The following is a 144,179-nucleotide window of genomic DNA, read 5'->3' on the forward strand; positions in this document are numbered from 1 at the left end:
AAACAAAACAGTCTTGGCTAAGGGGAGTGAAAGAACATGACACACATCTCAGGAGGCCTGAAGCTGATAGATTAAAGTGTTCGTCTCAGGATAAGGCACAAGGCTTAAAGTGCCTTTCAATAGGGAAAGGATTTAAGGGCCAAGAAAAGGAAAGTACAAATAAATTTCTGAGGGTCGTTCCCGGTTTTTTTTTGTGTGTTTTATGTGTGCTCTAGTCCCTGTGAACCGGTGGTGGGTCAGGGCTGAGAGATGAGATTGTGGCTATGAACATTGTGTTTAAGATGTTGAAGCCTGGGTGGTCACCAAGGTTTCATGGATAATGGAGCCACCTCTGAACACCATCTGGACATAGTGTTACGTGCAGAAAGCTGCACACTATAAGCTGTTGCAGTTAAAGAGCTTGGTCATAGCCTGAGTTTGGGGTACATCTTTTGATTTGTATTTGCCTCTCTTCCCTCTGCTCTCCTTACTCCTGACTCAGATCATTAAACCATTTGGAAGATTTAATCCTCTAAGTTATCTAATAGACTGCTACATCAATTGATAGTTATATCCCTATGTTAGCACCCATATGACTTTCAGTCTGGGAGATGGGAAGGGGGAGTTGCATCTCTGGACTCTCAACATCTCTCAGATCTTTTAGGAGCCCTCTTTGCTGATACCAAAGTTCCCAGCCTCTGCCTGTTCACACAAGACCCTTAAACACTTTTGCACTTTTCTACTGGCTTCAAAAAGCCAAGTGTGCATTTACTTTAGAAGGAAAAGGTGAAAGCCTTTATAGAAATATCATTGCTATTCTGGTGGTGTCTCTTCTATGTCTCCATGGACTTAGCAGGCAGAAGGTCTTCTGGCAGGCTGAGCTTTGCCTCTGGTTCAGAGTGAGGAGCTCCTTACATAAAATCTGGTGAGAAGGGGAAAACTTAGCAGAAAAAAAAAGTATATCTATATATTTAAAAAAAATAATTGGCGTATTTCTGTCTGGTATCCTGCCACACTAATAAAGCCTATCCTTTCACACCAACTTTTCCATAGATCTGAGCAGGGACACATTGCATTCTTAGCCCCCTGTCACTCCCAGCTGGAGCTGTTGCAATGATGACGGTTATTTTATGTTCAGGAGGAAGCTTGCTCATTCTAGCTGGTCCAAACCCTAGAATGATAAAACAGAATGAAGGGGATCAGCTGGTTTAGTTTTCTGGGTTGCATGCAATCTGAAGCAGTGGCTTTGCACAGCTCTGATGTGCGTGTGCTTCTGTGCCCTGGAAATCTGTGGGATCCATTTCACCTCATCACAGACACTGAAGATTTAATTGTTCAAACCGAAACATTCTGTGTGGGTTTTCTCTGCAGTCGTTAAAAAGAAAGTGTTTCCAGAGAGGGATTTATCTCATCTGTTCTAGGGTGCTGTGTTACAGTCCCCTTAATACATCAGCCTCAGCTGTTGTGGAAAATAAGTGATCCTGTTCTCCCCCCTGCCTTTGGCTGTCCAATCCTGCCCACTACTTTGTCCTAAAGCTCATTTTTGTGAGGAATCTGGACAGAGAATTAAGCTGGCAGAGAATTATCCCAGCGGATTTTTTTTTTGGGTTTTGGGGGGCTTTTTAGGGTTTTTTTTTAAGTTTGGTTTCAGCCAGCTTAGTTGCTCGGACACTGAGCACTCAAGGAAAATCTAGCAATGAGGAAAAGACAGACAAAGGAATAACTGGCTGAGGCAGAGGGCTGTAGCAACAACCCTTTCCCCAGCACCTAGGGAGGAAAAAAGTGACCATGGATTTGCACCCTTAAAGAAGATGAATCTCTCTTTGGGGATATGTCTCTCATACACCAAATAAACTTAGAAGATCTCCACTTATGAAGAGGCTGACTTCTGTTTAGGCTAAAACTGAGCCTGGAAAGGCGGGCTATATGCACCTGTTCCTTTGAAGGAGTAGCAATAACTGCTGTGGGTGTAAGTGCTGGAGCTTTGTTCATCTGGTCTATCTTGGCATATTCACCGCCTTCCCTTTGCTGTTTGTCCATCGTGGTTGCGGCGCAGCTCTCCTTTGTGCTTCTGGAGACAGCAGGCACAGGGCACCACCAGTATCGTGGCTGAGTTAGCTGTGGTGGACAGACAGAGGCAGTGCCCTGTTCACAAACCTTTTTCTTTAAAATTTAGATCCTCTGCTGTTGCACATTGATTTACTTCTGCTGAAGTCAGCGTTAGTGAAGATCAGAGCTGTTTCTTTGTGGAATAAGGAACAGATCTATTAAAACAGATACAACCTTCCATTAGGTTAACAGGCTTTGGACGGAGCACCACATTATTTGTGAAGAATGTACAATTTTTGCATTTCCCCGCACAAGGGTACAGGAACAGACAAAAACCGGGAAAAATTTAGAGCCCTCCCTCTCCCATCAGCTTTGGGACAGAAGAGAGCAGATGACACAGGAATGCAGATGTGATGAGGGATTTCTGTGGCAGCTGAAGTTCATTGGAAAAAGTTCACCAGAAAGCAATCCCGGTAAAGAAATTGCTTCAGGGAACTGCAACAAATAAGGATTACAATAAAGAACCAATGACAAGAAAGCAGAAATGACAGTTTTTTTTCTGGAAGCATTTCCTGATTTATCTCCAACCAGAGTCTCTCCGAGTGAGCATATTAGAGCTTAGACCATATAGCAAAGAAATAATGAAACTAGCTTAAAATACAGGCATCCTTGCTCACTGAATGATACTGGTTGCTAAAAGATACTTAAACAAGCTCATAGCCTTGAAGAACAAGATGACTAGATGAACAAAATTGTTTTCATGTCCTGCCACAGATATATTGTCTCTTAATAATATGCATGTGCTAATTTTATTGTTAGAGTGCTGAGTATAAACAATAACAGGACCATAGGTTTTTCTATCTCCTTTATCTCCTGGCAGCAGCATATTAACTGAAACATTATTGAAGAACAAGCATAATATCCTGCGACTACCACACATACAGCGTAGGCACAGATCATGTCAGTCTGGCTTCTTCTGCCCTAGGCAGTCCTTCACCCCTGGCCCAGCATGGACTTATTCCCCCTCCATAAACATGCTCCTGTCATGTCCTGGAGCGGGAATACGTAATCTTGACTGACATCATGCTATGAAAATCTTGCTGTGAACTCAGCCTTCAGGTTATTTTAGGCACTTTGAGATGAAAGACAAATAGTAATTATAGATCAGCACTTCAGGGACACCACACAGAGCTCAGAAGAGATCCTAGATGAAGTGTGGACATAGTCTACTCCCAATAGTGCTACTATGAACTGTGGACATCAACCAGTCGACACCAATGGGGTCAGGAGCCTGAGTCCATTCTCTCATGTGATTCAAAGGCAATAAGGATGTACCCACTTAGGCTATTAGATTTGGTCCATGAACTGTAGTGAGATGAAGGACTTCTCTAGTAGACCCAGCATTTTTCTCGAGCATATCTAGTTATCTCACTATACCTTGGCTACATCTATCATACAGTGGGCAAAGCTTTTGATAACCTGGATACTTTTTCTAGAATGGACTGGAAACTAAGGACCATGGCCAAAGGAATTGTTTTGCCAAAGGGGCATGGCAAGTTCAGCTGGAAAAGATTAGGGCTCCTAGTGAATCTTGCCACTGTGCGAGAGCCATTGCACACAGGATTGAGTGCAGCAGCGTACAGAAGATGCCTGGTAAGAGGCTGGGAGGGATGGGATGATAATAGCTGCTTTTTTAGGAATATTCTCCCTCTAACACAAGAAAATACCAAAATGAATGAAAAAAATGAGAGTCAATAGTTCCACTTTAGATTCAGGCACTGTTTTTAAACAGACATTGGCTGCTAATTTCTGCTTTTCTCCCCAAAAGAAGGAGACAGAAAGGGGCAGGGAGGAGGGGAGGAATGAATAATGTGGCATTCTCTTTTTGCTAAGTGACCTTTTAAAACTAAGATACTGAAATCCAAATACCAGGGAGGAGCCTGGGGGAGGAATTACAGACAGCATCACTGCTCTCTGCACTCCCTTATGTGCCCCGTTCCTCTGTTGAAAAGGCAGCGCAGGAGGCTGAGTTAAAGCATGAAGAACAGGGTCACAATAGTGACTCCTTCTTTTTAATTTAAACAGCCCAGGCAATCATTTCACACTTGGCAGATTATTAATAAAACCTACTCATAAATTCTGAATCAGTTGGTTTGGAACATAAAATTACAGATTTTAGACAGCTACAGAGCACTAGAAAGTACTGAAATGGGTGTTTGGTATTCACATTAAATGTGACATGGCAAATAAAAGGGTTTACTTAGGTGATCTCTGCTTGTGGGTGACATACTGAAGCCAGTAACATTGAAAATAAGGTTATGCTCCTCTGTCTACATTTTGAAGTTATTGTTAAAGTCAATTGGTGCTTTGTGGGTGCTTGAACTCTGGGAACTGATTTGCAGGTCATTGTATGATGCCATTGATCTCTCTGAACTCTTATTTGCACCTGACTCATTGCATGTCAGTATTTAAACTCCTAAAGCCAGAGACCACTACATCAGGAAATCCCCCCGAGATGGTGGGCAACTGGTTCTGGGAGGTCCTGCTTGAGCAGCGGGGTTGGACAAGATGACCTCCAGAGGTCCCTTCTAGTCTCAACCATTTGGTCATTCTGTGACGATGAGAATGGAAAAATTAGGTGCTGATAGTGCTTCAGCTGCCCAGAACAGATCAGAATACAAGGGTGATTTTATTCTTTCCTTCTGTTTCCACGGTTACACAGATCTGCACTGGAAGCCTTGGTAGTGACCCCACCTGACGGAACATATTCTAGTGTTGATGGCAGTCTGTGTTATAATTTTCCAATATGACATTAAGAAAGTAAATTTCCCAAAGAAGTTTAGCCTGAGAACCATGTCCTGCATTTACCAGTTGACATAAATGTTGATCCCATGAATAGGGTAAAGGACGATATGGAATGTAGGGCTTGAAAGCACAATTTAGCTATTCTGTCCACACCATGTAATCACCGCAAGTATTTTATGGACAAAAATGTCAATATAATAACCAGATCTCCCATCACAGGTCACTAACCATTTTCTAGTTCTCTGCAGTAAAGTTCAGATGCGAGGCTGGCTTCAAGTTTATGTACCTGACCAAATGTGTGGGGCAGATCAGCACCTTAGCCAAGTCTTGGGATCACTGAAGAGAATCCTAAGGATCCTAAAGGTAATTAATTGACTAAATATTCTAGAAAGAAAAAAAACAAACACAAAAACCCTACACAGATGGTCCAGGTCAACCTAAGATGGAGAAAACTCCTTCCAGTCTCTGAACTGGGCAGTTGTTTCATGCAGATTTGTGCTGAGACACACAATACAGCTATGTGCTGGATCTCAGTTCTAGAAAATCACCAGTAGATTGGGCTCATCCTCTGTCTCCAGCTGTGGCTGATTCCTGATGAGCTGAGAAAGGCTAAAACCAGCATAAAACCAATTAAACCTCCCATGTCCAAACACTGACACTGGTGGAAATTTGCTCTAGGATTCCTAGCTAAATGTAGTAGTTCAGCTCTATTTTTAACAAAGCATGTAAAGCTAGTTGTCTTATACCAACTATTGCACTTGTAGAAAATTAGCAAGACACGTATAGAAATTCATGAGACAGTCTGTGGTCATGGCAATTTGTAATGCTGCAGCGAGGCAACAACAAAGATAAACGGAAGGGATACTCAGCAGGGTCACAGTGAGACAAACTGTGTTGTCTGTGGCACGCCAGCGTTGGGGCAAACGATAGGAATGAATCAGACTTCTCTTCAGTTGTGCTGACCTGAGCCTCATGAATGGCCTTAGCTAGTCATCTTCCATCCAGCCTGAAAATTTCCCAGTAAGAGATGCCAATGCATCATGAAATGCCAGAAGTGGCCTTGAAAGTTGGTGCTGTAACTTATAACAGGTGAAGTGCTAGAAAGACAATGTGGATTCATGTGAAACCTGTGAAATGCTGAGGATGATATGGCCCAAAGGACCTCTGATGCTCACAATTGGTCCAGATAGGCATTGAAGAGAGGCAAGTTTCCAGATAGTCTCTTAGATCTGGTACAGAGGATGGACTCTGCTAAGTTTGACCAGATGCACAGGTCACTGAACCAGGTAGTTTCTCTTTGTCTTCTTGAAAGAAGTGACTGTTGGCAGAAGGCCACAGCTGGCTAGCTCTGAAGGCTTTGAGCAGAGTCCGTCACAGTTTGACTTGCCCTGGGTGAACAGTGACAGAAGGTGCACTTAAGCATCAGAGTGAACTGGAGACCTGATGACTGGTAATGAAAGGTTTTAAGTTTTAATTGTCCGCTGCCCCTGGCCTACTTTAAGCCGCCTGCTGAGCAGCAGAGGTCTGTAAAGACACAGTGCTGAGAATCTTAAGCTATAAAACATCTGCTGGCTTTAAAATGACTTAAACAGGTTATAGTCACACTGAGAAGGTATTTGTTTCATTTTCCTTGTTTAGAGGAACCAGAGAATTGCATTTAGAGAGGCAGTGATGGGAAGGAATAAGGTAAATAGGGAGAACGTTCTCCAAATCCTTCCCTTCACATGGCAGGCTCTGAAAAAATTTTGCCCTTCCCCTGCTTGCACAGAATTATGGAGAGAGCAGGGAGTCAGATGGAATTTGTCACCTTTCTGAAAGCTTGATAATCAGAGATGCCCTAGATTATTGCAGAATCAGCCCCATGGTCAAAGGAGTGCTGTTGCCCACCACTGCTGCAGAGAGGGAACCTCTGATACCAGCAAGCAGGGTGGGGGGGCACAGGTATGAGACTACAGCCAGCCGTGCTCTGATAAATCAGCTCCTCCTGCAGCAGGTCAAAAGCTATCACACCCTGTTCACATGAGAAAGGTCAGATAATCTGCATTCAGCCGAAAGGAGAGAAAAAAAATGAGCCTGGAATTCATCAGTGTTAAAGCAAATGTTCTAAATTATGTATGGAAACTCATTCATCCGCATATTTCCATTTATAATATGAGTGAGGTTGATTTGGGAGGGAAAAAAAAAAAACAAACCCTTTTGGTTTGGCCTAGTCTCCAGAAACTACCCTTTGACTTGCAAACAAAGCTGTACCAAAGAAATAAATATCTTCATACTCCTAAACAGCCTAAATGTTCCTTAGGGCAAATTTAATAAGCCAAGAGATATACCAATTATTTTTCTGTAATACCATAATCCTTTGACAAGTACTTCCTTCTGATGCATAATCTCCACAATATAGTGCTGAAGAATAACCAGTTTTGATTAATCCTACCAAAAGACATAAAAGCCCCACACCAGTTGTTTCAGAACAGTGGTTGCATACTCCTGCAAGAATATGAGGCCACATTAGTTCAGGGCAACTTACGTAAAGGTTATGTGTGAATGACATACGCATACCTATCAAAGCAAACTTTGGTCTTCAGGCCTCAAGTCTAGCTCCCCATATTCTCTAGAAGTTCTATCAGACAGACTGTTTCACAAGAACCCAGAAAATGGAGAAAAAAGAGGAACTTTGAGAAGCTGTTCCTCTTGTCATGCGATCCTTCGCCAAGATCAAGCGCTCTCATATTGTTCCTGGCAGATATTATTCTGGTCTATCTTTAAACATCTCCAGTGTAAGAAACATTTCACACCTATCCAGAGAATGAATCCGAATGCCTCACCTATCGTTAGACTATTTATCCTAATGCCTAGCTTGTATTTCTTGATATAATTTAAGATTCACTATCACCCACCTGTCAGGGCACAAAGAATAGATTACTCTGTTTGTAGCAGAATCTGTTTGCTGTCTCTCTCTCTTTCTCTCCTCTCCTCATCAGTAGAAACACTCCGGATCTGTCAACACCTCTCCCAAGGGACATGATCTGCAAACCTCTATGGGTTCTTCTAGTTCTACTCGTCTACATTCGGTCTACATCTTTCAAGTGTGGCACTCAAACCTAGAGAATTGGGGCACTTCCAACAGTTAAGAAGAGCCAGAGGATTTGTGTCTCATTTCATATTGTCCAGTGTGGTGTTGACTTTTTTAGCAGCACCAGGATGTTTAACTTGTTGGATCTGCCAAAGTCTGCTGGATACTGTGCTGAGGAGCAATGGTTTCAGCAGCTGGATCCCATCCTCTGTATGTCCAGCTTGATTTTTGCTGAGGGTTATTATTTTGCACTTGTCCACACTGATCTTCTCATACTTGTCAATGTCACAAAGCAGTTTTTCCCGTCTTGTAATGGCAACAGAATGGGACAGGTATTCACTGATGAAAACACTGAAGACTGCAAGACCCACTACAAACCCTGTGGGAAACTGCTCAATACATCACTTTAACCACAAAACCTTGACAACTTCTTTCTGTATGTGATTATTCAACTAGTTTTGCACCAATTCTGGGATCACTTCTTGCTGAGTCTGCTTCCATCACTTGTTTATGAGGATGTTATATGAAGTATTGTCAAAAGTCAAACAAAAAAGACATCTATTGTTACTCCCTTCTTGACAGGCCTGTTATCCTGTCATAATGGGAGATTATATTTGCTTTACCTAATTTCTTCTTAACAAATCTGTATTGGCTGACACCCATTTCTGTGTTAAGTGCTGGGAGTATTATTTGATTATTATTTACAAAGTGCTCAACTATTTATTTAAGGAGGAGAGTATTTATATTTCCACTGTCTTCTGAGAAGTGAAGTTACCCCAGCTTGCTTCCCTTTCCTTTTCCTTTCCCTCACCCTTTAAAAATGGATGTGTCCCCACTCTGTTCCACTCCTTTCGTTACCCATCAAGCTCTACGTTAAAAGCAGCCAGGTTTTCCTCCATGTTTGTCTGACCAAATGCTGCTTCTGCACCTCACTGCTCTGGCTGGTAGAAGCCTTAATTTTCAGACTGGATTTATTTTTGAGCAGTTTACACCTACTTTCTCTTTTTCTAGGTCTGTCCTTTAACTCAAGTATTTATTTCCTGCCCCCATGCTGTTTATCCCCAAGGAGATATTTGCAATTTCATCCCTTTCAGACTTCATTTTGCTAGACTAAACAGAAGAATTAGTCACCTATTTTATTTTCTTTTTTTTTTTTCTTGCATGAAATAGAATATCCTATCAACCTCCAGAATATATTTTCTGCACCTTTGCCTGTTGGATTTCCTCTTTCTTTGACACATACAACCTGAATCGTCCCAAGCACACCAGGTGAGGGCTCAGCGGTCACCAATGGTGAGGTAGCCACAGGTCATATTTGCCTTTTCCTTGGCTGCATCCAGCCAGCATCTCGATCCAGGAGTGACTCACACCTTTCTAACTCCCACTGTGGAACAGAAATCCCCATTTTTCACCCCGAGATGCATGAGATCATTTTCTGCTACAGAGCATAATTATTTTCTTTTTATTATTTTGACAAGTTTCAAAGGCATGTGGTTATTCCTGTGTGATTTTTCCAGTTCTCTCTGTATTCTTCCTGCTCTCCAGCACAGTCCATGACTTCACTTCCACTTTCTGTGTAGAACTTACTCACAGAGATATTTTACTCTCCAGAGAAGTTTTGGAAGAATCGTCCCTGTTCCCTTTCCGCACAACCAGTTCCTCTTGCTCCTTCCCCACCTTACCACATCGGTACCTTCCAGCTGTATCTGCCTCATCTGGAAACTCCTACCATGATACCAGACCTGAAATGCAGAAAGAGGAGAGGACATTTGCTTAGTTTCTTACATCTGCGGTACCAGCTCTCAAAAGAAGCAAAGCCACCGGGCACCCCCAGTAAGACCAGAGCTGAACCAGACACCTCTCTGCTGTGTCAACGTGATTCGAGGCGCAGAGCTGCGTCCCACAGCAACGTCCGATTTAGGACTGACATCCTACAGCAAGCTGCAAAATTCCCTGCTATCTCTCCTGAGCAGCGCGAACAGATTGCTTTCATTTAATTAAAATAGGATGTCATGCTTTGGCCCTGACTCTCACGCACATTCAGCCCGAGCTCAACATCAGCATTTCTTGAAGCCTGAGTTGTAGGGTGGATTCATTTTTGCTGTTTCAGTTTGCTTTTTCTTTAGCAGCTTTTTGCATTCTTCTGGTTTCTGAGTAGCATATTATCAAGCTAATATGTGAGAATCACCATCATTTTAAGTTTAGGGATCTTTGCCACAGCCCTGTGCCTTGGGGAAATATATCATCCTGGATTTTTTTACAGGCAGGGAACTGAAGCACAAAAGCAAAGGGTCAAATCTGCCACTGCAGATTTATTCCAGGGCAATCCAGGGAAGCAGACAGCTGTATAAAACTGCCCTTACACAGTGATTAACCAAGCTGTTTGATTTGTATTTAATGGTTTATTACGGTCGTCGTCTAGTTTTGCTATATTTACTAAATGTGCTGTGGAGCAGCTTAGGGCCAGGATGCTAAATCTGCATAACGTGAGCACTGCGCTGCTGTAGAGAAATGAACGCATTTTCACACATCCAACCTGCTGGAAAGAAGTCTGTGATCCAGCAGCAGCACGGGTGATGTGCACGCAGAGCGGTGGGTGACGCGGGTTCCCTGCAGCACGCTCGCAAAGTGCTAAACCCCTCTGCTGCCTTAGTGCCGCGTGGGCACGGATTATCCGAGGACACGCTTTCAAGTGCCGTTCCCTTTTAAAGGGAATTAGGCTGTCTGAAGTGTGATTTATATCTAAGAAAGCATGATAATTGACTCAGAGATGGGTGCTTTGACCCATCTGACTTTGATGCTCAAGTGCTTTCCCCAGTGCCAGTTTGCTGGCGACGGAATTTTCCACTTTTCATCCTTGCTTTGAGTTGACCAAAATCTGCCTTTACTCTCAAACTGGACAGCTGCCACCGTCTCCGTGCCCATTGCAGAAAAGGACTAAGCAGGTTTTCAGCTTCAGGGGTTTGCTGGAGGGAAGGATCAGTGAAATGGCAGCTGGAAAGATGCAAATTGCATGTTCAAATAATTAAAAAAAAAAATTCCCTTTGGCTTGCCTGTGGATGACCCTGAACAAATCCTCTCCAAATGGCACCCCTTGTTTACTGGGGAGGGTTGTGCAAGGTAATTCCTGCAGTCGGGAACAATCTATGGGAGATTTCTGGAGTCACTGAACAAGCTGAATTACAGCCCATGGAAGCTGAAATGTGAAACTCTGTATGGGTATTCTCGTTTTAGTGTCTGATGAGGGTTAAAGCTGTGAGCCATAAATAACATCAATGTACTCCAAATTAAATCAGGCAGCCGCAAAGGGTCGGGCACCTCTTTGGAGGATAGATGCTGGAGCATGGCAAAGTTGGCTGATTTGTACCGATTCATTTAGTCCCACTTGATACCTAATAATATTTATGAGCCAGGCTGCACCAGGAGAAGGCGAGGCAGTTCCTGTACCTCACAACACGTTTACACCGATGCAGTGTGCAGCTCCATAACCCTGCCTTGATGTCTCACCTTGCGGCAGGGCATGCAGATAATCCACCTGCCGTGCTTGGATGGGGATGGGCAGGTGCTGGGGTTATGCAGGGCCAATCAATCAAATTAGACACAGCCCTTTTTCCACCGCCTAGTCATAATCCATCAAAAAATGCTTGGGAAAAATAATTCCTTTGTAACAGCTTTGATTTTACCATTTATGGCCTGAGGAAGCCCTGGCTCTCAGCTCCTGAATAGACCCTGGGAATGATTTTGGTGCAGAGCTGTTTTGTTGAGCTGTTTTGTTAAGAAAGGTGCTGCTAAAAGCCAATGCTCAAAAATCATTGCTCTGTGCCCTTGTAGTGACCTTTTCTTTGCTCCAGAAGCAAAGAGATTTTGTGTGTTTGTTTATTTTCTCTCTCCTTTTTTCATCTGTCTTTTCCCCCGGTATTAGGGCCACTGTGAAGACCTCAGCGCTGTGAAGCCAACCGAATCCTGGAGGGAACGAGGTTCAAAGAATAAAACTAAGGCTTGTAAACGCAAAGCACATCCCAGGGCAGTCGGGTTCTGTCTGTCTGAGCCTATTTTCAATCAGTTGGAACATAAATGCTTTGGGACGATGACAAACCTTTGGTCACGGCTCCCCGGGAATTGGATCCCTCCTGGTGCCACAGGTGTTGGCTGTCTTACCCATATCATTATCTAGCTGGAAAATGTGCAGGGATGCTAATTTAAATGTCAGTTCTGCTTAGTATTTTATCATCAAAAGGACATTGTACAGCCAATTTGTGACCTGCACAATTTATCTCACGGGATGCCTCCTCTGGTGACCCAAAGTTGGTGGCGGCTCAGCAACTGAATGTAAAAGTGGAATTTTATTAGACTGCTGTTTAAGGATGAATCCAGCTGAAAACCACCTCCAGAGCTGCCTGGACCCCCTTCTGACTGTTTAAAACAAGTGTCACTAAATCAGACAGATGCCGGTGCTGGGATAGAGTAGGCGCTAATTTAACCCATATGCTTTGGGATTGCTCCTACACCTGTTTGTTCTGGGCAGAACTAAATAGTGGAATTAATTTTTTTTCTCCCCCCTATCAAGTAAAATTGTATCACAAGCTAGCCATGCAATTTTAAACCCACTGGAAGGTAAATAAAGAGGACAATTTTTGGCTTAGGAGAGCAGCAGTAGTAGCTCACTAATTGGTGTTAGAGTAGTGGAAACTGAAAAACTGCCGAGCAGTTCAGGGCTGGAAACTAGGGCTGAACTTGGCTGGGCTGGAAACAACTGCAGCATGAAGGAATTATCCTGAGACAGGTGAGATATTTATTGTATGAAGCAAAATCTTTTGGTTTCTGTAGAAATTTGCCTCTCAACATTCCTCTCTCTCCCCATAGCCCAGGCTATCCCAGTGTGTCCAGTGCAGAGTTATTTCCGCCCCAGTGAAACTCTATGCCCTTCTTACCGGCACAGAGCCTGACCACAACATTATTGCTGCTTTTGTGGAATATTTGTGTTTCCCAGAGTCTGTCCTTTCTCTTGACCCTTCCTCAAATGTCTTTACTCTTTGCCATCTTGTTCCTTCACTACTTCATCGCACTTAACACTCTTTTAGTTCTCCTACTTATGATCTTGTCTTGTGCCTTAATAGCTTGACAACTAAGAAGGGGATAAGATGAAGTAAGACCAAAAGCTGGTTCCTATTCTTTTAAAGATAAAAGAAATCAATGCAATATCAATACCTGATAGGAATATACAGCTCACTTAAGTATAAATACCTTAAGTATGGCCACGGTCAGATTTCCAAATGCTCAGTGTTTATTGTTTTTATTATATATTTTATTATTATCATTATGTTCCATAACGTACGTAAAGCTTAGTCATAGAAAATGGATGTGGAATATCCACCTCAAATGAAATTTCACAATTTTATGATGAAATTGGTATGAAAACAATCCCAAAATACTTTACAACAAGAAATTTCAAAGTTTATTTTTGAATATATGAAAATGACCTTAATGGCTTATTTTCTTCCAGTAGTTTCAGGCTGTGCCACTTTAGTAATTCAAGACGTGCATATAAACATTAAAATGGTTGTTTGATCATAGAAGTGTCTATTACATTAAAATAGTAGCATTTTTATGATGTTTGTGGTTATTTTCATGTTGCTTGCTATCGTAAAGGGACATCCAAATAAACAAATCTTTATTAAGGCGGGAAAACTGTAATGAACATTTATGTGAGCTTTCTGAAAAAAAGATGAATATGGATTTTCATCAATAATTCTACTTCTCACCTAATAACTTCAAACTGAACATATCTTTTTGGAAAGACATTTAGTCTTGATTTAGCAACTCCCAAATGAAAAAGAATTTACCATGAGCCTCAGCAATTTGTTCCAATGGCTGATTATCGTGTCTTAAATATGTACATCTTATTTTCAGCTTGCATGAGGTTTACTCATATATTAATTGTATATTTGATTGTAATTCGTCTTAGCTAGTTAAATGTATTGCACTTATTTTTTTTTTTTTAATTCCCTGATTGGATGACATCTTTAAATAACCAACTTAGCATGAATTATGAAGTTTTACAATCAATTATACAAATGCAAAATTCAAGAATTGAACTTCAGCTGAACCATCGACAGAGAGTTTGTTCTGCAGTAGCCCTCCAGTTTTTTGAATATGCACGGGAAGGAAATGTTGAAGAAATCTTACCACAACATGGCTTTATCCAAGCATACAGATTTCTTACTGTTTCTTTTCTTGCTGATCTACTCAGCAGAAATGCTCACAGAAATGCCTCCGATGCACAGGGACCAAAACCTGTGAGCACTGAGTTGTACTCATCTGATTAAGACTGGTGGAGTCTACTGCTGGCTCATATCCCTTAAATGTTTTGTTATACTGATGCCTCAAAGTATCATGGTGTGAGATGACCGTATTTTGTGATGTTTTAAAATATTTTGGGAAGGAACCAGTAGGTTTTGGGGCATTACATTGTGCCAAGTGGTGCAGAATAGGACCAAAGAAGTCTATGGCAGATGCCCTGCTGCTGCAATGGCCTTATCACCTGTTCCTTTTCTGTGTTGTCTGCAGAGGTTTTCAGCTCTTCCATGGTATCTGCATATTGGTTTTGGTGGTTTGAAATTACATCTGTGTTCCATGCCAAAATATGCGTAATCAAAACAGCCCTGCTGCAGTACTGATTGAAGTCCTGACTTGTACTATTTGACTATATTGTCATATTATTTTTTTTTAATTGAAAAAAGCAGCGTAGACCTGATTTTCATAGATTGCTCAGTGTTATACACAGTCCTTACTCACTAGCTGAAAAAAATCCATATGAGATACATCTATGGTTTTACTGAAAACTTATTTGAATATTGCAATGTTAAAAGGACAGTCAGCTAAGAAGGGTCACCCAGCTTCAACGAGATAAGTTTTCCTTATGTTGTTGGAGCAACATGACAGAAAATCTGAATTTTCTAATATAGTATAGTATAAAGATGCTCATGTAGTAGGGGCACCTGAATTTTTAGATAAATTGATAAAGAAATGGATTGCTGAACACAAATCTTGAATTAATTTCCCTCTTCTATGGGCAGTTCTCTAGCAGGTCCCTCAATTAAGTAAAGTTATCTTTGAAGTGATGTGATAACTGCACAGTTTCCAGACATTGATAACTCTGAAACCTAATGGCGACACTCTAAGTATTTTGATTGCCGTTACTTTGCAGGTTGTGATTGGGAAGACAGAGAGTGAAATAACTGGGCACATGCATAAGTTTCTACAGCTAATGTCAATAAGACTTCAGTTCATTTGAAGTGTGTTCCTAAATAAGCATGAAAGTATCCAGAAAACTTTCCTGACTTGGGAAATAGGCCCTGATTTGGGATTTGGGAAATAGGCCCTTACACAGAGAGATAACACAGAGATAATATAGATGTCTGAGACAAAAATAGCATTCTTTTTCTGGCGTCTTTTCAGTAACTGCAGAGGGAACCTAAGATGAGAAACTCATATGTAAATAAAACGAAATGAATTCTTACCCATGTTCCAAGTGCACACTTTGATTTGTACAAAAGAATCAGAGAAAGGAAAGAAATTTAAATGAATGTAGATGAAACTTGAAAAAGAAGACTAACATTCTCATGTAAATATTAACCCTCACTGAGATGTGTATAATTCCATCAGGATTCCCCAGAGTTGTCTTGCTTTTCAACCAAATGTTTTATGAAGCAAATGATTCACTGATCAATTTGATTCTCATTGGTGTGACGGGATTTGGAAAGGGTTGGAAAGGATGTGTGCTGTGGGGGCCAAGGTGGCACTAGAAGTGGGACAATATTCTGTGTTGCAGTTGGCAGGATCATAAAGCAGGGAATAAGAGGACAAAGATGAATCAGAGAGAAGCTGATGCCAAGGAAGAGCAGAAAGGCGAGGAAAGGATACCCAGCGTGCTGGGTGGGAGGCATAGTTTAAGTATCCAAAAGGTGGATCTCTAGGTTAAGGCTGACAACCTTCATCACTCTTGCAGTCAAAAGGAACAAATAAGTGACCCGAGGGAACAATGCCTCCAACCTTTCCTGTGGATAATGTTCATTGCTTTATGTGTCAGTCCCTCTTCACTGACTACTAAATAGAGCCTAGTGTACTTGCTTTCATAGAATCATAGAATCTTTAAGGTTGGAAGAGACCTCCAAGATCATCAAGTCCAACCATCAACCTACCACCACCATGCCTACTAAACCATGTCCTGTACCTTGAGGGTAGATGAATCTCCTATCCCTGGTACAGTCCATATTCACTCCCAAAAGATGGTGTAGGAAGGGAAGCTGATTTGTCTAATCTATTCTTAATAACCTACTAAGAAAGGAATTCTGTAACTGCAGACAGCCTGTTAGCAGCAATCTTCAGAGGGTTTTTCCTGTTATCCAATTTAAGTCTTTGCCATTGGACATCAATTGGATTGCACCTTGCACTGAATTACATGAAAGGCCATACAAAATAACTGGTCACAACTTTCTTTATTACCTTCTTTATTGCATGTTGCCACACTTGTGTTCCTTTTCCTTTTCCTGCCTAAATAAGCTCAATTTTCCCACAAACTTTCTTTGAACTTTTTATCCTGTTTCTCTTTTCCATGATCTGGGACAGTTCATGGTCGTCAATTCATACCTCTCTCAGCTTTCCAGCCCCACTTGGACTCACTACAGATGAGTTCCTGCCAGAGCTCCAGCCTAGGGAAGAACAAAAAACCCGCATTTAACATTTGCATGGAAACATTTTCCATAATCCAAAGTAGTGTATTTTTTTTTTGTCATTAGCTACAGGCATTCTTCTCTCACCTGCTCCCACAGGTCTGTATCCTGAGATGTTCAAGTGTGTTACTGTGAGAGCACAATTCATGGAGGTGCAATCTGAAGAGTTCAGGGGAAATGCCTTGGATTCTCTTCTACCAAGCAAAGCAACAGAGAGAGAAATGTAATAGCACCACACAGGAATGCTGGATTCCTAGAGCATGCTGTGAGATACACATATATATTGGGTTAATGGGTGTAAACAAAAGGTTAATGTTCAGAGAGGAGAAAATGGCTGTAAATTTCAGGGCGAGGGGGTAATTTCATATGTCAGAATATAAACCCTCCACGCTTTGGGGAGAGGTCACTGTTGAGATCCCCAGCGATGTGTTTTCCTTGCCTCGATGAGAGAGAGCTGAGAGGTAGAAGAGAGCAGAACATCCCCTTCTGTGGTCAGAAAGCTTAAGTAAATACTTAATTTAGTTTCTGAAGACAGATTTTACACACTTTGGAAAAGCTCATTACTAACTAAGGCTTACTTAGTGAGTAAGAGCCACCTTACACTGATGAGTGATGGCCAGTTTTCTAAGCTGGACAAGGTTTCTGAGCTTCAAGGCACCTGAAAGCTGAAGATGGGACACTGGACAAGATTTACCTGTGCCCCTAGTTGTGCTGAAAAATGCCTTCAGATTTATTGCATTGCAAAGCTGGAGCCAAGAGGAATTCCCAGTCAAACATGCGTGGATTATTGCGTGTTTTTCACCTCCTGCTCTAACATAGGGTATGGCCTGCTTGCCAAAGCATTGTCTGGGCATGTCCATCTCATGCGTTTCCTTGTTCTCATCGCAAGACAAACACTCTTGATAATTTCTGTTAATCTCTCGTGATGCTTTTGCATCTTGGGAGAGTAAATGTCTTGTGCTTGGAACATTCTTGGGTGATTCCTCTTGGGAGGAAGAGGTTTCAGAGATAGCCAGGGAATCTTCCGGTGTTCTGTTCTTACTTTGTACTGTCATCTTTGCTTGATGTTCAAACTGCAGCTAAGCACTATCCTATCTCGGGACCATGCAGTCCCAAGACGTCTCCTTTAGGAGTGTGTTTTCCCACCATCAGCTTCTTAGTATATTCAACTTCTTAGTTATCATCCAGAGTCCTGGTTTCTCCGATTGCTTGCTCTGACCCTGGTTCCAGAATCAGGAGAAAGGAGAAGTGTGGAGGTGTCTAATCTAGTGTATCTCTCTCCATGGTTGAACCACATCACTATAAATTAGTTGGCAGGATGCTTTCCCTAAGTTTCTGTTTTTCCACGTCCCTATGATAAGAGTGTGATGGATTTCATGTAAATGAAATTGGATTTTTCTTTTTTTTCAGTTCATCTTACAGACTTTTATTAAGATAGGATATAAGATTTCCTGAAAAGAGAGACTTGGAAACATGCAGAGGGATAAAGTAAAGATTAAGATGAATTCTGTTTACTCATATGTAGTAACTTGTACAGAATCAAGTAGATCATTGCCTTATTTCTGATGTTAACAGAAATTTGTTATGAGAACATGACTTTCAGGTTCAAGCTCTAAAAAGAAGCATCTGTTTATTTTCTTTTCTACACATTTACATTTCATTTTTTTTTTCTTGTGTTTAGGTTTCTGTTGATGGGTGTTTGACACACGCCACATTTGTGTAGTTCCTGGTGAATTCCTTATTTGTCTAAGCATTTGCTCACATCATTGTGCTCCTTGCTCTCTTTTAATTGAATGCCGGGCAAAGAAAGTGTTCTTGAGTCACAAGTAGATATTCATCAATGATAAGAGTAAAAAAACTAGATGCCCCAGGGTCTTTTCTTTGTTTATCAGAGTGAATGTGATTTAGATGCATGGAAATATATGAAGATACAGAAAATATTAACAAATTAACACTGAAAGACAAACAGCAGTCTGAAGTCAACAGCATGTTCTCTGCATGGGTCCTGTTCTTCTAATGAGAAGTTGGACATCAAACAGTAAGACCTGTGGTGACTTTTTTGAGTTTTGCTCATGAGACTTTCAATATTTTCCACCTGGATCACGTCATCACAGTTGGAACAACCCGTGGCCCACATGCTTGCAAAATCCTCCCTGATTTTTCATTCATTTTCCTGGGAGTGGGGAAATGAGAACATAAGATTAGCTTTTGCAGCTCCTGCATATTGGAACTCATCTGAGCTGCAGTGACTTATGAATTGTCTGGAGAGAGGGTGATGCTGGCCTGTGAACTTCCACCAGCTGCAAAGCACAGTGCTTGTCTTACAGGATCAATTGGATTCGCAAAATGTGAGCTCATGGGATCACTTTCTTAACGTGAAGGAAAGAAAACAGAAATATTGCTGGAAATAAACAGTTCAAACAAAAGTAAGAAGAAACCATGGCTGCTTCAGTTCACTATGCTAATACAGCCAGACCCAAGCTTAATACACTCTCTGGTTTTCTTTTAAAATACTGTCACACATCTTAATCTCCATATTCAGGTTTTTCAGCTGACTCTGCTCTGCTCAATCAGGGCTGCAGTGTGTACATAGCCTGGCAGCAGCTCCAACATGAACAACAAGAGAAATAAAATTCCAGGATAAATTTATTACTGATGTACTTGCACACACCCTCCTGCCAGTACCAAGGCTGTTCGTAATAGGAGTGAGCCTCTTTATGTTAAAACTGCCCTTTAAAGCAAGACTTCAATGTTTGTAAAATCTGTGGAAATGACTAACACTTTCCTTCCACTAAGGTCAAACAAAGTGTTTTAATTATTGCAGGTTATAGCACCCTTGACTCATCTGGGTGAATTTGTCTATTTCCAATATTTTGTTTTCTGTGAATACTCTAGTGAATCAGCTTTACCTCAAAATGCTCATTTTTAATATTAAGGACATGTTTCAGTTGCAAATTAACCACACCACCACCTGCATTGGTGTCATTCCCAGAAAGGACTCAGTATGTAGCAATGTCATTGCAAGAGCTGCTGAGCACCATGATGCATTTGAAGATGCAGGCTCAGAGGCACCAGCAGTGCAAAAACGTTTGTACCTCTAAATGTAGGTGCTGTAGCTGGTCCCTCAGTGTCAAGGAGATGCAATTTTACTGATTGATTAATGCGTAATTCAACAGTTACACAGAAATGGCACAGGACCAGCAATAGAAACGTGCATTGAGAATACACCCAATGGAGAATTCAAAGATCATAATACTAGGTATTAATTGATAAATAAACCCATGAACCATTCTGAATAATGGATAGTTTGCAGAATATGACATGCTGAAATCAGAAACAAGGCGAACTGCTCACTACACAATATTTATGCTTGTCTACAGGATGGAAAAATGTTCAGCTACAGAGGCAAGGAAAATTGGACGTGCTCCAGGGAGCTCGCGATCCATGCATTTCATGAGATGAAACAGATGGATGAAGCAGACACATGGAGTGGGTAGGAGGTGATGGAAGGATGTGTTAAAGGAAATGGCTTTGTAGAATTATCAGCATTTCATTTTCTAGCACAGATCTCCCTATGACATCAGAGAAGTCACTCAAGATCAGGGTTGGGCTTTTTGTTTTAAAAAAATATGTCTGAATGGGAACTTGGAGGAATTTTAAAAAGTGAGGAATTTGAGGACTCTAATGGAAACCATGAGGGTTTAGGTCTCTTTGTTCTTCTGACATTGGACTTAGAAATCCTGCCCACTGTCTCTCATCCAGATGTCCAAAAGGTAACAGACCAAGCCACTGATTGAAACAGGCCTTGGAATCAGGCCCTACACTCTTGGTGTTATTGAGTTTATGGAAATAAATCATTACTTTTTATAGAGCCTTTGAAAATATGTAAGTGAAAAGACCTAATTTATAAGGTATTAAAGAAACAAAAAAAACCCTAAACCACCATCACTTGTCATGGTTAGATACCTTTATATGTCCCTCTTCATGTGACAAATGACACCAGCATCTCCAGAGTTATTGCTATGCTTCATCACAAGGGATGATTATACATGAAATATTTCTATTCATCCTAGCTAGAAATGTCCTAAATTGCTGGTTGGATGCCCAAGGTAAGGAATTATCTTTCAACTAGTCCTGCCTGATAGAAGCTAATTACCCTTTTCTACTCTTAATTCTTCCCCAACTTCTGTATTTCTGCAAATCAGGAACTTTCCTTTTCGTACCTCAAGACCAGTGTGTTGCAGAGGGTTTCTAGTGTCCCAGTAAAACAACATGCTTCTTTGGGTTCCAGGCATTGGTATTAGCTGATGGTTGTTTTGAAGCAAGGAACATGTGAAAGAAGGAGCACATGAGCTTCTGATGTTCACAAATGGTCAGAAATGAGTTCACCTGTGGTTAGTTGACAAGGTAGGGTCTGGCTCAGAGAAAGACACATGAGCTTGGTTCAGGTTCATAGGTGTTGCCTAGTGTAGTTTGAGAGGCCCTGGCATATCTGAGACATCTGTGCAGGCTAATAAATATGATGTAGGATTAATGGGAGACCTGTGCACCTAAAGCAGGTGTTGAAGATCCGACATCATGATCTGGAGCCTCTTAAATCACAGCAGCCACTCATTTCAGCAACAAAATTGTGTCCATCTCTAGTGACTGTGATGGGAATTTAGGCGCCCTGTGCATGCACAAGGCTATGTTTAGGTGCCTTTAATCTGTGATCAAATCAGCCCTTTCCTAACTATGCACTTGTCCTTCTCTCCTTGCTCCATCCACTTTTTCCCAATGCTCATTAAGGACCATGCCCCTGCACAGTCCCTGTGAGCTGGGAATTTTGCCCTCAGTGCCCCTGGGAATGCAAGACCTTAGAGGCATGAGCACATCACTGCAGCACTTTTCCATGTTCATACAGTGTTCATGCTACGCTCATACCATGTTCCCATGTCCATCAGGCATGAAGCAATTTGACATGAGTCTGCATTCCCAGGAGTGAATCAGCTCCTGCACAGAACCCCAACTTTAGGTTGGTGGAAGATAGGAGTTTGCTGGATGGTCCTTTCATACGCGTTATAGTGCAAGCTCCCTATCTGCTCCACATAATTTTCAATATTGTTGACTGATTTTTGAGGGGTTTTTCATCCTTTCCTGCCAACTTATCATGTTATAGTCACTAACCATTAGCCATCCGCCCATGAGAAGGCTTCTTTCACAAAATTCCTTAGTTGCTGACTACTCTTCATCTTCCTTTGAAACTTCAGAGAGTGAGCTCCGCTGAAATGCCTACAGAGAAATCCCCGAGAGGCAATGGATAGAGGCAGGAGAGAAGGGACAGCAGATCATGTTTTTCTACCAAAGTATGTTTCTATGATTCACAACAATGCACTTGTGTCTACACGTGATTGAAGTAAGTTTGCAAAACCCTTTGCTCTAGCTGTTGCTCTGCCTCTTCCTTTCATCTTGCTGTTTGTCACATATTCACTTTCTGCTTCTTGTCTTTTTTTTGACATTTTAGCTGTCTCAGAGGGCAACACTGGCACTTTCACACATCACCGTAATAGAAATAAAAGCTTGAAAGATCGAGATCTGAGACCTGCCTATTCCTGGGGCATTGCAGTGCAACATCATGAAAGATGTAGCTTGGCTGGATCCTCGGGAGATCACAAGAAACCTGGAACTGCAGCTCCTGAGAATAACTGAGCTGATGAAGGCAGACAAACAAACATTTATACACTTTCTTTTTTTTTTTTTTTCCTGGTGAAAAATCCTGTCAACAATTGACATTTTTTTCTGTGCTTGTGGTAAAGATGAAATTTTGTTTTCCAGTGAAGTAATGTTTTATATAAGTTTTTTTTTGACAAATAGCTCTGGCCTGTCTACCTTGACACAAACTTCACACAATGCAAGTGGAAACTCCCCAATGACTCTTTCCAAATTCCTAATTTAATTCATCAGCTCAGGATGAACTAAAACATGTATATTTGTGTCAGATTCTCCACTGTTCTGGACTAGCCAAGCTCTGATATAATCACTTAAGCTATATCGGTTTACATCAGCATAAAATTTGACCCAAAATTTCAGATATACTCAATTCAATTCCTGTTGTCAGTGTTACCGAGTGCGTCGTTCAGAGATCACCACCTACCTTTGCAATTTAAACCTGCTTCAGGTAGCAAACCAGCTTCTGAGCTGAAGTCTGCTTTCTGTGTCTTACTGCCAGAATAAAAAATATCCAGCTGGCATAATACATTGGGAGCGATACGTTTCTGCTTGCATAACCCATCTGCAGCAGCTAAGGCACTTCCCAAATATTTTATAACCAACAAATAAAGTATATCCAAACTAATCCAATGTATCAAAGCATTTTGAATAGCTTTGCATGAATATTTGGCTACTAATTTTCTAGTACTTCAGGGGGTAAAAAAAAAAAGGCAGTGTTTGACATGTGCTAAGACACTGCCATGACAGGTCACGCGTGATGTAAATACCATCCCCAGCTAGAAGAGCTTCAGCAGCTGCATAGTCAAGCACAGCACCTGCTAATGCAGCCCTGATCTCCGTCCTTGGAGGCAGCTGGCTCAGGATGCTCAGATTTATCAGTCTGCTAGGCTCGTTGAGTTCATGTTACATAGAAACGATGCTCACAGCTTTCGGGCCCTGCAGTCTCCCCTCAGTCCTCCAGCTGCAGGGATGATGTGCTGCTGGTATCACCTTAGGGTTTAGAGAAGTACCTAAAAATACAATATGCTCACTCTCCAATTGACAGAAGTGGTTTATTCCCTCAGGCGCTCTTAAAAAAATCCCATCAGCACAGTTGTGGGGTTACCGCAGGCACCGACACCGAGGCAGGCAGCAATCATTTTTAATTTGGGGGTTGACAAGCTGATGTTAGGGCTGCAAAAACAAAGAAAGAGCCCTGAACATATCGAACCAGAGATATTTCTCCTGAGCTGTGAAAAAATAATAGCTTGACATTTTTAAGTGTCAATAGCCGTAGCAGAGAGAGGGCTGAAGGGAACAGCAGTAGAATACCTGACTGATTGCTCTGCTTTATGTATGCACAGTACCTTCTTCTAATTCCAGCTGCACATATATTTTCTTCTGATCGTAAGGTATTGAAAATGACTTGAAAGAACACACCCACCAAACCCTCCCACCCCTCCTCGATTTGCTTAATGAAGTCATTAAAAAGATGCATGAAAGGCTTGCAAACAAGCTTTGAATTCCTATGCTGCAGTGGCAATATCAGAGCGGCCTGAGCATAAAGAAGGGTTATTAGGGAAACGAGCGTGCTTATTACATCCTTGAAAGGGATTTTCACCCTTTTTGCTGCTGTCTTGAAGAGACTTGAAGGTGGCACGTGTGTTGAGGAGAAGAAATTGTCTAGTGAAGCATAGCCAAAAAATTCCTCGCTATCACAGAACAAGGGTACCCCATTTTCTGCTGAGATTTATCTTCTCTCTCCTGCATCAGGGAGCACCTTCCCAAGACGGAGAGATGATGCCTCCAGCTGTTCTCAGACAGTGGTCCTCCAGGGCAGCAATGGGACCTGGTACGGCTAACAGCTTCATGGCCTACAACCTCTCCCTATGTGAGTTTTTAAGCCCAACCCCAGAGTCATGGAATAAGGAAAAAAAATCTAGAAAACCTCTGGCATGGGCACATGGAGTCTCAGCTCTAGATCTTGAAGTCAAAACATTCTAAGATTTTAAAGAACCTCAGTTTTTTTTCCCCTTTAGCTTAGATGCTTATAGAGAGGTGATTTCCTGGTTTTTTTTTTTTTTTTTTTTGCAGAATTTTACAGAAGTTTGCTGACTAGGAGTAACTGCTTGGTTGTGTTCGTCTAGTTCCTGACCTATTAGTGTCCTGAAGCACCGAAACAGGAAGATTACAGTATTGTGGTCATTCAGGAATTGGTGCTTTCTGCAGATTAAACTGTCTGCAATGCCACATTTTGAGTGTAAATGAGAATGGGGTTCAGCATTAAGAAAAGTTTGACCTTATGGGTGTTATAAACTGAAGGCAGATGCTGAAGTCTTGCTTGTGTCTGGAAAGATTTTTTCTTTCACTCTTTTCCTTCCTCAGCTGTCAGAATCAAGAGCCATAGGACAAGAAGAGGAACACACCTGGAGAAGTTACCACTCACAACCCTGATGCTCGAACCCCCTTTCCCACCAGGTCTCCAGCCCTAGCATTTCCACCCTGCAGGCCTTTCCCACCACAGAGGCAGCCCCGCACGCTGCGCACCAGCCCTCCCCTCCGTCACAGCAGCTATGGACAGAGAAATAACCCTCCCTGCGTGCACAGAGGTGAAGCACATGGGCATTTGAATTGTCTTTGCTCTAATTTGGGGAATTAGAATTTGCTTTAATTTTCTATTGGGAAACAAATCTATGTCATCCTGCCCTGAAGCCATAATAGCTCTGACATGGCTGTTGTGCCCTCAGCTGCCGCCTGAGTCACTGCCCTCTCCCGACTCAGGGAAGTTTCCTTCATTAAAAGTTGAAAAAACAAGCACAAAGGGAGAGAAGAAAAAGAGGGAAAGGTGGAGTTTCTGGGCTTCTCTCAGAACTGAAATTAAAACTGTGCATTTGTGAAAGGACAGTGATCCCTCCACCCACAGTCCCTTTCTAATGATCAACACTTTCTGTAGTTCGAAGGATGTTCTCCCTCTCTCCTCCACTTCAGAAACGGAAGAAATAATCAGCTCAAGGCTTTTTTTTTGGCCTTGAAACATATCTGCATGGAAAGGCAAAGTCAAAATGATGCTCTGTACTGATCACACACAAATTTGCTCCCCTCAAGACACATCGACATGGCCCACTCTAGCACCATTGCAAACTGAATGCTTGGACACAGGCAGAGGAATTTCATTCTTGTGCATATACGCTGTCAGTCACGGATATTTTGTAGAATCTTTGCCTTTGTGAGAGGAAGAACAGACGAAATGGGATGCTTCAGTGTTGAGTAACGATCAGAACAAGCTGGCACCTGCATTTCACAAATTTACTCTGAGGATATTTCTCTGTGGAAATGGGCAAATCTCCTGGTCTGCTTTCCTTCTGGGAGTCAGAAAACAATTTAAACTAACAGGAGAAAAAAATTACTAAGGAGAAAGTGTCTTTTATCTTACAAAGAGGTATCTGGTGCTTTCTGAAGAATCTAGCCCTAGACACGGTTGAAGACATGGTGATGAGCTGGGTGGATCATGCTTCTGGAATAGTATCTGCCAAAACTGTTGGTTCTTACCTCTTGGCATTGCAGCTGCCCAGAGAACTCATTCCAAACAGTGGAGGCACACGTCCCGCAGTGCTGAAACAAGAAAGTTACGGCTGCAGAAGCTCAGGGATAGGATGTGCACCTCATATACATACGTTCTTCTTCTGCCAAGGGCTGTCTCATGGCATCATGATCTGACAGAAAAGGGCTCTGCTTTACAGCAAGCATTACTTTAAGTCCATAGCAGTGCAGATCAGGTGTGTAGGTATCTACCTCACCTGTAGGTCCCTTAAGAAAGATATTCGACCTCAGCTATTTTCATCTGTGAGTTCAATCCTATCTTTGTATTATTAATTTGTCATCTATTAGGAAGTGTTTGTCCTCATGAGTTTGTGCAGTGCCCAGGGCACTGGGCAGAAGGATCCTGATCCCATTTGAGATCCCCAGAAGCTGCAGTTGGAGACCACTCAGATCTGATAATCAGATTGTTATTTCCATATTGGCTCGCCTCCAACTAAACTGTTATTCAGGCATGTTGGATAACTTCTTAACTAGGAAAAAGGTGATACTCCCTGTGATGAGCACTGCTTTAAGGTAGATGTTAGACACTTTGCTCAGGTGGACGCACTCCATCTCCATGTGATCACATTTCATTGAAAACACATCAGTGCTTAGCATCCCTCTGACTTTTTCTTTTGCCTTGGAAGGGGAACAGGGGGAAGTAATTCAGTCTTTAAAACTTGGCTGCTTCTTATTGATAAATGTCCTCTGTATTTTCATACTTTAAAGGAATGTTCTTATATCATGATGAATAGCCCTTTTAGGCCCAGAATCAATTCAAACCTTTTCCATCTCAGTGCTTGAAATTCTTGGGAGGATATTCCAGTTTCCATAGTCTCGTTCGTTGTTATGTGACTGCATCAGCATTAGTACTGAAATCAATCTTGATTTACATTTTGCTCCTGTACAGGTGCTCAGAGCAGCAGCTTTTCAATGCATAGTTAGTGGACGTTGCACTGAATAAATTTTGGGAAGATTTACTAGTCTAGTGACATAAAATCTGGAAAGTTATTATAAACTTTGACAGATATCAGCTATGCTCTATGTAAAGGCTATTCCATCTTTTACAAATATATTGACTGTGATTCTTGGTATTATTTTTTATTCATTTTTATTTTCTCGTCTTTGTTTCCGGATTGTAATTCTACAGCTGCTTATCAAAGCGAACTCTTTCTTTTCCAGTTTTTCTTGGCACACACAACAAAAAGGCTCTGAAGTCCTAGAAGAAAGACAAGGAACCATATTAATAAATATTTTGAAGGAAAGTGTCTCCTGTGTGCTGACAGGTAAAAAATATTCCAGGCAGTAATTAAAGAAAAGAGAATTTTTTGAAACCCCACTCAATCCACCTATTTCCCTGCCATGTTCAGATTTCTATTACCAGACAAAACCACTCAGATATTAGCACACATTCCAGTGAATTCTAATTATATCTAGCTTTTATTAATACCTTGAATCTTCTTTGATCTGGACTTATCCTTTTAGCATAAGATAGAATATCTCAGAGTAAACCCAGCCATCTGTAATGTCAATGTACATGAACCAGTTCCTGAACCTTCAGCCAGGAGCTGGCAACCAAGATAATTTCATGAAACAGAAGCAGAAGAAAAAAAACACAGAATAACTGAATTTTGACGAATTTATTTGAAATATTAATTGAGAAATACAGCAAAATAGTACAAATAAAAATGTATATGCAGTGTAATTTTTATAAAAGCAGAAGAAAGAATACTGACATTTCAAAAAGTTTTAAAAAGCTAAAAGCTAATATAAAAGCTAATAGGCTGGCCTGTATGGGATATATCTTTCCTAAACTTTAGAGATTAAACTGTGATGATGTCAAGGTCTCCTTGCATCTGCAGATGGGAACCAAAGCATTCAGATCGCTCCAGCTGAAGGAAGACTCTTCCTTCACTGAAATAAGTCTTTCCTTACCTAGTTGCTACCTTATAAATGTGGCAAGTAGCTGTGCAGAATTTATCACCCCACCTCTATACTGTGAGGTTCTGTAGCCAAACTCATCATGTCCTCTGATCATTTTTTAACTGCAGAGCTGTAAAGCTCATTGCTTCTAATGCCTTTTGCCTACAATCTTTTATTTTGATATTTCTTTCTTCAGTGTGAACTTTTCAACCTCAGCTCAGAAGAAAGAACAAAGAAAGCATTTTAAGGGCTAGTTGAGGGCTACTAGAAAACTGTTAACATAATTGTATACCTTCCATGCATTGACTGTGTATGGTTGAGATAGGAACAGTTAGCGCTTTGCACACAATGTGCTGGTTCTCCATGGCTTTGGCTCCTATGCTCTGCTTATAGAGCTGCAGTAGAAGAGACAAATATAGATATCTAGGGGCATGGTTTATCCCATCCTTCAGCAGGCATCTTAGACAAGACAGATGGCTTAATTGCTGATTTTATTTATTTTCCGTTCACTGAGGTCAGATGTGATGTGGGATTTGTGTGACTGGGAAAGGAAAAAGGGAGGAAAGAACACACAAGATTTGTGACCAAGTCCTTTCATGACATGTGCCACTCTTTTAAAAAAGTGAGAGAAATTAGTAGACCTGACAAGATACCTTGTCCTGTTGTAGGCATCATCCTGGCCTCCTCCACCACTTGATTTTCCTCTGTGCTAATTCCAGAATCTTCGCTTGTCCCCAAGTTCATGATGCCTATGTAACATACTCTTAAACCTTACTGAGAGAGCTGGAGTTAAAAATATTTAAGAAATGACGGAAAAGGCAACAGTCTGTTTTCAGGCTGAAGGGATGCGGTATGCAGTTTTTCAGGGAGATTTCTGGGTTCCCCAGGCAAAATTAATTAAATGCCGCTCATTCTTTGTGCTGTCACATAGCTTTTTCTCATTAACAATTCTTCCTTCCTCCCCTTGCCCCAAGACCTGTGGTGACTCCACCAAGACACCCTCCTACTAGTTTCCTTGCCTTCTTTGTTTAATCCCTTTGTGTAAAGCTGAAAAATCAGATTCTTCCTGTTGGTTGCTTTAAGACATGAGATTGATTTGTTCTCTATTAAAAATAAAGGGTAATAAAGAAAGAATAAATCAAGAATAAGCTGGGAGGGAGCAATCTGAGAGGGAAAATTACTGTTTTAACAATGCTTTTTTATCAAATAATATGGAATAGTCTGTTTCTTTAATGGGACAATAAGTCCTTATACTTCAAACCTTTATAATTAATTTCCAAAAGAAGTCAGCCTCAAGACATGTGGCTTGATCCCATCAGATGCTGCTAAGGCGTGATGTTAATGGGCAATGAGAACATGAGAATAAGTAACTGGTCAAAACTCAAATCTTCATTTTGGGGAAGTAAGACTGTTTCCCCCTATTTAATAAAGAGGGGCTGTGGAAAAGAGGACGAGCCGTAACAGAGGCATTTAAGATCCAGTAATCTCAATGGGAGGTAGGCATCAGGATATCTTTTTCATCTGAGTCTCAAAGCCTTCTCCTACACCATGTTGAGAACCCACGGCTAAGCTGGAAACTGAAGCCAAGCAATCTTAGAAGCAGTAACCTGGCATTTTGCTGATACTTGCACAGCCCTTTGAATGTTGATTTTTCAAATGCGCCTGTCTGAGGTCTCCTTATGCGTGCACATACAGTGCCTACCACTGCCTGGAGTGTGCCTGTGTTTCGGTGTCCAACTGGAACACAAATACCAATTAGGAATTTCTTTTTGCATTTTGTTTATTAAAAAGCACATGGATAAATAAGGGGGGGGAAGAGTCTGTGCTACATTCACACCCCAATAAGAGTCACTCAATTCTATGATTTGTGATGTGCAATAGATGTTTGCTTGGAAAAGGATAACGATGTTTGGAGGTGCTAGGATATAGTCAACTGTTTGCTCATCTCATCTTCCATTCTGCTGAGGGCTTAAGCAGTTTATTAGGTAAAGCAGCCCTTTAAAGTCAGTTTGTACAACACACCAGCACACACTCAGGAACTCTGTCAAGCAAGGGCTTCCAGGAAGCACTTTTGAGCCATCATGGAGGCTGCATGCACCTCAGTGCCAGCTGATTCTTTGGGTTACAGAGAAATCAAAACTGCATCTGTGGGTTGAGAGTGAACACTTATTTAATGTCTTTCTGAAAGCTTTGTACCTTCTAAAACTTTCATTTGTTTGAAACTCTTAGTTGCTGTTTAATCAGCAGACATTAAATATGTCCCAGAAGACTCGCTGAAGACGGAATACTGCTTTCTTTTCCTGTAATAAATGACTGAAACATAATAATTTTGGGATCTGTTTAAGAGATAACTTCTCAGTGAGAAGTCTCACTTGCATATAGGCTCCCAAGGGAAGAGATGATGGTGCTAAAGAAATAGAGAAACCAATCACATTTTCCACAGTTCCTCACTTTGTACACATTTGTCTCTGTGGTTTTTTTTTTTTTTTTTTTTTTTTTTTTTACTGGTGAATTGCTTAGGATTTTATTATTGCTATTTCATTCACAAGAATGAGATGCCTCACTTTAACAATGTAAATATCAGGTGAATTAAGGTAGTTTTGCTCCCTCTGTAATCCGTAGACAAGGACCTCAGCATTATTACATGTCTAGTTAAATGAGATTATTCCTATGTACATGATGACTTACCTGCACTGAAATGTCCTGCCTTCATTTATCAGTTTCAGCAAAACTTCAGTTGAAAACTTTTTCGCACATTCAAGGTGGAAATTTCCTGTCAACATCAAAGGGGAAAGGAAGCAGTAGCGTTATCTTATCGTGGGACTTACAGTAGCAGAGTGGGCTGAGATTCATGTGAGATAGGAGAAATCCATGTAAAAAATCCCTGTCTCAGTTACAAATTATCTGAAGGCAAAGGCCCCTACCCCCAAATCAGAAGGCAGAATCTCCTTTAGGACAACTGGGGTGAAAATAAAATTTGAATATAGATCTCCAAAATCTTTGATAAGTTCCCCAAAGGTCATGCAACTGGCTACCTCGTATTAATTTTCCTTGAGGCTTATGAAAAACTCAGAGATATCTTGTTTTTATCTCAATACACAAAGGAAAAAAGTTTTCACATCTCAGATAACGCCATGAGATGAAGAAACTCTTTCCTCCCAAAGTCTGCAGGGAATCTTAAAAGCTCTATGCAGTATCGGTACGTAAAGCACTAGCTCTATAGTATGAGATACTGTCACACACAGCTGATACAAGCAAACACTTCATGTAACATTTATGTTACATAAACATTAGATATTCACAGTGTAGATGTAAGCTAATCATCTCACATCTCAGCTAATAAGGCAAGGGTCTCCTCACAGTCGACGGGAAGAAAGAGGCATTTTTAGGGCACAATTAAGTTGCCATATTTTGCAATGTGCTTTAGAGTGAGATGAAGTGTCTATTTGTCTCTGGTGGCTTCGTGGCAACCTACGGGGACTCATTCAAGTGAACAAATCTACATTGCAAAAGTCTACAGTTGGTCTGAAAAATCACCTCCTCAGTGTCTGTAACATAAAGGAGTGCCAAGTTCTAAAGAAAGCCTCTAACTATTTTTATTTTATTGTACAAGGGAAGTTTCTCTTAATGAGTTCCCATTTCAAATCTAATCCCCTAGCTTCTTGTTTGGGAAGATTTCTTTAGATAGGCTCTTGTAACATTAATGTTCTAGTCCAGGACTGCTTTCTTATGAAGTCTCTAGCTGTCGTCAGTATAGATATCCTTCATGTATAATGCACTCACAGCATTTCCCTTGTGTCCTTGCTTCTCCACTGCTTTCTCATTTGTGTCAAGCCCCGAACATCTGAGCGGGATGTTTGGCAGGCAAGCCTCCCTTGTCTGCTGTCAACGTGGATTTCGGCTGGCCGGACCTTTGTGGTGCTTTGTTGGGTCTTCTCCCATGGGGGCTCTGCGCGGTGGCCAGTAAATGGGCCGCTTCTACATGTGGGCTCTGAGGGTTTATTTACAGTAACCCCCTCTTTTTAAATCTGGAGCCAGGTGACAAGGTATCTAAAAAGGCACCAGGAACACCCTAAACCCTGTATTTGCTATATCCCCAGGCTTTTTTTTTCACTGTGCCACTTCACAAGCATCACAGCTTGTGTCACTGCCCACCTTCACTTTCCCCAGCCACTTCAGTGTAATAAATAAAGCTTTCTTCCTTGCCTTCTGCCTCAGAAATGGCACCAACGCACTAATACAGCATTTCAATGCCCTTTCTATTGGTTGATGAGAAAGCCAGGCATGATTTATGAAATTTACTTTTCACTTTATTTGGAAGTGTACTGCCGCTTGGCAGAAATCAGTCCAGGGCACTGGAAGCTTGCAGGGACAGGGACAATCCACAGCCTGGAGCAAAGAGACCTGATCTAGACTGAGTCTTCAAATACAGCAATGATCGGTCACCAGAGTCCTCACAACCACGGGTGTTATTGGCTTGTTTTAGCCTTCTTGATCATTAATATTATTTTACCTATTCCATAATATTTAGGTGCATTGTAATATTGTACATTCCTCAAATCTTTTCATAGAGTCACAGAATGGTTTGGGTTGGAAGGGACCTTTAAAGGTCATCCAGTCCAACCTCCCTGCCAGGAGCAGGGACATCTCCAACCAGATCAGGTTGCTCACAGCCCCGTCCAGCCTGGCCTTGAATGTTTCCAGGGATGGGGCTTCCACTACCTCTGTGGGCAACCTGTGCCAGTGTTCCACCACCCTCAGTGTAAAAAATTTCTTCCTTATATCCAGCCTGCATCTACCACCCTCTAGTATGCTGCTTGGTGACAGTGCAGTTACAGTATGCACTTTGGCCATACTCTTTTAATTAGAGATGAAAAAAAAAACAACCAAGCATGTTTCTTTGATCAAACATTTCTGGTACAATAAAATGGTGACACAGAGTCTTGCATAACAAAAGAGTGACACGAGTTCCTGCATTTTTAATGTGTTCTTTATACCTTGTCTTTTCTGCTGCTGGTTCTGGAATGAGTATCAACTAGAGAGACAAATAACATCCATGTCAGTGTCTGAATATTAAATGCTTGAACTAAAAAAATGTAAGTTAACCATCCCCAGAAGCTGCATTGCGAGCACAAAGGGACATGTTCTGACTCGCCCTATGCACCTCAGTGCAGCGAGACACTTGGTATACCTGCAGTGTACATAATTAATAGCAATGACAAGTAAGTGCATGATTAGTACTAAAAATAATAAAAGGCTGAGGTTGCTTATAGTTCAAAGTCAAGCTGTTTCAAAAGCAGAGATGAAGCTTTCAATCCTGTTGTCTTTGAGGGGAATCTCGACAGACATCAAAGCGTGGGGTCTTGTTTTGTTTTTTTTTTTAAGGCAGACATTTCCTCCAATAGTTTTTTTTTGGGCTCAGTGCTTTTGGTGGTGATTTTGATCTTCTCATAGCTGCAGAATGAAGCCCTTAGATGCAGAATTAAAAGACCTGCTTCTCTGTTCCCTTGCTGCAGAAGCCCAGGAGAAGCTAGCTCCAGTTTTAGAAGGAAGGTGCATTGGAAATATGCTTGACAAGCCGCAGCCCTTCTCCAGCGAGAGGAAATGGATGGTATTTGAGCGGTGGAGGCCTGCTGTAGGTCTTACCCTGAGACAGGAATGCTTGGAAGGAGGTTGGTCCTGTGGTTACCATGCAGGTGGAGCTCAGGTCCCCTCCTTTGAACTCCCAGAGGAAGTATGGTAATGAATGATGATTTTCCTCTTGGAAAATCCAGTTTCTGTTAACATTTTCAAAAGCTGTTTACAACTTTGCCTCACTTCATACCCTCAGATGACCTCTAGCCACCCCCTCAAGTGAGAGCCATATTCATAAACATGTCGCTATGGTGTAGCTTTGGACTGGCTGTCTTTAGAGATGGAAATATTGATTGACGATAGCAGATCAAAGGCTGGGGGGAGAATACTTTTTACTGAACTTAGGAAGCTTATATATCGCTCCCTGGGGAAGAGGCTGCCAATCCTACTTTATTTGTCATTTCATTCCTGCTGATCTAAATTTTGACAAATATTATTTCTATTATCAATAGTTTAATTTAATTGTGTCACCTCTGGTTTGTGTGTGCCACAAAAAGAACTTTTCATTTTAACAGTGGGTTACAAAGGAGTAAGAGCTTTAAGCGATAATATCAGGGGAGCTTGCAAAGACACTCAAACTACGGGAGGTCATGCTTTATACCAGGGAGAAATTTTGCTGGATGGGAGAGAATTTTATTCCAAAGAGCATTGTGCCTTTAGCGTGGAATTTAGCTAAGCTGTTCCAAGCCTTTATGTGGCTTTCTGAACTCAAGAATATTTGCTTTCAATAAAAAGGAAAATAATAACTCTGGAGATTAATTGCTTGCTAATATGCACTGGCACATAGTGATGGCATCTGTATCTAATGGAAATACAATGAAAATGGGCCTTCATAGGTTAATTCAGCTAAAATAAACAACTAGAAAGCAATCTGGATTCCTGGCTAAATCTAAGAGAAGAAATGAAAATTAATGTATAGAGAGATTATCTTTGGCAAATTTCTCTTTCTCTTTTCTCTCTCAGAAGATTAGATTTTGGCTGTTTTTTTTTTTCAGGGCTAGCCTGATGTTTCTTCCACTGTAAGTGCTTGTGATGGGTGTTAGAAACGCTGTCCATGCCATGCCCATGCGCTGCATCTGCTGTAAATGCACTGCAGCAGCATAAAAGGCAGCTCGTGTGTTTCCAGCTTCTCTCCCTAATATTCTCGCCATGAAGTAGAGTGCCCTGGTGAAAGCCTGCTCTGCAGTGACATATCCCTCTCCCTGCATGACAGGTTTCCCCCAGCAGAATAACATCGGGGGCTCTGCACCTCCACAGAGGCATTTATGCAGCCCATGCCAGATGCAGACCTGACGCTATACATACCAATACCATCCTCTCTGCAGGAGTAGGACTCTAAGTCTGGGTTCCAAACTGGGGTCTCAAGTCCAAATGGATGCAAAAATAATTTTTCTGGATTGTCTTTTTGAGTTACTTATTGTGCAATCACAAGAAAAACTGAGTTAAGGTTCTAAGATCACATTTTGTGTTTTAAATAATAATTAAAAATCATGCTGCAATATTAAAATTTTGATTTCTCCTCACAATGCAGTGATTTTCCAGCAGAAAATGCATTTCTGGGAACACAGAGGGGGTGTAATTCAAACCTTTAGGAAAAACATTGTAGGATATAAGGTAGAGTGCATGACTGAGCAGCGATCGGCTGTGAAAAAACAGGATTACAGAGACGCTACCACAAAAACCTTGTCAAGCTCAGAGGATGCGGCCAGTAAAGGCAGATATATGGTGGAGATTTTGGGGCTGACAGGGGCTGCATGAACACCGGAACTACAACAAGTGTAGCTCATAACCTGGTCTCTGGTGTGTGCTGAAATTTCGCTCTGTTCAGGAGAGTAAGGTGAATTTGGGGGATGTGCTACCACGATATGCTGATTAAGGGCGCTTTGCTGGGTGCAGGCCAGGAGGGATTGGAATCCCCAAAACCCAACACTTAGCCTGGGATTCACAGAGGACCAACAGAGGATTTTGGAAAAAGCATGGCAAATGTCAATGAATGCCTACAGAGCTCAGTCCACTATTTTTGCCATTCATCTGTCTTATTTCCTGAGTTTCTGACATTAAATCGGGTTTCAAATCATGTGTTACCCTGGAATGACAACGTTCCTGGTTTTGCTAGGCTTGCTCCATGATTCTGTCTGTTGTTCTAGACTCTCAGGACCAATATATTTATTTTATTGTTAATAAAACAAAAAAGTTTGCATCATTTTTCTGCCCAGTAAGATGCCAACGTAAGCCTTGTTAGTCAGATCAGTGTTTTATATCCCAGTGCATATAAGGTCTGTAGTTGATAAAAACAAATAAATTAACAGGAAAAAAATCACCTTTATCTAATCCGCTTCTTTTAAAGTTCTAAAATCATACTGGGAAATGAAGAAAAATTTTATGAGGTGGACAAGAGAGAAGGCAATATAAGATGTCATTTTCCTCATGCTGCTCCACTCTGCCTTCTTGGTGCAGTAGGAGGAAAGACTTTAAAGCAGTTAATGTTTCACAGTTTACCAGAAAAAAACTAGGAACATAAAGCATCAGATTCAAACTGGATTTTCATGATCACAATGTCAGATCCTGAGGTATCGCCAGCATCCACAGCCAAAATCTACCAAGGTTCATCTTAAAATTGGCATGTTTCTTGACTCCTCAATCTATATGCACACTTTTACTGGGATGTTATCCCAGACCCTCACACTTGCCATGCTTTGAAACCTGCTTTTTATTTCCAGCCTAAAAACCATCTATTTCTAGTGTATGGCCTTTCTGATTATTTGTTAAAGCATTTAGATTATGTCTGTGAGATCCCTCACGTCATTTAGGACTTATGGCTCATTTTTTTTCCAGAGGGAAGGTCTTCTCAAAAATGTTTTATGAGGAACCAAGCCCTTGATAGAATGTGGGTGGGCTCTGTCTGAGGAGTTGAATAGGCCAGAAGAGAATCAGATGGGCTCTCTTGGTGAACTCCACCCGTGCTGAGCTGAGCTGAGACATGCTGACACTATCAAGAAGAGCAAGAGACCCCAGATCGCTTTATCCTCAGTAAATCTGGTGCAATTATTTCCCAAATAGGAGCAGAAGTTCAAGGGAGAGAGGAGCTGATGAATGGCAGACTTGACAATAATCTGATTCTGCAGCACTGTAGGTCGTTTGGGTTAATGAACTGACTCCTGGCTCACACGTAATCCTACAGACTCGCATGTGCAGTTTGATGATTTGGCTTATTTGCAAGTCCCTTGTTATTTGTATAGGGTTTTTTTTTTTTCATACAGATGTCATCTGTTGGTCTTTAAAATCTGTATTTCACAATGGGGATTATAGGCTATTTTTCCCACCCCATTTACTGATACCTTTTGCTTTCATTACAACAGTTATCTCTTCTTTGTTTCCCTCTGCCTCCCATGTCTTCCTCCTTTTCGTTCAATAATAATACAGAAGCATGTCTTTAGGGATTATCTTTATAATTGACTGAGAAGCTGTGCATGTTTTTCACAGTTTAGCTTGAATATCAACTTTATTTCCTTGAATATGAAAATCACCATCTTGTTTTCATCGCAGAATTTTGTATATGTGTATTTTAAAACATGACTAAAGCTAATCTACGCAGCATTTTTTGTAATGCATGGGAGAGACTGTAAACTATTCTATGAAACATAGTTGAACTTTCTGTATCAACATTGTTTTTTATTGAAAATCATAACTTCATTAAAATGTAAATGTTGCAAGGAAAGATTTTTTCCGTTAAAGAATATATAGCACACTATCCTTTTGAAAAAAGTATTCTTTTGTTGGTTCCTGATTGGTTTTAGAGCACTGAAAATAAAAAAAGAAAAAAAAACCACAAAACCTATTTGAAACAAAACTTTTATTTTATTTATTTATCCCTGCCCCCCCTCCCCAACCTGAAAAGACCATATTTCTTTATCTACAAAAGATAAAGGGCTGCTGAGGCATTAGGAAGCAATAGGGAAACACCTGTCAATTACCTCAAGGGAATTCGGGAAAACTCCTTTAAAAAGGTGGTGTGGTCAATAGCCCAGCTAAAGCGGTCCTATAGCAATGCACGCAGCACGGGAAACAAACAGGAGGAGCTGGTAGCTGCTGCCCAGAAGGAAAACGATGACCAGAGACTTGGTAGGATGAATCGCACGATTGGAGTGTTGTGATTGATGGCTCTAAACTGTTCAGAAGGGGCAGGCAAGAGAGGTGAGGGAGTTGCCCTATATGCCAAAAATGGGATTAATTGCATAGAGTTATCTTTGAAGAGCAGCAATGTGCAGGTTGAGAGCTTATGGGTGAAAGTTAGAGACCAAGCTAACAAAGGAAACTTTGTGGTTGGTGTCTACTACAGGCCACTTGATCAAGGAGAGGAGGTTGATGAAGAGAGGAAGGAAGCTGGAGGAAGAATCATGCTTTCAGGCCCTGATCCTGATAGGGAACCTCAATCACCTGGTCATCTGCTGGAAAAGTGGCACAGCAAATGGCAAGCAGTCCAGAAAACTACTGGAGTAGGTTGAGGACAACTTCCTAGGATTTGATGGGTGGACCACTCGGTGGATAAGGAATTGGCAGCATGATTGCACTCAGAGAATTATGGTCAATGGCTAGACATCCAAGTGGAGATCAGTGATAAGTGGTATTCCTCAGGGGTCCGTACTTTGACCACTGTTATTTAACATCTGTAGTGGGGACATGGACGCTCAGCAAGCTTATGGATGACACCAAGCTGAGTAGTGTGGTTGATACTGTAGATGGAATAGATGCTGTCCAGAGGCACACTGTGTGAACCTCATAGAATCATAGAATCTTTAGCTTGGAAAAGACCCTTAAGACCATTGAGTCCAGCTGTAAATACTAACACTGCCAACTCCACCGCTAAACCATCTCCGTAAGCGCCAGCATTGCAAAGTTCAACAAGGCCAAGTGCAAGGTCCTCCACGTGGACTGGGGCAATTCCAGACATAGATACAGTCTGGATAATGAATGGACTGAGAGCAGAGGACTTTGGGGTATTGGTGGATGAAAAACTGAGTATGAGCCTGTGGTGTGTGCTCACAGCCCAGAAAGCTAATTGCATCCTGGGCTGCATCAAAAGAAGTAGGTCAAGGGAGGTGATTTTCCCCCTGTACTCTGCTCTCTTGAGACCCCACCTGCAGTACTGCATCCAGCACTGGAGTTCCCAGTATCAGAAGGACATGGACATGTTGGAATGAGTCCAGAGGAGGCCACAAAGACGATCAGAGGGCTGGAGCACCTCTCCTGTGAGGACAGGCTGAGAGAGTTGGGGCTGTTCAGCCTGGAGAAGGCTCCGGGGAGACCTGTACTCCAGTACTTAAAGGGAGCCTACAGGAAGGATGGGGAGAAACTCTATCAGGGAATGTAGTGATAGGATGAGGGATAACGTTTTTAAACTGAAAGAGGGTAGGTTTAGATTGGACATAAGGAAGAAATTCTTTACTGTGAAGGTGGTGAGGTACTGGACCAGGTTGCCCAGAGGAGTTGTGGATGCCCCATCCCTGGAAGTGTTCAAGGCCAGGCTGGATGGGGCTTTGAGTGACCTGGTCTGGTGGAAGGTGTCCCTGACCATGGCAGGAGGTTGGAACTGGGTGATCTTTAAGGTCCCTTCCAACACAAACCATTCTGTGATTCTGAAACTATTTCAAAAAGACCCATTTCAAAACTAGTTCATAAATGAAAGTTAATATTTCTAACACTATTATTTCTTTCAAAAAATACTTTCAAGAAAAAAACCAAGTGATTTAAATGCATAGCGTTTTGCTGAAAGTCATTTATACTGAAAAATACCTAAACCAGCCATCAAGGCCTCACAAATCCATACGCCTCAAAATTAAGATTGATCCAAAACCTAGAGTATACCAGTATCTCAGGATGTCTTGGGGAGGGAGGAGGGAAACTTTCCACAGAAGTATAAATTACTGAAAACTGTTTTGGGCGAAGCGCTTTAGAGAGCCACACAAACAACAAATTCAGAGTAGGTACAAAGTCAGTGGAAGTGTTTCAGCTGAGGTTGCTAGTCTCAGGATCAGGCATAAAGCTAATTTCTTGTATTTCTTCTGCTTCATGTGACAGATTAAGTTATCTTCATCAGGGAAACCGAGTGGCATTTCATCTGACCAAACACAGAGATCAACATCTGACCTCCAGCCTGCCAATAGCCTCCGCGTGAGAAGTATTTTGGAGGCATGATTTATTTCATGCCAAAGTAGGTCAATTGTATCATTTCCTAAAAGTGCCTATTATTTTCCAAGTAGGTGCCCAGCTCCATTAGAGGCAGTTTCTCTGCAGACGTTGAGAGTCTGGTGAGACGAATAACACCCACTGAGTTTTAGAGCTTGTCTACATTGCACACTGCAGAGTTACCTCTGGTACAAGCTGATGAGTTCATATATCATGATGCAGAAAAGCTAGCTTGACTACCCAGGTCACAGAGAGCATCTTAGTTTCGCTTTTCTAGGTGAACTACTCCAATATATCTTGCCTTTTCATACCGCGTCAGATTGTATTAACTTACTGTGTTGTGTGCAGCGCATCAGCCTCATCTCTTTTGCACTTGAGGAAGCCACTCCATGGAGTTCATTTACTTGCAAACATCGCATGTGGGTTAGGAAATTAACTGGAGAAGGTCTACTGAGTTTTCTAACTTGATGGATCCTCCAGCTCCTAAAGTCCCTGAACCAGGGGATAGGAGGGCATGTTGAGGAAAGCATCACTCAACACTTCCCTTCCTTTGGCATCCTTTCCCCAGCCATGCACTACTGGGTGCAATGAAGATGTTTTTCTTTTCAGTTGATCTTTAACTTAGTTTTGCTGAACTCTGTGGGTATTATTTCATACCAGGGACACAGAGAATAGAGTGCAATTGAGGGGGAGTCTGACAAAGCCCATACAATAAGAAGTGACAGATTAGGAAAAGCAACGTTATTCAGCCACATAAAATGTCACCTTGTGTGCAGATGACACTTTTACATTACCAGCAGGTGACACCGCTGTTGCCTAAGACCTTTGACAAGCTTTTACTGCAGGTCAGCAAAGGCAGAAAGCAGAACGTGCGTACAGACTTGTGGGGAAATTGTGCAAATCCAAGCTGTCTGAACACCAAAGGCCCTTGTAGCACAAATAATGCTTTATGCTGAAGTGATCACATTTTGCTTAGGGAAACTGCCAACACGTTTCTTATTTAAGTAAAATTGACAAAGTATTTTCATCTAATTTCCTGATGCAAAACCTTACATTTTTGAAAGATCCAAGACCATACTCATTACTGTCCTTCCACTCAAATATTTTTTTGGCAGGTTGGTCTTTTAGTTTTAAATAAGCCAAAATTAGCTACAGATGTCTAGAGCTCTGTGTTCCTATTCTTAAAGTGAAATCTGTGAAACTAATTGAGTGAGACTGTTTAATGAGACAAACCTCATTAAGATGATAATTCTTCCCTGCATACTTCCCTTGCTCCTTCTGAATATTTAGCTAGTAGTATCAAAGATTTAGAGAAGCAGTTTGTGAGGCTTATTTGCCAGAGTACAAAATAAGAATAAAACCTTACACCAGTTTGCAATATGTTCAGCTAATGACAAAAGTGGTTATGAATCAAACATGTACATTAAGTCTGAAAGACTTTCTGGAGAAGGAGAAACATAGGCCAAATCTTCAGGAGGGAAGGATTTCCAAAGCTCTTAGGGTTTACTAAAACAAGCCATCAAAGTTCAGGCTTATACTAACTTTAGGTTATATGCAAATTTCAGCATTCGGAATGGTTTGGTTGCAGATGATGGTGTCTTCAAGCTTTTGGCTCAGCTCTGTAAAAGTTTAGAGCTGATCTAAATATGTACCACTGACCTTTTGGTTTCCGTATTTGGAGTTTGCCTCTAGTGTCCCTGTGATAATAGAACTGGTTTTGAATCGTTTTTAATGCACTTCTCATTCCAAATCTACAGAAAGCCAAGCCCAGTTTTCTGAAATACATATATATTTTTAAATTGCATAAGTAAAAAAAGAAAACGCCTGCCAAAAGGAGTCTAGTGGTACAGAAATTCAAATTAAAACAGAAAGCAAAGTTCATGAATTATCCTTTAACATATTATTTACAGCGTTTAGTTGCATGAACACAAGAGTCCAGTGACGTCTGAGATGCCCTGGGATACCCGAGACAGCCACCAGCACTGGCAGATACCACACAGGAGCTCTGAGAGACTCCTGGTCTTTTGGAGAAGAAGCTGAAGGCCAGGTGAGACATGGTGGGGAATGTTGGTGCCCTATGTTTAGGAGGATTTTACAAAGGCAAATATAGAAATTAAGTTACTGTAGTGGACAGGATACTTTTATCTGAGTTTAGAATATGATGGACAAAAACTCTAACAAATCCAACCGGTACTTGAGTAGACGCTGTATCCAAATCCAAGGCTTCTGCAAAAGATGCTTAGACACAGACAGTATTTACTGCACATAACCAGAAGCAATCATGGCTGGAGTGTCTTTACATACAAAAAGCCGTTCAGAAAATACAGTAGGATTCACCCAGGCTCTTGTCCAAGTGAGTCATATGTGTTTTGTCCAGTGGAAAGATGTAGCACCTGGGAAAACTTGCTTTGACTATGCATGCAACTTCTAGGTGGCTGAAATGAGGTGGAGAGCCATCCCTCCCAAACATCCTGAAGCACCTGGGGCAGCTGAGCTCTCCAGGTGCTTCAGTGAAGGAGTGAGGTTCAAAGCCAGAATCCATTTCTTATTAGCTTGTAAAGGAGACATGGGGACATCCTTTTGTCCCCCCTTGGATCTGCCACTCCTCTGTTCCCTTGCAAATAGCTCTGTATGTGGCCTCCAAGCATCATCCTAGTTTGCCCTGATGTGTGGAGGAAAATATGTCAGGAGAAGGGGCTAAATAAGCTTTGCAGCCTGTGGCCGGAGACCCCCCGTTGCCTTGCACCAGCCACACGGTTCAGGACTGGCACCAGACGATAGGCGGTCTCCCTGTTAGCTCCCTGCGGGGCGCTAAGAAACAAGACAGCTGCCTGTAAATTTTCAGGACTTGTCTCCAGTATTTCACTCCAGCGGCTGCGCTGGGCTGCACGCACCGCAGGGATGCGGTGAGGGAGACCAAGGTACCGCGGGGAGGGGAGTCATGCTGGGGGGATGAATTGATCAAGACAAACTCCTGCTTTAACCCATTCAGTGATGTGGTTTTCCTGTTTCTTTCTCACGTTCAGACTAGTTAAATGAGGCACAATCTCCCTTTATTTCGAAAGAACAGATATTCATATATTTAGCATTTTGCTCGATTCTGTATTGCCTATCACCTTCACAGCATCCTCCAGCACTCCCTCCTCTCTCCTTTCTTTAATGATCAACATTTAAAAACCATTAAAATTTTACAAACAAGCAGATGGACGGAGAAATAAACCACCACCTTTTGAAAAGCCTGGTTCCCTCTCTCTTTTCCACAACTGCCATCACCTTTGAGATACAATAACAGATACGGCATCTCTCGCATTTGAATTTGTCTCAGAGATGTCCAGGGGTATAGGAGGGTGAGGCAGGAGGAGGTTTGAGCCCATCGTGCCTGTGACGATGCCCACATTGACCCGTGCGGTTTCTTGTCTCACTCAGCCCAAGTGGGTGTGTGGCTTTTGAAAGCCGTACAGATGGATTAGCATGGCAGTGTAAATGTGTTAGCACAGCACCTTGGCTGATAACTTCTGAATCAAGCAGGTGTTTTTCTTCTGTCCTGGAGCATACCCAGCTGGGCTGATTCTGAGAGTCTGGTTTGACTGTCTGTGTTACTTTGGTCCTGGTTCATCCCTGAGGAGTCGATGTCTCCTTTGAGACGAGATACAAAAGATTGCACAGGGAGAAATGAGAAGGCAGAAAAATCAACTCCCCTGTTACTTATTACTGCAGGATTTAAATGTTTCTAACTAATCACTCAACATTTTTTTTGAAAACTGTTCTTTAGGAAGGATGCACAATGTTACAGGTTCTTCCAGGACCAGAATCTATAAGACCAGAATATCCAGAGATATCAAAGCACTAAATCAACTCCTCTAGCGGAGATCACTGTGCAAACACACAATTTACAGCCTCCTGCAGCAGAATGTCAGCCACAAAATTCCTTTTGCACCATGAACTGCTGAATGCATTTGTATTTACAGGAATGCAGAGAAATCTGCAACGAGGCATGCTTTATTGCTCCGTGTTTGTGCTGTTCCGCACACCAAGGGAATTGGTTTAGTGGGCAATAAGCTGCTAAAAGGCAGAGACACTGGTCGCTGATATCCAAAGAAACCAACTGCTCAGGGCTGTAATGTGAGAAGTGGGTCTCATCAGCGTTAATGACTTATCCTCTGTTCAGCTCTCAGGTGGAGAGACAAACATAAGCCTCTATTGAAAAAAATCTCTACATTTTACTAAATGCAATACCATGGAATCATGACTGAACTCAGCAAAATTACTTTTTGCGACTTCTTTTCACTAATTATTGCAGGTCACACACATCAGTGAATTTATCAAATCTGATCACACCCCTCTGAAAATGAAATGGTGCGTTACACACTTCAGTGGTGGAAGGAAAAAAAAATTAGGAGCCTTTTGGCCTCTTTTGCAGACTAGTTAAGTTCATAATAAATGAATGGGACTCTTGTAACTGACAGCAGTGCGAGTCCTGCTTGCTTGGTTCCTTCTAATAGTTATTAAATGTTCAATTTAGAAGCTGGAGGCCAATTGTCTTCTTTGTTTGATGTGTCTTGGGTGACAGTGATGTAAGTGCAGTAAAGCTTTTTCATTTCCATAAATATGGCACTTGTCAGATCTCATCAGCCTTCCGCAAGGTCGTGTGAAAGCACGGCTCTCTGCTGTGGTTTGGAACAGTTGTCAAGAAGTAATCAAGTTTATGGCTTCGAGACTCCATTCAAACATGCACGGTTTGAAGGGGTCTTTTTATAAATGAAATGTTAGTCCTACTCCTCATTAGGAAGCAAGGGATTTTGATCCTATTTTTGACAGTACGGGCTAGCATTGTAAAATTCATCTCTGCATCTGATTTATCCTCCAGTTGAGAAGTTTTTAGGAATTTTCTCAATTTATCCCATCTCAAGGGCAGATATTATCCTCAATTTAGATTGACTGTTGTTGTTTACTGATTTACAAAATTTTATCAAATAAATCAGAAAGATAAGAATATATTTGATAGCCAGTATATTCAACTTCAATAACAAACTGGAAGATCACAAAGAATGGGTGCTTCCCCTGAGTACTTATGATGCAATAAAAATATATCTTTGTAAGTATATATATAACTAAAATGTGTTAAATATTAATATATTGTATATGCATATGTCCTGGTTTTGTGTAGTGGGGGGCTACAGTGGCAGCTTCTGTAAGAAGCTGCTAGAAGTTTCCCCTTTGCCTGGTGGACTCAGCCAGGCCTAGGGCAGACCCGCTGCTGGCCAGGCCTGAGCCAATTGGTGACAATAATACATCTATGATAACGTATTTAAGAAGGGGAAAATAATAATAATAAAAAAGGAGTGAAGAAGCAGAGATTAAAAACAAACCACAAACCCCTCTCCAGTAACAGAAAATAGTAAGGAACATAATTTACAGTACAATAGCTCACAGTGGATCCTGATGCCCAGCTCCCTACCAGGTAGCAAAAGCTAGCCCTTAGCCCCATTCCCAATTTCTATCCTGAGCATGATGTCATAAGGTGTGGAACAACCCTTGGGCTCATTTGGGGAACCTGTCCCAGCTGTTGGCTAGTTAGTAATGCGTCCCAGCTGTGTCCCCCAGCCACAGGTGCCACCAGCTCCAGTTCCTCTCCCAGCTCAGGCGAAAATTAACTCTATCGTAGCAAGAACCAGGAAAACATATATTAATTAGAATATTTGTACTCAATTTATTTTTAATATTTATATATTTAACTCTTTTTTTAAGGTTCCCTGTGGCTGATTTCAGCCCTGATAAAACCTCTATGAGCCTTATAAGTGTCATTTATACTATAGAAATCAACTCAGGGAAAAAGATGCTACTGCATCAGTGATGAAGAGAATGGAGCAGGAGGGGATGTTTGAAGAGATGGTTTAAAACAAGACAGGAATGTTATTTACTTGGTCACTCTGTTGAATGTTGGAAGCAACGTGATAGACAGTATGAATCACAAACTGGGAAAAGAAGGAGAAGGGAGTAAAAATGGAGGAGGATTAAGATAAGCCAAAGGATATGGAGAGGGAGTAGATGAGTGAAAGCAAAAAGATAGGTAGTGGAAAGATTAATTAGAGTCTTAGAGATGAAAACAAAGAGCAAGGATGTGATGGATATGCAACTCATTTCCTTTCAGGAAAAGCTGACTAGTGTAACAGAGTGCTTTTGGAAACAAGACATCATCAGTGAAGTTCACGGCTGCTGGATATATTAAGGAAAATAGTCCAGGAAGGGTCGAAAAGCACTTAAACATGAATAAGATGCTCAATAAAACATCTCCATTACACTACCTACTGATAGTGGGCTTTTTTGTTGTGTGTGTTTTGTTTTTTTTTTTTAAATCAGAGCTTTCTTTAACATAACGTTGAGTTTGGGTTGAAATAAGATCTTTTTTTCCTTTCCTCAGAGAAGTTTTCAGATTTCCCTTGAAAAATTTAAAACCATTTTTCCCCATATTCTACTCTTTCCCTTCCTGTCTCAGTTTTTGCATAATAGGATTTCCATTTGGGATGATTTAAATCATTTTTATTAAACAGTTTCTGGAGAAAGAAAATGTAATGTCATTGACTTCAGACAATGAAGTACAGACTAATCCTCATCATTTAGCATTATGCAAGGCTTTGCCCTCCATGCTACACAAAGGACAGAAATATGATTCAACCTTCTACAGATTTGGGTGAGAAAGGAATTTTTGCTTATGGAGAAAGGATTTTTTACTTACATTTCCCTCTGTCTTCCACTAAAACTGAAATAATTTAACTCATTATTCTTTAAAAGTTTTCAATTTTTCACTAAAAAATCAAGTGTTTCACAAAAGTAGAAATGTAGGGCAAAGAGAGACAACCTAAAAAAATCAAACTTAATGCTTCATTGTGAAAGAAGAAACATATTTTCATAATTGAGCTTTGATTCATCCTCATGCAAGTTATTCTACCCTTCCCTTGTTCTTAGAAAAGTTATTGTAGAGTTTAATTGCTCCATAAGGATATTCTTCCTGTTGCTGGCTAAACTGATCAATAGTCAAATTCCACTCTTGTCTTCTTAGGAAAACATTGTCCTGTAGCTCAAATAGCTAAATTTTACTGAAAAATCATTTCCAGTATGAAAAAAAAGAAAATCAGAAAGGAACATTTCAATCAGCTTTGCTTGTGAAACTTACTTGGCTGCATTGGACCTCTCTAGAAAGAAGATCCAAGGTTATGGACCAAATCTCACAGTTTTCTACTTTAACAGAGGCCTCTGAATCCACAAAGAGCTTTTCTTGCTGAGTAAGGTCTTAGCCCGTAACAGGGAGCTTTCAGAGAAGGAAAAATTTTAGCCCTAACACTTTTGAATCTCGCAGTGCAAATATGGAGCTCTTTCTTCTGTTCTGCACAAATTAAAATTGACAGAGAAATGTCAAACTCAGGATTCATCTTTATGTTGGCAAGTGATGCTAATGCAGCATTTCCTTCCTGCTTCTCTACAAGTCTGACACCAAGCCAGCTGGATCATCTAGGAGAAATTGCACACTGGCTTTGCGTGAAATTCTTATATTGCGACTTCAGTTCTTTGCATTACATTAATTTGGGCCTTATCCAGTTCAGTGCTACATTCTTACCTACGAGATATATGAACACATTAGACTAATTTATCCACACAGAAAGCTAATAAGAACTGTGGGTGCAAAGAACGCAGTGGTATCAAAAAGAAAGTATGTAGTGTATTTTCATTTAAAAAGTTGAATGATACTCTAAATGCATGTACATAATGTTTTATCTAAAAAGACAAAACCAGTAGAATTTTGAAGTTTCTCAGGTGGAAATGTATTAGGTTATTCTTCTGGTTATTTTCACAATTCATGAATGTAAAGTAAAATGTGAAGATACTGGAAGAAGTTTGAAGACACTTGGAAGTCTGCTGCACTTATACTAATTGTTTTTAGTTTTATTATTATTATTAATACCAGTGCTTTCATGCTACTTCAAGTTTCAAAGCTAAGAGCTAGGAAAGCTTGTTCTTAATTTCATCAAATAATGAGTGTAGATCAAACAATCCTAAATTAATAACAATGACAAATGGCCCTGAAACTGCTCTTTAACATAAAAGGAAGCAACTCAATTAAACAAATGTTATGTCGTCAAGAACCTCTGTAAGAGCTACACCATCTGATCACAGCTGTGTAATTTTTCTCATCACTGTTAATAAAAAGCAAAGTTAAAATGCGTATGAAGTTTTAATTAAAAATCTGTGTAATATTGATGTGATTTCTACAGCTCAATGCTCATTAAGCGTTTTAAGATTTAGGCCAAAGCCACAAGAAACTGTATAAAAATGAAAGCAAAAAAAAAAAAGAGAAGGAGAGAGAAATAGAAAGAAGAAAGAGCAGGAGTGGATTGGAGCAAAGTATAAAGACAAAGTTTCCAGCAGAAGACGAAGTTTCCAGTGTACACACACGGTGCAACGGGTGGCCAGGGTGGCTTGGTGTAGCCTTCTCCTGGATGGGGTGGCTGTTTAGAGTGAAGCAGATGCAGGAGCTATTAAAAACAAAAGAAACCTTTCTTGCAGATGCTTGACACAGCTGATAGTATTTACTATTTGGATAAATGTTAAAATTATTGTAGGCTAAATCCCTCTGTTGGATATGTGGATCTTGTCTCTTGGCTGCTGTCATAAACAGCAGTACAGTGCTGTCTTCAAAGGAGCTGGCTCTCCAGGCCAAACAATATCGGGATTTTTCTTCTGGTGTATTTTCCCTGTATCACCTATTACCCAAATTTTGGGGAACCAGATGCACTATGGTGCCGTGGGAGCATTTAGCAAGTGAACTGTAGGAATGGGCGCAAGTAGCCAGCATAAGGACTTCATCCAGCATCTCATCAGTGGGCAAGAGATGATGGGTGGACAAGTACTTGCCCTGGGGCTCATGCGGGTGCAGGAAAGCTGGTTTTTTTTTTTGACTGGCACAACCTCTGGGGCATAGCCTCCTCACCGTAAAGCAGGTGTCCAAATTGTTATTTACCACAAGCTGAACGTGTCCATTGTTGCCCATGGAGTATATATGAGCAGCTCAGGTTATATGCTAGATGTTTAAAATTGGGTGAGATGAATAAAATGCTGTGAAACAGGACTGGATGAGAAAGAAAGTTGAGAGCCTAAAAAAAAGTAGCCAAAACCAAGCTGCAGGAGACAACATATATGAGTGGGGTCTCAATGCACCGACCTGCAGAGCCCTGCTGAAATTATAACTGAATGGGAGAGGATGCTATGGGAGGAGACGGAAGAATTCAGTGGGAGAGCTTTGCTTGGTCAAATGGGGCTTTTGAGTAACAGAGCCAGAGAAAAACATGTAGGCAATGGGGAGAAGATAAGGACTGTACAGGGAGAGCAAATGGAGGGGAATAAGGAGTTGGGATGGTGAAGTAACAGGACACCAGGTGGGTGAGGTGTAAAGGTGGTGAGGTCCAAGGCTGAGAAAACATTCAAATGAAAGAAATGTCACTGCCTGATCAGGAATGTGGCAAGAAGTATTTCTTTCTTAAACCTACACTATGCAGCACTGAATTGCCTCCTCCTCCTTGCTACTGTGATGCAGAGCCCCGTGTGTTCTCAGCCTCTCTGCACTCTTCGCTCTTGTTGTGTTTAATAACACTACACCTGGATATGGAACAAGCACACTTATTCTGGCGATAAGTATGGGGTTTTTTTTTGTAAATAGAAATGTGTCTTAGAGGTTGGCTTGCCACAACTGCATGTTTAACTCTATAGATGGTATAACACATATATAGGATTCTATGGAGGACTGTGTTCTTGAGGGGGCATAGGTCACAATTGTGACTGACAAAGTCAACTGAATTTCAGCAGGGAATTTGTGAAACAATAGTTAGAATAAAATATGTTCCTGTTTTTGAAGAAAAGAAGATTTATATGTAAATATACATATGTAAATATGTATATTTTTAAATGTTATTTTCAGGGGGAACATTATGAAATTGAAGAATTTTCATTTAGAGAGCTCAGACTAAATCTTGTTCTGAGTTCTCTCCTCTCTTAGCTCATCAACCAATTTTTATAAGAACTTTGGTGAAGTATGTCGCAAACATCACCATAAAAATAATTTTGTAAATTATGCATGGTAACAGACTTATATTTTCTTCCAATTCCTTGCTGTGGAAATCCATCATTTCTTTCATGAAGATAGGTAAAAATGGAAGCCTTTCTGCAAATTGAAACCTCGCTGACAGCATCACCAGATGATTTACAAAGTCAAGTGTCTAATTACACGCTCTCATAAATATTCATTCTCATGATCACAGTTATGGAGGAGAGAAAGTGAACATGTTGATTAATCAATTGATAGTATCTCATTCATCTGGCTATACAAATGGGAAAGAAAAGAGAGCAGAGCAATTTCCAACAGATATAGGCTCTAGCAGATCGTACTTTAGGAATACTAACATGAAATGAAAAATAAATAAATGGTAAAAATTAAAGGATGCATGAGAGTGAAGGGAGTCATGAGGGAAAGTGAACAGATTTTCCATATCAGTTGACCCTGTTGTGTAGTTCAGGTGACAAAGTAGAATTCACACTTCCTCTTCTCAGGTTCTTCTTAAAATTTGCCTTTTTAAACCTGCCAAGATGTAGACATTGCAGCCAAATAGTCTGATCAAGCTGGGGTTTTTTGGACATAGAAAAAATAGCTAAGCCTTTTCCATAAATGCATTTAGTAAGAAATAATTCTTTTATCTACATTTAAAAAAAATGAAGAAAGTAAAAAAGCCCTCAATTGCTATTACTAATGTCTATTAAATCTAGAGTAGGAGCATAAAGTCTAACAGTTTTGTGTAAGAGATGTTTATTCTGTTCTGGAAAGGGTGAGGAGGCACATCTGCACTTGTATGCATTATAAACCTTTGGAAAATTGCAAGTTCACATTAGAAACTTCCCATATCTTAGTAGATTCAGCATCAGCACAGCATCTTGGGACACCTACACCTCTCCTGGCTGCAGAAATGATCTACTTTTGGGGCCCCATTACACTGGTGTGCCTTATAGTTCCTGGACAGGAGAGGACAGAGAGGTGACTGAAAAATTATCAGGCAAATCTGAATTTTTGTGACTTCTATCTCTGACAGCTCTTGATAGCCTTTGGAAAACCGGTTCCTAACGTAGGCACTTCAGCTATGTACCTCCTGTTAAACTGAGGGTCAGGGCACAGTGAGAAGCAGTCCTGAGGAGTTTATTGCTATCACAGACTGTCAGAGGTGGGGAAGCAAGGAAGGGATGGAGGAAAGGATTTATCTGAAGCCAGAAGCAGAGGTAGGAAAATAGCAAAACTCACCACTCCTTTCCTCCGTACTATATCAGCAAGACCACAGGGCTCATTTGAGACAACCTCCTACCAAATCCTGCTTGTGCTGCTCAAACAAATCACCTCACTGACTTCATGGTTTTGTGACTATTCACGCCTTCACACCTTTTAATGATGATCTTGTATCTGTTAATACACTGCAGGCTCCTTGTGCTTTTTGCTAATTACTACTAATTCTGATAATAGTTTATCCTACGCTAATATAATCTCCACCAGTGACTGACACTGAAAGACTATCCATGCAGAGATCTGTTTTCTGGGATTTTGACTTCTGCTCTTTGCGACCAGATATTTTCCCTTCTGTCTGCCTTACTTTTAACTCTCATTGTGGATAGTTTATTGAAAGTACCTTCTTTTTTGCAGTGCACCCAAGGCAAAGTCAAGAATGAGAATTTGCAGGAAGAAAATATACCTATCACTTTGACAAAGAAGTCATTAACTTATGGTTACGGTAATTAAATCACATCAATATTCCTAGCATAAGAGAGTTATCAAGTGCTTAACACAAAATTAAATGTGTACCATCCTGTATATCACAGATATTCCTGTACATTATAGGTATCTTTCCATTTACTATATAGTGTAAATCAGATATATGTATATCATCAATATAAATACAATATCTGTGTAAGGAAAGTTACGTAAGTGTGTGTGTCTGTATCACTGTCAATAACCAAACATAAGTCTAATTGTTCTCTACTGTCTTACCATATTAGATGTGCACAGGCTGTCACATTTCGGGGGTTATAATGGCACACTGGCTGCTGTTTCTTTTTTTTTCTTCCAGGTTTATTCAGTGATTTTAGCTGATAGCAAGAATATAAATTAAACTATTTGCCATTAAAAAGTATCTTGGCTGTATACAAAGTTTGCTTCGTACTGGAGATCTTTCCTGTTTCAATGTACACAAATTCCCAAGAATAGGAATTTTTTGTTTTGGAGTCAGACTCAAATAAAGCAGTCAAATAAAAGTTTGGGGGTTTTTTTTTGGTTTTTTTTTTGTTTGTTTGTTTTGGTTTTTTTTTTTGTGAGTTTTTTTTTTTTTTTTTCAGAGCTCCTAGGCTATATGCTAATGCAGCCAAGAACGGAGTGGACCAGAGTTCCAGGGTGCTGAGCCTAAATGCTTAGGCTTTTCTACCTGTATTGTACATCGCTCTTCCAAAACTAATTTTTTTTTGCACCTTATTTTTCAGCTTCACAGTTCCCATTAATCTGCATGAAATAACCTTCCCTTGCAAACACAGAGCTTTGTGGAAGTCCTCATAGCAAGTCTCGCAGCCTTTTACATCCTCTATCAGCCACTCTTACTCCGCAAGCAAGAAGTCGTGTAGCGCACTCTGAATGTACTCATGGTCATAGGTTGCAGTGGCTGACTCGCATAATTGTGGCTCTCTAGTGCCACTTTATATCTTCATTTTCAAGTCTATAGTGCAGTAAATCGGTTCCCAACAGGCTGTGAACAAACCACTATTTTTTTGGATGCTACATTTGTTTTTATGATAAAAACGCATTATGTGCAAGAATGCATAAAGCCGGCAACACAGTTACGGTTCCTGGACTCCATCTGGGGAGAGGGATGAGTATGGTCATTTTCCAACATTAATGACTCCCAAACTGCTTCTGTTCCAGCCATGAAGCTTTTCTGAAAATTTGAGCTATGTACTAGACTCTTCCAGGCTTTCCAGAGACCTTTTGATTAGGTAATTAACAAAATAACGCAGCCAACATTTAAGAAGCGTTCTGAAATTCTACCTGGTTTTGCCCCGCTTATTCCTCTTGTCATATTTCTTTGCTATAAATCCAGTCTTGATCATTATGAAAATTATGGGGGCAACAAATTTAGGATGACTTGTTCAGCTGGTGTTCAGATCAGCTCTTTTGGTTTCAATGGAGCGGCAGCAGGTGCTATGACTTGAGCTTTGAATCATTTCACTGGACTTCTGCTGGTTTTACAACTGTGAACAGCATTTAGCCCACAATAAAACTTATGAGAAAAATGCCTGGAAATAAAAAGATGTTAACAAAAACTGTTGTTATTTTCCTTTCTGACTATGGCCACAAATCCTAGATGACCTTAGGAGAATAATCTGATAGGAATGGAAAACTGAAAACTCATTGCTAGTAAGAACGGCTTTAGAGGACAGAGTTTTATTACATTTACAGAAGTTAATGCCTCTTCAATTCTCTGTTCTTTGACCCATTCCAGTATTATCAGATTAAATACATTCTGTATGGAAGAATTCTGATTCAAGTATCATCAGAAGCAAATAACATTTGGAGAAGGACTTCGTAGTACACTTTTTTGTTCAAGTGCTTTATTAAACTCACCTAAAAAACTGATTAAGCTGACCTAATGGAGTAAAGGACAGACAAGGTGAAGATTTAAGAGCAAGCCAGCTGACTAAGTCTGAATTTGGTCATTTCTGTGAATCCCCCATAGATACATTCAAACCAAAGTTACTTTAACATGTGACACATGGGTTTTTTTTTTCTTGAAGACCAGTGCCAAAGCTTACCCTTATAGGAGTCCAACTTTTTGTTAAATGCTGTGAGAAGTATTTGGATACTCTTTGGGCTATCTTAGTTTTCAGCATCTTTTTCAGCCTATTCTGAGGAAAATGCAAAAACCCTCTGAGCGTTTAGTTAACTAAGGAATTCCAGGTCTCCATCTTTTCTTGATTTTAGTGAAAGTTAGATAACTCAACAGGAAAACAGATATATTTTATACTTTACTGTTTTTCTGCAATTTATAATAGAGAAACAACTAACTAGATCATCCAAATACTCAATATTAGTAAAATGATCTACTACTCATACTGAGATGGCTAGGTATTTGTCTATTTCTCAGCAACCCTCAATTGTTTTATGAGCAAATCTGTTTCTCCTTCCCTCACTCATTTAATTTTTTATTTCCATGAATGTATGTGAACAGCAAGTTCAGGGAAGGCTGAAGGTAGCTTTAGAACTACTGAATCTTCAGAAGAACCTTCTCTGAGTGTCTGTCTGGAGGTGAGACAGTGTTTGTGAATCCAGAGCTTGTTGCAGTACCTGTAACTAAGACTTTTTTATCACATTACCGCTTATACACACTACCTGTGTCAAATGTCAAAGCCTCATTGAAACATGCCTAACACTAATGAGGAAGAAAAGATGCATTGTGAGAGCGTGCAGTCTAATTAAAGAGATGAGCAAAGATTGGGATAAGGGCAAAGAGTGCTGCTCAAGAGCATGCAGCAGGCGAGGGGCAAAGCAAATGAGATTTGTTGAGCCTCAGTGCAAGACCATCTCTGCATGATCATGCTCCTTCCCTGCCTTCTAGATTGTAGGGCCAGAAAGATCAGACCATTAAAGTTGCCAAACTATAGCAGAGGGATACTGGAAAAAACTTATATTCGGAGACCTGGAAGCCAGTAACCTATTTCTTTTTAAGATGGACCTGGATAAGTTTATGTAGAAAAATTTTAATAAGGAGCTGGAGATTGTATTGAGTGATACAAGAGGTCCCTTTAGACTTCTATTCTAATGTCCCTGCAAAATGTATTAACTTTCCTACATCTATGTTTTGCAGTAATTTCTCTCCTTCCCTTTAATAATATCTGTTTGTGTTGTTTTCTTTACTCAATAGATTAATACTTGCAAAATGCCTTGAAAGTGAAAAAAAACCTTATTATTTATGGCTCCTCAGATGAAATGTATGAGAGTGAAGAAACATAGTAATTTAAAATCCTTCTACTTAGTTTGAGGTCTATCTGCACTTTTCATTTTTTTTCTTATTATGCCCAAGTAAACACAAAAAGCAGGCTTAAAAATTGGTTTTGAAGATGCTCCTACTTCATATTCAGATATACACAGCCAGTAGGGCAGTTTCAAATGTGGGCAAAAGCTTCCAGACTTGAAACCTCTTAAAACTGTTTTTTTCCACTTTTCCTCCGATACAAACACAAACAAACTGAACCCAGACCAACAAAACAAAACAAATCTGCAGTAAGTCAAAACTATTTCTTAAACTATCCTTGAGGCTGCTTAGTTTCGGCAAAATGCTTTCTCAAATGAAGGTGTTTGCTTAACATACAGACACACCCTTAGCTTTATTGCACGGAGCAGAGGGCAATCAATACCCTAACAGTGATGTTTTGGGACCACTGGTAAGAGAGTTCATAGGAAAAGGGAACTTAGCATAAAATTGCTCTGGTAAACTAATAATGTGCTTTAGTAATATAACTGTGATTGGAGGCTTAGGACACTGGTAGAGGGTCTTCTTAATTAAATTATAAGTGTTTTTAAATAGGAAGGAAGTACATTTATACAAATTAAATGTTGTATCGAAACCATCAGCAATATGACTAGATTAGAGCTTTCTCCGGTGAGTGCAGCTGGGGCATCCGGCACTTCCAAACAAAGTGAAGGAAAAGTCTCTGGAGCTCTTTCTGCAGAGCTCGTCAGTTTGTTGTGCCGACACATGAGGAGGCATCTCTTATTTTTTGGATCTGCGCCGTGTCAGCCTCAGCGAGAGGCTAATTCTCAGTACCTTTTCATGGAGGTGATGTAACACCAGTTTGCTGTCTGAAATAGTTATTGCCACTGCTCTGGAGGAGTGCTATATAGCTTCCTTCTAACTTTTCAATTAACCTCGATGAGTCCTGCGGACCCCAGCTGACAGCGCACACTGCAACGATGGGCCAGATCCTATTACTTTTTCTCGAGCAGTGGTCTTTAAGCGCTCCCTTCTTTCTTACAATATGAAGTTCAGCTCAGCAATAGTAAAGATCCCTGACTGACAGAAGGCAATTCATCCATCTGCATTAGACAGTCACTCCGTATAAATTGGTGTACTTCCACATCATGCAACAAAAGTGACTCATATGAGCCAAGGAATGGGCCCATGGCCTAGAAAATTGTAAATAAGAACTAGATATGGAGTAATTGATGGGAAACATGTAGAAGAGATATAGAGCTGTGCTGTTAATTTGATTCACCAAGTATTTCCTCCGAGGGTGAGGAGTGCCCACATCCCAGGTCAGGCATGTTGAACCCACCCCAAGCTGGAGTCATGTTATGTTCACATATGTGGTAGATTTGGGGAGCAATACCTCAGGTAATCTGCTCATACAGAAAACAAAAAAAAAGGTGAGATTTCTCAGAGAGACCTCGGGTTAATGTTTCATCCACCAATACTTAGAAGACTAGCCCCTTAAATAGGACAATGGTAGCTCTGAGTTTCCAATATAGTGAATATGGAAAGTGAGTGCCTCTACAAGGCTGCACCTCTGCCCAAAAATCTGACTCACCCTCTGCAACTCTGTCTGTTTTTTCCCTGTTGACCATAGAAAAAATTTAGGACAGCTGCTTCTAATTGATGCCTCTCCCTTAATTGCCTGAAATGAAGTCGGAGAAATCCAAGGCTTTATTAGTTGAAGCAGGGCTGGGTTTCAATGCCCCTTCTTTGACCCTACATTTAGGATTTTAGGTCAGAGCTGAGATTTCTCTCCTTTCTTTCTTTAAGACAAATGGGTATTTTATCATGACTTTGACTTATATGCACGTTAGAGTGTTGTGCTTGTGTATCTCTTCTTGGTGTCTAGTCTGTTAAAGGAAAAGCTATAGGGGGATTAGTAGAGGGCTCCTGACACAGTGAAAAATTTTAGTCATAGCAGAAGATGTAAAAAAATCTAATTATTTCTAACTTGGAATCTAATATGTGGAGAAAGAGGATTTTATTACACGATGTGCCATTCAAGGTCTCACTGACCCAGGAGATCTCTTCCTGTCATGCTGGTGGTTCTGTATTGTTGAGGGAAGATGGGGTTTGCAGTCAGAAGTGCAATAGTTCAGTTGTTGTCAAAACTTGCAAAGCACTGTAAGCATACTGGATCATCTCGGTAAAAACTCTAAAGAGCTCATAGTTAAAAAAATTCAGGCTTAAGGAGACAGCTTGTCCTTAAATTGAACCAGGCTCTTCCTCAGTGGAAAGAATTAATTTATTCTCATGTAAGGATGTCTGTGGCACAGAACTGGAGATTTAATTTTACATGCAGTAGAGCAAAGAGCACAAATAAAAAATGTCTGTTAGAAAGCAGCCCATTACGTCGATACGCTATCTGTACACATTCATCCTCCTCTTGATTCATCTTCATTTGTACGGAAGTATTATTGCTTGCCATCCAGTAGCGCTCATCTCATATTTATCCACAATATTAAGCAGATGTCTGTGAGTGTAATTAAAGAGATTTTTAAAAAACATTATTCTTTATTGATAAAAGATGCAGAATGAGACAGACAAAATTATTTTTTTCAATTTGTGAGCTGGTATTTCTTGAAATTTACATGTAAGAATAAAGGCTTACATAACAGATCTTAAAAATATACAAATTTAATTCCTTCAGTACTAAAGACATAGACGGAATTTGTTCTACCTACTTTTCAAAGAGAAAGAAAGTTTGGAATTTGGTTTGATCTTTTGTATTTGTGCTAAAGTCAAAAGGTGTTTTAAATTTTAGAACTGTCAAAAAGTGCCTTTCAGTTGTGCAAGCTTGTTTTTAAATGCCAGTTTTAAATCACTATTATCATTATGAGATACTTGTTCAGTTTACCTCTTACCATAGTCCCTCAGTGCATGATTTAAAGTGATTTCAAGTACAACAGAGAAGGTATTTGTGCTGGGACACTTAAGGTCTCTTCAGAGGCAGACTGGTAAAAGACTGGACATGTGAAAGACACAACAAATATCATTCAGTCTCCATATAAGTACCACATCAAAGAGGGATCTTTATGAAGTATCTATCACTGTTATTTTGCTATCTTCAGTGTGTGCCCAGATCATGGGCTGCACCGTCAGGAATGCTGGTCTTCCTCTTCAGTCCCTCAAATTTCCTGTTATGGTATGTATGGAGATTAGGGATCCCTATTTGTCCTATCCTCTGTGGAAACAAGATCTCTCTAGCTCAGGATAATCCCTTTTTCTTTCATCTCCCCTCAGCCTTCACTTGCACCATGAACTTGCCCAGATTAGGCAATTTATTAGAGAAAGGACAGACCACCACCAGCCAGAGGAAGAGGAAGGGAGAAAACTTTATCTTAAAAGCATCTTCTCTTCTCCCCTGGTGTTCCCAAGGGTGGGATGCTTGGGCAGAAGGTCATGTTTCACAGAGGAAACATAGCTATTCTGTAAATTAGAAGGCAAAAATTATTTCTATCATTCTGTCTGGGCATTTTACTTCAAGACCTAAAGTCTGCTCTGAGCAGAGGCGTTGGAAGGGTGCAGAGAAGGCCGGGCATTGCAATGTTGCTGCTGGATTAGCGTTGACGTTGCTTCCTTCAGTATTGCACCTGAGACTGGCTGGTTTGCAGCTGTGACAACCTGAGGAGTACTGGCAGTCAGCAGCCATGTGCTGTGGATCGTGTTTCCATCAGCCATGAGATATTTTTTTTTTAAATATCTGTAGGGATTGATTCATGTCTCTGCAGAATGCTATAATTCAATCCCATTATTATGATCATTCATATTACATAAAGGCCTGAAGTTCTCAGCCAAGATCAGAGCTGAAAACTTTTACAGCAAGAGGCAGTGCCAATGCTCTCAGAAGATGCTGCTTCCCTGTATCAGTTTCACTGCTGTGCTTACAGTAAATGTTATTTCATATTTATGTGCAGGCTTGGAGACTTGAATTCTGCATTTAGGTCTTGCTTACAGCAGTGGTTCAGGATTATACTGGTGCCACCTACAGCCTCTAATACATTTTTAATAGATTCATAGATTTTAGAGCCAGTAAGAAACCATTATATCATCTAGTCTGACCTCCTGCATCTTGCTGTAAAATTCACCCGGTTACTCTTCTGTTGAGTACTGTACGATACCTGCTAGAAATGCCTCCATCCTTCAGCTGAGGGACAGCTTACCCCTGCCCCTGGAAATGTGCTTCAGTGGTTAAGGACCCTCACTTTTCCAAGTTTGTACCTTCTTACTGAGAGGAATTGATGTGGAGAGCCTTCTACCACTTGTTTCTCTGAAGCTTTTCTCTACTGGGTTGGAGAGCCCTTTGCTAACAACTGGCATTTTCAGATCAGCTGCAAATCACTTCACAGTTGTCTTTTTGACAAACTGAGCAGATAACAGAAGAAAAAGATAATACTGTATCTTGTTTTACTAACTCCCAGTGATCATTTCCTATGCTCACCACAGTTGTCATTACTTTTGGTTCAAGTCAGTGACCTGAGACCTAATGTTCTGAATTTTTTATACTTGTATAAACTGGAAGCACTCCAACTCCTGCCCAACATTATTGCTATGAATACTGTGCGCTACCATAGCTCCTAATCTGTGAACATTTTATTTCCAAGAGCAGCCAGCCATAAATTGCATCATCTGAGTTAAGTGTGGACTTTCCTTTTACCATTTTTTTCAGTGTGATTTGAAGAGTTTCTGAGACTCTGGCAAAAGTTCCCAGCCAAAAGTCACCAACATGAGCGGTGACTGGCCATTTCCATTACCTTTAAAATTGTCTGTCAGGAAGAAACAAATCTGCTCCTCAGGTAGTAAAGTAAAATCACAGCATAGTAACTCTGATACTGAGCTATCCAGTTCTGTATCCTGCCCTTGAAGAGGTCAACTGTGAACGCAGAAGGAAAGAATCTTCACATGCCCTTTCAGTTCCCACAGTTAGTGGTACACTGCTTTTCTGGGGTGGAGACTGGATCATTGTATTTAATCCCCTTGATTGGCCTCCTATACATGTTTGCTCATTTTGAACCCTATCGTACCCTACAGTAGTGGAGGTTCCACAATTTGAGTACACATTGCATGGAAAGCATAACGGTTCCCTTTTTGAGGTTTAAACCTGTCACCTCAAAATATGGTGTGCCTCCTCATTCCTGTTCTTTGAGGAACTGCGGATAGTTTTTCTCTCTTCTCTTTCTTGGCAGTTTTCATAGCTGTAGAGTTCCCTCTCAGCCCAGCAAGAGTTTAATTTCTCAACAGAAGAGACATATCTAGTTGAGGCTTTTTACATCCAAGAAAGTAGGAGTCCTGTGGTCATGTAGAACATCAGACTCCAGAGATGGGACATCCAGAGACAGTCATAGGTCCAGAAGGTGAGCTAGCATTAGTTTCAATGCTAGAGCTAATATGATTTGCAGTCTGGCTGAACAGCAGTCCTACTTTTGTAGGTCACATTTGTTCTGACTGGTATCACACCTCACCAATTCATTCTGTCAATGCACATTGTACCCACCAACAACCTGCAGCTTGCCTGTGAAAATGTATTTCTAGTTATTACACAATAACCTACCTAACCAAAAGGCTTTTATTGGTGTCTGATGTGATTTCTTTGTCAAGCAATTTGTTTTACATTTGGAGGGGGAATGCTGGATTTTAAGTGTAGTGATCATAGATGCAGCTGCCACCACCTTATGTTCCATTTCAAATGATTAATAATATTTGTCACTTCCGATGTGTCATTGTGCTCTATTGCTGTACAGTATGCTCTAAATGATGGCTCTCTCTTTTGGATTGCGCTGATTAATGATGGATGAATCTGTTTCATTTTATTGTAAGCCTCTCTTAACTGAATGGCTTGGGTTAAAAGAGAGCAACCTCCACCAAATGTTATGAATTATACTACCGTTTAAAACATGTTTTCTTCCTCTTTTTGCTTGCAATTTAGTAACAATACCTGAAGAAATGAACTTAATTATTTCTGATCAAGCCCTGTTCCTCTGCATACAAATATTTGCTCTTATTTTCTTTTAATTTTATGATTTATTTTTTTGCCCGGTGATGAAAATGTCCCTCAGACATTACAGTGCTTTATGTTCTACAATAGATCATTTCAACACTGCGGATGCCCATCTTGTTCCTGTGAACATTGCTCAAAACATTACAAAACCCTTTAATGAATTATCTTGTTTCCTATTCACCCGTTTGAAGAGTTAGTTTGACACAAAGGCTGCAGCACCAGCTTATAACAATAAGATGAGTATTTAGGTTCTACATAGCTCTATTGTTATGTGACCTGAGGCTTTGTTTTCACATCAGTTGCTTGTCCTACTCCTTGTCAGTCTTGCTTAATTAGCTTGTGTGGTCCTGTATGGTAAGGACTTTCTAATGTTAGTTTTTTGCTTAGTGCTTAGCACATGGATGCCTCTATCTTAGGTATTGTAATGCACTGCATAAATAATATTAATAGTTTAACAGAAGACAACAAGAAAATCTTCACAGTTTCCTCTTTTTCCTAATTAGTATTACCCTGGTATTCTCTGTAGTTAGCACTGGCAACCATATGCTAATAGTAATCACAAGAAGTAATAGCAGAAGTTTAAGGGTTGACTACTGAAATAAGTTACAGAACTGCAGAGCACTTTTTATGCAGTAAAACCTGTCCAAATGCGTTTCTCTAGTAAGAAACACGGCTTCTGACTACAAATATTTCTTTATGTGTTGTATTTGCCACAACCTGTAAAGGAACTTGGAGCAGGCTTGGTTGTCTCATCCTTCAGAGAGTTGCTGGGATAACATGAAATATAAACAGCAGGACCACAGATCTTTATACAGAGTCAGAATTGGTTTCATCCATAAGCATTTTCTCTTCTGAGACTCTGATTAAGACTTTGCTCAGTCATTCAAATCTTAAGTGGATCCAACATTTCTGGTCTTGAAAAAAGATATGGGATATTTTTCTTACGATGCTAACTATCTCACTGATCCCCTTCTTCCCATTCTTTTGTCTGCAGAAATAAAGTGGCATTTTTAATGCTCCTTAATTGAAGCAGTTAATGCAGTCACCTAAATTAAATACTTATTTCCTTGAGTTCCTATGCAGTTGAAGTAAATGCATGGCGTATTTAGTAAAAATTAGCGAGTGCTTGCCTAGGATGTACAAAACCTACAAGCCCTACAGCTGGGCTACTCTGAGCAGTATAAACCATATTTAGATAACCTCCTCATACACCTCTGAACTTTGAGAGTTTTCTGCTTGATAAAAATAATAATAAAAATATTTATTTCCAGGGAAAGGAAAGATTAAAAGAAATATATGTGTTATAGTAAACTGGAACTGGCTTCTCAATTATCAATTCTATTTTATCCATTCTACCATTCCTTCTTGCATCTTCTTATCTGACACATATCTGTTGACTTCCAAGGGATGAGGAAAGCAAAAAAATTTTTTAAAAGTTTTTGTTTTCTCCGTGAAATGAACAAGTATGACTGACAGTGCCCATGAACCAGATATGTTTAGTCAGAAAATACCATTTTAATATGTTAACCTCAGAGTACATAAACAGGACATTGACTCACGATGTGTTACTCAAATATTGTAATGTGTTGTTATACTTCATATTTGTGAAAAATTTCCTTCCTGAAGCTCAGCTGGGCACAGGATGTTTCACATTCAACACAGAAACAGCCCACAAAATTTCTAGTGGGCTCATTTTTAGCCAGATCTGACTCACTGAAGTTTTTTTTTTTTTTCACCAAAAGGCAGATGAAATTAGTGGTGGTAGAAATTTACTTTTATCACATTTGCTTGACCTTTAAACTCCACAGGAAACTTTGGCTTAAGGAAACCAGATGCACTTCACAGAATTAAGGTATTTTTGCTTTCCTCCCACATAAAATGAACAAATTACGCACTGCATTTTTCAGTCTAGACCACTTTTATTTTGGAGAACAAGGGATGAAGAAACATAAAATATCTATGAATGTGAGGGGAAGTACACAGTGATTCACTGTAACAATTTGCGGAACAACATAAAAATAGTGGTTGAGTCACAGCTGACCTTTCAGAAAGTGTAGATCCTCATCTACATTTAAAAGGGTACAGTATACTAAAACCAGAATGACACAGGCTTCATTATGTTACCCAAGTCTTGTATCAGAATTAAGGTAGTAGAAGGTTTTTTATACTACAGGGTGTCAAACTAAACTGAGCTATTGTTGTTCTTTCTTCCCTGCCCCCCACCCCCCAAACCCTTATATTCCCCTGAATAGATGACTTTGTTTGTGTTCAGGTAGTTTTGTGTAGCTGCTTTAGCCCCTAGTCTAATTCCAGCAGAACATCATTATAACATCTGAGGAAATGAGCGGACATAGGATTTTTGCCTCTTTTTTTCCAATGAGTCCTGTTTGGTTTTGTAGTCTGGATTTGAAGATTTAGTGCCATAACTTCTCCTTTCTCCCACACAAGTGAAGTCAAACACTGCTGCTCATCTATTAAGCCAGTTGTAAAATAGTTCATGTACCAGCTTGGCTTTCCATGGGGTCCCTTCTCAATGTGGTTTGAATTCGCATGTCCATGAATGTTTCCTACTTCCTGAGCTACAGGTAAATTTGCTGTCTGGTTTTGACCCATTTGTTTATATATACATGCAGATCAATGATCTCAAAAGAGAGGCTGGAAGTGACCTGGAAATCCTCAGCTCTCACTGGAGAGGAAAATCTGAACTTTCAAACATGATCCAATTCCAGCAGATGAAGACTATGAACCTGGGTCTTTCACACCTCAGGAAAGTGTCCTAGATACTGACTTATCAGCCAAAAAGATAAGAATGATCTTCCACACCCTCATGGCATTTAGGATGGGGAACAAGATGCTCTGAGCAGGAGAAGTTCTGGCCCATACAAAAATGAGTAGAGGAATTACTTTCTCTGTTTTGCACCAGAGCAAAGAGTAACATTGCCCTGGGGAGGGCCAGCTGGAACGAATGCCTCCTTGCAGTACCAGGAAGAGCTGCAAAGCTGCACTCACATGGCTCCAGAAGCCACATGGATGGATATCTGACCACTGCAAGAGGTCCAGCTGATGTAGCTATATCATCTGAAAGGACAGTGGAGGACATTAGCTCTGATAAACCTGAGGTGTGATGTGCAGTTTAGTCACGAGATAGGAAAAGCCAGAGGTTCCTCTCAGTCAAGAATCAGATTACTCTCTCCATGTCTGTAGGTGAATTTAAAGAAGCTTGAGTGATGTAGGGTTTCCAGAGATACCCTTGTCCTTCCTGAAATCGATCTTCCTTTGGCACATGAGACAAATTAAGCCTTTGTCCACTTTCTGGCTGGCTCTTCATTAACCATGTTGCATTGAAAGCAGTTTGTGAAGCTAGCTATTAATAAGTCTCAGAGAACGATTTCTGTAACCAATTAAAAAAAAATCCATAAAGACATGCTGTACGGCAAATTAAACATGTTTGTCATGAAGAACAATAACACAGTACTGACAGTGGCGACTACGCTACTTCTCTGCATTATCCTATCATTGCGGACAATTACTGGTCTATCAAAATTACAGTAAAAAGACAAATTAAGCAATAGTGTACCAGTTAGGGTACATGAACAACTCATTTGGTCACTCTGAAGGGGAGTGTTATGTAGGAGACGAAAGATATCAGACCAGCAAGGCGTAAAAGTGTTTGCTGTAATTTTTGATCCTGTTCTAAAGCTTCTTATTAAAATTATAAGATGTCATTGTTGAACTCCGATGTGAAAAAAGTATTTTTCTGTGCTAGTTAGGGGACAATGTTCTACTTTGTTCAGCATTCTGAATTCTGTTTTCATTATTTCTTGCACTGGAGGCATTCAGAAATATGTCAGTGCTTCCAAGCATTTAATATAATTTTCACATGGACATGACCTTTCACTGTGAAACCTGCCTTAGAGCGTTGAGACACATATGCACACATCATTTATGTATTTATTTATTTATTCATGTTTTAAAACTTCATGTAACTTTTTTTTTTTTAATAATGGTATTGGTTTCAGGAGAATGGATAAATTAAGGATATGGGGGAATTTTTAGGTGGCTGAAGACCTAAGAAATGATGATTCTGTTAGAACATGTATTGATAGTGGTCTTGCAATATGGTACGTAAACATGAACCCTAGTACCTTGGGATGGAGTCTCCTTGAGATCCAGCTGTGTTAAGATTCACTTGCAAAATTTCACTGGTGTCATTTTTTTGGCAATGCTTAAACTGGAACACTTTTGCAGTAAGAAATCTGCAAGTGAGTAAGTGTTAGTTAATTAGGAGTTTCCTTCCTGCTTTGGAGTGAGTTCCATCTCACCTTTCTCTGTATAAAGGTCTTGACACTAAGCTGCTCTTCTAGGCCGATAGAAGATAAAACATCCTGATATAGGTGCCTCAAACTGGTGGAATAGATTTCCTTTTGGAAGCTAACTCTCCCGTAAGGGGTTCAAGATGACATCTTCAGTGGCAGAGCAGACAAGAAGCGATGAAGGCGTAATTACAGATTGCTAGGTGAGATAAACCTTATTCTTCCTCTATCAACTAGTGCTAACTTCCAACACAGAGAGAGCTAGATAGAATTTTCTTCTATTTGCTCCATTAAGATCACCCTCATTTTTTTTATGAGAGAGTGTTACTGACTGCCTTCGTTGGGCACAACAGGTTGTAGACAGGCAGCTGACTATCAGAGAAATTATGCTGTTCGTGTTCTAGCTGGATGGTGGCTACTAATTGGATGCTAGCACAAATTACATCTTGTCTGCTTGCAGCTGTGAATTTGCAATGCTGCATACTTTATATGCCCATTCAATCATATTCACTCAGATTCCTGTCCAATTTTTAATGTTCACAAAAATCCAGGCGCCAGGCTTCCAAGAATGAATGTGGGTGGCCTAAGTATTCACGTCACTGTCCCGTGATACATTTGGGTTTAAAAAACATTCCTAGAATCAATTTCCAAAGGGTAATTCATCTCACCTGTTTTAGGGATGTATTTCAGAACAGCTTGTGTATGTACCAGCTGCTCAGCTTTTTGTCTTTATTCTGCATTAATAATGGATCTCTCCCTGTTTTTTTTTTTTTTAAATATAAATATAAACTCTTTTAAAGAAGTAATCAGATCCTGCTGTCCTTTACAGTGTGCATTTATTTAATATAGTTATGCCACATGGTACAAGTTACAACTTAGTCTTCTTTCTCTATGTTAACATAAATCTGAATTTCCCTGCTGGGTGTAATCATAGGCCTTATGCATGAGGATTTAGATGCACCAAGAGAACAAAGGCTAATAAAACACCACTCTGAAGATGGAATATCTCATGTCTTGTAGCTAATTTTCTTCCTTGTTCTTCCTCTGACTTCAGTGTTAGATGAGTTGGACCATTAGTTATTTTTATTGTACTGACTAATGTAGAGCGAGGTAGTGACACAAGTGGGCTTTGATTGAGGCATAAATTCCCTGCAAAGGTGGAGACTTCACTTTGATAATGGCTAAACCAGAGAAGAAGGCTGTGTATCGTTATCCACGAAGACCAGGATATAGAAGAGAGCGTTATCTCACCTACACTGCTAGGGCTACAAAAATGGATTTCAAGCCAGTCTTCAACTCAAAGCCTGGCAAAACCTCTCAAGACTTGGCATGTGTTGTATTTTATTTTATTTTATTTTTCTCCTTACTGATTGAAATGGGAAAAAGGAGAAGGTCATGGTCACCTTTGATCATAACAATGCTTTTGTCCTTTCAAGCCTATGCTCTTAAGGGCTTGCTGGGCCATTCTTAAAGGCTAATGGTGAGCAGCCAGGATGTTCAAAGACTCTCTGTTTTTGGTCTTTCTAACATTAATTGCCCAAATGTTACCAGACACTGGTCTCCTTCAGATTATCCACTGCTGGTCAAAGTACAGCTGGGGTCTCTGGTGTATTAAGAATGGGATGTTAAAGTCTGCAACCTCCCACGCTGCATAGAAGCTACATTTGCAAAGAGTGAAAATATCTCAGATAACAAGCTTTATTGTTACTGCACAAAAGTCGCCACACATTCTCCAGATGATGATTTCCGTCTAAATCACGGCTTTGTGGCACAAGTGGAATAGCTTGATCTGGCAGGTCACTTCCAGTTTTTATGGATGGCACTTTCCAAATGCCTTGAAAACCCTCACTCTATGAATGTATGGCATTCAGGACTACATTTCTTATTGCATCTATTAAGCCCAAGGCAGATTTCAGAGAGCTGAGTATCACTTTGTATTGTCTCAGGAAGGGGGAGCAGGAGGTCTCAGGAGGACTTTCTGGGAAAGGAGCCACATTGCAGGAGGGTCTGACATTATTCAGCAGGAGAAAGTCTGCGTAGCAGGAAATTCACCACTGCTTGTGATTTAGACTTATTTCTTTTTTTTTTTGAGGTAATGACCTACAGAAGTGCTTGTGTATGTGGTTATATGGCTTATAAGCATGGGAGACTGCTCATTCCCATCACGTGCAGTCATAGATGGTCCCCCAGGCGGTGCATGGGCATGACCCCCAGTGTCTTTACCTCACTGATGGATTTTAGCTTCAGGACACCCTTGTGAAGAAGGACAAGATGAACCTCCTTATGCTTAAATGACTTTCACAGAGTCACAAAGGCTCCATAGGATCCACCACCTCTGGAAACATTCAAGGCCAGGCTGGATGAGGCTCTGAGCAACCTGATCTAGTCGGGGATGTCCCTGCTCCTTGCAGGGGGGTTGGACTAGATGACCTTTGAAGGTCCCTCCCAACTCTAACCATTCTATGATTCTATGATTCTATGACATTTAAAGTCCCCTGACAAAGGGACATGCAAGGGATCAGGATGTGCTGTGGGTCTTTATGTCACACAGAAGACAATGGCAGTCTATCTTTGCTCCTGTCTCCAATTACTGCCTTTGTGACTCTGTGAAAGTCATTTAAATATAAGGAGGTTCATCTTGTCCTTCTTCACAAGGCTGTTCTGAAGCTATGTCACTCAACCCCTGGATGCCTGTGTGCCCTCCAGTCTCCTTTTCCTCAAAGCACAGTTTCAGATGCATCCTTCCTTCTTCCAGGGATGAGTTCTGGTCCCTCCAGAAGTTCCTTCAGCGTCTGGAAATAAAAGTGGCATCCAGACTGACGTGTGCAGCTCAGACTGTGCAGCAAATCCAACACTTTGATTAAGAAGGCCTGGCCTCAGGACTCAGCAGTGTTTTGGCAACAAGCTGGGAGGGGAAAGATGGTCATCCAACTAATTATCACACAGATATGCTCTGGTATAGCTGACCGGTCAGGCCCGGGAAAACAAACCTCCTTATGGCACCAGTTCCTCAGTTAAAGCCTTTAAAATCCACTTGCAACATCTGCCCCTCCCTTCCCTTTTCCCTGTTTCCTCTAACTTTCTGCTTATTTCCACCTTAGTAGCAGTAAGTGCAACTTGTACAAATAGCTGAGGAGTCCGTACCCTCTGACTTCTATCTCTGTGTTTCATTATTATTAATAATGGGGATATTTTTGGCTTTTGCTCATCAGGCAGCTTGTGCCGAATAAGCAGCCTGCCTTTCAGCGTTGCCAATCAAGCCTTTCGTTCTGCTTATCGGAGCAGAATGCCTCGTCCTGGTTCCTTTGCAGTCTTGCTGCTGCTGTTACCCTCACATAAAGCATACATTTAGACTTGAACGTATGCACGTGTGCATACATATAGAGGGACAATAATTACGGGAGCAGATCCCATTTTCCAAGCGCCCCTCCTTTCGGAGGCAGCAGCAAAGACCACTGCGACTGCAGCACCGAGAGCAATGAACACGCTCCATATGGTGCCTGCCTTTTGACAGGCAGTGCTCCTTGACTTGGGGAGTCCTGGGACTGCTCTGGCAATTTTCAGTGTGCTTTACAGTGAATTTGTTTTTATTCCGAGTTTGAAAATGTATGCAGAGCAGAGGGGGTGGAGGGCGGCTGTTAAAACAATACAAATCGTGGTACCAAACCAGATGGGAAAAGCAGGGTAGAGGGTAGAGAAGAGAAAACAAACAAGATGATAAATATTAACCTTATAAAGATGTGAAATTTTATCCTTGGTGGTTTCTTTGATGTCTCTTTTTTAATGAACCATGAGGAGTATTTTTTCCTACTGTGTGAGTTTTAACTCTAATACTCTGATGTGCATGTCAGAGCATGGGCTGTGTGTGAGTTAAGTTGCATGGTCTGCTTGTTGGTATGAGATTATAGTGTTGGTGCTTTAACAGGTAAGCCAACTCCTCATGCACAACAGTCAGGCAATACCAATAATTTATCCGAAATGCCACTAACATAAGCAAATACAAACGTCTTTGATCGCTCTAGAATCATACAGAAGAGTCAAGTGCAACAGAAAACCTGCTAACACAGTAGGACACTAGTATTAGCTAAGTCTTAACCAAATACCACGTATCTCCGTGTGGCTGACCAACAGTTTTCCCAGAGACCCACAGGAATCCCTGCAACACAAAGCAAAGCATTGCAATCAAATACCGGGAGTGGCAAGGACCTGCACGGATTTACTCTGAGAATTAATTTGGTCTCAACTGCACTTGCAAGTTCTCAAGACTGATCACTGGCAAAAGTTGTGGTGTCACTTAATCCATGCCTTTTCTTTCCACTTTAAGAGCATCCCTTTCTGCCTCTCATGCTTTTCCCTGCTCGGCTCTAAGTGGCTCAGTGATGAGGACTTGGACCATTATTTCATGGCCCCGCACATCTCCGAGCACAGAGTGTGGGCTGTCATGAGTTACTGTGCATCACTGAGCGGCAGTAATTTGCCATGTGCTGTGTGAAATAATGTGACTTGACTTAACCTTCTTTCCCTGTGAGCAAAGCTAAATCAATTTGCTGTACATTTGCCTTCTACACAGTGACCGGGACAGTGGTTTAGATGAAGTGTGCCAGCTTGTTAAGCCATGACAGTTCTGTCACCTTACAATCATCATTATGGTCAGGGCTTTCTGTAAAAATTTAACATAATTTAACTTTTAGAATGATTTAAGATTTATTTTTAAAATTTAACATAATTTATCTAATCCACTTTCTGACATTAAAAAAATGAGGGTCAAGTTCCTTTTTCCCCGCCTGCCCTCTCAGTCCAGCTGTCCCGCACATCCCCCCTACTGAATTGCTGTCACCACATCCAGTCCCTTTCGACAAGAAATAGGATCTGCAGAGAGTCCCACATCAGTAAGCTCCAATGAGGACCTGGTTCCTTCTTTGGCCACCCTCCTTTCTTTCCTTTCCTAGTCTTTCTAAAAGATGGCAGAGAAAACACCTTCCTTCTCCTGAGGCCATTCTTCTCCCTTCCTTCCTGTGCAATGCTCTCTTCTTATCTTTAATCTTTTTTGTCCTTTATCTTCCTATCCTAACACTGCAGCATGCGTGCAGAAGCACAGGAGAGGGCCTTGCCCCAGCTCACTGCTCTCCTCAGTGAAGCGTTGATAAGTTGGCAATGTCTCCAACAAATGGAGTGAAAAATTTAAATATTGAGGCAGCAAAGGTGAAAGGTCCTCAAAGCTAATGGAAGCAGCAGCCTGTAAGGAAAAAGTACAGGCTCACAACCTGCTTTTCTCATGTGCTGCTCAAGATAGGGCAGGAGCATTAAATTTTATTAGATGCTTTGTTTAAAATTTTTCATTTAATATCGAGGTACAAAATAAGAACCACAACCACATGTTTCTTGGTAGCTCTTTGCAGTGATTTCATCTTGATGAAGGTCAAAAGCAAATGGACTTTGTCTCAGACTACTTTTAATTTTAACTTTGTTTTGTTCTTTTTTTTTTTTTTGCAGATGGGCCTGCGACCATAAAACTTCCTCCTACACTCACTAGCTTAATGTATTTGCAACACAAAATTTCCCCCCACCATCACTCTCCTTGCATCAGCCTGCCAATTCCAATGCTTTTGCAGCACTTTCAGTCACTTGTTAAAATGTTCTCCTACTTCTTATGCAAGCTGGCAGCTACAAGAGCGTGGTGTGTCTGATGCCAATGTTGTTCACGTGAACCAAACCTCACACTTGCAGTTTGTCTTATTTGTAGACCTAAACTGACACTTGCAGAAGGTCATGGATCATAGGCAAATGCAGTTTAAAAATGACAGGAATACACTGAATATTATTCTGATTAGTTTGGGGTTACAACCCTTATGCCCACCCTCCTTCTGCTCCCAAGGAGTCAGGAACTTGCATTTTATGGTCCGTCTTGTACATCATGACATAATAATTTGTGTTTAAGGAGAAGATGAGGAAATCTGTGGGAGGTGATGGTCTCCTGAGGAGTGGTGAGGGCTGCCTCAAATTCCAGCACATCCAGATTTGATTTACTTTGAGAATAAGCTCTAAAACAAAGATGACGATATTCTTCTAAGTAGAACTACTAGCTAGTGTAACTGAATTACTACCAGTTTTACCATATAAGCTTCAACGACAGTGGGGCAGGTCTACATAAGTCATGGTAGGTCTACATAGGTCATTATATGCTTGGGAGATATTGGTGGTGTCCAGAAAAATGTTGTAATATCACAGCACCGAATGCACCGGGGTGCTTTATCACAACTGGAGAGCGGAGAAATAGACTTACATTTGAGTGCACCAAGGTGTCATACTGCAATCAGGGTGATACCATGGTGTAAGAGGCCAATAAAATTGTTTTTTAAAGGTGAAAATCAGAAACAGAATGAATGTCAACGCACAACTACTAGCTCATCTTGATTGCTAGATCCTGAGCTCCTGTAAACCAGGGGCCAGATCCAGATATGATGTATTTATGGAACTGATTCATTCCAGCTCAAGGTCAGACAGGTCTGTTCTACTTCCATCGAAGACCAGCTCCCTTGCATCAGCTCAGAAAGTAAAAAATAGTGATTTTTAGAAATCCAGTCCAGAGGAAAGGAGGGATGATAGTCCCAAATCCCTCAAGCATTCCCCAAAACCTCCCTGAATGCCCAAGAGACAGTAAAATACAGACTTCACCAGCCTGTGGTGTTTGTATGAAAGTTCTCTGCATACCATTGAAGAGGAAGGGAATGATGCGTCTTACACATGGTAGCATGTTGCAGTCCCCTGAGGCTTGAACAGAACATGGACCATCTGGATTTTTTTTAAGGCAGGTTGAATTAAAATGTTTTGATGTTAACCACATGCAATTTTCAAGGATATATTTTTTTCTTTCCAGCTTTCCATGTCTCACTATTCTATTAAAAACAAAAATGAAGGACAGAGGAAGTTAATAAATATTTCACATTAAAGTCCATATGGCTTCAATCGTCATATTAATATGCATTTAGGAATTATTCATTTTTAATAAAGAAAAGCAATTGAAGTACAATTATGCTACCCTAATAAGCTTGGAAAATAAGCTTTGGAAATCAGGGTGACTTTCTAGACCTGTATATTGAAGACTGACATGAAGAAGAAAACTTGCTGTCATTGGATGAACCTCTACAGATGAGACTGCTAAGATTTACTCCCCTTGGGTCAAAGCTTCCAGTTAACAGCTCCAGGACTCCTGACAAGTAGATAGAAAAGCCAGTCTCCTATCAGTCTTCTTGGATGTGCCCCATATCGATCTGCATGTCCATCAAAATGAACATACTGGTCCGTAAACAAAAAATGGTGGAAAACTGTTGCTTAAAGCACCTGTTCCTCATTGTACAGCCACATCTTGTGAAAAAGACTTTTTGTGAAAAGACTTTTGTGAGGAGCACATGGCACCTTCAGCAAAGTTCCTTCATTGCCAATTGTGTTGGTTGTCTGTGCTGGATGCACTTATTGGGACATCCACACTTGGAGGTCTCTTGAATTAAGGGAAGAGAAATGGGTAAAACTTTCCAACCGGTTGTCTGATGTTCTATCTCGTGCAAGGAGGTTTTTCATTTTGTTGGTCTGTTGCTCGTGATCAGGAATCTACAATATTTTGGGTGCTGGCATTGCTACATGTCACTTTGGCCTAAGGACCTTCTCTGGTGGCTCTTTGTGTGTGCAAAGTTATTTGAATGGGGTTTACTTCCACGGCATCACTGCATGACAGATTCCACTGTTGTGCTAAACAAAGTTCTAGCTCTAAGTAAAAGCATATGCAAAAGACAAAGTGAGGTGATCTCAGTCTAATTAATTCAGTCCAGGTTTACCGACCCAGTCCCGTGACTAAGCACAGTTCACCCCATAGATCAAGTAGACACTTTGGATGCACTGTCAGAGCGTGCTGAACTTGGGATGTACTCTGTGATTTTACTGCGTGCAAGCTAGAATGATTTTAAGAGCCAAATCCCCATCTCACATAAATTGGCATGATGCTATAAATTGTTTGATAGTTTAATACTTTGAAGTTGCTTGTTTTATATTGCTAAAAAAGGAGTCACATTCACGCAGAACTCGATTCTGTTATTTAGTTCATTGCTGTCAACTGCTGTCTTGCCCAGTGCGGGACTGGATTTCATTTCATTGTGAAGCAGGCTGGGGAAACAGATCAGCAATCTGTTTAGAATCTAGCTCAAGCTGATATTCTGTTATTTTTTCACTGGTCCCAAACATCTCTAGCTGAGCTCTTTTTGGCTTTCCATGTTTGCTGGCGAATATCTCCACATCTTTTCTCTCTGGATTTCTCAGTGGAGCTCACAACTTTGAAATTTTCAGTTATTTGATGGGTGCTAACAGAGCATTCTGAAATAAGGAAATCAACATGCACATTAGCTGCTTTCCCTGGAGTACAGAGCACCAGCTTCATCTCTGAGAGAAGCAATACAATTCCCTTATAATGAAATGTAAGTTACATTGCTCACAAAACATCTTTCAAAATGTGTTTAAAAATGGCTTCTGTGGGAAGTCTTCATAGCTTAGTTTAAGCAGATGAGTATTGGTACCAAAAAGAAGAGGATTATTCACGTGCTTCCAGATAAGCTCATGCATAAATGCTAGCAAGACTTCAGTCTGGGAATTTATGTTAAAGTAAAAAAGAAATCTAGCAAATTTAATCTACTTTTTGTTTTGATTTACTTACATTTTAGGCCAAGATAATAAGCACACTGTAAAAAAATCTATAGTGCTTAAGCTAAAGTATATGGGATTATTTATATTGCCTTTCATAGGATTTTTAATTACTTCAAATAATGCTAGGGTGCAGGCAATGCTCGGTTTAAATTCTCAAGCTAAAGAACCTTGGAAAACATTGCCATTTGAATCCCAAATGTTCTACATTCCTCAAACAAATGTCTTCCCAGAGCACATTTGGAATATATTTTTTTTTATTTATCTTGATTGATCTTGGATTATTACAGAACATCCAGATTTACTCAAACTATACTGGATGTTTAAAGATACTTAGTGACCCAGATTGAGAGAGGTCAAGGAAACAACACAGAAACAGTTCCCTTTTTTCATTAAACATGAAAAGCATCTGTGCTGGTTCAAAGCACACTCGAAATTTGGTTTTACTAGCTACCGATCAGTCAGTGAGATTTGAAATAATCCATCAGGCAACATTGCCATTGCTTGTACACTGCTACATAAGATATTTGCCATCACTTGCAGTTGTGTATTTGATTTAAGCTCAGGCGCCATAAGAAGGAAGAAAGGAAGGAAGAAGGTGAAAGAAAAGCAGTGAGGATTATGCTCTCTTCATATACGAGTACTGAAGAGAGGGATTTTATCTGAATCCTCTGGGCTCTGCAATAGGCTGAAATAAGGAGAAAATCACAGAAGTTATTGGCCTTTTTGGTGTCCATAGTCCAGTGTAAGAGGCATGCCATGTAAAGCCTAGCAGCCCAAAGGTTTTTCAGTGTTCCTTTGCAGGGTTTTAAGTGCCTAGCAATAGGGAAGATAGGGAAGAATCAATGCTAAGGTGTAGTTCAGGGTCGATTTTGGTGTTAAATCTTTTTTTTTTTTTTTTTAAGGAAAAGACAAAACAAGGCAAAACAAATGATCCCTTCTTCCCTCAATGATCAGTGCAGGAAAAAAAGCTTCTGAACCCAAAGAATTTTTTTTTTTTTTTGTAAAACACAAGCATGACTCAAGGGTCTCCAGAAAATCCCAAAAGATACACTGGCTGGTAGCTGTAGCACCTTACCCTGTGTGATTGCTCAACAAGTCCCTGAAAGTAGTGAATCCTATAATGAGGCTGAGCTATGATCATCTACAAGATAAATTTTTTACACTGAGGGTTGTAGAGCACTGGCACAGGTTGCCCACAGAGGTGGTGGATGCCCCATCCCTGGAAACATTCAAGGCCAAGTTGGATGAGGCTCTGAGCAACCTGATCTGGTTGGAGATGCCCCTCCTTCTTGCAGAGGGGTTGGACTGGATGACCTTTGAAGGTGCCTTCCAACCCAAACCATTCTATGATTCTATGATTCTAAATTGTTGTTAGCTGCTAGATAAGGAATTCTTAGGCCACCATGACTTGATTGTGGTCTCTTAAGAGGGCTCTGTGAAACAGCATGTAAAGAGCCATTTGCTTTTCCACTTGGTGCACCATGATGTGACAGTATCTCTGAGAGTACATTTACGAACCAGTTTTTTAAAACATCTCTGTGGTCTGCTGAATGAGAGGCATAGGCAAATTATTGTTTGAACTTTTCTCCATTAGTCTTGTCTGTTATTTTTTAGGGAGGACAGTGGTAAGAGAAGCAGTCCAACAGATTTCCTACCTTAGAAAGGAAGTGATGGCTTGCCAGTCGAGCTATGCCTTATATTTTAGCATAGGTGCTCTCACAGCTAAGAGTACAGTAGCCATTTTGGGCCCAGACTTCCTAACTAGGCATCAGTCCACATGTGATGTATGATGTTGTCTCTGCAACAATCTCTTAGCAGCTCCTCCTCCCATTCATAGATCTTGCCCATTATACATGGACTTCTGCAGGGAAGATGGTGAAAAAGTAATCTAAATGCTTTCTAAGATCCTCAGCTGTTTTACGCATACCAGCTGAGGTGTTACCAATACCTTAAGGAGTCCCTGGCTTCAGTCCTTGGTGATGTAACACTGGGTTACTTTAAGACATCAATTTGGTTGCTGGTCGCTCAGCCAGAGAAGATGGAGGGAGGATCTGGTGAAGTTCTCCTCCCTGATGATCTCCTCTGTGAGCAATAGGGCACAGTTTTTTCCTCAGGATATTTCTGTTTTGGAGGGTATCTGTGGAGGAGTTTCACCTCTTCTCACCTCTGCAGGGACTGCAGTGACCCAGTAAGCTGAACCAGCTGCTTCCCAAAGCCAGAATTTGATAGATCGTTGTGCACTGAGGGATAGGTAAAAGGCCAATGATTATTTGTAGCTGTGTTGGGTCTCAAGAAGGATATGGTGTTCCTCAGCTCAGTGCAACCTATTTTGACAACTCTTTTATCGAATAGAGTGAGTGTGACCATTGCACTTCTATTGTGAATGCATTAGCTCCTTGAAGACCACTGTGGTTGGGAAGCATCTGCCTCAGAATGGGTTTACCATGCACAAATAAATTACTGCAAGAGGTAGGAAACTCCCAGGAAGTCTCCAATTCCTGCATTACTTAGATTAAGATTGTCAGGTGTAGATCCTAATATCCCATAACGCTACCTTATCATTGAGGACAGATTAACAAAACAACAGAGAAACAAGACACTTTCTCAGCAACCCCTAATAATGGAATAAAGATTACGGTAATAGTAGAACTTTCAAATCTTGACCTTAAGAAAATGAGCACTGAGACAGATAAGTACAGAGAACTTTTACCTATACAACACTTTAAAATGACGGTGTTGAAAATCTTGAACTGGCTATATTAAATCTCTCATTCCTTTACCCACGGAAATGAAGTAATAAAATCTATTTAAGATAGAAAGCTTGTATTAGCTATCCCATTAGGACTATTGTGGGTAAATAAGTATGAGAGTGAAAATGGCCTTAAGTCAAAATTTGACTTCCCAACATCATGATCTGTTGTATTGGGATTAATTGAACCTCTTGGGAAACAGAATCAAAACCCAATGGACAGCAGCATCCCGCATACTTAGCAGTGGATACAGAAAGAACAAGATCATATTTTGATCAATAACCAGAGCAGTATAGCCTCTGTACAATTTTACTTTGTTTATAAGAAATCTTTATTTACATCTTAAAGAGAAAGGAAAGTTCATTGTTCCATGTTTTGTCTGTACTATCCATCTCTGCAGTGTCTAGAATAAGTATCTCATATTGAAGTTTTTGGCTTTCATTTCTGGTATCTCTTCCTTCTTTCTCAGCTGCACAAATGTCAGTCTGCTGAGAACGGAATTGGAAGAACTATAGGTATGAAAGGCTAAAATTGCAGAAAGCATCGTAGATATTCTCAAGACCTTTAAAATCACACAGCATCTGAAATGTCTAACTTGATGGCAAGTTTATTTCCCTTTGTGTCTGGAATCACAAAATCTTTTCACCATGTCCTTCTGCACAAGATATTTTCCATGTTTTGACTCTGTCCTGGCATGATCATTTAAAAAGCAGTATCAACAAGAAAAGCCTAGGGGACCTCTACATGATCTCTCTCTTCTAGGAGAGAGGTTTCTGGTTGATGGACAATGATACTGCAGTATGATATTGTGTTAGTTACTGGAGTAAGATTACAATAACAGAAGTACTAATGGAAGAACACCTGCAAACATCTGACCACTTAGAAAACAGAACTTGCTGGGAAGATGAAAAAGAAATATTCACCAGTGAAGAAGAAAATTCCACCCCAGAAACTTTAAGGAAGCTGCTTCTCCCAGCCCAAAAGGGCAGTGTTTTGGTGGTGTTTTTGTGCTAGAGCTTGCAGTGGTTTGGTTCCAAGTTACCCAGATTGCTTAGATACAATTTAGATTGACTGATTATTATAAAAAATACAGCTAGCTTTTTCTCCAAAAGAGCAGCCAGCATGTGGAAGCTTACCATGCCCAAGTGTGTAAGTTACCAAGCATTCATCTGCAAATAAATTCACAGAGATGCTATTTGTCATAGTGGGGCTTTGCATCTGACTGCAGGAAACCTCTTTTCTACCTCCTGCCATAGGCAAATTCCTCTGAAGCCTGTGAGGAGAGCACCTGGAGGAAGGACTTCCTCACTCCCCCATAAAGGTCATTGCACACACAAGGAAAAGCGTACGAAGTTGTGACTTTTTCTCCGCCTCAGTTGTCGCAGCAGCTGCTTTGAGGCTGTTCTATCCTCTGAAGGAACATTCTGTCTCAGAAAGCGAAGAAAGGAAAAGAGAGATCCCACACCATTATAATTACTTGAGCAAAAATAAACACACATATGGTGTGACATTTTCCTAATGCTTGGATCTTATTTGGAAGTAAATGTATTAATTAAAGAGAGGAGCGGAAAAGGGAAAAACAGACAACAGTCCCTGAGTCATGAGAACACGACAAGCTGTCCTTTGAAAAAGTTATTTTTATTTTTCAGTGACACTGCTGTTAATTTATTAGGTGTTATATTGTGTGCTTACATATTTGTTGTTAAAACCCAAAGATTTTCTTCCTCATCTGCTTTTTTATTTTATATTTCAGTTTTGTTTATTTTTATATACAGTGCTGAGCTAAGAAGAAAGTTCACCCCTAGATAAAGGGCCAAATCAACATCCTTTTGTCCTTGAAACTCTCAAAAGCTGATGTTAAACATTCTCTTGTCTCATAAAAGATATGATTCAGCTTTGGAGGGCAGGGTACATGGTTTGAAATTCTCTTTGATTCACTTTGATGGTGAAATTCTCTTTTTATTTAAGCCAGGCTGCCCTGTTGCTTAGGCTTTAAATGAAAACATCTTTGACAACTGTCTACAAGAATTAGCAGTAGATATCCAGAGGGTAGTCTAGAAACGGTCATTCCAACAAATATTCTTAGTGTTGACACCATAGCAGCAATTAAGCAGAAACAAATAGTTAAACATTGAAAAAAAATGTATTTCTATATAGAAAAAATAAAAGAGAAATGGATAAAAATCACAGGCATCTTTCCAACACAGTGTATAAACTCAAGAGAGGATCTATCAGGCACTGAAGAAGGCCCCTGGGGTTTTCTTATTGCTGCTGTTTTTCACATGATCATCTTTCTAGTTCTACGGAATTGGAAAGCCATATGCTAGCCCAGAGAAAATAAGGAGCTTTTGCCATTTAGTTTATTCCCGACCTCCTTCTACACTCTGTAGGTTCTTATAATTGTTTTCATAACTGTAGGTCCACAATATTAAAACAAAAACCTTTTGAAAGAACACAGTAATTGCCTTTTCTGGTAATTTTCTTTGGTACTTTTCTGCTTCCTCTGTGGAGTTTTTTCTTGTGGAAATATTTTAATTCCCTAGAAATGTAAAACAGTTCAATTTTATTTTTTCAATTTTATACTTTGTCTTTCCATTTCCCTCCCCTTCTTCTGTCCTTTCTCAGAAGAAAAAGAAGGAAATGAAAAAAAAATTAAACCTATAGATGCTGGAGGGAAAACCAAAATGCTAGAAAGCTTTTTTTTTTGTTGTTGTTCTTTATTTAAACATGAAACCCCATTAGTAAATAATTACTTTCTTGTACAGAAGATTCCCTTCTGGAAAGCACAAATTTTAGTTGAAAAAGATTTTAAATGCAAGCTTTAATCAGTTCTTGAAAAAAAGCCACATTTCAGTCTAAAAGAATGTTTGTTTTATTTCCGTTCTGTTGTAATTTCAGAAAATGTACTAACTACAAGGCTTCATGAGATAAATCATTATATATTTCAGTCAATTATAGGCTGTAATAAAAACCCTGTAAGTGTTTTGAATCATGGCTGTTGTGTTCTTTCAGAAGATCTCTCAAACTTCTTCCCTAATCTATGGAGCTGTTCACTCCCAGTACAGTTTTCAATCTATTCACTGTTGCAGAAGCCATCTGTCTTTCAATTGAATCTTTCTCATAAGCTCAGTTTCTTTTTTCTTCCTCTGAGAAGCTTAGGCATATAAAGACTTTTAAAGTATAGAGTTGGGCTGGTTAAAAAACAATGCATTTTCTCTGTGGAAAAAAAAAATATTTGAAACAAATTTTCAGATTTTCAATAGTTCATTTCTCCCACCTCCCTTTAAAAAAATAAATCTGATTTTAATTTCTTTTTTTTTTAATTAATTTGATTTTCTTTCCTGTTGTTTTTATCTTGTTTCCTCCCAGCTGAAATAGAAAAAAAAAGTTAGAAAGAAGAAATGTTTTTATGGCAAGTTCCCTAGCACCTCACTGTCCTTCTGCTTGACATTGCAAGAGTATTAGCATTTACAATGAAAGAGAACAAGTTTTGTTCATATGGAATTTGTTGGGACAGAAGACAACTTAGAATATACTGAAAAGGAGAGGAGGCTGCCTCTTGACAAGGAAAATGACAAAGCTAGTTGTCTCTTCCTATTCAGCTGAAGGTGATATGAATGATTATTGCTTCCTGGATGGGACTTCGTGGTTACTCTGGTGTTTTATAATAATTATAACAAATCCTAATGGATTGCACAGAGTTGGCATGGCAGCTGCTTACTCTCACACTGAAGCATATTCAGGAGGCAACTAATGTCTTTTATATTAAGTATGTTGAGTCATCTTTATTTTATTAGAGAGGAGTTAAAAAAAAAACAACAGCTGAGACAGAGGTTTGGCTTTGAATTTCTTTCCTTACAAAATTAATGGAAGCGATTAGACTCCATGTTAGGTTATCATCCTTCTACAGTGGATATTCCTTTCAGTTGATCAAACATAAAGCACCTGAGATGACAGCATGAATCTTGGCAGAAATAGCATAGGAATTACAGGACACATGCCATGAAGGAAATACTCAATTTCATGTGGAACCTGCCATAGTGTTCATCTGTGAGTTGAGAGGGTGAAAACTGCAAATAGGAAGAACTGTTTGCCAGTTCTTCTAGTTGCACTTCTTGTGTGTTGTTCACCTTTGAGATAGCTAACTGCTGTATATCAAAATGCCTTCAGGACTTCCTACAATTACTTCTTTTTCCCTGGTGTTGAATTATTTATTACTTTCCCTCTATGTAGAGTCCTTCATAGTATATTTTCTCATTTCTCTCCAAAAATAGTTTTAAAAAACCTCCAAAACAAAAAAGTAATTTGAGAGGCTAACTGGGGCTCTGTCTATTGTCTCCAATTTCTGTGACAACTTTTAGCATAAAACAGTGATGATTTAATATATATGAAGATGACTCTTTGAATTTCTGATGGAATTTTTAATATCTGAATGTAGGCTGACGACTGAGGATCAAAAAAATGCTTTCAAGAGGCTTTTGTTCTCTTCTCAGTAATCCAAAATAATTTTGAAACTACTTTTTAACATGAAATGTAAAGACGCACAGAAGAGTTTAGATTAAATATAATGACTCTTGAAAATGGATGATTTTGAAAAATTTGACCTTTTTGAAGACATTTCTGTCAAAGCCAAAGATAAATCCAGCTCCATATGTAATCAGTGAACGGACTTCTGTTTTGGCAAACTCTTGCTGACAACAGAGGAAGAACCAAGAGGGAAATATGTAAGCAGGGGCTAAGGATGTGTAAAGGAATAACTGAATTGTACTAGCAATGGTCAGCAGGGAAAGGAGAAACTGCTTTATTTTTGCCTGCAATTGAAACTTCAACTCATGGAGCTATCACTGTGAGGTTATTAGGTTGAGGTGATTTAGACCTGCTGTCCAATTTGATCTGTTGTCATAGGGTTAGAAGCAGTATTATAAAAAACCCCACAGGACACTGGTAGACTGGGAGCTGGAAAAGTTAGCTTAATTTGACCCCATAGCTCTGATATGACAGACAGCATCAAGGCAGAGAGGAATGGATGTGCTTGGTCAAAATCCCTGCCTCCTATTGACACTCTTCTCCTCTAGGAAATTAGATTCACAAAGACTTCTCTGTTTAAAGTATAAGCTCCTCATCTTAGGAGGCTGATCACAACTTATTAAGTGTTTTTAGGGTGCTTACCAGCCCAAAGCAGTTTTGTTTCTGCATAAAAAAGGGTCTGTTTAACTGAAAATTGATTAAACAACAAAAGGAACACAAATTGCAATGCCAAGTATGACAAATGACACATGAATTGCCTAACTGTAAAGATGAATAGCTCTCCCTGTAGGCAGGCTCGTTATAAACAGCATCCTCTAGTTTATTTCACTGGACTTTAATATTTCCCCTTCAGTAGTTTAAGATTAATTAAATAGGGCAATACTAAAAAAACGCTAACTCTTTGGTATGAATAATTGTCATGACTACCAAAAGTAGCTATTGAAAATGAATTAATCATCTCTAGTTCAGTTCCTTTTCATCAGCAATTGGCTCTGTTATGAACGAAGTTCATGTGTACCATTGACCTACTCTTCTCAGTGTTAATGAAGTCTCCTTCATTCAGACTATCAGATTTCTAAAATTCAATGAGAAAGCAGTGTGTTAAAACTACAGAAAGATTTATTTCTGAGATTTTCTGGAGGTGATGAATCCAGCTTCACTTGAATACCATCAATCATATGTAGACAGAGCTTATATGAGTTTGTTTGGAAAGATAACGAGGCTTTCCAAAAAGCAGCCATAATGACATTTAATCTGAGGATCAAATCCAAGACAGAAACCTGGATAACATGAGTCTCCCAAGGAATAAACACTTTAGAGGTCACAGCATTGAACACCTGAATCAATAAACATATCTACATCTTTTGTTGTGCTGTCTGTAAGACGAAAAGACCTCCATACTATCCACATATGAAGTGTCTTGTCCTTAAAATTTAAAGCCTGACTTTTCTTACCAGCAATATTACTCAGTCAGATTGGCTAAATAATTTTCTAAGGCCACTACGGAGAAAAATCTTGTACCAACAGGCTTTAACAATATTTGTGTTAGCAGCCTTCATGAGCAAACTGTCCTGTCTTGTCATTTAATGTAGTGCACATTCAGTAAATAGAAAAAACAGACTTCTTCAGGAATCTGTATCTTCATCCTTAGTATCTGAGTTTTTTGTAAGTCCCAACACAAGACTTTTGACTCTCTTCAATATCCATGTTAACTTGAGATGTCATTATATTGGATATTCTTGCTTATCATGTGGTTGCTGCATGGTCTTCACTGATGTCTTTTTAATCAGTTTAAGCTGATGCCTGTCAGGGGAAGTTTGAATATCATTATCCTGTCCAGAACAGAGGATGATTAGGATGAACACATGGAGATGCTTCCAGAGTAAACAATCTTTCTTTTAGGCTGAGCAGTTCTGGCTCCTGCCAAGGACGTCTAATTGGAAAGTGAGGCCACTTCCCCATCTCCTGTGTGGTTTACAAAACATTTCAAAAATGATGTGGCAACCAATTCATTTTCCATACAGAGAGTCATGAGCAGCAATCTTTCTTTGTTGTGTGCCATATACACTGCTATAATGTCTGCGAGCTCAAAAAGGGGCTAAGACTGAAAATACTTCCAGAATTAACATACACCTCACATGGAGATCCATGTTGCTCCAGCACCAGAGCCAGTTGGTTTGAAGCCAGCATGGTCATGTTTCCACAAGTTTCTGCTGTAAACTGCTGCAGCTTTCTGACTCTTCCTTGCTCTGAGCACCTTGAGAGCTGTTATGCTTTTTCCCTATGCTAAGCAAAAGCTTCGCTCCCTTTGACACAAATATTAGTTTTCTTATTTAGTTATATAAAATCTTATCTTAAATGTTCAGAAAATGTGTAGCAGGAATGAGGGGAAAAAGCAACCATCTCTGATGCGGCACTCTTCAAAGAATAAGCTGCTTTTTAATTAACCCTGAGGAGTTTATCAAGACCACCCAATTTGTCTGTGCTACCACTAGAGTCTTGTTTCCACAGGACACTTTGGGTGGCAGAAAACAGGTCAGGTTTATTTTAATTACCTTTGGGTGACTTAAAAAGACAGACATTTCTATCTCATCCATCATCTCTAATCTTAACATCTTTCTCAAGCAGATTTGAATAATAACATGGTAGGCTCTTTAATTCTAGTCATTAGCTGTACATGTAAGAGAGAAAGAAAAAAAATTTTAAAAGTAATTAGATTTCTTATATCCTACAAAGAGCATTTTAGTCCTTTATAATACCTGGTTTGATCTGCTCTCAATTAAATAAAAAACATTAAAATATTTTTTTTTTCTGAAAAGCAATTAATTTCAGATTAAATCTATTTTTGTTCTTAGCACCTTAGCATTTGGGGAGCATGCACTGTGTAATCAGTGCAGGATACAGTGAGGCATGTACTGGTTTGAGCAATGGAGAATAGATATTTGTAAAAAGGCAAGGAGATAGGCACTTATACCTAGGAAGCTGGAAGAAAAGTCACCCTGCTTTCTACCTGTTTTCTATTTACTTGGTTATTTCTCAGCCAAATGTTACAGCCATAAAATTTCTAGGACTAGGAATCTCTATTCCTGGCATGTAACATTTAGCACGATGGTATGGTGACCTGCACATGAAGCTCTCAGGTCTATTGGAATATGACTGCTGCTGCTGTTAAAGTAGACATTTTTCTAACATAATGTTAACCAGATCTCTGAAACAGTGTGCAGCAAGGAAAACACCATATGTTATGGCTGCCACAATAGGGGGTAAAATCGTCAATTGAGACTCCCATAGGAGAAAATTTCCTCAGCAGTTTCCAGATGGAGCCATGATGTGGTGGTGCTCTGCATCCTGCCAGGACTTTTCAGCCCAGCTCCAGCAGATGCTGGCCAGAAAATTAAGTTGTCTGGATATGGACCTACCCGACTGAACACCACGTCTGCAGACTCAAGATGTGAGGGTCTTCCATGTAAGGGTCATCTGATCAAGAAACAATTTCTAAATCACTAATCAGCTTACTAACAAGAGCTTATTGTAGAGTTGTTTTGCCTGTGAACTCTTTGCCTTACTTACTAGATGTACTGCATTAAGCCAAGATGCCTATTTGCTCTACAGTGATTATCTTGTTTTTCTCATTATGTTGACATTCAGCTTTCTTCAATGCTCTATTTGAATCCAGAGCCTTTTTCCCCAGTGTTACTTGCCAGTCTCAACATTTGTCATTCTCACCTTTAAAATTGCACACTACTGTTACAGTTGTAGGTTTTGTTCATATGGAACTCATTTTTCCCCCTTTATGAAAAAAAGAAACAAGTTTTACGAAACACTTGAGTGCCATTGCTTGAATTATTCATATTTTTTTCTAGTAATTTATCTACTAGCTCTGTGACTTTCTTCTTGCAGTATCTTTAGTTTACACTTTCGGTAATACATAAGCAATTCCACAAGTAATAAAGAAACAATCAGTTGGCTTAGTGCTTTACTTGAGAAAAAAAAAAACACAAACACCTTGAACACTTCATTTTCAATAAACCGAGATGATTGGAGCAGGGTGCAACTCTGACACAGAGGTGAGCACAGCACTGTGGGCTTACTTATAATTTTCATATGATATGAATCATTGGCCATGGTGGGTCTTTCCTTCCCCTGGTTTACCTGACCCCTCACCCTGCTTCTCCCCATTGGAAATCACAGGAATTAAAGAAGTGGTTTCTGCTGTCAAGTGCAGATGATGAACAATAAACATATAAATCAGTGCTTAGTGGTTTTGGGACTGAGGCTTTTGAAGTCAGAGGAAGGACTTGAATTGGTTTCAGCATGATCTTGAGGGGCTGCCAGCCTCATTTCCTTGAAGAGCAACAGATGCTCGAGCCCTCGTTTCCATGAGCACAAGGTCTAATTGGTGGTTTCAGTGCATGATTTACCCACCCTGGTCTGGACCCTGGCCCTGTTCCAGTTTCCATGTAAGTCACTAGGAGTTGCTGCCCTAACTTACAGAAAAGATGGCTTAGCTTTTTAAGGAGCTAAAAGAGTTGCTTCAACATGGGAGGGTGTGACTCTGAACCCATGTTCATTTGGTCCAAGACAGTTCTGGGATCAACGAGCAAATTATGTGTTGATTTTTTTTTTTTCAATTAAATCTCTCATATGTGAAAATTTCTCCTTTTAATGCTAAGGGATGAAACAAATAAGGTACAGAGCATGTAGTTAGTAACAGGCCTGAACTGCAGAAGCAGGAATGTGTCACCTTTCCATCTGGAGACATAACAGAGGCTGTTTTAATTATTTAGTTCATGAATGCACAACCCTTGACATTGCAGTCAAGATGTTAGTTTCACATGAAATACAGTGTAATTATGACCTACTGAAAGAAGTGACAGTGTTGTTTATGTCACTCAGAAGAGAATTACAATCAGATGAAACACTTACTCTGGCTTTATTTTTGTTTATGAAGAAAATTATGCTTTTGCCTTCTTTCACAAGCTGAGTATCTCATGGGAAGCTCATGACAGTAACACAATCCCATGAAGTAACTCAGAGTTATTAAGATAATTTTTCAAAACCACTTCCCTAAAGCAAATGCTAAACTTTTTAACTGGAATGATAAATTAACAGTAATTTAGGTACTTCAAGGCAAATTTGGCACTGCCTGAGGAAATTCTCCACCAAAATTTGAATTCAACACTTTAAATTATGTAGAGTTTTAGATAGAGGTTTTTGATAATTTGTAAAAGGAAAAATATAACCCAGAAAACTGAAGCAATAGAAAAATGTAAACCAATAAAAATGGTAAATCTTCCCAGAAACTTGTACTAGGCTGAGCCCTTGAAATCACCCAGCCATATCAGCCTGGGGCTATGGGACCAGAGCTTCACCAGAATGTGAGATGTGCCTGAGGATGCTGAGTACATGCTGATCCAGCTATATTGCTTCTCATTTTGGACCTGGCTGATTTACTGCTACTTGGAGGAACCATGTGCAGATGTTTCACTCACCTCCTCTGATAAAATAAGGTCTCTCATCTATGGTCAACCTACTTGTCCTTTGCTGTACCTGCTTTAGTTTGAAGTCCTTGAGCACTGAGGATGAGAATGCAACATATTGGTCCAGAGGACTTATTATTATTATATTTTTATACACTATATTATATATATATATATATATATAATATTGATGCTTTATGCAATGCTGATCATCCAAGAGCTTTGCTTGGGGCTCCATTTCAGTCTTCACCCATCACATCAGTTGCTTGTAGACTGACATCAAAGACATGAGGGTCTTTGCCATGGCATTGACAATGTCCTTGCTTTTAACAGAAATGTGTTAGGCATTTTAGACAAATTTTCCTAGCATTTTTTTTTTAATATAAGCCTAGGAATTAGGAATACCAGTGAATAAACATTAGTTTTATATTTATTTTCTTTTTGCACTTGAACTGTAGCTGCTCGAGTGCCTATTCACCAAAGGTTTCTAGCAATTTAGGGGATTCTCCAAAGTTCATCTGCTAAACTTTTCTTTATGACAGTTTTTCTACCTGTTAATTTACAAACGAAACAACCAAATAAAAAGCTAGTAGTGCTGCCTGATACATAGAATAATACAGAATCATAGAATGGTTTGGGTTGGAAGGGACCTTTAAAGGTCATCCAGTCCAACCCCCTGCAAGAAGCAGGGACATCTCCAACCAGATCAGGTTGCTCAGAACCTCATCCAACCTGGCCTTGAATGTTTCCAGGGATGGGGCATCAACTACCTCTCTGGGCAACCTGTTGCAGTGCGACATCACCCTCATTGTAAAAAATGTCTTCCTTATATCTACTCTAAATCTACCCTCTTTAACTTTTACTTTTTACTTTACTTACATTACCTCTTGTCTTATCACAACCGGCTCTGCTAAAGAGTTTCTTCCCATCTTTCTTATATGTCCCCTTTAGGTACCGAAAGGTTGCCATAAGGCTTCTCCAGACCCTTCTCTTCTCCAGGCTGAACAGCCCCAACTCTCTCAGCCTTTTCTTCATAGGAGAGGCGCTCCAGCCTTCTAATAATTTTTGTGGTCTTCCCCTGGACTCGCTCCAACCGGTCCATGTCTTTATGTTGGGAGCTTCAGAGCTGGACGCAGTCCTGCAGGTGGGGTCCCATGAGAGCAGAGCAGAGGGGCAGAATCCCCTCCCTCCACCTGCTAGCAAAGCTTCTTTTCATGCAGCCCAGGATGCGGTTGGCTTTCCGAGCTGCAAGCGCACATTGACAGCTCATGTCTAGCTTTAGTAATTCAATATTTCTTGTGGTATTGTTTGCTTAGAGATAGTCAAAGATTGTCCTGGGTTTAGCTTAGGATTTGGGAGACGCAGCATCCAGCCTCTGTTTTCCTCCTCACAGTGCTGGGGAGATGACAACCTTCTGAAAGATTCAGAATTCACATGCTAACATGGATGTGCAGAAGTACCTTTTTAATCATCTTTATTTTAAAGCTTTTTTATGCATTATCAGTCAGTTTGAATCCCTCAACGTTCTCAGAATTAATTTGTCCATGGATCTTGGTATTTTCTTTCAGTATTTCTGAGTGTCTTTGGCTCAGTCGTCCCCTCTTAACTCTCTGCACAGATAGCTCTGAGCTGTGAAGGAGTCATAGCAAAGATAAACTGGCAGGATGAAGCACAGAGATATAGAGCCCAGCATGCACATCTATTGATGTGTTTTTAATGTACCTAATTGAAATTCAAATTTCAGATCTATGCAAAAAGTTACCTGATGTGCCAGATCAGAGGTGTGCATTATAGAGATGACCTCTGTTTTGTTTAAAAAAGAAAAAGATCACATACGTGTGATGAAAGAAAGAGTTCCTTAGAGATGCAATCTGTGAAGGGCTCCAAATGACCTAATTAGTACTCTCTTCTAAGAGCATGATGCCTGAAGGTGGTAAGGATTCTTAATTCTTCACACCCAAACTGTGCGTGTTTATCATCTGGGAAAGAGCCATATTCTGGAGAGACAGGATGAAAAATAAGGATACAAAAGGAAACTCTGGAAACACATGTAGACATCTTTTTTTTAACTGAGTTTACCTAAGTTCATTTTTATGGCAAACTGTTCTGTGATAGCACTATAATGTGACGGATACATCCTGGTAAAATGAACATCAAGTCTATTAACTGCGTAATTTGCTTTTTACATTGAAATTTCACTCATACACCACTGGGATAGTTTTTCATTATATATGAATTGGTTTTCCTTAAAGCACAGGTGAGATTATGGTACTGACAGCCACCCTGAAGAGTCGTCTTTGAAAATGCTTTACTGTTATTACATTATAATAGTTGCTTTAAAAAATAATAATAATCCCATTAACCTCATTGAAATGTCTACTGATGTATAATCGTATTTTCTGGCTATGAACTGCAAGGCAGCCTATGCTGTACTAATGAGTCCTTTGAATGTTGAAGTTGTGCAGCAGGTACCCCCGTGTGCCTCTTGCAGAATTTCTCCAAGAAATCTTTATTTTCAATCCCATATCTTTGGATACCTGGTTGTCTCATTTAATAAGCTGTTATGAAGCTTAGCACAGAATCCTTTCCTCCATAAAACAGATGCGGAGTTATGTTATTCTGTATTGAATGTAAAAATTTTATTTTAAATGGCTATTATTTAAGGCTTTGTTTTGTGCAATTCACCTCATATTTGTGCCAAATATTCCCTTGGACAGACAAAATGAATTGAAAAAAGAAGTAATTTCTGATTTACATGGAGCCTGCCAGAAGACAGAATTCAGAACAGCACATCATCCTATAATAGATTTCTTGGGAACCAAATACCTTCTCATTGTTCACCTGTACTTTTAAAAAATTCATTTAGTGCTGTTGAAATGCCTTAGTTTCACAGCTTTGGAGATAAATGTCATGTGTTTACCTACAGAAAATGGTCTGCCTTAGGCAAATCCCAGTGACTTCTTGAGTCCACATTTGTAGACTTGCCTGTTAGGCTCCTTCCCTCATAAAACTGCTACTTTTGTGGCCTTAATTCTCCATCCAGTGATACCATGGGAATCCTTCCATCCTGCTTCAAGAAGCTGTAGGAGTTCATCTTTATTCCTTTAGAAAATGTGAACTTCCAAGTTTAGGGGTTCCTGCTGAGGGAATTATTTTGCTACAAGTTTTTTCAAGTCCTGAGTGTTGAATAAAACACCACCCAAACCAGTCTGATAGAACAGTGGAGCCAGAGGAGGTTAATGCAATACAGCTCAGAGACAGTGGAAGTACGTTGGCCATCTCATGGGTCTTCCACACTTACAGACCAAATTTGCATGGTGAGATTGGCACACAACCTGGAAATTGAAGTCTTTGGAGAAGAAATGCAGGAGAAGCATGGATCAGTTTTCAGTGTGATCACATTTCAAAATGATCTTACTGTTGTGTTTGTTCTCCATAGACCACACCAGAAGGCAGCATTTAAATACTGGATGGGGCATGGGTCTCAACAAGTGAAGAGAGAAGGAAGTTTATACTCTGAAACTAATTTCTTTTTTTTTCAAGGGAGGAAAAACTGATAAGTCCTATTGGGCAAAAGAACAACATGGTTTTTTTTTTAATTGCTTACCAAGAGCCTGCTGCCCACTTCGTGTGCTGCCTTGCTCCCCGGGAAGAAGAGGAAACCAGTGAGCACCAGCTGCCTCATGGAGCAGGAGCACCACAGGCAGCAGCCCATGAACCAGAAGCAGTCAGGTGCCCACAGAACCTGGCAAATCCTGACCCTGGCTCCTTGGAACACCAGTCAAGAAGCTGTGGACCCCAGTTCTGATGCAGATCAACAACAAAAAGTGCAGGGAAATTCTCAGGCAAGGTGTGTAAAAACCTAGATGAGTGGTAAACCTGAGGGTTTGCCTGCCAGCCAGCAGACAAGGTGGGCTGGCAGAAGACCAGGATCATGGGGATGATAAAGTGCTGCAAGTTACGTTTAATTTTCTATAGGAGCCATGGAGAACATGGCAGCAGCAGCAGAATGGCAGAGAAACTCAGAGTGAAGAGGATGTTTGTCAACTTTTAATTGAACTCTGGGATGGAAGCCAGGTTCCATCCAGCCAGGTTCTGACAGAAACAGTGATCTGAGACATAAAAGAAAGGCCATAGGTACTAGGAGATAAATTTGGAACTCCAGGGTGGGTGATAAGCTCTTCAGCAACACTAGAAAATGTGAGGCAAATACATGAGAAAGTTACTGCCTGTAAGGAGACATTCATAGTAGTGTTTGAACATCATCAACATCATCATGTTAAATATATGCTATGATATCCTTGATGGCATCAGAAGAATGCACTCAGTGCAGTGGTGGTAGACAAAATATTTGAGGCAGAGCTGGAGTACCCTTTTTAATTGCAAACAAATGCAGAATGTATTTGAAAGAGCCACTTGTCCCTGGTTCCCATTAGGACAGTCCCTCTCAACAAGATAGAGCTGTAAAGAACAAAGTGGATAATAACATTTTCAAAGTCAGACTGTGAATAGAAAAATTAAGGGAGTGAATTGACTTATTTTACTGGTACCAGCAGACAGACAAAAATAGACTGAAATTTTTACTCATGAATAATCCCTGCACAACTCAACAGGTATGAAAAGGAGGAACACTTGTGATGTCTCCAGCGCTGGGGAAGATAGCTATGAGTTTGTGCTCAAGCAATCATCTGCTTGATAAATGGCATTTTCATAGTTTGTTGCTGAGGTTGTTTTGTACCCAAAGTGTTCCAGCCAAAAATATCACCACTGGACAGCAGATAGTGGAAGGGAATATAATAAGCAGCTTTAAGAGAATTTTTGATCTGGGGGAGGATGGTAGAAGTCCATCCGCAGCTTCTTGTGGGATTTGGGAAGAATCAGAACTAATGGGCTGAAACAAGCAAATAATAATGCAGGCTCCAGGTAACATGGGAGAAAAGCTAACACAGTAAGGCAAATGGGTTGGTCACAGTAAGTGTGATGAGATTCCTACTGTGTTCATCCCAGCAGAGAAAAAATGGGCATAAAGAGCGCTTGGAACAATGATCGATATACTTAGTTTATCTACTGAAAACAGTTATCTGAGAGCACTGCAGTGCTAAGATACCTAATGACAGATCTTAATAGGAGTTTGAAAATCTGGAAATAGTATATTCTAGAAACCCTTGTCCTAAAGAACTCCTGGTGTGATTCCACTCTACTAACTTTACCTGCCTGAAAGCGGTGTGTCTTGTCAAGTCAGTGTAGACTAGGTTAATTTAGTAACTCCTAGGTTGCTTCCAAGAAAATTCATGTTGTCCAATTTTTACATGTTTTGAAAAAGAATCTCTCTCTGTAACTGCCTGTCTTTCTCCACAGAAAATAAGAAAATCAAATGCCAGTGCACATTAATAGAAAAGCAGTGTTTTATTTTAGTCCAATATTACAGTATTTTCCAGATTTAATTAGGGAACTATGTTGGTTTTGTTTAGCGGTGGGGGCTATGGCAGCAGCTTCTGCAAGAAGGTGCTAAAAGTTTCCCCTTTGTCCCGTGGACTCAGACGGGCCTAGGGCGGATCCACCACTGGCCAGGGCTGAGCCAATTGGTAGCAGAATGTTCCCTGATAATGCCTCTGTGATAACGTATTTAAGAAGGTGAGAAATAAAAAAAAAAAAAAAAGAAGAAGAATGGAAGAAGCAGAAGCAGGAGGCAGAGGGGGGGAGGCATGAGCCTTGTGGGCCTTGCAGGCCTCACCCTCTGGCCTCATGCCAGGCGGCTGACTGGGCCCAACTCGGCCCGGCCCAGCTGCAAGAAGTGGAGAGGAGATGAGAAGTGAATAAGATGTAAAAAGGATCCTGAGAGGCATCTGCCAGCCAGTTGTGAAGAATTTATTGTGAGAGGAACGGCTGCAGACGCCAAGGTCAGTTCAGAAGGAGGGGAAGGAGTAATGCTGCTCCCGGCAGAGATTCCCCTGCAGCCTGTGGTGATGACCATGGTGGAGCCGGCTGTGCCCCTGCAGCCCATGGAGGTCCACGGAGGAGCAGAGATCCACCTGCAGCCCGTGCAGGACCCCACGCCGGGGCAGGCAGATGCCTGAAGGAGGCTGTGGCCTGTGGAGGGCCTGCGCTGGGGCAGCTGTTCTGGAGGGACTGCACCCCGTGGAAGAGATGACCGAGCCGGAGCAGTTTCATGAAGGACTGTGGCCCGTGGGAGGGGCCCCACGATGGAGCAGGGGAGGAATGTGAGGAGTTCTTCCCCCGAGAAGGAAGGACCTGTGGAAAGTGACAAATGATAAATTGAACACAACCCCCATTCCCTATGCCTCCTCTGTGCTGCTTGGGGGAGAAAGGAGGTAGAGATGATTGAAATGAAGTTAAGCCTGGGAAGAAGAAAGAATGGGGGAAGTTGTGTTTGTGCTCTTCCTCACTATCTTGCTTTGGTTTTATTAATAATAATAAATAAATAGCTTTCCCCAAGTTGAGTCTGTTTTGCCTGTAACAGTAACTTCAATGATCTCTCTCTGTCCTTATCTCAAACCTTGAGCCTTTTTGTTATGTTATCTCTCCCCATTCCCTTGAAAGGTGAGAGGAGTGAGTGAGAGACTGCGTAGCTTGGTCGCGAGCTGGGCTAAACGACGGCAGGGATGATATTGTTAATCTAAATTGGCCATAAGCCATTTATTATTGTTGACAGGAGAAACTGTCAAACAAACCCAACTCACATGAGAGTACAAAGATTGTCCCCCTACACCTCACCAGCTACAAGTGTGTGTCTTGCAAATTGAATGCAAACCTGTGTTGCTGGTTTTGGTCAGGCTTTCCAGAGGATTTGACAAGATGCAGTCAAGCAAAGTCCAGAGCAAGACTGGAAAAAGTAATTAACAGATACTAACATAGTGTGAAACAGACAATGTTTCCTGTCCCCATTAGATTTTAAGGAGGCACTTAATAATAAAGGGACTTTTCTCTCTAAGGCTATTAATCTCTGAATAGATATAGAAAAAAAGAATTTTAAAACATACATAAAAATAATGTAGGCATTGAATGATCTAAGTGAAAGGTTAGCCACATTTTCTTCTGGTCTCAACAACTATTTCTTCTGAACAACTGGAACATCAAGGAAGATGTTAAGGGATGAATATTCTGAAAATTCAGGTCAGCTTAAAAGACTGTGCTAAAGGCCTCTTGGATGGAAGCACATAAACATTTTTACATTGCCTGAGTAGACAGTAGACATAGACTTGACTAAGCTAAACAGAATATTATTGCAATCAGATATATTTTTGTTTAATATGAAACGTCTATCAGAACACACCTAACAAGGCGTCACATTTTAGTACGCATGGAATTAAACAAGAGTCCACATAGGCAAAACTAAGCTAAGTTGCATGACTCCCATTTGCCTCCAATTTAGTGTGCTTATGAGCAGTTCCTGCAGGTCAGTTGACATTCAGTCACTTGTTAAATCATAGCAACTGAGATAAGGAAGAACTGAGTGTCTAGCCGGAGGTCAGAGAGGATTTGAGTAGCAGATCCTAGCAACAGAAGCCTGTTCTTAGTTGCTTTCTGGTGCAATAACCACTATGAATGTCTCACATCTAAAGGAAATTATTGTTTAATATTTTTAACATCACTGCAGTTGCACCATTTCATATGCTGTTGCTGATTCAGATTCACTGTCCTGTCTTACAGTTCTAATAGTGTGGCTGTCAAACTAAAGAGTACACGCTTTGTTAAAAAAAAGGTACAAGCTTTGTAAGGGCACTCTGAAAATTACCTGTCTGAGAACCAAGCTCATAGTTTAAGGTGATACTTCTCACAACTATTCATTTTGTGAAAAAGAACAATCTGAGCTATTATTCCAGTCTTTGTCATGGCCAGGTGAAAACACCTGGTATTAACACAATTTTTATTTGTTCGCTGTTTTAAAGAACTTACAATTGCTGACTGTTATAGTACAAAATATGAGAAATTTTATGGTATTTCACTGCTCTTGGTTGTAAAGCTCAGCTATTCCTGACTTACCAGTCATGTTTCTTTGCATAATTCTGTTAATTAATGCAGAAATGTTGCATTAATGAATTGAAAAAGAGAGATCTCCCTTCCTCCTGCCCACTGAAAGTCTTACCTAACTAAGGCATTTTACAGGTTGCCAGCAGTAAACCATGGGTAGCATCATAGCCAGCTCCGTCAGACCATCATGTTGTGTTTCTTCCCCTGTGACCAACGGTCACCATAAGCTATATGCAGGCTCCGTGCTATGACAACAGTAAGGTGGTACCACCTCTCACCACCATCCAGAGTCCCATTCTTGACTCCATCCCTTCTATCTGTGCCAGCACAGGGCTGCTGTTCTCACTCCTGAATACGCTACAGAACTTTGAGGATGCAGACACATCTACCTGCTCGTAGGAACTGACTCCTCGAGGATTTCATACTGTATAAGCCAATGGCAGTCTTAAAGAGCTGCAGACAGTGAATTTATTAATTAGGAAGAACAGTTTAATTACTCATTGACTTTGACATTGAAAAGAGAGTGGAAATTTAAAGGAAAGGAAATGAGAAATCTGACATACTTTCAGGCTGAAATAAAAAAAATCCCCTATTCTTTTATTATTATTACTATTAAACTGTAAAAATAGCCTTTCAGACATCTTTTATAATATAAGATCCTGGTAGTTCTAAGAAAACCCCCTGAATGCATCAGCTGATGCATAGAATTGGCTGTGAAAACGGCATGCCCCAAGAAGAACCATGAAAGATCCCAAAAAAGGAAGAGAAATATCAAGGCAAATGTCAACAGCGTAAACGGGTATGCCATCTGTCATTTGGTAAAGGAAGATGAAGGATCTACGTAAAAATCTGGACAGCACAGAAGATGAAGAAGAAGAAGAAAGAAAGTGAATAGGCACAAAGTAGACTAGGGGAAGGGACTTCACAGGACAGAAATTAAGGCATCTGGATGGTCTTCTGAAATCAGTCCAATCCACATTAGCAACATAATGCAGCCCTACTATTTGTTACAGGATAGTGTATCAATTGCAATCATCCACTCTCAGACACTAAGGCAGGAAGAATGATCTCATCTGTCTTTACCCATTGTTTCTATCATGCCATTAGAGATCTGAGCAAGCCATGTCACTGTCTTCCTGAGCTTAGACTGATTAGACTTACTTAGAGGAAGCTGATTAAGGCAGGAACAGAAGTACGCTGAGAGTGGTCTGATTTCCAAAGCTCAAGTTAACATCTCTACATGGCATTTTTAATGCGTCACATGGCTAATTTGGAAATAACATGGGTATCTCCAAATGGTCCTGCATCTGCAATTATCAGGAGCACGTCTCCAGCCTGGAAAGCAGTGGTGGTCAGAATACCAGGTCCATGCAGAAGCAGCTGTGTTTGAAGGGTGGTTTTCTCAGAGCACTCACACTTGCTTGTGCCTCAAACACCACTTGGGCCTTTGCTTTGCTCCTTCCTAGATCATATTTTCCAACGAACAAAGAAGTTATGCTTGTGGTTAGCAAAGGGCTCATAAATGGGCTCACTCTAAGTAGAATAGATCTCATCTCTCTTCAACCGTTTAAAAATGACTGCTGAGATGGACCTGTGATGAAGCAATCTCTGTTAGTGTTTCTGTCTCTTCAGTCATTGTTGACTCTCTCACTCAACTTCATTAGCCCTCTGTAGCAACCAGCATTTAGCTCGCTTTTTCTGTCTCCCCAAATGGATATGGATTCACTCTGAAAACCTCTCCGCAATGCTCTGAGTGTGGGGTTCAGAGTGATGCAGAGGGAAGCCAAATAAGTGGCAAAACTTCTCAGAAAGAATGAAATACCTTTGTTTCCCCTTGATGAGATTTTTTTTTCTCTTATTATGTAAAACTAAACATGGCTGAAACAATATAAACTATAATTTCCATAATGTGGGCTTTTAAATAGACTATATGTAGACTTATGCTTTATTAAGCTTTTTTTTTCCCCCTCTAAACAAGCTCTAAATGGAGACTTTTAAATAAAATTATTTTAACAAAGATTGATTGAACAAATCAGTACAATTCGGAAAAAAATGCCATGAGAACTCATTTTCGGACTCAAACTTACTACAAAAATAATATAAATTATTAAAGGATAATATTTAACACAAATGCCATTGAAAAACTACTTTGTAAATGTTAAGCGAAACTGCAAATAAGTGATGTAGTACTACCCCATCTATCTTTTAAATATATATGTACACAGATAAACTGTGTCTTTCTTCATATATTTCCTTTTGATTTAAAATGTAACCGGTAGGATAAAATAAGTATTTCATTTTCTTTCTTAAAATCAATAATCGTTAAGTAACTGTCCTTAAAATGTCGGGAAGGCATATCACATTTCATTTCTGAGGCAGATTCCTGTAGTTATTTCATAAAAATCATTCTGTTTAGTATATCATATGTGCATCTTATGTTCATATATAAAAATATTTATATATGTATCTTACAGTGCTGGGTAAAGCCAACCAGATATTAATAATGTTTTGTAGTTATGCTAATGACATAGGTAGTTATGAATTTAGCGACGCTCATAGCAGATAGATAAACTGCCAGACCTCTTTGTTAGTGTGCTGCTTATAGCAATCATTACTCTTAGCATTAAGTGCAATAGTAAATCTCCTGTTGGATTCAGTGCAAATGGAAAACAGAATCAATTCCTCTATAATTTCATGCATGGCAGGAGAATTGCCTCAGTTCTGTTGATCACCATTTTAAACCCTAATCTCACAATGTTTAGGCTTCTGTGTATTTCTGACAGCTTGATCAGTCGTTGGTGCAAGACACATAGCCTCGCAGTTAAGTATGTGCCTAATTATCTGCAGGGTTTGCTTTTTCCTAAACCAGAAGATAACAAGGGAATGAAAAACGAAATGTGAAACATTCTGTATTTACACATTTAAGCTGCCAGACAAGTTCAGAGCGACGGCCCCGCTCCTCCAGCACGCCGTCTCCACCGTGACCAGAACCAGCTGCTTCAAGAGAGGCAGGTGGGAACTCTCAGACACGTTGACATGCAATAACCTGTGCTGAACGCTGTTTGCACACTTCCTCTGAAGAATTGTGATCTGTGAAGCACTACATTTGATTTATCTTCCAGCACTTGTGCTTTTATTAAACACAACAACTCTGGACACCCTTGTCATCCTTACAAATATCCCTGCTACTTTCCCTATTGCGACAGACTTCGCTAGAAACGAGTTTCTGGGTATTATAATGTGCCATATGTGAATACAATATTTTATCTGGTTTGATTTTCCCAATATTTAGTTTTATTTAGTGGTCCTGTGTAGTGGAAAGAACAAATCATCATGATTAAATAATAATAATTCCCTTCTGTATAATTTTCTATATTGCATCTTCACTAATGCATAGGATTTTAAAGGAGAAAATTATTCTCTCTCCCTTTTCTACTGACTTAAACTCTTCCCCTTTACTCCCAAATTAAAGGAAGGTAGGACCAAGAAAACACAAAAAAGCATGATAAATTACTGAAAATACAGTGTGACAGATTTTTGCCTGTTGGGACTATTTCAGATCTTCTAACACCTTTTCACAAAACAGCTGCTTCTTGCCACAGTGAACTACATGCATGCTTGGTTCTCCCAGTAAAATTCATGTGCATTACCTAATTTTATTCCCCAGTAGCAAACTGCAGCTACCAGCGCAGGCAGTGAGCTCGGATACTGAGCCAGGTCAGCCCCATTTGCACCGTGTCCTGTCTGGGAGTTGCTCCTCTTCCTCTCCTCACTGTGAATGAGCCCTAAAAGTGTCAGGTTAACACCCTTCCCTTGCTTGCAGGGCAAGGAGATCTTGCTCACACCTGGTTTGGCTGCCTCTAGAGAGCACTGCAACTCTGCTTTGTAAGAATACACAGCGTTCCTTCTCCAGATGCCAACTGTGAAAATTCAGGTTTCTGATAATCGAATCTTAAAATCCGTCAGGCTGAAGAGGAGTGAAATGAAGGGCTACCTTAATCAATCTCCAGGGAAAAAAAAAAAATCCTATCGTCTTAGTCACCTACATGTAGGAATCAGGTACCTCTGTGTCTTTTTGATTCCCTAATCTGAAACCTTTGCTGTGCTTACACACCTAAGGAACTTTTCTGAATAAAGGACATGTAGGTTATTAAAAGAGCACTGTGTGGGTTCCTCACATTAATTTGCCTACACAAATTCTTCATAAAAAGCCACTTATGCAGCTAATTCACTTTGCCACTCAAGCACTTGTAAGTAATGCTTGCAAAGATGACGAAAGTTCATAAAATGTTACAGGGATAAAATTTCAGATGAAAGTTTAGGGCAATCACTTTGTTTTGTATAGAATTCTTAGTCATTATTTCAACCCTACCTTTCCTGTTGCTAAAAAAAAAAAAAAAAGAAGAAAATAAAAGAAAAGAAGTAACACCTAACCCAATCAATGGCTTTAAATTCAGTGCAGACACAGTGAGTCTTCCATGTCTTCAGCTCCCCCAGAATTTTTCACGATAGCTGATAATGAGCAATGCTGGCACTGAGTCTGGTTAGGACTGCCATCTACAATGGCTCCATCCCAGCACCTCAAACAATCACTTGGGCCCCAAAGCGATCAGACTGTGTAACTGGAATACAATGAACCCAGAAAACATAAAATCAAATTCCATTATCAGAAAGTTGGCAACATCCCAACTATGGGGGGAAAAAGTAAAAAAAAATATCACTTCTGTAAAGTCTCGACATTTTTCAGGCATGTTGTTTTCATTTCTGTTTGCTGTACTTAGCATTTTACAAGCAGATTGAGAAGTGGTTTCAAGATATTTAATAAAGAGTCTTCGTAATTTGAAAAGCTCCACTTTACTAGCTTTTTTCTCACCTACATCTGAACACAATATTGTCAAGTCTCCTGCATTCAGCGCACACACATACTCCATGCTGATGCCTGGGGTTCTCATCAGACTGTTAATTAGTTCTGATATATTAACCCACTAGGCTGTGAAACAAGTCTCAGAGAGAAAGTATGAGTTACTTTCTTCTTTATGTTATTTTATAGCAGTAGGACTTCATTAATTTCTGTGGTGTTACTCCCAAATTACAGAAGGGTGAGCAACAAAAGATTTGAGGATTGTGAAGTGGAGAGTGCAGCCAGGATATCTTTAGAAGAAAGGAGCTGGAAGAATGAAAGCTATTGTTATCACCTTGACCAGTGATAAAAACAGACAAGTTCAGAGAGATCCTAAGCTTCTCAGCTTCCTTGGAAGAGTCCAGATTTTTCTTCTGTGTTACAAATAAACATAATTTTTAAATCCTCATACTAAATGAAAGTACACCTCTATTCCCAATAGCAATGCATGTATTTCACTTACTGCATGCTTCATCTTGTCCTAACTCTGAATTAGAGCTGACAAATGCTTCTTGCCTAACTGATTTTGATCTCCAGTGCACCCACACCACTATGCATGCTTATACAAACACTTAATCACCAATGCAACTTGAAAATGCCTCTCTCTGCCATGCATATGGGTAGGAAGATGCTGTGACTTCATTCAGCAGTTCCTTTGTTCAGGCATGGACCCTGATGCTAAATGGAGTATGTCAGCGTTTCCATGGAAACCAATCAAAATTCATGAAAGGACTGCTTTGACTGGCTCCAGCTAGCAATGTTTTATTTCATTTGAGTGCACAATAGCAAAAGATATTACTTTCATCTACTTTAAAAAGAGAGTGGATTAAATTGTTGCATCAGAGTTTGATGGTAGCAAGAAAAAACATGTTATTCAGCTGATTGCAGGAAGGTTGTCTGTTTATCCTTGATTGTGACAACCAGCTCTGTAGCTCTGTGCACATCACAGTGGCATTGCAGCAGCTACAGAAAAGCAGTGCAGTGGAGACAGTCCCAAGTCCTTCTCTCTCCTTCCTCTTTGCCTACTGTACAAAGCAAGGAGGATGCTGCTCGAGGATCCCGCTCATCCATGGCCCATCCCTGCCCACTCCCCACCTGCCTGCAGGCACGAGCTCCTGGGCTGACTTTCGGATCCAGCTGCCGTGCAGGGGATGTTAATCATGTGTTTAGAGGGTGATTTGACCTCAAGAGAAGACTTTTTGGCAATACAGACAACAAGACCGTGGCTACGGCACAGCACCTGCGTGTGAATGCAGGGGGACCCTGTACGGCACACAGAGTCCCACAGGGCCAAATATTCAGGTTGGTTTGTAAGGTACAAGGCCACTTTGTATGCTGTCAACTACATAGCACAACTGCTCACATAAGCTGTCCCCAGCCTGCCCATGGCAATCGATGACTCTGCAGGTGGACTGGAAGAAAGGAAGCATCACTCTTCACCCACGAAGAAAAGCGCAATGTTTGCATGGTGCAAAGCTGCAGGATATTCTGATCACAGATTTGTTTCAACAGATATGCTCTCCAGCAAACAGGATAAACATGATTCCAGTGACTTTCATTGACTTTAGTAGTGAAATATATAATGAATTCTTATTCATTGGATTATAATATTCCATCTGGGGCAATTTGATACATAGAGCAATTTTTCAGTTGTTGCCTAACCTCACTTTACCAGTCATTTAACACTGAGTCTTGATTTCTGTATTTTTTTTTCAACTGGAAGAAAAAACTGCATAAAATTGTATGCCAAACTTTATTTACTACCTTCTACATTGTTGCAGTAATAAACTCAGCATGATAGAATGCATATGTTAATTTAAAGCATTGAAATGGTATATTTTCCCTGTGTGATGTATCTTGAGTTTGAAGCTTCTTACAGACAATTCTGCTTGGCTGAGAGCAAAACTGTTTTGTGCAGTCATTCTCTAGATCTGCATCCCAAAATGCAGTATAGACTTCTATTACTAGCTTGCATATTACAATGAGAAATAACAGCAGAGGGAAGTATGAAGTATAGAATCATAAAATTATAGAATCATAGAATGGTTTGGGTTGGAAGGGACCTTCAAAGCCCACCCAGTCCAACCGCCTGCAAGGACCAGGGACATCTCCAACCAGATCAGGTTGCTCAGAGACTCCTCCAATCTGGTCTTGAATGTTTCCGGGGATGGGGCACCTACCACCACTCTGGGCAACCTGGGACAGTGTTTCACCACCATCACTGTTGCAAAAGTATGAATAAGTCTGCAGAGGAGAGGAAGGATAGACTTGTATTCAGCGAAGGTTTCACAGTTGCTGCTGCTAGATAATACATTTATGTACATATTGTAATAAGAAACACAGGTTATGTCATGCGAAGCTGTACATTTGTTCTATATGGAGCACTGAAGTGCAGTGTTTAGCAATATTGGAAACTTCATCTCAAATTAGGTTCCTTAAAAGATCATAACAAATTTGTGGAAAGGAATAGTTCCATTGGGAAGGCTGTTATCAATAGTTGTTTCACCTATTATATGACTGAATTGAATAGGGTTCGGATCAAGCCTTATCAAAGTATTTGAAAAGAGAACGGAAGCTCACAGGAAAGGGAGAGGAGATGAGAGGAGGGAAATACTGTCTTGAAGCACCAGTGAGGCACCTTCAACCTATACTGAGTGGAAATTCCATGTCATCCTCTGAGTCAACTCTGTAGAACCAGATCCCCAAGACAATCTGATATGGACACATTGGGCTATACCACCCCTAACTTTTGAATACTGTCCTCTGGAACAAAATAAAGAACCAGTCAGACACATAGGGATCCCTGGCTAGTGGGAGGAAAAAGGTAAGCACTTGTAAGATAACAAAACACCTAAATGCTGACACATTAAGCTCAAGGCTGTACCTCCAAATTTTGCCCCTCTTCAGCAGCTGAGAGTCCAGGGCAGGGTACAGGAAGGGACCCTTCCTCCCTTGACAGCCAGTCCCTATCAACTCCTTGAAAAGACCCCTCTCTACCCATGCTGTCCTGCCTACAGTTGTTTCCTTAGAAGATGGAAAAGGGCTTTGTATTGTCTTTCTTTTAAAAATAAAACAAAAGCAATTGCATTTTATGAGGCATCTAATCTGTCAGTATGTGCTAGATGTTCTTTGAACACACTTGCTAAACTTAGCCCTCCCTGAGAACAAACAATCTTGCCGCCCAGCACTGCTGGCCACAGTGCATCTTGGTAAGCAGGTGGACTTGGGCACCTCTGGCTATGTACACAAGATCTGTAGGCACTTACAGGACATATGGTTTTAAGAGAGAGCTCTTCATGCTGCCACAGGGGAAGGTTACCTCACTGGGTCTACGGAGAATCAGATCAGGTGAGGAGAATCAATTCTCCATTAAACTGACTTGATAATTGTCTGTTTAACTTCGTTGTTGGAGACATGGGAGTGGGATTGTGTGCACCCTCAGCAAGTTCTCCAACGACACCAAGCTGTGTGCTGTGGTCAACATGCTGGAGGGGAGGGATGCCATCCGGAGGGACCTTGACAGGCTGGAAACATGGGCCGATGCAAACACCAAGAAGCTCAACCAGGCCAAGTGCAAGGTCCTGCACATGGGTCAGGGCAATCCCAAGCACAAATACAGGCTGGGTGGAGAATGGATTGAGAGCTGCCCTGAGGAGAAGGACTGTGGCGTGCTAGTGGATGAGAAGCTTAACATAAGCCAGCAATGTGCGCTTGCAGCCCAGAAAGCCAGCTGCATCCTGGGCTGCATCAAAAGAAGCGTGATCAGCAGGCTGATGGAGGTGATTCTCTCTGTTCCACTCTCATGAGACCCCACCTGGAGTACTGTGTTCAGTTCTGGAGCCCCAAACATCAGAAGGACATGGACATGTTGGAATGAGTCCAGAGGAGGCCATGAAGATGATCAGAGGGCTGGAACACCTCTCCTGTGAGAACAGGCTGAGACAGTTGGAGCTGTTCAGCCTGGAGAAGAGAAGGCTCTAGGGAGACCTTATAGTGGCCTTCAAGGAGGCCTACAAGAAAACTGGGGAGGAACTTTTGACAAGGGCATGTAGTGACAGGACAAGGAATAATGGCTTTAAGCTGAAAGAGAGTAGATTTAGATTAGACACGAGGAAGAAATTCTTTACAAAAGGAAAAAAAAATCATCTTTCTACATAATGAAGAAATGAGGGTGATGAGTCACTGGAACAGGCTGCCCAGAGACGCTATGGATGCCCCATCCATCCCTGGAAATGTCCAAGATCAGGTTGGATGGGGCTTTTATCAACCTGGTCTAGTGGAAGGTGTCCCTCCTTAAGGCAGGGGAGGTGGAACTAGATGATCTAGTTGCCCAGAGAAGTGGTGGATGCCCCATCCCTGGAAACATTCAAGGCCAGGTTGGATGAGACTCTGAGCAACCTGATCTGGAGGTTCCAACCCAAACCATTCTACGATTCTACGTTTCTATGATTCTATGATCTTTAAGACCCCTTCCAACCTAAACCATTCTATCATTCTAAGATTCTATGATAATTGCCCCTTCTTTCCACTTGCAAGTTGTTCCTGCCCCACACAGCTCTGAAGAGTTAGAGATACTCTGTTGCTTTGACTAAAATGTTGGAAATAAGCACCAGAAGTCCATTTAAATCTAGTTTACAAACCCAAATTCTGTTTTTTTTTTTTTTTGTCTGGGCTGTTATTCATCTTAGCATCAGGTGAAGAGTTATTTATTATTTTAAACTGCAATTCCTCATAAAATAGCATGTCTGTCTCTGTATTTCTTTATTTTAATCTGCAGCTCTCACCTTTACATTTATGATTTCTTAGCTATAAAAGGAGCTGCACCCAAACATCATTTTAAAGTTTGGAAAAGTTTTCACGTCAGTCCCACTGTGTTGCAACACACTTTCAAAGAATATGTCTTCTCTTCCACAACAAAGGTATATCTGTTTTTTGAGTTCAAAGGACCTTTAAAGAAATTAGAATGGAGCTACTTCTCTTTCTTTTTACACTATGAATACACTATGGAGATCAGACAGGAAGAAAGGGGCCCTTAGGACAATTTATCGCTGGAATAATGGGAGAATACCAAGACTAACTTCTCATAAGATAAAAATATGCCACCTTTGTCCCAGTTCTGTGAGCATGTAGGAGAATATCTTTGTATGTGGGAATGACCCCACTCAAGGCACTGGGATAAAAGTGACGTTTGAAGAGTTAAGTGCAGCTGTAAGCACCTATAGAGTCAGAAGCACATTGGGCAGTACCTGCATACCACCATAGAAATGGCTAAAGAGGAACTGGTTATGTTGTTATGTTGCAAAACAAAACACCTACTCAGGAGCTTTAAAGATGCTGCTAAATCAGGTGTAACACCATTGCAAGTTTTTGAACACGGGCCAGATTTCTTGATGTCTAGGGGGAATCAGCACAGAACAGGTTGATGCACACTTGGATTTACTGGAGTGGCCAATGGGTTTGGGCTATGGACCACTCTGCTCAGCTCAAACCCTCTGTCTCCATTACTAACGTGACAATTAAACAACTGTCTTTTATCTCGGAGAAAATCTCACAAATGCACACCTGATATGCCTCAATCAGTCCTTAATAGATATTTAAAAACAAATCAGTACTTTATACATTTTCCCCATGCCTAAAAAAATGCAGCCCTAAATCCTATGTACCTCTGACTCTTATACACATTGTGTTCTAATGTCACGTAGTAAATACAAAACAATACTGACTGATCAGTGGGCACAGAATTTTTTTTTTTAAATTTAATTGTTTATTTGGCTTGTTTGTTGTTCTTTGGTCTTTTATTTTTAAAATGTATGTTAAGATGCCAGTAATCACTTGCAAAAATGAGTTTTAATAATACAGATGGTTAAACTTGTCGGCTTTCAGAACAGCAATAAAACACGAAAAAAGGAATGGTAATTTCAGAGAAAAAATCATTCACTATGGAAGCAAAGACAGTCAGTGCTAATGGCTTTAAATTATTTTCCTTATGCAATTAATAACTCAGTGACATGGATCTTTTCAGGCTGTTACTGAAGAGCTGTGTGTTTGGTACCATTGTCGTCACTTTAACAAATTGTATGAAACAGCCCTTCAGAGCTTTTGCTGATTGATAACTGAGTTAAAGAAACTTCCCTTTGTGGAAAAAAAGAGTAAGGTGGAGGGATGCAAATGACTTCTAACTGCAGATCAAAAAAGAGGCACTCCATCATTCTGTCTGCCACCTGTCAGCATAAATTTCAGTAAGTGCTGTTTCAAAAAAAAATAAATAAAAGGAAGGACCAAGAGTGCTGTTTTAAACATCAATATTTCAAATAAGTTCCCACATAGTTTACACAGTAGGCTTAAGTTTTGCATGAACTAACCGATAACTGTTTTCAAACTCTGGATAGCATTGACTGATCTCCAACAATTGCTGTGTGTCATTTCAACTTTATAGATTCCTCTAACGTGAAAACCAGGATAGCTACTTTTTTCTTTGTTGTGCTTTGCTTTTTCTCTCCCTTTTAACCCTAGGACTCAGCTGTTGCTTCACAGGCCTATACTAGGGCAAAGATTTATACGCCTACGGGAAGCTGAGCTGTACAAACCTGTTCTGAAGAGCGGAACGTATAAATGCTGACCTACAGAGATCACAGTGTGCTACGCCTCTTGTCATATTTACTGGGGAAAAAAAGGTCACGCCAGACTGCAGTCTGGAGATGACTCTTCAAAGCGATGTCTGTAGGTAACGGAAGAAGTGGTATAACAGGTGCAGTAGGGATTATGCCTGTTTTTATGAATCAGTACTTTAAAAAAGCCATACGCTGGTTGAATGGCACCTCTTTCCTGACAGAGGCTGCAATCCAGAGTTTCAGCAGGTAAGGTCATAAGCGTAACAGCATGCCAATTACTTATGCTTTTTCTCCCAAAGAGTGGTCAGGCACTGGAATGGCCTGCCCAGGGAGGTGGTGGAGTCGCCGTCCCTGGCAGTGTTCAAGAGGCGGCTTGATGAGAAGCTACAAGATATGGTTTAGTAGCTGTGGCAGCAATGGTAGTGGGAAGACGGTTGGACTAGATAATCTTATAGGTCCCATCCAGCCATGTGATTCTATGATTCTATGATTCTATGCTGAGTTTTGAAGTTGCGAACCTGATATATATGAGGCCCACCACCTGAAATGAATGTGAATACGGTAGATACAATACTGATAAAATACTGATTACATGTTCATTAAAAGACCTGTAGTTATTTTTACAAATATTGAATTGTCCTGGCTAAAACCAAATGGGTGAAATCATCATATCCACCTTCAGATTCTCCCGCAGTTACTGCAGAGAAGTGACAATCTGCTGCCATCCGCATATAACAGCTATGCATGCAAATATCTTTCGAACCCTCTAGGAGGGAAAGGACAGCTCAGATGGAGCAAGCTTAGGTCAATATAAAAGTTTTCACTTCTGAAATAATGTTAGAATTTGGCACCTGATACAGCGTGCTTCGATATTCTTGGCTTTAATTTAGAACACGTTTCAAAATGCTAAAATTATTTAATTTCCAGAAGATGAACAATGTCCCAGTCACAGTAAGAGCTCTTGAAAAATATTGTTATTATTTGACATTAAAGACAGAGAGCAAGCTGCAAATATATGCATTTTCCAGTGTTTATGTAGCGTGAGAATTCCCTTTCAGTCCTTCTTAGTAGGTAGGTGATCCTTGACAGCAGGAAAGGAAAGCAAGCAAGCAAGGAGAACTTGGAAAAAAGCTGATTTGAAGCACCTCACTTATAACTTTAGCCAGTAGAAGAAACATATTCAGGATTTCTCTTGCCCTGGACAAAGCTGTTACCAAAGGATACTTCTCGATCTGTGTGCTTCTGTCCACTAACACTGCATGAGTCAGTAACTGAGAGACGTATATTAAAAAAAAGAACGGTGTTTGTAATCGATATCACCTATGGCTATAGCACAAAAGCTGTCTGTCTGAAAGATTGGAAGCAAGTTTTAGAGTGAACATAGGCTGCATTTTTAGATCTTTGTGATGAAATGGTTGCTTCATTTAAAAACTGCATTGCGGGCAGGCCAAGAGGTCTGTGTATTTAAGGTTGCCTGACACTTCCCATTACAAGAACTTGTTTTCAGACACTCATACCTTTGACAAATGTGAACTGTTTGCACTGAAATATCTCAGGCCAGGTGCCTACCTCAGAATAAATTCAGTGAAGAAATTTCATCAAGAAAAAAAATAATGTTTTTCAAGAATAAATCAAGGAAAAAATACTGTGTTTTATTCCAAGTGAAAACATGGCCTTTTTTTTTTTTTTTAACTCTTAAGTAGGAACACATCCATCTTGCAAGAGAGTTACTCAAAGTTTATTGGGAGGTCTCGTCTATTTATCAGTGTTTTGACATCGTAAAAGCAGTTTTGGTGCACTTCTAAAGTCACAGTTTGGGATGCATTTGCAAAAAAGCAGTTCACCACCACAGACACCCACATAGAGCACGGTCTCACTGACAGTTGCTGTTGGCTAAGAAATAATATCCAGAAATTTTAGTCCTAGATTGATTTTGAGTGGAGCGGGACAGGGAAAGTATCTTTCCTGCCTAGTCCTGACACTGTATACTGAGACGTGAGAGGAGAGTGGAAAAAGTAAAGGCTAAAAAAAATGCGTGGAAAATTTGGTTTGCCTTAATTCTGGTATTTCTTAATATTTCAAGCTTTTCTTTGTACTATTAACAGTTTTATTTAAATACAGTTATGTGAATAATGGTGTACGGTATCTATGTGCTGTTGTACAGTATCTATCCATCCATCCATCCATCTGTGTACATGAAGTATCTTCTGTTCCTAGCCAATTTCTAGCCTATTTCCATTTACTTGTGCTGCAACATAGTGTCAATTTGATATTAATGAAATCTTTTGTTCTTCTACCAAGCCTAAATAGTGTGTATGTTAGGGGAAGGATGACTTCTCTGCAGGTTTTCCCAATTTCTATTGCTGAGACAATAGCACTGGGAAGGCAATAGTGGATGGGGTCAGATCAGATGGATGCAGATGCACTGCAGCTCACATTGAAATGGTTCTTGACCACTCGCAGGGCCAAGTGATGCAACATGATGAAAAGCATTTCAACTACCATGTCTTACTCCTGCAATTGCTTCTTGATCCACTTCCACAATGGTGTTCTGACATGACAAATCCAGCATCTGTGCCCATAGCCACCCCTCCATGTCCCTCTGCCAAGTCTGAGTAGAAAAAGGTATCGTAAGTTGGTCAGCCATGCCTTCAGATCACAACAGACTTCTGTGCAAAAAAGATTTGGGGAACTTATTTTCACGTTTGTGTTTTTGGTTTGGTGGGGGTTTTTTGGGTTTTTTTTTTTTTGTTTTTTGATAAGAGGTTGGCTAAGCATCAGTGAAAAATACCTCAGGCATAGTTGATCCTACCTTACAGTGGAAGGATATGTTCATTCATCTTTCAAGAGCTCTTCAAGCCTTATTTAATGTGATTTTCAGAGCCTGTGATTCTCTTGAATGGCATTTAAATTGAACTTCTGTGCTGCTTGGTGCTATAGGACCATAGTTTTCAAGAATGGATGAGACTTGTTAGGTCAAAATTAAGACACAGATGTCTGTAGCTAAGCTATTTGCATCAGCTCTCATTATAACTGACAGAGCCCTGGAGATGGAGTCAGGTGACTAAATAGAAATGTCTAGGGAGATTTCAGATGTCCTAAAGTGACTTGTTTTGCAGTCCCATGGACATCCAGGTGTCACTTTGCTATTGCAATTTTGAAAGTGCAGTTTTAACAGTTTTAATTCTGCTGTGATAATATGGCAATAGTCAATCTAGCACATTCAGAGGAGGGCTTTATCCTCATGCTTTTAACTTTCAAATATTTTGTTCTCAAGAGGAAATACTTTACTCAGGAAATAAACTATATCCTTACTCTGTGGCCATAAATTTTGTGGTTAAATTTTCAGAGGATTTCTCTTGGAAATTTTTATTTTGTGGTGCTAAAGTGCTTTGAAATCTTTCGGTTTCACTTTTCTGTTACTTTCATCTTTCTATTAAGCAGTATTAATGGAATGATTACTTTGTTACTTTTTTTTTTCCCCCTGAAAAACAAGACAAGAAACTTTATATTTCCTTATTTCTAAAATGTAAATACCCTGAAATAAATAAGAAACACAATGTCACTGCAGATTGGCCTTTTCGAGTTTAAATGTCCCAATTAAAACCTAGTGCTTCCTTCAAAACATCTGGTGAGTTTATGAGAATTCATATATTCTAGAGATATGACAATTCATATGTACGTATTTTATTGCACTGTTCTGGTGAAATACAATGTAGACAGAAATATGGTCCCTTTGGTTCAGCATACTTGACAAAGGAGAAAAATAGGGCCACAAAATTTTGAACAGGTTTGGAAATTTATCTGATTTGTGGAAGGTAGTCCTAAGAGGAAGACAGATGTCCTGTGAGGTGGGATTATAATTTTTAAAGACATCTACATATTGGTCTGCTTTGTAGGGTAAGTGAAGCTCGATGCTAATTCCTGGTGTCTAAACTACCATAAGGATTTTGACCTGGAAGCGTGAAAAGACAACACTTAGTTGTTGCAGCTGGTGTTAAGAGGTGGGACGTGGACTGGTGCCTCCCCAGCATGAAGACAGCCATGAACTTCGTGCCCTGGCTGCTCTTCTGGGTTCCCAATTAAAAATGGGTCCTACTCTTTTCTCCTCCAGTCATGTTCAAGTGGTGGGGCTGTGGCCTTTGGTGAACTTAAAATTGTCTGTGTTGTGCAAGTACCCAGGTTGAGCTTTTCAGGGAATGTAGGTGAGAAAACTCCTAAACTGTTGGTCCTTCTCAGAGCCTGCCAAGTCCTCAGCTTAGGACTGCAGGAAAAAACTCAGAATATACAGCAGGAGAATATCAAGACCACCACCAAACAATGCACGTAGCCTCTCAGCAGGTCTCAGAAAGGAGATTTTCTGGGCATGATTGGACTCTTGAGATTAGGTATTTGGGCACTTTCAAGGAGACTGAGGAGACACTGAATTTTTGGCAATTCTTAAATGGTGACTGAAGTGTGAGTAGTCCTGGTTGTGGGATCCAAGCGCCTTAATTGTGGGTACTAACTTCAGTTTTAGTCCCATTTCATGTGTTCTGGAGCCTGTTCTCTGTTACTGCCTTTCTCTATGACTATAAACAAGTAAATTCCCTTTCCTGGGTCTTTTTCTCCCCAGCCCTTTTCTCTGCCTTGTAATAACTCTTGAGACAGAGTCAACCTGTCACTGTATGTTATACAGGATCTTGCAAGATGTGGAAAAAAAGGTAAGAGGGTCATTTGGTGCTACAGGAACACTGGTATATCAAGGCAATCTCAATCCCTCGTGGCTGCATAGATATTTCAGATTTACCATATTTAATACAAAATCCTTTAGTATTAGGATTTGATAGAAAACTCTGACTGCTATAGCACAGTTGAGAAAACAGAGAATGCTTTGCAGTACTTGTAGTCAATGTCTGCAGCCTCATAAGTATTCATTTGCCCTAAATTTAATGGAAATTATGCTGCATACCACAAAATACAAATATTTTTTTCTGCACTTGATTCTGCTGTGATTCAAGGCTCTAAAATGTGATGCATTATAATTAGTCATTCCCACATCCCCAAAATGTAAAGCAAATTTCCTTCTTTAAAAAAAAAAAATTGCACAATCTTTCCAGTAGACCCAGAGAACTTAGAAAGGATGGGAAATTAGTAAAAATGCTCTTATGGGTACATTTTTATCCCTACACAGCTTACAAATAGATTGTATTATAAAAACCCAAACAAACCCCAAACTACATTTTAGTAAGTAAAATAAAACTATTCAGACTTATTATAGCTTAAAAAGCAACAAAAAACCAGTTGAAAAATAAAAATAAAAAGTTCTACAGTGTAATGAACGGCAAGGTAGAAGCTATTATTTGTATGAATCTTGTTTAAAAATCAGCATGCCGTTAGCAAACTATACAACATTTTTCTACAGTGTACTATTTCCCAGTTTTTAATTTTTTTTTTTTTTTAATGAATAGGAGAATTGCTGTTATTTCCTGGAGCACTTCGGTCAGGAATTGTTATATTGAGATGTCCAGCTGACTTACTAGGTTGAAAATCAGAATGCAGAAAAGGAAAGGGAAAGCAAGAAGAAATCAATGGGCACTAAATGACCCCAGCTGAAAAGAAAGTGCATGTCAAAGATGTATTTAAGCATGACATGTCCAGGAGTAGTAAGAATTAGCATAACTCTGCTGCCATGGAAATCAGCAAGAGTTCAATCATAGAGTTCAATGGTTGATGACTCAGAAAAATGCTGAGTGTTTTTGAAAAATCTCACTCCAATAATTTGACTTTTTCTTTTTTTTTCTATGACTTTCTAGTATTAAGAGAAGGTGAAAAGAATAAAAGACTCTACTCCATTTTGTCATATCTAGCAAAGTGATAAATCTAGTAGTGCAGTCATTTAGATGTACCATTAGAGAGTCAGAATTTGCTGACTGAAAACACCAAATATTTGAGGTGTTTCAGATATGAGCTGTATGAATCACCAACATTTTTGATTTGGTGAGTGAAGTGTTTTGACACTTCTGAAATACACTGTCATTTTTATTTCATTCAAAATGACATGAATGTATCAGCCCTAAATTGTAAAGAGTTTAGGCTGTCCCGAAGGTGCACGTTCAACGCAGAAAATATTTCTCCCTCCCAAAATCTCCACATTTGCAGCTTGCAGTAAGAACTGGAAGAAACAGGCTGCTCCATAGCTTGTGTTAGCCAAACAGAAGCCAAATGGCAAATCACTAACTTTTGCATTTTGATCAACTCTGACTGACAGAGATGGCAAAGCTAACAGTGGATGCTGACAGAATAAGTCAGCATATGACATGTTTTAAACTCAGTGTTTGAGGAAAGGAGGGAACTGAACTGAGAGAACGGAATCTTTTTTTCTCAGTCTTTCTACTATGAAGCTTCATCTTCTCAAAACCATGAAAAAAAAATTCTGATTTTTTTCTACTCTCTGAAAAAGAGGAATCAAAATCTTCAATGAAAAAATATTGTAATACCATTATATTCTATAAAACAATTTCAAGCAGATGGAAAAGAAAGTAAATTATTTGTAAAACATTGATTTAAAATATGAAATGAATATGCAGAGGCAGAGGGTAGAAACATGGCTTGTCTTTAATTACTGAAACAACTTTGAGTTGTGTAGCCAATAAACCAGAATGAAATAGAGGAGATGTGTTTAGATAATGCAAAATAAGACTGATGCATATACTTGGGCAGCAGATCAAGAAAAAGTGATATTGACATTAAGATTTTCTATTTGAGGTAGCATTTCTGTCTCTAATGCTTTCCTATTGTTTATTTCTTTAATAAGTTAAGAGATTTAACTCAGGAAATGTATGTATATTTTACAAAGAAAGTAAATAAAATTAATACCTTGTTACACACTCCTACAGGGAAAAAGTCTGACATTTGGATTCGGAATCATAGAATCATAGAATCATAGAATAGTTAGAGTTGGAAGGGACCTTCAACGGTCATCTAGTCCAACCCCCCTGCAAGAAGCAGGGACATCCCTGACTAGATCAGGTTGCTCAGAGCCTCATCCAGCCTGGCCTTGAACGATTCCAGGGATGGGGCATCCACCGCCTCTCTGGGCAACCTGTTCCAGTGCTCTACAACTCTCATTGTAAAAAATTTTTTTCTAATATCTAATCTAAACCTACCTCCTTCTAATTTAAAACCATTACCCCTTGTTCTATCACAACAGGCCCTACTGAACAGCTTCTCCCCATCTTTCCTGTAGGCCCCCTTGAGGTATTGGAAGACCGCTATCAGGTCTCCCCGGAGCCTCCTCTTCTCCAGGCTGAACAGCCCCAACTCTCTCAGCCTGTCCTCATAGGAGAGGTGCTCCAGCCCTCTGATCATCTTTGTGGCCCTCCTCTGGACCCTTTCCAACTGGTCCATGTCCTTCTTGTGTTGGGGACTCCAGAACTGGACACAGTACTCCAGGTGGGGTCTCACCAGGGCAGAGTAGAGGGGGAGAATCACCTCCCTCGACCTGCTGGCCACGCTCCTCTTGATGCAGCCCAGGGTGCGGTTGGCCTTCTGGGCCACAAGGGCGCATTGCCCACTCATGTTGAACCTCTCGTCTACCAACACTCCCAGGTCTTTCTCCTCAGGGCTGCTCTCGATCCAATCCCCGCCCAGCCTGTATTTGTGCTTGGGATTGCCACCTTGGGAATGCCATCTTTGTCACTGTATGCATTTCAGCACAAAATAAAGTTGCTTCTTTGAGTCTCTTTCATCTCTTTTCATCTCTACAAACTTGGACTCAGTATAGTGCTTTCAACAAAGGTTTCTTTTTCTTCTTGTTCTGTTAAGTTTCTCTGCTCTGCAATACGTTTTTTGTTCTAGTGGAAAGAGAACATTAGTGATTTTGACCTTCCACTTAGCTTTGATAAATGTAGAAGCCATCAGATGTAATCTACTATACCAACTTCTGAACTGTACGTGTCGCAGAGGTAACTAGGCAATCTTGCAGAAAGGAGGTGAAGTCAGTATCCTTCAAACCTTAGACGGAGTAGCTATTATAGGATAAGTAAGTACTCTCATCTTGCTTTCAAAGTCCCGGTATCCTGTTCTGCCTTGTGTGTCTCAGATAAGAAAAAGACAAGACTTCACATTTTGAGATGTTCAACATCTTAAAAAGAAGGGAAGACACTCCCTTTGATTTTAGCTAGTAAACTCAGACTTTGCTTCTCCTTTTTTTTTTTTTTTTTTTTAAAGAAAAAAGTCACTGTCAACTTTTACTTTAGTGGTTTGTTTGTAACAAAAGCTTGGGTAACCTGGCATCTCTTTCTTTCCTATTTTTAGTGACTGTTTCAAAAGAAATTCGTAGAAGCAGATTTCCATTCCATTCTTCCTCCTTCAGGTACATTAAACTCAGCAGGTGGCAATATAAACTACACCAGATAACACAATGCCCGTGCCACTTGGAAGAACAATTTTTAAGAGGAAAAGTGAAGTTAACTTATAAAAATACCCTTTTCTGATATGTGATCACAGAAGAGAACATCCAGGAAAACTGAAGTCTACATCTGCCCAAATACAGGCATTTATTCTGTACATCTGTCTGAGAAACATAATTGCTCTAGTTTTCCACTGTAGTCAGTGGATGAAGGAATGTTTCATCAGATGCTCTCTTGTGTTCAGGTCTTGTGTTTCTCTTCATGCATTGATATGAAGATCCCAGTGTTGACAAAGTATCCAGGAAGCACCTCCAGTTGACCATCTAAAAGTCTAGAGTGATTCTTCATCTATTACTACTTCCTGTTCCACCTTTGATGACAACCAGGTTTTTCATGAAGGAACATCTAAGATGGGCCAGGCAAAGGTTTTTGTGACCTTTGCATTGATTAATGATGTCATAAAACAACTTTTGACTGTTAGTGAAAGCTTTCTAGTCTGCTCCTCACTTTTTCCTCAGGTTACTCTTATTCTAAATGCCCATTATTCTCTTCCCAGCTTTCCCCCCCCCGCCTTCTTCTCCATACTCTGCCTTATCCAAAATAATGTTTTTCCTTCTCTTCACATTATCTCTTCTTCTACTTCTCATATCCTCACTGCACTTACGGCATGTATTGCAATTACATATTAAAAAAACCCCACAAGTAATATCTAAAAACTGAAATGAGCTGAAATTAAAGAAATAAATTTGAATTCCCAATATCCCTGCCCTGTAGCTTACTTATGATTTGAAATTCCTGCCCCTGCTAAGTTTGCTTGCATGGGCTCTTTCCTGCATGTGGCTTATCCATGTCGGCTATGAAATAATTCAGTCATAGAGAATCTCTAGTTGCATATTTGTGCAATTGGGGCATGAAGCCTGGCTGCTGTCAGCTGTCACATTTACAATAATCTTTACAATATTGTGTTCCAAAAACAGAGACCGCGGATTTCTAGGACACTTGAAGGAAATTGGCACGTTAGGTGGAGGGTGGTCATGGCTGCTATATATACTTTTACCTGATGGTAATAATTTAGTGTAATCTGGTTTTGAATAGTTGTGAAATACTAGGGTTGTATAAAAAGAAAGACTACATGAGTACTCCACAGAGAAATGAAGTATTAAAACATGATGTTTTCATTTGTGTGCAGTACATTTCATATTAGCTCAAAATATCCCATGCATTTGGGAGGGAATCCTGGTGATCCACATCATATCACCCTATGCAAAATAAATTCCCAATTAAAGGGCATCAAGACCTACCTAATTTTTCATGCAACACCCCTTTTGCATAAACATTTAGGAATATAACTTTAGTGGAAGACAAATAATGTGCCCTTTCCATTCAATGCAAGATTAACTCAGAAAAAAAATATTGCCTATTGTTTTTGCCTTTTAAGTTAATGGAGCTTTTCAATTAATAACAATAAAGCAGGCTATTACACAGTGTATTAATTTTACACAGGCAATATTCTCACCTTTTTGTCCAGTCCAGTGTCATAATATTATTCTGATTCTCTTCTAAATCAGAGGCATTATTAGAAATAACTGATAGTTCAGCTATTGCTCATCTATTGTAACTACATGTAGCCACAGAATTTTGTAATAAAATGCCTAATGGGTTTGCAAGTGCTTTCTGGAGAAAAAAAAATCAGTGCAAACAGCAAATCTGTGTGTGTATTTCCCAAGTGCCATTGCACTTACAATACCTTTACTAGATACAGCAGATTTAGTAAAGACAAGAGGACTTCAGCAGACATTGGTTGTTTCCACTGTCCCTGGGGCTCAGAGTTTAGCCTCTTCCTAGTTCAGCGCAGCATGATCTCCTCAGCAGTATTATTTCACATACCAGTGTTGGAGAGCAAAAGAGACTGCACTGCCAAGAAAGGATGAGTCTCTTCCCACTAATTCCTGACATGAAATGATGTAAAGGAGGGAGATTTGGTTCCCCTGCTCTGTTCCATTCACGACCATTGAGGCAGTCTTTGCCGCTGTCTTTGGCTTTCAAGTTGTGCAATAAAAAAAGTCTTTGCACAATACCATGAACCCGTTTTTGGGTTCTGAATACAGATGTCTCCCAAAGGGAATGTCAGACAATGAGTCCTCCTGTTGAAGAAATATTTAACTCTGTAGTCCAGCATAATCATGAGCAGATGGACCTGACATATTCAAGGCCAAGTTGGACGGGGCTCTGAGCAACCTGATCTGGTTGGAGATGTCCCTGCTCCTTGTAGGGGGCCTGGACTAGATCACCTTTAAAGGTCCCTTCCAACACAAACTATTCTATGATTTTATGATTCTATAGATTGACTGTAGGGTCTGGTGTTAGCACGTTACTGCTATTGTCATGTAGCAAGCACCTCTACGTATGTCAGCACAAGGCCTAAGGCTTATTTGAACTTGAGCCAAAAGAAATGCAGAAGTTTATTTTAAGCTACTCATCTCCATAGTCACTAAGAAGGGATTCACTTGTAGAAGATGACTTATTCTAGTTGTCTTAGACACTCATTTTTGGACTTGTTGAACTACCCTGTGGAAATCTCTAACTTCCATTGTGCACAGAGGGATCTGTTTGAACAGAACCACCAGGACCTGAGACAGTTGCCTAGATCTCCATGGGAGACATGATAGTCATCTCCTGTGGAGACAGAGGTCAGACAAATCAACTCCCTAGCTCACATGGAGAAACGGACAAACAGGTTTAATTTCAAGCTGAATCTCACTCTCATGTTGTCCTGGTTCTGGCCAGGATAGAGTTAATACTTACCTGAGCTGGGTGGAGAACTGAAGCTGGTGGCCCCTATGACTGGGATAGTTAACTAATTAGCTAACAGCTGGGGTTAATTTACCCAAATTAGCCAAAGGGCTATTCCATCCCATCTGACATCATGCTCAGTATATAAGTGAGGAGGGTGGTGAAGGGAGGCCCCCTGCTAGTTGGAAGAGACTGGATGTGGAGATCTGTTGTGAGCTATTGTACTGTATTTGTGTTCCATCACTGTTTTGCTTTCTTCTGTCATTACTGTTAAATTTACTTTTTGTTCAATCTCAACCCACGTGTTTGGTTTGTTTTCTTTTGGTTTTCTTTTGTTTGCCAAATCTCCTCCTATTCTCTCGGAGAGTGGGGGGAGTGAGAGAGAGACTGCGTAGTCTGGTCCTCGTCGAGGCTGAACTACGACACATGTTTTAATTGTTAGGTGACTGGAGGTAGGTGAGCTATACAATGTCTAGGTCAACTTTACAGGAATTTAGTTATTACCCTACTTTATTTTGGGACATGCTGCAAGTCAGACCCTGGTGATACCAGAAACAAGATCATTTGCCCACAGTTCTAACACATCCTGCCTCATGTGTACAGCCCCTGGAAAGACTAAAGTCTAAATTGCAGAAGATAGAAATTATTTGCAAGCAAATTTCAGATTCTACTGTATGGGTATAGGTGGTAAGCTTTTGGTAATGGAGGGCTCCAGGAGAGGCCTCTGTGAAAAGAAGTCAGTGACTGCCCTGTGCCAGACACAACAGCCAGGTCTGCAATGCACCCACTGCAGGCCAAAGCTGAGCCCATCAGTGAAATCTGTGGTATCTCTGTGAAAACATATTTAAATAAGAGCAGAAAATGCTGGGAAGAGAGGGAGGGAATCAGAGATAAACAGCAGAGGGAAGATCAAGGTCAGAGGAGTAAGAGATGCTTCATGATGGGGGCAGATATCCCTGAAGGGACTGCAGCCCTTGGAGGATTCATGCTACAGCAGCGTAAGAGTGAGAAGGAAGAAGCAGCAGAGAGAATCTGTTATGTCCTGACTACAATACCCACACAGAATCGTGAATGGTTTGGGTTGGAAGGGACCTTTAAAGGTCATCTGGTCTAACCCCCCTGTAATGAGCAGGGACATGCTGCTTATTGTCTCGCTGACCTGTGGCAATAACAAGGTGGGAGGAGAGATATCTGGAGTGAAATTGAGCCTGGGAAAGGAGGAGATATGTATTTTCCTTAAGCATTTCAATATTTGTTTCTTTTCTGTTTTTATTTAACAACATCCAATTCAGTAATTATATATTTATATTAATTGTCAATAAATTAATTTTCTCAAGTTGAGTCTCTTTTGCCCATGACAGTACTAGGCAAGTGATCTCTCTGTCTTTACCTTGACCCACAAGTTTTCTCACCCTCATTCTTCCTATTCCCTCCCTGCTCCTGCTGCAGCAGGGAATGGAGCAGCTGTATGGGTGCTCACTCTGCTTTTGGTGCAAAACACATTGGGAAACTCTAGCAGTATATATTGCGTGTGTAGTTAATGCTAGTCATAATCATTTCCACAACTTAAGAACAAGGTAACAAAGGCTTGATTAAATTGCCCGTGTATTGTCAAATGTCACCTGAAAAGCCATAAGGTATCTGAGACATCTTCAGAGGTTTCAGGATATGGTACAGCCCTTTAGGTCCTTTGGCATGACAGTTGAAGGATAAACAAGATCCCCTAGGACATTTCAAATGCCACTAGGTGCTTTTCAGTGTGCGCCTGAAATGAGGATTGATAGTCTATGTGCAGGAGTCTCAGAAGCACATAGGGGCTAATTCAAAGTAGCAACACTGACTCCCATGGGACTATACGAAAATACGCTAAGGATCTGTCTATTAAAAAAAAACTATGTTAAAAAATACATTAAAAAATACATTATTGGAGAGTCAGGTCTTTGAATGTTTTTATAAGCAGAGGTATCGAACCTAAAGGCAAATTAATAAAAAGAGAATATAACTCAAATCTGAAAGGATTTACACTGATACAGTTGTCATAGCAACTTTGCTGTTGACAAGCAAATACTTGTGTGATTTCAAACTACTGTTTGATGCTGATGAGAAGTATGCAATGAAATGATTCCATTCAGTTTCCTCTGGAGGGAAGACTCAAGTGCTTGGTTGCCTCTCAATTATGAGCACACAATCCACAACTAGGTACATCACCGATCTTTCCCATATCAGGGGAGATTAGGGCATGTGCCAATCCACGACTACTTTCAAAGAATTTTGTTAAAAAAAAAAAAAAGTGTGATCTGGGGGCATTAACTCCTGGAATGTATTAGTGTTGTACTCACTTTATCTTACAGTGGCCAAATACACAATACAAATCTCTACTCTTGCTAATCAGACAGCTCCACTCCATGATCTGTTAAAGGAATTTGTTTTGTATGTGGTTTTCTTGTACGCTATCAAGCTCAAAGATTCTTTTTTTCTTTTCCTTCCTTTAGATGTAAAAGTTTTCTGCAAAAATCAATTTTGTCTATTGAATGAATGTTGCGGTGGAAGTTCTGCAGACATGATATCAGAAATCTATGATAGTGTTTTTCAAAAATGGGTCTCTTTTGTGTAACTTGTCTGTGAGGCATAGCAATTAGTCTGCAGCAAATCCAGGTTTTCTGATTCAAAAAGCCCTTCCTTTCAGCACTATAGTAGATACAGTATTTTCTTGTAACTTTTATTTCCTCTAAGGAAAAATAATTCATGACACTTTAAAAACAAAACTATATCTAATGTCTTCCTGACCTTTTCTGGGAAAACATATACTGTGTGCAGTCTTAAAAAAAATACTAATGCTTATTTAGTATAACACAAATAACATTATGGCTCTTAAACATGACATAGTCCTTCTCTGCCCTTGTTCATGTATTATAGATCTGGAAAAATATTGTTTAAGGAAATTGAGGATTCTGTACGTCAAAGCACATGTAAGATACAATATATCCTCTCCTATTGATGTACCCACGATTCTCGTTAAACATTCAGAGTAGTACAACACTGTCAAGACAGGATACAGTAGTAAACAACTTACATTTAAATTACTATAGGTCAAATAACATATACTGAAGTCGTATTGATAATTCACAGAGGACAAACACCCCAAGTATTTCAGACTGTGGGGCAGAAATAGTCAGTAATGGTATGATTTGGCCTGAGCATGTCCTAGACTAGCAACTAAGCCAGCGTGGTTCAAACTTCAAGATCTGTTCAACCAGCTTTTGAACAAAAAAAAAGCTTCAACTTACTGAACACTTCTGATGTCACACAGAAGTACAGCTGTTCTTGCAGATAAAATTTAGACAAATTGCAGACAAGATTTAGAACAAAATACCTACACTTCTTGTTTATACAAGAATTTGGTCACTGAAGATGTTCAGGATTTGTGTCAAAGTCCTTTGTTGTCTTAGGCCTATTTCTCCTGACTTTTTGTTCTGATCTCACTTCCTCAGAGTAGCCAGTACGAACACTTGTCTCTTAAAATACCCAGACACTCACATGAAATAATCAATATATAAGAGGACATGTCTAATATCCATATAACACAGCTAGCTGAAGTTAAAATAATGAATATATGATCAGGATTAGAACCAGGTTCAAAGTCATGCAGCTGGCTGCTTTGAACTTCTTCCACTCTCTTCTATGTTTAATCTGGTATAAACTGGGAAATCTTCCGCTGAAGCTAAGAAAGCTACACTGATTTATACTAGCCAAGCATTATGGGGCAATAGACTCTTTAGAAAATTTTATCTGCAGCTTTGTTGTCAAATAAACAGCTAAAACTTCACTTACTTAAATTAAGTCTTCCTTGATTTATGCTGGTGCAGTGACAGTAGAATTTCATTCATGTTCCACTCCATGCTGCACGCAGTGGCATTTGCTAGGCTACACAATGGCAGCTACATTTAAAGAGAAAAAAAGTTTCATTGCATTTAGTGAAATGGCCCCAAGAAAAATACTACTTTTTTTTTTTTTTATAAGAAAACAGTAATGAGTTACTGATTTGTACAATGCTTTCAGTTCTGTGAAGTTCTCCATCATACAACACATTGTGCCAGCTTAGGACTTGGAGCCTGTGACCATCTTTTTATTTCTTTCTGATTAAATTCAGAGTGGTTGCACGCTAGTTAGCTGAGGTGAATCATTATTTTTTCAAATCACAGAGACCATCTGCACTCAACTGATTCTGTTTCAAAAGTCACACCATGGACTGGCTGTGCCCAAAAGCCTTGAACCAAGCGAAACCTTTCTTGCTGCTCGTGGGAAATTAGATGCTTATAATTAGACTGAGCTGCTGTTTGTGTACAAGCCTTGTCCAACAAACACTGTCTGCTGCTTGATTGCTTTAAAGAAAAGGTTTTTCTCCTTCCCCATCATAGATTTGACTCCACACAATTGTAGTCTGTAGATGGAAGTATAAATGCAAAATAAAATGTCCGGTGGGACAGCAATATGGGACAAAGAATCCTTTAAATAAATTAATATAAAGGCAAGCAGGTCAAAGATTTGATCTTTATATCAAGCTGACTTGAAAATGTTCTACATCTGTCCTTAACATCAATCTTCTCCCATGCTTCTGTCCACATGCACTTCTGTAGCATCTTTCCTGGATGGGTGAATAGACTTCATCAGTGAGACGTCAGCCCAAAGTCTCTGACCCCGAGGGTAATTTATTAGGTTCCATTCCAAGGCTGAGGGCTTGAAAGGTATTGAGAGGACTTACAGCCTCTGATAAGTCAAGGATTTTTCACAGGGTGAGTTCTTGGCAGATGCATGTACAAGACTTCATTCTATGGAAAGGAAATATGTGTTTAGGTGAGCATTCATCTGTTGTATTAGTCTGTTTCCACTCATTTCTCTTTGTAAGATGGATGCCTTCAGCAGAGATATCATTGCCTGATATGATTCCCTTTCATTGAGTTAAAAAGGTCAAAACAAGCTTCTCCACTCCATAATGTCCTTGGGTATGTTTAAGAACAACAGTGCAGTCACAAACCCGCACTTGATAGTTACCAGATCAGATTTACTAGTTCATGTGTTGGTGAAAAGTGGAAGGAAGAAAATGTCAACAGTTTAATTTATTTTTCTTCGTGTTAAAAATAAAAAATATAGATGCAATAGCAAGTAAGAAATCAACGTGCTTAATTACAGATATTTCTCTTTGCAGCATATCTGGCAACAGGCTTCTGCAAATATTATTTATGTTTAATCAGCATGATTTGTAGCAGAATACCATGCTAGTTGAAGAAACTCTAAATCAGTAAAATTCTAAAACATTTGTATTTCTTTACTATCAAAACAAAAATCCTAAAAATACATTTCAGCATCTCTTCTAACCCTATGTATGGAAATACACAACATACATTCTCATTATTTCATTGCATGCCATCATTCAAGAGTGATAAATAATCACAGAAAACCTCTTTCTCAATACATTCACCCCATGGATAGCTCTGAGAACTCAAAAACTCTCTTTACCTGCATAAGACACCTGGGTCCTTCCACCTCTCCCTTTCAATCTGGCTCTACTACATGTGAGCAGTATCAAATGCATCACAAGCGTTAGGTTTAAAATTACTGTTTTCAACAGGTTAGGTTTAAAATTTACTATTTTCAACAGCCTATGTCCAGCACTATAGGCATATTCTTCTAGAGAAGAAATAACTAAAAAAATGAAACTTTTTAAAAATTACATTTGCCATATCTCCTTTGTTAAAGGTAGACACTCCTGAAAATTTATGACCCACAGGTCAGATCCTTGGCTAGTCTCTGTGGGGATCATATCCATATTACACACTATCTAGCCCTGGTTTCTTCCAAACCATATGTGGTACCTCTGTAGATAAAAATATTTTGTGGATGTTTGTGTTTATTTTTCAATTGTTTGAAATAATCTTAAAGGTTGTATCATAGCCCATCAAATTAATATTTTTGTAGCATACACTTCTCATGTCCTAGCTTGTTACACGAGGTGAACTGGAACTATCCCTGGAAACATTCAGGGCCAGGTGGGACGGGGCTCTAAGCAACCTGATCTGGTTGGAGATGTCCCTGCTCCTTGCAGGAGGGTTGGACTGGATGACCTTTAAGGATCTCTTCCAACCCAAACTATTCTATGGTTCTATTCTGTGATTCTATTTGAGAAGGCAAGGTTATATGAGTTGCAATTTATAAAGCATAGGAAAATAGGCATAGCATGGTTTTGCCTATATTGTTTGCATACAGTAGTCCTGGAAAGAAATGATCCCCATGACTACACTTGTATCTTGTTTTAGCCATACCTAGCTGGTTCTCTCCAGGAAAAAAAGCCCCATTGTTGCAGTGATGTACATACAGTTTGATGACTGGAGCATCACGACCTGAAAATGTATTAAATAGAATAGAATAGACAATTTCAATTGGAAGGGACCTACAATGATCATCTAGTCCAATTGCCTAATCAGTTCAGGGATGACCAGAAGTTAAAGTATGTCATTAAGGGCATTGTCCAAATGCGTTTTAAACACTGACAGGTCTGGGCTATCAACCACCTTTCTAGGAAGCCTGCTCCAGTGTTTGATCATTCTCTCAGTAAAGAGGTAAGCTAAGTTGTTTTACAGTGTATACATCTAGAAAAAACAGAGCAGAGTAAACAAAAAGAAACTGTATCTCGTGTTTGTCCCTCAGCCTCTCCATACATAGTGTCAAAACTATCAGGATCCTGAATTTAGTTAAATAAAGGTCAGTAGCAAGGTAAAAATGGAAGCAAAATCCTTAGCAAAATGCAATCGCTCATCAGCCTGTCCAACCAAAATCTAGACATTGGCACATAGCAAATGAAGGAAAGTGCTTAATTCCACTGGGAAGCAGACAAGTGGAATCCCTAAGGCTGGGTTACAGAGTCACATTGATTTGACTTATATTTGTATTCTTGATGGGAAACTCTTGCCTTCCCCACAATCGTTTTCCATCCATCCCTTATCTTTGAGCCATATGATGAGCCAATCCTCTCTTCTCCTTTTCATTTTCAGTCAGGTTAGTCTCTGCACCTGTTTAAACAACAGTGCTGTTCCTCAAAAGGGTGTGGAAACAAATAGTTGGAGGCAGAAGAAAAGCTATGATCAGATAGATAGAGTAGCTGTACAGATTTCCTTTGACTTAAAGTCACAACGTTACAAGGAGAGACCAGGACAAAGAGAGAAAAATGAGAAGATTGAAATCTAGCTGAAAAAGCAGAGAAGTCTGACATTAGAAGGCAGGAGTGAAATATGAAAAATCAGTTTTAGAGTTAAAAATTATTTGTTTCTCATTCATGATTTAGGCTAAAAGTGTAATCTTTTTACTGGAATACTGACTAAGATGCTCTGTCAAATATAAGAAAAGCACTGATAAGGCCTTATAAAGGCAGAAGAGAGGACTGTGTTAAACTATTTCCAGACATTTAAAAATCCTTTCTCTGTTTCAGCTAGTTGTCTGGGTTCTTCCACACACTCTCTGGAAAAATGGCAAGTGTCTCCACAGTGGAGCTTATCTATTAAATCAGTGTCTACAGCTGGTGGCATGACTCACCCTCTGAGGTGACTTCCTTTCTCTGGTAGCTACAAAAAAAAAAAAACAAACCCTAGAAAATGAGCTTATCATAAAAACAGCTTTCCACGTAGGTCAGACAAGAAGAGATTAATTGTATCCAGAAGTCAATGGCTCTAGTTACAGGCAAAGGAAGAAGATGTGTGGCCATATTTTGTAATCCTGAGGGTCAAGGCATAGAGTCACCATCCCAAGGGAAGAGGTGAAAGGGAAAATTCCCCTAGATACGGGAAGAACAGCATAGCAATACATCCAATATGCAAATCTCTCATTTTGCTTAGCCATGTAAAATTTAGTTTGCTCTGACATGACCAGTAAGTATTTATGATCTTGTCTTTCAAATAAATACATAAAAATAAAGCTGCTATGTCAGCTTTTTGTTCTCTGTAACATGAGATTTTGTAATTCATTAGTGCTCATTAAGCTGAATTTTTTATTATAACTGAGAATCATGCAGAAATATGGGAAATAGTCCTGAGGCAACATTAACTTGCCTCCTGGCACACTATACAAACCTAAAGACACTTAAAATCCTGTAGTTAGTGAAAATGCACATCAATTGGAGAAGGTTCCAGCTGATTCTGCAAAGGCCCCAGCACCTTTGAACTTCAGGGACAGAAACCAATATGTGGAGCAGCTGCAATTGCTAAGTTTAATGCCAGTTAAAAACCAAGGTAAGCATTAAAGTTCAGTTACAGGAAGTAAAGGATTCAAGTTGTAGACCAACATACTCTGGAGGTACCAGAAGGAAAAGTTACTACTCCTGCCAGCTTGGCTTCACACATCTGCTGACAGCCAATTCTGGTCACAGACCTCTAACCACATGGACAAATCAACTCATAGCAACAGAGTGGTAAACTGAACCATCCCAGGAAGAGTTTAGTGGTCATTAATGTGTAGAGGGAATTATCCTTTTCAATGTTGCTGCTGGATTTGAAATGAAAATTTGAAAATTTGAAAATTTTAAAAAAGTTTGTACAGTGGCTTTGTCATCACGGAACAGGAGTTAGAGCTCTACCAGTACCACTGCTATAGTGTGGACGCAGTAAACGCTATAAAAGTTCTTGTAACTGTGCTTGTATGAAAGGAGAGATGATCTATACCGATACAAGAAACTCATAACGTTGGCAAAAATGTGTGTATAGAAGTCTTTAAACGTGGGTTAATATTTTGGTATAAATGAAAGCAATTCATTCATTTTTCCCTGTAATAGACAGAAGGCAAAAAGAAATAAAAATAAGATGAGAACATTCACAGAAAGGAAAGAGAAAATGAAAGATGAGAGGGAAAATAATACTAATTCATTATTCAAAATAGTGCCAAAAACTGGACTTAATTCACTCCCTCTCAGGAAAAGCAGCATTTCCAGTTCCCTTTAGAAGAAATCTAGATTCCCTTCTATATGCTCTGCCAAAAACAAGATAGGCTTTAGTCAAGCACAAGGTCAAGCATGAAGTAGTAGATTAAAACTTAGAGGAACTGGGTGAAATTATAGGGCAGAAAAATAAAATTTTTTAGCTATTGTTTTTTTTTGGCCCTATAACTTACAAAGTTTTAGGGTTGCATGGTTTGAAGTAAACTAATCCAGAAGATGGCCTGATGACAGCTGGCACAGAGCAAGCTGTAGTGACAAGGAACCATATCCTAGCCTCAAAATCTGGCAGTAACTTTAATAACACACTATTAAATTACCACTGAGGCTGCAGTCCTGCCAGATCCTCAGTACTTTGCAAGTGCTGCTTGATGCACTTTCAGCTATGGCTGCTTATTAAGAGCCATCAAAATAACTACCTAGTTATTACAGTGTTAATGTGTTTTTAATAATAATTATTTATACATCTGTAATTTTGAGTCAATTACATACCAGGCTGTCCATGTCAAATAATGTAATTTCCTCCAATGTTGAAAACCTCCAGAGGAGGTACACTTATAATAGTCTATCATATGCAAAGCATATGGCAGATCTTAAGAGGGCTTAATTAAATGCTTGTTTAAATCAAAATGTTGCAAAAATATTTATTCTATTTTTATATATAATTAACGTGCATTTGTAAAATTATGTTAATTGCTAGACACAGGGGGAAAAGGCCCCCCCCCTCCAAATCCATTAAATAAGCCTAAGAACACTGTGCATTTACCGTACTTAACATTAATGAGATAACGTTTGCAAAGTATTCTGAAGCCTTGAAGGGCTACATTTTCTTTTAGTCATTATTGCTGTTCTAATTACTTTTTAAAATTTTTGTTTATTCATTTAATTTCACTTCATTTTACAAGGCAACATTTTTCACACATCTGGTAGATGTGGTGTCAGGCATAGGAATTAAGAGCTCTACAGGCTCATATTGTCCCAAGACATCTTGGCCCAAGACCGTGAGAAGAGAGTCCTCCAGGACTAGAGACATGAGTTGCGGAAGCGTTGCTTGCTGCTATTGCAGTCAATTCACAGAAAAATTGTTGTTGATATTCAACTGTTGCCATTGAATCTTTAGCAAAAGTCTCCCTAAGATCTCTCTAAATAAAGGAACAGGGTGATGGCTGCCACAGGAGTCATTGTATGCATCTAGGTCAGGCTTCTGCCAAGCCCACCCTTTGCAGGAGCCTCTCCCTGCTAAACTCAAAGACTAAACAATGAATATACCACTCAGCAGTGTGAATTCTCCTGTGGCTGGATATGTAATGGGACCTGTATTACACCCGTACCATTGTGTTTCGCTTGAGATTTTTTTGAAAGCACCGGAGGACATGGAGTCCTTTTCCTTTGAAGTGAACTAACTAACATTAATTAACCTCTGTATAAGACAGAACAAATCAGACTTCATATGGTGTTATAGTCACAGTGTCTAGCTCCTGCTGAACTCCGTTGCTTTTATTCGGGTTGCTCACACCAGGAAGGTTATCTGAGCTTGACCCTGCTTGCAGAAAATCAATGAAAAGTCAGTCTCAGGGGTTAATAAGACCAAAAGTGGAGCTTGTATTTGAGGTTAAGATGTATTGAGAAAGATATTTTACTCTGGACTTGGTTTATTCTTGGATTGAGTTTTGTCCAGCAAACACAGTTAAAGGTTTCTCTTAAATAAAATGCAATTGAAAAATGTATATATACATTATCTTTGTTCCAAATTATGAAGTCAGATACTTGAGAAGAATAAATAAGAGCCAGTGGAGTTGAATTCATATGAGGTCTAGATTCACAAACTCTTTCTTTTTTTTTTTTCCCATCTACTACACTGTGTGAGAATATAAGGGAAAAAAGGTTGGGGAGGGAGGAAACCTCCTGATTTTGTTTTTTTATCAAAGGCTTAATTTTTTCCATTTCACAGAGTTTATTGAGTACGTGGATTTGTTCTTCCCTCTTTGTCCTTTTTTTTTCTGTCCTCCCCCTCATATTATTTCTTTCCTTTCATGTTACTGGACTTTTCTTCCTTTTCTCCCAGTTCTCTAATACTCCTACTCTACACTATTTCTGCTTCCAATAAGACTACATAGTCTCCTTCATGGCCATATCGATTGACTGTCGATACCAAACCACCTCCTCTTGACTGTGCAGTGCCAAGCTATATCAATCCTAAAAATGCTCCTGAGCTTGCAAGAGCAAAGATGATCTTCTTTGGTGTCCCTGGGAAATGGTGCCCACAGCAGGTCTCAAGAATAGGAAACCCACGCAAATGATCACACAATTCACCTACTTCAAGCTACAGATGGAGAAAAGTTAAGTCACATGCAGAGTGACTTACTGAAGGACTCTGCCTCAAAAATAAGTTTAAAATTTGGGATAGGTCAGTTATTCCAGATTTTGTGGAACACCATGCAGTGAGAAAAGGAAGGAGGGCAGTTTTCTGTCCCTAAACAACCTTTCCATTCTGCTCCCATACTTCTCAAAGCCTCCTACAGGACATAGAGTTGTTGTGGTTGCCATCTGTCCTTGCTTTGTCCTTTCATCAACCATCTTCTAGGTTTTGTTGCTCCCTGCCAGGGTATGGCCCAAGGAGGCTCTGGGGAGTGGAGCAGGGAGGAGAGCAGATAGAGATATCAGCAGGAGCTCCACTCTTCTCCGTCTGCTCACCCTGTTGACACTCTGTATGTGACAAATGTTATACTGGGTCTCCATCTCTATATACTATGTATAGGAAGGAAGACACGACTGCTGTCCGTTACCTCCTTGTAGTCATGAGACTCTCAGTGAGAGGTTCCACAGAATGCCTATGTTCTACGATACTGCAAGATCAGAAATCACAGAATCATAGAATGGTTTGGGTTGGAAGGGACCTTTAAAGGCCATCCAGTCCAACCCCCCTGCAAGAAGCAGGGACATCTCCAACCAGATCAGGTTTCTCAGAGCCCCGTCCAACCTGGCCTGGAATGTTTCCAGGGATGGGGCACCAGCCACCTCTCTGGGCAACCTGTGCCAGTGCTCCACCACCCTCATTGTAAAAAATGGGGAAATGCAAAATAGTTTCATTTTCTGCATCCTCCACACTGCTTCAGAATGCGCCTGGTGTCTGTGAATGCCCTTCCTTTAAATGTTAGGCACAATTAAATCAGTCTCTGTATGGCAGTGTACAGAACTTCAATGTGCTGAATTAAAAAGGCTAAAATCCCTTATTTTGTCAGGAGAATGTCAACTTTATGATCTGAGAAGGGCAAGGGAGAGGAGAGACAATAACCTCCTCCCGCTTCCCCCCCCGCCCCGCCCCCTATAAAACATGTTACACTGCAGAAAGCATTTTGACATGTTTTTACATATCTCTGACAGCACCACATGTTTGTCTTGGCCAGTCAATGCAATGTAAACGTTCTTTGGACTTCTCTCTCCCATTAAAAGTGCTGTCTCTCTATTAGGGCTGTAGTGCCACACCAGATGTAACGGTCTGCTGTCTCTACAGGTTGCCCCCAAAAGGATGGACAATGTCATCAGTGGATTGACATTTACTATTTACTTTTCGGCCAGAACGTTAGCGCAGTGTGGGATCACATTCTGTACTTATCTTGCTTAGCTGGAAGTACAGCAGTATTTCCTTTGATGTGAATAAATGATTGACCTATAACTCATAACAAGATATGGGTTTTGCCTCAAAGTTTCCATCCATAAATGAAAATGGCTTTGAATTTAATGTGCTTCTATTGATGTGCAGTATAAAACAAATGCATAAGCTGTATACCGGGATCATTAATCCACTCTGGAACTGCAGGTAACTAGAGTAGGTGCAGCAACCCTTAAAATGTGTTTTAATGCTATAAAATAATACAAATATATAGGTGTATGTATGTGTCACGGATCTATCTACATTTCTATATCCAAATGGACATGCAGTACAGCTCTCTTTACTTTCTTCTCATTTTGGGAATGGTTCCTTTTAGCCTCTCAGAAGACAATCCGTATTCAGGAAGATCTGTTAAAGAACATGGCAGATATACAGTCCCTACACCACATAATCAACAAAAAATAAGAGAAAGAGGTAAAGGCGCAAAAAAAAAAAAAAGAGATTAAAAATCTACATTTGGAGAGATCAGTATGTAAGGCAATCAAATCAAATAAGGAAATTCAGTTTAATCAAGACATACATATTAAAATACCCAGTTGAAAATAAACCCTTCAGCTGATGAGAAAGAACACAGGTACATGGGGGCTAGGAGAGCTGTGAGATACACATTAATTATTGAAATCAATGAACCTGACGTCCAGCTTTAGAAAAGAGACCAAAAAAAAGCACCATGCATTCTGAATACAAACAGGATTATGCAATCCCACTAAGACCCTGCTGTGAAACTCTATTCTGTATTCAGCAACTCCACGGACATCTGCGGGCTGGAGTAGCTTATAGGATCAATAAAGTTTCTGTACTTGGTTGTAGAGGAATCACATGACACCTACTAATAATGTGGGCACTGTATTTTGAGAAATCAAATATCTAACGGTGAAGATGAGATGGAAACAATCTTTCTGTGCTACTCTGGCCAGTCAGATATGCGATGTGTGCTCCTCTGTGGGTGAGACATGACGTTTGTTTATCTACCTTATCACTCAGCAGAGACCCGTGGTATGACAATTTTCCAGTCTTCCATTTTAAGTGTTATCCTCTTTTCTTTTCTTTTCTTTTTTTTTTTGTTTTGTTTCTCTGATGGGAATAAGGAGGATGAGTGGGGGAAAAATCCTCAAAAAAGATCAAAGTTCCTTAACCAATGTACGACTGAGATGGTAGGGTTTACACTGTATTCAGTCTTTGGTTTGGATTTGGATCCAAGAGAGCATTTGCAGTTTCCTAATTTGTGACGTCTTCATCTTCTGTCATGATTTAATCTGCTCTCAGCTAGCTCTGCCACTCTTGATGGTGACGTGCATTCAGCAGCAGGTTTGGGTATGGTGATTGCCCCAGTTCCTGTCCCCAGCTATCCACAATAACACAACACTTCCCCCAAAGCCTACAGTCTTTTCAGCGGAGACACATAAACACAAAATTAATCCCTACCTACAGAAGCCTGCACATCAACGCACACTAAACCCAGTTCTAATTGGCATTAATAAGACAGCCTGCAAACAGTTGAGGCACTGTTCTACCACCTCTTCAACTCTTCCTAAATGTCAACCCACCACAGGGTACCAACTCCTTGTATGAGGTGAGACAGACAACTGGGTTTAACCTCAGCAATTCCAGCTCATTCTTCTGTGATGTGTATGTGAAGACACTTAAAACAGCTGCAGTTCCCTGGGCATTACCCACTCGAAAGACCAGTAAGGACCCAGTGTTTTGGTTACGTCTCCTCATGAAGCCTCATGAGAGCTTCATGAGGCTCTGAGCAACCTGATCTAGTCAGGGATGTCCCTGCTCCTTTCAGGGGGGTTGGACTGGATGACCTTCGAAGGTCCCTTCCAACCCTAACTATTCTATGGTTCTATGATTCATACACATCTCATATCTGGCTACACATCTCAGCACAGCTGTTATATTTGCTCTCGTGTTTCATTATATCTTCTTTTCCCTGTAACATACGCATCTATAATGCCCGGTTCTTTGTTCTTTTGTCCAGGGTTGTAAACTGTCACTCTACACCAAGAGGGTTTGGCTTAGTTCATGGTTCAGCTCCAAAATGAATGAAGTGATGGTGAGGAAATGTCATGACACAGAGAGAGCAGTAAACATCTTGTCCCACCCTTCAGACAGTGTGAACACAAGCCATGAAGACTTGCAAGCACAAGGCTCAGAGTACCTATTGTAAATCCTCTGCAGACCTAGAGGGTCAGTAAAAGAAATAACCTGGAGGATCTCCATGTTCCCTGCGGGAACTATTTGCATTGCTTAGATATGCACCAAGAGCTCCAGGCAACAAAAAAAATAATAGTAATTCTCCTTTATCTTAGGCCCAGCAAGTTCCTAAATATTATGGCCCGCAGCAAAATAATGGGTGTGCAACAACTTGGCGGTTGTGGATTTCTTATACTGTGTTGTTATAAATAGGTCCCATCTCCAGTTATTGCTCAGATTAAGCTGTGTGTTCCATTTCCTGTGTTTGATGTTTACTTCCAGCTTGATACCTAATTAAATATTGTCAAAATAAAACCATTACTGATGCCATGTGTTAATGTAAGCACTGTGTTTAGCCTGTTCACTAATTTGGTGGGTTTCGATTAAGATGCAGACCGCATACTGAGAAAAAAAACCTGGAAACCCTCAGGGTAAGAATTGCAATACAGCAATTCTTTACCCTAGGTTGGTACATTTTCTAACTGTGACTCAGGAACAGATTCTTTCCCACTACTTGCATTTCAATGGACTTGTGCCTTGTTCTGTGAGATGCTAATGCCATTCTGAGTAAGCTCCAAATTTTAGCCAACAGAAGCCCATTGCTTCAAAATGTCTCTGGAGATTTATGTATTCATGGCAAAGGACAAATGTTAGGGGGCTAGTTAGGATGCTGTCAACACTTCATGAAGACGTTCCTCGTTAGCTGACATTTTCCTTGCACTTAACATAGTCCATATATTGCACAATCATGCATTTTAATATTTTGGTATGCATTAATAGGTCTTTCCTCCTTCTGCATGAAGCTACTTTATGTCCAAGACTATCAGGATTGTGTAAAGCCATTAAAATAGCAGATTCTGCCAGGGAATTGAAAAACCAACTAGTTGTTTTTTTTTTTTTAACTCCCATTTCATAACATTTTCTTTCAGTTTAGCCATCTAAATGTGCCTGTCCTACAGGCTCCTTTCCTTAGCCAGTCTGAGAATACGGGGACTTCCTAGACACCGCTTTGTTTCAAAGAAGGAACTATAAGCTTGCACTGGAAGTTTAACTTCGTGATGACAGTCAATCTTTTTTGATAAGCATACTTTTAGTTGCAGTCACAACATGAACATATATTTCAATTCTAATTTTTGTTTCAGCTCCCCTCTGAACTTTAGTGTCATCAGAAACAGAATTTTCAAAGACGTTTTCTAGAGATTTTAAGACACCTACTCATCTCTTCACTGTAGCTTTTGAATCGCAGGTAATGGGAGAAAAGACAAAATAATTGTACAGATGGAAAAGAACACATTGCCTGATGGCAGCTTTGACTGACAATTCTAAATTTTACCTACATTTTTTTTACCAAACTTTTAATAGAATCATAGAATAGTTTGAGTTGGAAGGGATTTGTAAAGGTCATCTTGTCCAACCTCCCTGCAAGGAGCAGGGATATACACATAAACACACAATTATCTCTTTACTAAACTGAAATATGACTCAGTTTCTCTTCTGTCTTTTTCCTCATTTAAGACTAAGAAACAGCAAATAAAAGCCAGAAGAAACACTTGGAGATGTAAATGCTATCCTGTTCTGCACTATAAGAACAGTCATCATATAAACTACCAGATAAAACTGATTCTGAAATGTGGGTTCTAGCTATTATGGGCTTTCTATTGACATCAGCTTTTCCATTTTTAAAATAGGGATGTTGATATTCACCAGAAGTCATAGGAATTGGGGAGTTTTATCAGAAAGTGAAAACACATCAATATGGAAACATCCATGGAATTGCTGTAACTTAAGTGGTCAGATACCAGGGAAGAAGGAATGAAAAGCTATCACTTAAATTGCTATACGTCATAGCTGAATTAAAACCACAGACCAGTGTGATGTATCTGCTTGTACTAGGAAACACTACTGTTCTGATAGGAAGGTGTATGCTTAAACTCAGTCTGGACCTTAATGAGCCACAAAAGTAAATTATCATGGACTGCAGAGTTACAGAATCTACATAATTGTAGTGAGGTGGAAGAGCCACACATCTGTCAAAAACTCGCTCATCCAATTTCTCCAATATAAGGGGATTCCTTATAGATATGAAGGAATGAGTTCACTCCCTCTTGCAGACTATAGCAGTAAGTGTGCTTGAGACGTGGCTGGGAAGGAATATGACTTGGCAGGCAAGATAGTTTGACTTTTAACTTGTCACTTTGACCTGAAAAAATATCACAGATCATACTAACTATGGCAGCTCATGCTGAGAGTGCTGGAAGGTTATCAGAAATGTGAAAAAAAATAATTTTTTTCGTGGGGGAGATTATTGAAGCAATTGCATTTTAATTTCCTGCTAGGTGTCAAGCAACCCAGAAATGTGCTAGTTACCTTGATGAGCAAAAACTGGGCAGACTGTAAGACCTGATGGCTTGTGATTGCTTAAATGGACTGTGACCCAAGCAAGACCCACATAACAACCGAGGTCTAATATGCAGCAGTGTGTTTAGGCATAGCTGAGCTAGCTGGAACAGAGCTATGTCATGACTAAGAACTGAAGACAAGGACTTCGGTACCATTTACAATCCTACACGCATACCCCAGCAGCAGAACTGAACTGAAGTTTGCATCTCAAGTTCTCTATGATGTCACTATTCCTACCACCTCAACTACAGCTCGCTCAGCCATGCCTACTGCAGTTACTGCCTAAGCAGCAGCATAGACAGACCTGAAGTTGGTAGAGGGGGCTCACTTATGGCAAAGCATACTAGCAGAATAAAGAAACAGCCCTGCCTGTATGACTACCTATCTTCTAAATAACCACCTCTGGAGGCTTACTTCTAGCATTTTCAAATTCAGCAAGAAAAACTGACCTGTCTAATTAGCCTGATGTGGAGGTAAAGCTCTGTGTGAGTAATACCCTTCAAATAACAAGCTTTGAGGCCTTTGATTAGAAAAAGGTCGTTGATGGTTTAATGCCTGATTCCCAGTTGCCACATTAATGAGTATAAACTCATTTAAAAGATTTATGATAAGTAATTATGCTACTGTATAACTGTCTCAGCATATTCCCCATCACTCCAAGGGCAAGTAAGAAAGGGCTGATTTCCTGTGTGAGCAATAATGACAGAGAAAGGAGACTTGTTATTGTTTTCTGCCTGGGTGTACTGGTGGGCTGGTTCCTTCCCCCAACCATACCTGCCATGATGTTTGTTAAAGTCTAGAGCACTGCAAATGAGAATAAACCTTTACAAATGAGTGTTATGGAGGATTTCAGGGTCATTGTATCTTGTTAGTTGTGCACTGTACAGGGAAACTGAGTATGAGTCATAGGAAACTAGAAAAACTTTGTGTCACCCATGTTTGTAGAGCAAGGACATATGGGTCATAGAAGGCATGGGTACTCCTTAACAAATTAAATTGCAGTCAGTAGAACAGCATGTCTAGCCAAAGGAAGCAACACAGTACCTCTATTTCTCCAGTTACTGTATGTTATGAGGAAGCACCAGATATTCTTCTGTTCTTTGTCTGATCATTCCAGAGTCAAAATTCAGCTTAATTCCACCAACAATTTTGATTTTGAAAGGATATTTGAAAACTAAGCCATTTAAATTGCTCAAAGTTGTGTCTTCATAGATCTCTTCCTTTGGGAGCAAGGTTTCAACAAGATCACTTTTTTTTTTTTTTCCCCCAGCTGTTTTGGGTGAAAAAGGGCAAGAAACTCTACTATTTCCATATATAAAGCCCTAGTATAATAAAACTTGCATTCTCCCTTGGCCCAAGGCATTATGGATCAAAATAGGCAATTGTTTCCTAGGATCCCATACTACATCAATGTGAGTTTTGCTTCATAAAAACAAACATCTACTCAGCCAGTAGTTTCTAAAGACAGCTAAGAATGGTGTGGATTTTCTTTTTGAAAGAAAAAAATTCTCTGAGAGACCTCAAAACAAGAAATTAATGCCAGCTCTATGTCATGTTGGCTTCTACTGTAAGATGCCAGGACTGTTAAAAGCTTTGAGACAGAGTTCCAAACTGTGACCTTGATGCTATTGATACATGTACTCACACAAAGGCCTTGGAGGGGCACTGGGCCGCATGAAGCCACTTTCTCATCTGGTGCAGCTTTTTGTACACAGTGGGTGGTAAGCTATCTGGTCCACTGCTTTTCTTCAACACTCAACTTGGAGTTGTTCAGGGTAGTTGAGGGTGTTCCTTTCCATCTCAGCACAAATCCACACACTTGGCCCCAAAATATTGGAAGGTGCGATAGAAAAAAAGACAACGCCAAGCAGCCAGACTCATTGTATTTCAGCCCTCAGTTTCAAGGCAAGAAAAGTGATTTTGTAAATTGAACCACTTTCATTTTGCCTCAGCTACTGACAAAAGACAGTGAAAATGTGCTGAGGTATTAAGTTACTTGGAATATCTGGGACAAATTTACTCAGTTGTCTTCACCTGATTTGATGATATCTATGTGGAATAACTATCCAGTCAAGTGAGATTTAAGCCTGGTTTACATTATTGCTCACTGGAGGCAGCTGCTGGTGAATTTGGGCAGTTGAACTTCAGCTGAAGTATTTACAGCTCGCAGAAAAATGGCTGACATTTGGAAATAATGTGCAGTGTTTAAAGATCTCTGATTTAATGTGGTTTAAGAGATCCCTAGATGTAGATGCTTTCAAGTTAAGATCCTGGGAGCTTTTAATTCATTGGATTTGTTTGGTGGCTGGAGTAGTTCTTCTTGGTTAACATATGGAAACTTTTCAGCCTCATTGGTCTGCAGCTGTACATTGCTTTCACGCTGGAGAGGGATCTGATAAGGGCTCCAGGCGGCTGTTTATTATACTTTCTCAAAAGCTCTTTCTGTAAAAGAAGAAAAGTTGGATGGTTAAGATGCTAGTGTGACATTGGGTTCCAAATTAATTTATTCTTTGAAAGGCTGGATGGATTATTCTCCAGTAAGTCACATACACTCCGTGATGACATTTCTATTAGAAGAATAGACATACATGAAGAACATGCGATGTTCAGATACACCATGGAAATAAGGGTTGCGTCAGTCATAACTGAATCCACAAAACATGCTGCTGGCAGTTTTTGGTCTCATTTTATTCTCCTGCCATGCTCATTAAATTAACATGTCCATTGATGTAATTCTGACATGTCAAACTCCAGTGTTTGTAGTGATTGACTCAGTAAGCACATTGGAATGTCCTTACTGTTGGGTAATCCATGGGAATTTTCAAGCAGTACTTATATTTCAACATTCAAATGTATATTTGCATATGTAATGTAAATATTACATAGAAACTTTAATATTAACGTGAATTGAGGCATGGTAAGAGTTCTTGAGGGAGGCACATTATTACTTCTGCTACCCCTTCTTCTCTCCCTTGCTCTTCCTCTCTTACTCTGTTCTATATAGGGGTTCTAACATACTGGTTTTACAACCAAAGGTGTCGAAAATAGTTTTTGGATTAGTTAAAGATACAGTTTTAGATGTATATAGATTTAATACTAGAAACTGTATATGCGGTTTTTTTCTTGATTCCATCTCACTTATTGGTAATTGCTGCTTATCGATCTCTTTGGCCAGAGGACCAGAGGCATTAGGACCACTGTAGTATTTAATAGTTACCTAACTTCCATTCTTCTCAATAATCACTTCATGAACCCTGTCATATTGTGGACCACTATGACTGGAAGTGGGAATGCACTGAAAATGAAATATGGGGACAGGGAAAGTAATGACTCTCGTTTGCTTTTATGATAGGTCCCATGTTTTTGAGACTCGAGAGTAAGTAATTATTCCTTATTCACATTCTCCATTTCTTCCATAATTTGTGGAACTCTGCTATAGCTTATCTTAGATGACGCACTCTATGCTGGGTATTCTACTATTGAATCTCCTGTCATGCAAAGTCATTCCAAAGCTATGATTGTCGGGTTTTTTTTCCCATACTAGAGGGCGTCCCAAATGCTAGAGGTATGTATGTATTAAACAGAGTAAAAAAAAAAATGTTATAAAGTTATAAAGAAATGCACAGATTTATTATATACATCTTAGAAATGACATCTTAGTTAGGAAGTCCCTGAGCTGAAAGTGATTGCTAAATAGTAAAGTTATAGAAGGAAATTGCATGTTTTCCTTTTCATGTACTCTTTTGTAGATACACACTATGGACAATCTTGGGAACTGGATACTGGCTTGATGGACCATAGATCTGATCCAGTATGGCTATTATTTTCTTTCCATACTTCTTCTAGCTTCTTAGCTCAATATCTCTCTCTGCCTCTTCCTGTGCAATTTGTAGAATAGTTTTTCCCTCCATCTGTAGGTTTTTTTTGGTTTTGTTTTTGTTTTCTTTTTTCCTTCTTCACATAGCAGAACCAGTCAGAAGAATGGTAGGACAGTTGTATCCCAAAGAGCTTCATTTACTGAATCAGACGCTTGATTACCTTGCTTGAAGAACAGTGTTTCTCTGAAGTGTTTCAGGAAGCTTTTGAAATACAGATATCATGAACACCATAAAAGACAAAGTACTTAAAGTTCTACTACTGTATTCTTATACGATACCTTTTTTTTTCCCCCTAAAGATTAAGATTTTTTCTTAATCTTTCAAATTATTGTTCTTGATTTCCTCAACTCTGTGTTTATCCACTATCATCTACTCTCTGCTTTCCTCTACTTTTCCTCTTTGTCTACAAGTTTTTTAACTTGTTGATTGATGTTCTATTCTATTCACAATTGAATCAAGAATTCCCACATCTTCTATATAAATAAGCAGCAGAACAACACAACACACTTCCTTTCTTTTGGAGTAAATATAAAAAAAAAAAATTGATTGGTGTCAATAACAAAGAGCATACGTGATAGAAAGACTGAGAGGATTTTCAAAGGCATTTTCCCCTTCTGTACTTTTACAGATTCATTAATTTTCATTTGTTCAGGTTTGGTTTTTTTTTTTTCCTCTTTCCTGACAGTGTTGGTATTCTTCTGTTTCCACCTGAGGGGATGAAGGTTCCAAAGCCTTTTGTTTCTCTCAGGCAGCTCTGTAACCATGTAGGGATGAGCGTTATAGACAGGAAGCAGTCCCAGTCCAATATATATAGTAAATACGCTGGGATTTATCAATAAACTTCTAGAAAATAGAGGCAGTTGCCCTGGTCAGTAGACATACTTTGGCAGAGATAACCTGAACTTACTCACAGCTTCTTGAAAGCAGAATGTTTGAGAATTCATGTAGAAGAAATGACCACAGAGTTCAGAATTACTAAAGTGTACACTGTCAAAACTATCTATTGGCAATATCATGAAGTTGTCAGACTATCTGTTTTCAGCACCTAATCAACTTAAGGACCCTCTGGATCCTACATAACGAATGGGAAATCCAGGCAACTTGGAGGATTGAATTTAAAACTGTCGTAGTTCAGCCCTGATCGGGACCAGACTACGCAGTCTCTCTCTCACTCCCCCCACCCTCCGAAGTAGAAGGCAATGCAGAGACCATCACAGTCAAAGACCAAAACAGGTGCAAGAGATATTATGCACCGTACAATAACACAGATCTCTTTAGCAAAACGCCTTCTTTTGTCCTTAAAACTTGTGAGTCTACTACTCTGTTCATGGAAGGAGATCATCTGTTGTTCATGGATGCTGGATCAATGCCCTCTGAAGGGAAAAGAGCACACTTCTCTTGGAAATCTGAATTAAGTCTGACCATCTGACAGAAGGAGAATAGTCTGGGTAAAGAATTAAGCCTTTTGGGACAACTTATGCTAACAAAACTAGCAAAATTAAATGGGGACGTGATATTGCCTAGGAATGGAGGGAGAATCAAGAAAAAGCATCAAGAAAGAGCTAAACCTTCTGTTTAAAAATGATTAGATGTAGGCAATTTCCTCTCCTTCATATTACAAAAATAATAGTAAAAAACTAATAGTAAGAAAAAGATCAATTATTATTTTATCAATTGTCTAACCAACACAAGTGATAATGCATTGCTAATAGCTTACACCATTTTCAAGCACGTATAAATTAGAGCCTATGGCAATAGCAACAAAAGTTGAGTGGAAATAGAGTTTTTCTTTCAGAACAGGACTTATACTTGGTTAGTTCTTATTCAGAAATATATGAAGATGCAGAGTGAGGGAAACTCTGTTCAAATCAAGTTGATTAGAAATCTCTTGAGAATTTACCAGGCAATTATTGTCAGTTGCGAGCAGCACATATAACTAAATGTATTTAATATGAATGTTTTTTGGGTTTTTTTTATAGTAGTCTAATGGTTATGATATAGTGTTTACAACCAAGCTGGAAGGGCACTGTAAAAGATCAAAGCTAAGTAATAGAGATACTAGGGCAAAGAGAAAAAAATATAGCTCTCTTTTCATTTAGTGATAACAAAATAATAGCTATATATAATACAGGCTATTAGAGTTCTGCGTACCTAATTAGGAAGGAGGGTGCTAGTGCAGCTACTTAGTTTTGCTGCTGTCTTCCATAAAGTAAGAAGACACCTCTGTAATCAGTCCTGGGCAGTTCTATAATCTCTAAGAATGAAGATTCCACAACCTCTCTAGGCCCCTATTGCCACCATCCTCACAGTAAATGTTTTTTTCCTTAAATGTCGCTAGAATTTCCCATGCTGCAACTTGAGCATTTAGCCAGATGGATCCTGAACTTTACTGAAACAGCTATCAAAAGTGTTGCAGTAGCAAACTGTCCTGGTTCTGCCTAGGATAGAATTAATTTTCACCTGAGCTGGGAGAGGAACTGGAGCTGGTGGCACCTGTGGCTGGGGGACTGGGATGGGTTACTAATTAGCCAACAGCTGGGATAATTTACCTGAATGAGCCCAAGGGCTGTTCCATCCCATGTGACATCATGCTTAGGATAAAAAGTGAGGACAGTACTGAAGGGCAGGCTCAGCTACTCAGAGGGAGGTGGGCATTGGGATCCACTGTGAGTTACTACACTGTAAATTATATGCTTAAGCATTTTCTGATTTTTTTGTTTGTTTTTTATTTCTGTTTTCTTTTCCTTTGTTGTTTTCTTAAGCTGTTTTTGTCTCAGCCCTTGAGTTTTGTGTTCTTTTCTTTCCTGATTCTCCTTCCTATCCCACTGTAGGGACAGTGAGGGGTGGGGAGTGAGTGAGTGACTGTGTGGTATTTCAGCTGCTGAGTGGAGCTAAGCCACAACACAAACCTTTTGTAGTAGAATGTTTTCACATTGTCCTAACCACTGTGGTGCTTGTCTATAGCTATTTAGTACTATGTGTAATTCTTTCTTCTCCTGACAAAGAGTTACAGATTGGAAGAAATAAGGTTTGCAAGTTCTATAAATTTATTTTGTGTATTACTCTCTAGGGAAAACTGGTTTTGGCTAGTGATGAGCAGTGCAGCCCTCTACTCATCAGATGACATTATTCTTGGCCAGTATTGTGGGCAGCAGACTACCATTGTAAATACAGCTGCTGTTTAAAAATAATGATGTCTGACTGTGGAAAAAACCCATAAGTATATTTGTGTTTAACATTCATTTCTGTCTCTGCTGCATATAGAGATCCTGCACAGTTGTGTATACATAGCAAAAAAAATTATGTGAGGGAATATCTTCAACACTAACAAGCATGTAGTTCAGAAGGTATCTGACTATGTTAGTATTTTTCCTAGATTAGTGCCAGTGAAAGGTTATTCCTCAGTTACTAGTTTTTGCTAAAACTTCTTTTCTGTTGGCAGTAAAACAAGGTTATTTCAGAGATGGTATGGATTTATTGTGTAGTTCTCACCATGTATGTTCAATGTTATCACTTCCTCTAAAGATTTTCCTTATTTAAGGTCACAGAAATACTTTGATGGTCTGCTTTTACAGTGCCCATAACAACAAGAGTTTTTATGGCATCCAAAATGATTTCACTTAACAGTATGAAAGTATGAAACAATATGAGGTATGAATCATGAGCTACCTCAGTTTGCTAACAAAGAACGGAACAATCATTGAGACTACTCAAAGTGAGGTAATTTCACAACCCAGTTGTGAAAGCAGAGTTAGAAGAGTGGTCACTCCAAATGGAAGCTTATCCATACATCCAAAATAAAAGGCCTCTAAATTGAGCCTTGCAATCCTGGCTTCTTTCAACATAGAGAATTAGCAGGAGGCTGGAATGCTCTGAACATGACAGTTGGTTTCTGTATCTAAATCCATTATAACACTGTCTCTCACATGCATTTGCTTTCCAGACTGCTTCCCTCTTATACTCCTGTTCTATTTCAAGACCTTTCATGGGGCATCCCAACCTCTACACACTATGCCTCTAGTTTTCAAAGAAGAGTTGAAACAATGTAAAAGAGAAAAAGGTCTCTTTCCAGTGTATGACGAGTTGGGGCTAATGTATGGGCTGAGAGTATTTTCAGGTGGAGTTCTGAAGTACACCAGGAGCAAAGAAAAGGCTCTGAAGATCAGGCTTGTATAATGTATTTGTGATTCTTGTCACATAAAGACCATGGTACCTAACAGAACTTTTTATCTCCGTTCAGATACTATGTCCGCTATATTGTGAGAAACAAGGGTCTGTGTGACAGCTGTCACTTTGGACAAATACAAGTACTGAGCAGATTAGAACCTAAAACTACACATTTCCATGAAAGGAGCTGAAAAAAGTATTTGTTAATTATAGCAAACCTAAAGCCTTTCCTGAATGAACATAGCAAAAAAGATCAGGCAGATCTTTCTCTTTCCCCTGTGATCAAATCTCATCGTACTCATTTTGAAAACAGCAATGCTGTTCACTGTCAGCAAAGGATTCCACCTGTGTACCTTCTGGTTTCTCTCATCACATTAGGTCCCTTGTCATTTCATTTAAATGCCTACATTAGATTTCCTGATTTTAATTCATTTTGCCTTAGAGAAGGCAACTTAGAAGTCCCCTGAAGAACTGCTGGCTCTAGTAAGAGATACACATGTGCTGGTTCAGAGCTGCTAATCAAGGCATGAAGGAGCCTGTAAGAAGTCTCACTGTAAGCATAGATTGCATTTGGAAAGTGAGTTTGACAGCAACTTGTGCTGTAGATACAAACGTAACCATTTTAGCTTGCAGATCCAAAATAAAAACCTTGCTGACCTGAAAGTTAAGCAACTGAACTGCTCTACAGCCAACAGTCTTGTAGATGTAAGCAACATCCAACCAACTACATGCAATCCCTTGTGATCTTGTAGGATCAACACACTGTGAAATGACTTCTCACAGTAAACTGTAAGCATTCCCCATCATAGCTCTTCATACAGGGCACAGTACACATTATTAAAGTTTTTCTGCTTTTAAGGTTCCCGTTGCTGCAGTTTAAATAGTCACATTCATTCAAAAGCAAGTGAAAAGTCTAATTTCTTTCCAGTTGTTTCAGCACTTCTTTAATTTAGAGAGGCATCTGTTGTCTGTGCAGAAATGCCATTATGGTGATCGACCTTTTTCCAAAGCAATAGCACAGTGGCTTTAATGAGAGTAAGAACTTCTATGATGAAGGGCCAGGAAGGGAATGAGGCTGTTGCAACAGATCATGCCTGTCTGGAGGAAAGCTGGGGTGGAAGTTGAGTCATCCTTATATTCTCTAATTAAAGCTTTTCAACTGCTGATGAAAGTTTCCCTCATGGATTTGTTTATGATCAGAGTGGTGCACACTGTGCAGAGAAATAAGGAGCGGAAATTTGTTTTACTTAGCTTTAGATAAGATCCTGGTGTCTACTCGTCTATTTTCTCTTTTCTAATGGACAGAGAAACTGACACTTCTAGGATTCAGGTGTCTAAAATGGCTGAGATAAATTGCTTCCAAGAAGGGTCCATTTCTCTCCACTGATTAGAAAGGGAGTTCAGAGAGCAAGCTCAGTTGCAGGTGTTTATCCTGAGATGTCTATGCTAAGAGAGGAGAATCCTAATCCAGTTTGTGAGTTCTGTGAGAACACCTGGTTCAGCAGCACACAGGGAAAAGTGAAGTGGATCAAATATTCTCTCCTATATGTGCGGTCTTTGTCTTAATTGCTTTCCCTGTATCTTGTCCCATACACAGATGTTATAAGAGTGCTCTTCAAGGTTTCTTTCAAAGCTTTTTTTTTTTTTCTAGTCAAAGGATTTTCATCATCCTCTACAGCTTCAGAAGCAAC

Source organism: Chlamydotis macqueenii, chromosome 4 (genome assembly GCF_036417535.1).
Source record: "Chlamydotis macqueenii isolate bChlMac1 chromosome 4, bChlMac1.mat, whole genome shotgun sequence".
In the NCBI taxonomy this organism is placed as follows: domain Eukaryota; kingdom Metazoa; phylum Chordata; class Aves; order Otidiformes; family Otididae; genus Chlamydotis; species Chlamydotis macqueenii.